Below are 144179 nucleotides of genomic sequence, written 5' to 3'. Positions count from 1 at the left end.
TGGAGTGCATTTAATAAATTTTGCCGAGAGTTTTTTTTTCGTCTTAATTTGATTATGTCAATCGAAAGTCCAGTTCTAGCGTGAACTTATTCGTGCGGTTTTGAGCGAAGGGCTCCGCTCAAATGTATGTGAAACGGGTTGTCTTTTGAGCGAGTTGTTCTCCCGTGTTCGAGTAATTCTCTCCGGGGGTCGACTCTGCGTTTCCTTCCTCAGAAATACGATGTAAGTCAAACGAAAAACAGTTGATTGAGTATATCTTATTCTCTTTATTCTTCCCGCGTGTTCCGTCCGATGAGTCGTGTGTAAGCTCTCAATCTCAAGTCTCGAGTCTCGAGTCTCCCACTTTGGTACTGACTGGCCTATCCCAGCCCCATTTGTTCTACTGTGCCAGATGGCTTCATTCGTTCCAAAGAGGGCTGTATTTGTTCTGGTCAGTACCAAGGTTACTAAATTTATAACAAATCGATAATATGAATTGAGGGAGACACGCGTTGAGTGGCTGTTATTCAATAATTTTGGTCAGATGTTGACGAGTGCCTCCCAGGGAAATTTGCCTTTGTGTCAATACCAAGTAACCCCTTTTCCCAACTTTTTGTTGTTCCATCAACATTATATCCCTTCGACTTGGTGGTCAGCCAAGCAAAGGTTGAATTTCCTCTTCCCGCTTGCCAGTAGAACTTCCCATTGATACCTGGAACTAGCTCAGAAGGTCACCAAACACAAACGATGTTATGATAATTTAATGGTTGATTTATTATAAATACTGAATGAGATATAGAGAGAGAAAGAGAGCAAGGAATAGAGTGACATGAATTAATATTGCTCCACTAGACAATGGCAGACGTCAGTAGAACAAAGTCCAAATTACCAGCGCGAGTGAAGTGAAAGGTTAGGATTGAAAACAATATTGATTTAAATACAATGCGGATATATAATATGTTTATAATGAGCAATTAATAATTCATAATGACGTGGATATTTAATTAATTCTGTCCTCTGCATCATAATGGCTTTGCGACAAACTAACCACAAGAAGATTTCTGTGTTCTGTTTAAAATCTGCTGTACTGCTTTATTTATGTTTCTGTTATGTATAAATTTCGCCTACATCAATTTATCTTAGTCCGTAAAACTTTCATTGATTGAACTAATGACATTTTAATGCCTGCGCTACACTTTATCTAGACTTTCTGACGAATTCATATGATGCTGAATATTTAATATCATTATTGTTAATAGGTTTTCAAGATAATAAATACACTTGTTCGCTTCTCATCAGATGGTCTCTGCCCTTAATTTAGCTCGGTAATTCTGGTTTTGATGTCGTTCTTAGTCGGCAAGATTTCCGCATCCTTCGTGTCTGATACATTATCAGCAGCAGACGTATAATTTACTAGATAATTCTGGCTGTAATTCGACCCCCTGTTTAGCATATAACCCGATCAACCTAGCGTTGCGAAAGTCGATAGTAAAACCGAATAATGAAATCTCCGTATGCCCTTTCGCCGACGATTCCCCCAGAACTCGTTCATACTTCGAAATAAGTTTTTTCTCTTCAATGCAACACCGCATAAATCGCTCGACTTTTGTGCCGATGTTGTCCGCAATCGTTCCTTCATCTCATAGGCCTTCAATCGCGCCGGTTAGTCGAGCGTTAATTTCAGCATCAAATCCCGAAGGTAACGCCTTTGTTATATTTTTGTCAACTGGTTGTTCATCAACTTCCCTGTCAGCTTCCCTTGTCTCGCTCGTGTCGTCGGAAGAGACAAGTTCAGAGACGGAAGAGACAATTTTCAAAAGATTAGCACTGGCATCTACCGGTGCCCTTATTTGGAGTGACTTATCGACTGATTCCCCTCATCGTCGCTGATGTCACTAGATTCCACGAAAAATGGTTCATTTTGCAATGTTTAACTGCAGACCTTGTATATCGTCATCTTCAGAGGCTGGTTTCATATATATATATATTTCCAAACGATAAGCAATAAATAATAAAGCGATAAATAAGTTAAATGTTCACTGTCTCCAGTTAATGACAATAATGCCAATGTTCGTGTTGGTGTTCATCAACAATGTCGATTTTCATCTGATGGTACGCGGTAACAAATGTCAGTACGGCGTCCATTTCCCCTCCCGACCGAAATACATCCCACATGACTATTTCGATCGGTAAGAGGTGTAACACTTTGTCCGCGTACCACCACGATGAAACCTCGAAATTGAACGCTAACATGGCGCAATAATCCCTACTTAACGCCATTAAATGATTTGCCGTGATACCCGTTGTAGTCGGCTGGAGACCTTAGTTTTCGGAAAAGAGGCGAAATTTACAGAGCCCGAAACCTAATAGATTACGGGCTTTTTCGTGTACGCTGTTTTCTTCTAAGACGCAATTTTTGATCCCATACATCAACAAATGCCAGACACGTTCTTTGGTATGGGCTAATTTCAATAGTTGATCGAATAAACCGGACACGGTATTTTTATTTAGTGTCAATTTGTCACATCCCGGTATGAACGCTTGCATAAACGTGGCTACCTTTTGTAGTGTATCCCCACATATGTCACCGTAGTTGCTTCGAGATTTTGTGTGTTTGTTTACCTCTCGTTTTAATTTCTGCAAAAAATCCGTGATCGTAAATGTTTTCGAATCGGTAGACTTGTCATCAACAGCCTCTTGATATGTTTGTTTAACAGCCCTTTCGTACATGGTTAAAAATTTCATATGCGAGGGCCCCGTATTAGAATCGAACTCATACAACACTTGTGGGGTTAAGTTGTTCTCGAAGTGTAATAACAACGCCTTGTCTATAATCGTGTCCAATATGTGTTGATTGTAGGGTGAATCGTATTCGGTTAAATGCGTTTGGTGTATCACCATTGGGAGTATCAGCCCAGTCTCACCTTCGTTTTCGAGCATTGTTTGAAATTGCGTTAAATCAAAGTCCGTTATCAAAGTCCGTTATCGTATCGACAATATCGACCGTAAAGAACTCGTCAGTATCCATCAACTCGGTACCCGTTAACAAGTCGAGATAACTGGTAATATTTTCCATTGTGTAATACGAAACTCATTTACCGCACGGCGACAAAATAATATTGAGTTCTGTGTCGTTAGGAGTCCAGATGATTACTGATCGTGGGGCCATGTTTCCAAACAGTATTTATAGTTACTACCTCCCTCGAAACTGGACGGAGATCGACGGAAATTGCCGATGATTTCTAACGCGATGTATACAACGAAATGAGGTCAAAAATTGTCTCAAAAATTCTGTTTAAAATCTGCTGTACTGCTTTATTTATGTTTCTGTTATGTATAAATTTCGCCTACATCAATTTATCTTAGTCCGTAAAACTTTCATTGATTGAACTAATGACATTTTAATGCCTGCGCTACACTTTATCTAGACTTTCTGACGAATTCATATGATGCTGAATATTTAATATCATTATTGTTAATAGGTTTTCAAGATAATAAATACACTTGTTCGCTTCTCATCAGATGGTCTCTGCCCTTAATTTAGCTCGGTAATTCTGGTTTTGATGTCGTTCTTAGTCGGCAAGATTTCCGCATCCTTCGTGTCTGATACATTATCAGCAGCAGACGTATAATTTACTAGATAATTCTGGCTGTAATTCGACCCCCTGTTTAGCATGTAACCAGATCAACCTAGCGTTGCGAAAGTAGTCGATAGTAAAACCGAATAATGAAATCTCCGTATGCCCTTTCGCCGACGATTCCCCCAGAACTCGTTCATACTTCGAAATAAGTTTTTTCTCTTCAATGCAACACCGCATAAATCGCTCGACTTTTGTGCCGATGTTGTCCGCAATCGTTCCTTCATCTCATAGGCCTTCAATCGCGCCGGTTAGTCGAGCGTTAATTTCAGCATCAAATCCCGAAGGTAACGCCTTTGTTATATTTTTGTCAACTGGTTGTTCATCAACTTCCCTGTCAGCTTCCCTTGTCTCGCTCGTGTCGTCGGAAGAGACAAGTTCAGAGACGGAAGAGACAATTTTCAAAAGATTAGCACTGGCATCTACCGGTGCCCTTATTTGGAGTGACTTATCGACTGATTCCCCTCATCGTCGCTGATGTCACTAGATTCCACGAAAAATGGTTCATTTTGCAATGTTTAACTGCAGACCTTGTATATCGTCATCTTCAGAGGCTGGTTTCATATATATATATATTTCCAAACGATAAGCAATAAATAATAAAGCGATAAATAAGTTAAATGTTCACTGTCTCCAGTTAATGACAATAATGCCAATGTTCGTGTTGGTGTTCATCAACAATGTCGATTTTCATCTGATGGTACGCGGTAACAAATGTCAGTACGGCGTCCATTTCCCCTCCCGACCGAAATACATCCCACATGACTATTTCGATCGGTAAGAGGTGTAACACTTTGTCCGCGTACCACCACGATGAAACCTCGAAATTGAACGCTAACATGGCGCAATAATCCCTACTTAACGCCATTAAATGATTTGCCGTGATACCCGTTGTAGTCGGCTGGAGACCTTAGTTTTCGGAAAAGAGGCGAAATTTACAGAGCCCGAAACCTAATAGATTACGGGCTTTTTCGTGTACGCTGTTTTCTTCTAAGACGCAATTTTTGATCCCATACATCAACAAATGCCAGACACGTTCTTTGGTATGGGCTAATTTCAATAGTTGATCGAATAAACCGGACACGGTATTTTTATTTAGTGTCAATTTGTCACATCCCGGTATGAACGCTTGCATAAACGTGGCTACCTTTTGTAGTGTATCCCCACATATGTCACCGTAGTTGCTTCGAGATTTTGTGTGTTTGTTTACCTCTCGTTTTAATTTCTGCAAAAAATCCGTGATCGTAAATGTTTTCGAATCGGTAGACTTGTCATCAACAGCCTCTTGATATGTTTGTTTAACAGCCCTTTCGTACATGGTTAAAAATTTCATATGCGAGGGCCCCGTATTAGAATCGAACTCATACAACACTTGTGGGGTTAAGTTGTTCTCGAAGTGTAATAACAACGCCTTGTCTATAATCGTGTCCAATATGTGTTGATTGTAGGGTGAATCGTATTCGGTTAAATGCGTTTGGTGTATCACCATTGGGAGTATCAGCCCAGTCTCACCTTCGTTTTCGAGCATTGTTTGAAATTGCGTTAAATCAAAGTCCGTTATCAAAGTCCGTTATCGTATCGACAATATCGACCGTAAAGAACTCGTCAGTATCCATCAACTCGGTACCCGTTAACAAGTCGAGATAACTGGTAATATTTTCCATTGTGTAATACGAAACTCATTTACCGCACGGCGACAAAATAATATTGAGTTCTGTGTCGTTAGGAGTCCAGATGATTACTGATCGTGGGGCCATGTTTCCAAACAGTATTTATAGTTACTACCTCCCTCGAAACTGGACGGAGATCGACGGAAATTGCCGATGATTTCTAACGCGATGTATACAACGAAATGAGGTCAAAAATTGTCTCAAAAATTCTGTTTAAAATCTGCTGTACTGCTTTATTTATGTTTCTGTTATGTATAAATTTCGCCTACATCAATTTATCTTAGTCCGTAAAACTTTCATTGATTGAACTAATGACATTTTAATGCCTGCGCTACACTTTATCTAGACTTTCTGACGAATTCATATGATGCTGAATATTTAATATCATTATTGTTAATAGGTTTTCAAGATAATAAATACACTTGTTCGCTTCTCATCAGATGGTCTCTGCCCTTAATTTAGCTCGGTAATTCTGGTTTTGATGTCGTTCTTAGTCGGCAAGATTTCCGCATCCTTCGTGTCTGATACATTATCAGCAGCAGACGTATAATTTACTAGATAATTCTGGCTGTAATTCGACCCCCTGTTTAGCATGTAACCAGATCAACCTAGCGTTGCGAAAGTAGTCGATAGTAAAACCGAATAATGAAATCTCCGTATGCCCTTTCGCCGACGATTCCCCCAGAACTCGTTCATACTTCGAAATAAGTTTTTTCTCTTCAATGCAACACCGCATAAATCGCTCGACTTTTGTGCCGATGTTGTCCGCAATCGTTCCTTCATCTCATAGGCCTTCAATCGCGCCGGTTAGTCGAGCGTTAATTTCAGCATCAAATCCCGAAGGTAACGCCTTTGTTATATTTTTGTCAACTGGTTGTTCATCAACTTCCCTGTCAGCTTCCCTTGTCTCGCTCGTGTCGTCGGAAGAGACAAGTTCAGAGACGGAAGAGACAATTTTCAAAAGATTAGCACTGGCATCTACCGGTGCCCTTATTCGGAGTGACTTATCGACTGATTCCCCTCATCGTCGCTGATGTCACTAGATTCCACGAAAAATGGTTCATTTTGCAATGTTTAACTGCGGACCTTGTATATCGTCATCTTCAGAGGCTGGTTTCATATATATATATTTCCAAACGATAAGCAATAAATAATAAAGCGATAAATAAGTTAAATGTTCACTGTCTCCAGTTAATGACAATAATGCCAATGTTCGTGTTGGTGTTCATCAACAATGTCGATTTTCATCTGATGGTACGCGGTAACAAATGTCAGTACGGCGTCCATTTCCTGGCGTCCATTTCCCCTCCCGACCGAAATACATCCCACATGACTATTTCGATCGGTAAGAGGTGTAACACTTTGTCCGCGTACCACCACGATGAAACCTCGAAATTGAACGCTAACATGGCGCAATAATCCCTACTTAACGCCATTAAATGATTTGCCGTGATACCCGTTGTAGTCAGCTGGAGACCGTAGTTTTCGGAAAAGAGGCGAAATTTACAGAGCCCGAAACCTAATAGATTACGGGCTTTTTCGTGTACGCTGTTTTCTTCTAAGACGCAATTTTTGATCCCATACATCAACAAATGCCAGACACGTTCTTTGGTATGGGCTAATTTCAATAGTTGATCGAATAAACCGGACACGGTATTTTTATTTAGTGTCAATTTGTCACATCCCGGTATGAACGCTTGCATAAACGTGGCTACCTTTTGTAGTGTATCCCCACATATGTCACCGTAGTTGCTTCCAGATTTTGTGTGTTTGTTTACCTCTCGTTTTAATTTCTGCAAAAAATCCGTGATCGTAAATGTTTTCGAATCGGTAGACTTGTCATCAACAGCCTCTTGATATGTTTGTTTAACAGCCCTTTCGTACATGGTTAAAAATTTCATATGCGAGGGCCCCTCGTATTAGAATCGAACTCATACAACACTTGTGGGGTTAAGTTGTTCTCGAAGTGTAATAACAACGCCTTGTCTATAATCGTGTCCAATATGTGTTGATTGTAGGGTGAATCGTATTCGGTTAAATGCGTTTGGTGTATCACCATTGGGAGTATCAGCCCAATCTCACCTTCGTTTTCGAGCATTGTTTGAAATTGCGTTAAATCAAAGTCCGTTATCGTATCGACAATATCGATCGTGTCGATATCCGTAAAGAACTCGTCAGTATCCATCAACTCGGTACCCGTTAACAAGTCGAGATAACTGGTAATATTTTCCATTGTGTAATAGGAAACTCATTTACCGCACGGCGACAAAATAATATTGAGTTCTGTGTCGTTAGGAGTCCAGATGATTACTGATCGTGGGGCCATGTTTCCAAACAGTATTTATAGTTACTACCTCCCTCGAAACTGGACGGAGATCGACGGAAATTGCCGATGATTTCTAACGCGATGTATACAACGAAATGAGGTCAAAAATTGTCTCAAAAATTCTGTTTAAAATCTGCTGTACTGCTTTATTTATGTTTCTGTTATGTATAAATTTCGCCTACATCAATTTATCTTAGTCCGTAAAACTTTCATTGATTGAACTAATGACATTTTAATGCCTGCGCTACACTTTATCTAGACTTTCTGACGAATTCATATGATGCTGAATATTTAATATCATTATTGTTAATAGGTTTTCAAGATAATAAATACACTTGTTCGCTTCTCATCAGATGGTCTCTGCCCTTAATTTAGCTCGGTAATTCTGGTTTTGATGTCGTTCTTAGTCGGCAAGATTTCCGCATCCTTCGTGTCTGATACATTATCAGCAGCAGGCGTATAATTTACTAGATAATTCTGGCTGTAATTCGACCCCCTGTTTAGCATGTAACCAGATCAACCTAGCGTTGCGAAAGTAGTCGATAGTAAAACCGAATAATGAAATCTCCGTATGCCCTTTCGCCGACGATTCCCCCAGAACTCGTTCATACTTCGAAATAAGTTTTTTCTCTTTAATGCAACACCGCATAAATCGCTCGACTTTTGTGCCGATGTTGTCCGCAATCGTTCCTTCATCTCATAGGCCTTCAATCGCGCCGGTTAGTCGAGCGTTAATTTCAGCATCAAATCCCGAAGGTAACGTCTTTGTTATATTTTTGTGCGTTTTATTTTTTGTCAATCGGTTGTTCATCAACTTCCCTGTCGGCTTCCCTTGTCTCGCTCGTGTCGTCGGAAGAGACAAGTTCAGAGACGGAAGAGACAATTTTCAAAAAATTAGCACTGGCATCTACCGGTGCCCTTATTCGGAGTGACTTATCGACTGATTCCCCTCATCGTCGCTGATGTCACTAGATTCCACGGAAAATGGTTCATTTTGCAATGTTTAACTGCAGACCTTGTATATCGTCATCTTCAGAGGCTGGTTTCATATATATATTTCCACACGATAAGCAATAAATAATAAAGCGATAAATAAGTTGTCTCCAGTTAGTGACGATAATGAACAAAGAAGATATATCATAAAATTCATACAGATACACACTTGATAAATAACAGTTCTTGAAATTAATAATGATATATATATGATATTACAGTTCAGATTGTTATCATAGTTGTCTGGATAACCAGGACTAGTTATAATACCACTTTAATATTCTAGATTGGTACCCGGTGCTACAGGTCGAGTCGATGTTCTCAACACTATAAAATCTTAACATATCCAATTGAAAATTTCTTTAAAATGTTTATTTTTTACCATGCGTGTTTTCAGGTGCCACAATCTTCCAGTTACAGTTCAGGTTGTGTTAGAATTTAAAAAACAGCCCTGTTTTCTGGTGTTTCAATCCTCCAGTTACAGTTCAGGTTGTGTTAGAATTTAAAAAAACAGCCCTGTTTTCTGGTGTTTCAATCCTCCAGTTACAGTTCAGGTTGTGTTAGAATTTAAAAAACAGCCCTGTTTTCAGGTGTTTCAATCCTCCAGTTACAGTTCGGGTTGTTATCATAGTTGTCTGGATAGTTCGGATTAGTAATGATTCCTGTTGTTAACGTGTTCTAGTCTTCCACCTGCTGCTCATATACAGAAACTGCTGCTGCCTTGGAAATTTAAAAATGCTTAATATGGCAATGGAAACAACCCGATAGAAATCGACGAAATGTCTTAGTCAGATAATTGGGAAAGTAATTGTATATATGACTTTCAACCAATACATCATTTGAATTTATAATTTCGACCAGAAATCTTTAATTTCTGAATTGTTTTCAAACATTTTTTCAATTTCCGGTAAATATTTGACTACATCAACAAATGTTAAACTTAATAATTGGAATTTTTAGAGTAGTCTAAATGTTTTTTTTCACAAATTCTTGTATAGTTTCTTCGTCTATCTTTTCTTGTGATTCTTGTGCTTCTACGCCTTTTTCTATTGGTTCGATTTCCATTGCGGTTGATCCCTGAGAAGGAGTTTCTCCATCGCTTCTTGATGCGTATGACATTTTATTTATCTAAAAGATATCGGTGGTAACTCTCTTGCTATCTCTAAAACATATACCAAATATAAATTAATGCGCTTAAATATATTTAAAGGTTTCATATTTAATAGCCTCAATAACAACGAAAACTGTACTTACATTTAACTCGCGAACTGTAAACACTGAATTATATCACGAAATGGGATAGATATTATAACTGTATATGTCTGTTTGAGGGAGCGGTCTCTGGTTCAGGGTTAATACGTCTTGTGAATGTTAAACATTAAAAACCTCCTATTTAAACAATCCCCGAAAATGATATGGTCCCATAAGCGTTTTGCTTTTTTACATAATAAAGATTTATAGTTTTTTTTAAATAAAACAGTTATTTCAGCAAATGATGTTACACCTTCTATTTCTTTAAAGCTTACATCTGTTTCATTTGTTAATTTTGATTTTTAAAAATCATTCAACTCTTCTCCACTCATTTTCTTTTTAATTTTTGATTCCTTTAACCCCGACGATATCTTTATATCCGTTGCTGTCAATTTTGGCAATGATGCCACACGAGATCGCTTGTTTTCTATTATTTTTTCTAAAATTGATGCCATTTCTTGGAAGTATTCTAAATGTTTTGGAACTTCTTCCAATTTCTACTGGATCGACTTCCATTTCGGTTGTCCTCTGAGAAAGAGTATCAAGAGTATCTCGAGTATCGACATCGCTTCTTGATGCGTATGACATTTTATTAATCTAAAAGATATTAGTGGTAACTGTAGCTATCTAAAACATATACTAAATATAAATAAATTTAAAGGTTTCATATTTACATTTAACTCGCGAACTGTAAACTCTGAATTATATCACGAAATGGGATAGATATTATAACTGTATATGTCTGTTTGAGGGAGCGGTCTCTGGTTCAGTGTTAATACGTCTTGTGTATGTACTAGCGCATACGAAACTGCCAGTTATTTAATTAACAAGCAAAGTCTGCCATCATCTGACGTAAACGTCCCACGTAGCCCTGCCACGCTGGTCTGCAGCCACGAACGCACAGTTTATGCATCTCGCAGATCGGAAATCAGTCGGTGTGTGTTCTTTATTCCGGTCGTGGCATTTTCAATCCGAGCATTGCTAGAATTCACGAAGGAGTCCAACGTTTTCCCCAGTTTTTTAACTTGGTTTGAGGTCAGACCCGAGCTCAGACGTTTCAAAGCATCAAGATCACTTTAATGCCGAGTTTGTGGTCAGGCGATTTAATATTTTCAAAGAGCAGCTTCAAAGTATGGAACCCAGCATCCCTTCCACGGTCTTCGCACATGTCCTTTTTCATTGCCGCAATCAGTTTGAATCACTGAGCTCCTTAGACAGGCTTTCTTCGCTTTGTACCCAGTTATTGTCTTTACGTTCTAAACAGCCGAATGCTGTTGTTATATCTTCTTCCAATTTGCTTGGAAAACCGTCCACATTTATATGAGTGTTCATCTTAAACGGGAAATGCCATGATGATTTCCATTATTTTCTCGACCCCTATAGTTGTAATGAGCGCCCGCACCTCCAACACTGTTGTTTCTAATGCGGTCTACAGTTTGTGTTTAAAGTTTGCCAAATCTCTTTCATCCGTTAATTTTGATTTTAAATACTCATGAAGTTCATTCGTGACTACTTATCTTGGTTCTAGTTTCTTTAAGTCCTAACAATGTTTTTAGATCTAGGGTTGGTCGTTTCGGTAATTCTTGAACAGATGATTGTTTATTCCTTATTATTGTGTCCAAAATTGTTGCTAATTCTTGATAGTAATTCAGATGTTTTTTAAGCTTTTCAATAGTTTGGCCATCGATCTCTTGAGATGCGATATCCATAATTTCTGGCACCTCATCTTCACGTGTTACGCTGCCTCTGCTCTGGTTCCGTTTGATTTTGCCACCTGACCAAAAATAAACTAACGACTCAACTCAGGTTGATATACGATTCAATGGTTATATTGCCTGAACTGCCAACATCATATCACCCTTACCCCGCGTGTTGCGCTGCCTCCGCTCCGGACGATGTTGCCACCAATGTTGCTCTCCCGCTCTCTAGAGAACGGTTTGTACCCTGCATTTATTCTATAAATTTATCGTTATCTAATTCCGGGTTTTATTAGAAAGCTTTTAATTATTCCATAACACTAGACATAAGTACCACGAGCACGGAATCTGGCATCAATTCAGTTGTGCGTGGCGGAATTTCGACAATAACTATCCTATTTTCTATGGCTTTCTGGAATGACAACTGAATCGGCTGATATTCATTATATATTATTGAAGAATATGGACAGTGCAGAGCATATACGGATCATAATGTCCCATGCGCTTAAGCTATCTAAGAATAAGTATCTTCTATACATCAATGCTATAAAATCCTAAAATTATTACATCATATCGAATTTTAAAAGAAACAGTTATTATATTTAAACCTATTGAGATGGTTGTCTACAAAGAGAAAGAAAAGACAACAGAGAAAGGGTCTGATTGGCTTGCGATTAGCCAATCGGAGTCCCCCGTTACTTACAAGTTAGATGGCGCTACCTCTCGCCCTGAAATACAATTGTCCCCAGTTCGATGGACAATTTCCTTTTTAACCTTCGTGTTTTCAGGTGTTTCGATCTTCCAGTTACAGTTCAGGTTGTTATCGTAGTTGTCTGGATAGTTCGGACTGGTGATGATTCCTTTTTTACCATTCTTTCATTCTAGAGATGGCGACCGGTCGCTACAAGTCGATTCAATGTTCTCATCTACCAAAACTGTAAATTACAATTCCCGTATCAAATGTGGACTAACGCGCTTAACTTATATTGGAAATCAACTAGCGTCCTAAAATAGTGATTGCCTTTATATTTCTTATTTGGGAAACCATCCCACAAAAAGTCCCGCAGCTAAAATGCAGAATAGGTATCTCGCAGATGAGAGATCAAGTGGTGAATGTTTTTAATGTTTTTTATTCCAGTCATGGAATAGTCGCTATTCCATTGTGGGTAGAAGGCCGTGTCGTACCAACTGTCATTTCTCCCTATGTCTACTGCCCTAATTACTTTAGTCGGGTCTGTACTGTCCGTTATTTCGCTCCTTAATACCGATGTCGGTATGTTCATGGTTATTGTTCCCCTTCCCAAGTCGTACTGTCTATAACTCATTTTCTGTGTCAGGAAGTCTGGGTCCGTGTATGTTGTCCCGTTACGTGTGTCTTTGTCCGTTTGTTTCAAGTCCCAATCTATTGCTGTTCTTAGCCATGCTGCATTGCTAGTATCAACTTTGATAAGTATGATAAGATACCGGTGGAAGTAAGCGGTACGAATAAACCGGCGCCAATCGAGTTATTTGAGCAAGCAGGGCTCTACGATCGGTGTATGCAAAATGTTAAAAGAGCAAAATACCACAAACCGACACCAGTTCGGAAATATTCAATTCCTATCATCATGAATGGCCGTGATATGATGGTATGCGCGCAAACTGGATCGGGAAAACGGCCGCATTTCTTCTCCCAATTATAACAGCTATGATCGGCAGTGGTTTGGAATCTTCAGCCTTTAGCCAGGTTCAGGAGCCACAGTGTTTAGTTGTGGCTCCTTCCAGGGAGCTGGCTATCCAAATACACCAGCAGGCGTAAAAGTTTGCTATCGGCACCATTTTGCGAGCAGTAGTAGTCTATGGAGGTGCATCTGTTGGCCATCAACTAAGAAATGTAGTGGCAGGCTGCAATATATTAGTTGCCACAGCTGGACGCTTACTTGATTTCATAGAAAAGGGCAAGGTTGGCTTGGGTTTCCCATGTGCGGGAAGTAGCTCAACTGGCTTCTCGACATGAACCAAAATTTAGACCTTCTGAAAAATACATACTCATAAAAATACAGCTGAATTTCGGAAAATGAATTTAAATTTGATCCCAACTATATTAAGACCCACTCGGGTTACACATACTACAGCTACCCTGATTTACAACATTTATATAAGTGCGGATTTTTCAAATCATGAAAGTCTAATTCTAGCCTCATCAATCTCTGATCATTTCCCTTGTCTTCTACCGAACGATATATAGATTTCCCTACTAGCGACATAAAATATAGATATCCTTCCCAAAATAATCTTAATGAAATAAGGAATAAACTATCCCAAACAGATTGCACTTATATTTATCAATTTGACTGTGAAACAGGATACAACTCCATAATATTAATTAGACTTCTTCATTCTTTGACTTTTTAGCGAGTCTAAATATGCGGTTAACAGGGAAATATTTTTCCTTTTTCTTTGTTTTCTTAAATAATTGGACACTACGTTCATACTGAAAGTCCGAGTCCGACATCCCAACAATACCTTCATCGGAATCATCGGGATCTGAATCAACATCGATTACATCATCAGAAATTGGTGTTTCGTGAGTGTCAGTATGAACATGCTGTACAATGGGCTCCTGCAGTGTTGCAAAATATACTTCCCTTTTATATTGTTCATAAATTTCGTGACGTGAACCCCGATCTACGCCCGCAGCCCATCGATCCAGTGGCGCTGCGTAGTTGGTTACAGTCATTCCATATTTCATCCAAATTTCACTGTCGGTATCATTTTTGAAATAGGTAGAGTTGTCCGACAGTAAAATACAGTCACTGCTACTTGAGTTTAAAGTTGAATGACTCTCGATAGTCTCGATAAAGTAATCAACTTTATCGAAATACAAACTATCGTTATAATATTGTGCTTGCGATATATGGGAGGTGTCATTTCCCATATATCTATCCGCGTTTCGTACTACGTACAAACCACACGAATACCCGTCGTTTCCGACAATTTCCGGTATGAACTGCAAAGTCCAGTTTTCATCCGATGAGAAATTGTTTTTTTTTAAAGTAGTCGAATACCGTTTTCTTTGTGTCAACGTTAGCCAGGTTACCACAGGAATACCTGGTCCTTACCGACAATTTCTGGTATAAACTGCAAAGTCCAGTTTTTATCCGGTGTTATTGTATTTTCTAAAGTATTCGATCACAGTTTTCTTTGTGTCAACGTTAGCCAGGTTACCACAGGAATACCCGGTTCTTACCAACAATTTCTGGTATAAACTGCAAAGTCCAGTTTTTATCCGGTGTTATTGTATTTTCTAAAGTATTCGATCACAGTTTTCTTTGTATCTACGTCAGCCAGGTTGTCCGTGACGTGGACCCTACTTGTATTTTTATCGACTACAAGTAGGACCCAATGAGTTCCTGACATCACGTTACAAGGTATGAGATAGTACGGACTTCCGGCCCGTTATACGCATGTCCTCTCAGCGTGTACACGCTTTTCATTATACTTTTAGACGATTCGAATAGTAACCTTCAGCGGCGTGGCTAATATTACATATTCAAATACCGTGCTGGAGGTTATAAAAAAGGGGGAAGACAACTTGCAGAGTGATTCTAAAGTGTTGGCGTCAAACCTTTGGGATATTATGATCCGAGAATGGGAGAGACAACACTGGTTGGTCGTATATGTAGAATTGTGCCAACAACTGTGCCCGGTATTACATCGTTTAAATATTGGGTGCGTAGACGATTTCTTAGACGAAATACACGAAGATCGGGTAAGCGTAATTAAAGACCCCGCTTACCCGGACGATGAAGAGCGAACACAATTTGTACGCGAACTAGCGCCGCACCATATATACTACACGGGGGGCATGTATTCGCTTCGGTGGTTATCGGAAGATCCAGACACCCATGAAATATCTGACCGTAAATATACTAGTACTGACTACAAGACTCTTATTTGGCTGTACTGGTTAGACATGTACTTTCGTAAAACAAAAAGTAACTAAAAAAATTTCATTATCATATACGTATGTAATAATTGTATTCAAAAAACAACATGCAACCAGTAACCTGGCGCGCATTGTAACATAAGTGCACAAATAAAATAAGTAGCGAGTCAAAAACGTGTAATATTAGGTTGTTGCCCGATAATAACACTGTCCAATGACGCGTCGGACCATTCTTCGCTGGTAGAACAGTCAAAAGCATTTTGTGAAATTGCTTCTTGGTCTCGACGGTGCCACGCGATACATTCCTTTTTCGATGTTTTTTTATTGTTGTGTTTTTTACCCAACACGCGCAGAAAGTCGATTAGGTTTTGTAACCCGTGCTCACGATGAAACGAGTTTAAACAAACATTTGTAATTGCATAGAATTTATGGGCTGTTGTAATTATGCCCGGATTGTACAGTTCGCCAAATAAACAGGTATAAAACGCTGGAGGGAAAAGACCGTTCACGATATTCCAATGGCGTGTGTGCTCGGCTTTGTCGACAGTGTCCTCCGCCGGTGAACTGTCTAGTTGCACCCGGTTCATGCAGATTAATTTTTCGGATGCTTTCGTTAAAATCACGTCTGACTCCAATTCTTTCGCGATCGAGTTGAGAGAACGTAATCTATTAGCGCGAATCGTCCCTAACTGACCCCCGGTTAAATCGTCCGTTAAAGCCGTCAACGTACACGGCATCGGCGTTCCTTTTTTTAAGATAACACTTTCGGGGATTAGATTTCTCATCACGTCGAGTTTTCCTACCTGAATACGTAATGCTGCGGGCATGACGGCCGACCCCACCATCAATGAATTAAAAACGGTGGTAATGTCGCGAAGTCTTTTTTCCACTTACGAATCACGTTCGTATTGTTTTGTGTGAACCCCGTATATTTTGTCGATATATTGATCACATTTGCAAGATTGTTCACCGCACTCGCGCCGTAGAACATTCGAATGTCTTCCACCTCGCTCCTTTATGGAATGATGAGGGAGCGAACACCAGGGAAATAGACGATCCTGGTTTCTTCCACATCTTTATGTGGGACATGGAGTATCTCCACGCCGTACATTGCGTGGTCCACTCCATCCACAGTATAGCTTTTTGATTGCCAATTCAGGAGTCGGCGGTATATTCGCTCAGTTCTTTGCTTATCAATACCCGTCTTCTTTTTTGTGATATTATTTCCTGATTTAAGATGAATCAAGATATCGTCAAAATCAACATGGATCTGGTCCATGGCCCACTTCTTTACTTCCCATGCATAGTGGATCGGGTCCTTCCTTTGTTTCTATCCTCTGCTCCCTAGTATAAAGTTTTCCTCTCGGCCGACCCGGCCCACCTTTTCTCGATCCGAATTAACTTGGTCAACACATTGAAATACAGTTATATCATATTTTTATTGATCATTGTTTACATTCCAATCAAAAATTTCATTTAATACAGAGTCCGTTAATTCCGAACTGTTTCTATTCGCTTCCATTTGTTCTAACATAGCATTAATCTGTTGCATGTCAATATCCTGCGCCTGTGGTAATGATTCAGGCTCTTGAAATGTTACAACAGGTGGCTCAATTTCAACTTCTGCCCCCCCCCCCCCCCCCCTCTGATTCGGTATCCATTTCTTTTTCTATTTCATACTGTCTCATTAATTCATGCGTGGTAACAACATTGTCTGTGAATTTATCGTATTGATCTGTAATAAATTACTACCGAGCAAAGCTCTTTCAATCAGTTTTACATATACCTGCTCGCATAACTCGGGCCCTAAATCGATTGGTCTTCATCTGACCCTTGAATTTAACTACTAGGAACCTCCTCTCCACCGCCTCTGTATCAACAGCCCCCGCAAAGCGTTGCAGGGGGGTCTTCTCATTGGTGGTTACGAAGGTGACGCACGCTTGGTTCTTTTGCTTCGTGCTGTGCACCTTCGCTTCCCACTCCGATTGAAACATAGCGAGCACCATGGAAAGGATGCGGCTATTATTCCAAAACGAGTCACCCGCATCATCGACTTTAAATATGCGATGTCTCGTGCTCATCTCGCAGGCACCCACCCCCTCGCTATCAGTCGGCATCATTGAAGCTATGTTGCTAGGGAATAATATCTTCCCTAAAAGCGTTTTGCCGGACCCCGCTTGTCCGTGAAGGTCACCCCCCCTATCTCCTGCCCCCAAAGGCTTGCTAGGGGCCTTGGGGGGGCTTTCGAAGGGTGGGTTGACCTTGGGTGGCGCTGGCGGGCGTGACCTTGGTAGGTGGCTCCACCTCCACGTGACCCTTTGACATCGGGGAGTGAACCGGGGGTGACCTTTGACCTTTGCGACGCGGAGGGGTCACGGGGAATTAGGTCAGCCACCTGGTGGCGCTGACCCCGGCCTTCGCCTTCGGCTCCGTCTCAAGGACACCCTAGTATAAAGCTACCCCTAGCTTGTCAACCCGGCCCACCCAACTATCACCGTCTTCCATTTATTGGGTTAGGGTCATGATCCTCGGTATTTGGGGCGCTTACCATTAAATTTAGGGTCTGGGAAAATGAACCAACGAATTCAAAGTGTCTTGGTGCGATTTCTCGATTTCATTCAAATGTTTAATAACATTAGCAAATGATAAACTCAATAATTGGAATTTTTTAAACGAGAATAATTTTCCTGATCTGCGCAGGAATTCATTGAATTCTTCTAATTTTTCGATCATACCCGGCACTAATAGATATGTTTTCTTTTAGCCTAGAGGTCCAAGAAATATCTACAGTTTGTGTAGACTGAAAAAGTGCAAACCCTTTATTCAAATAATTCCCGAAAATTATATAATCCCAAAGATGATTTGCTTGTTGATTTTGATATAAAACTAGTACCCAGCACTAATAGATATGTTTTCTTTAATCCGAGAGGTCCAAGAAATATCTACAGTTTGTGTCGAATGAAAAAGTGCAAACCCTTTATTCAAACAATTCCCGAAAATTTGATAATCATGTCTGTTAGCCTGTAAAAACGCAAAAACAATCGTCTGAGCAGCAGTTTGCAAGTAGCTACAAGGACTGAAACCATTTGTATCATTTTTTATTTCTACATTAGTGTGTTCACCACCAGGGGAATCAGTAGGACATCTGCCCCCCCCCCACATTGAATTCAGCGTTAGTTTTTGACATAGTTGAGGTCTTTTCCTTTCCTTAAAATCAGCTATATACGCCATTCTTTCTTCGTCGGATTTCAGTTGCTTCGGCAATCCACTTGCATTCTCTTATCTGAACTCCCCTGTTCCTATCGATGACCATAAACATGGTTTTTTAGATCGATTGATTTCTAACAAAGGGGTTCGAATCCGAAATCTCCACAATCCTTCTTTTGACTATGTACTATTGTCAGGTCGATGATTTCTGCGGTCAGTTTGTTCCGATAGAGCTCGATATTGTTCCGTTCTCTGAAGATTTTATTGCAGTGTTAAATTCTTGAATTCTTCGCAGGTTGACTAAACCTGATGCATATTCTGTCATCTTTTGAGATTACCTTTACGCACTATACAAACATCCAATTCTCTAGGAACATTTAAAATTTCATCATCATCATTGAATCTAAATCTTCAGATGAATGTGTTTCTTTAAAATTATAATCATCAAAAATCATCCGATATAGTAATTCCCCATTTTCTTTTGTACCTGCCTCAATTTCTACATCAATAAATAAATCTTGTATAAGATTATCTTAGAAAAATTCTATACCTGGGAGCTCCAACATTGTTTCGATCTCTGCTGATTTTAACGCATTGTTAAAATCATTCATTCCTCACCGGTAAAATTTGATCGAATATCCTCGCGTAAAACTCGATGGATATTCCGTCATCTTTTTAGATGAAAGCTTTTTTACCTCGGGATGATATTTATCAGCAACTCTGATTACATTGTCGCCGATATGTCATGTCTGTTAGCCTGTAAAAACGCAAAAACAATCGTCTGAGCAGCAGTTTGCAAGTAGCTACAAGGACTGAAACCATTTGTATCATTTTTTATTTCTACATTAGTGTGTTCACCACCAGGGGAATCAGTAGGACATCTGCCCCCCCCCCCCCACATTGAATTCAGCGTTAGTTTTTGACATAGTTGAGGTCTTTTCCTTTCCTTAAAATCAGCTATATACGCCATTCTTTCTTCGTCGGATTTCAGTTGCTTCGGCCATCCACTTGCATTCTCTTATCTGAACTCCCCTGTTCCTATCGATGACCATAAACATGGTTTTTTTAGATCGATTGATTTCTAACAAAGGGGTTCGAATCCGAAATCTCCACAATCCTTCTTTTGACTATGTACTATTGTCAGGTCGATGATTTCTGCGGTCAGTTTGTTCCGATAGAGCTCGATATTGTTCCGTTCTCTGAAGATTTTATTGCAGTGTTAAATTCTTGAATTCTTCGCAGGTTGACTAAACCTGATGCATATTCTGTCATCTTTTGAGATTACCTTTACGCACTATACAAACATCCAATTCTCTAGGAACATTTAAAATTTCATCATCATCATTGAATCTAAATCTTCAGATGAATGTGTTTCTTTAAAATTATAATCATCAAAAATCATCCGATATAGTAATTCCCCATTTTCTTTTGTACCTGCCTCAATTTCTACATCAATAAATAAATCTTGTATAAGATTATCTTAGAAAAATTCTATACCTGGGAGCTCCAACATTGTTTCGATCTCTGCTGATTTTAACGCATTGTTAAAATCATTCATTCCTCACCGGTAAAATTTGATCGAATATCCTCGCGTAAAACTCGATGGATATTCCGTCATCTTTTTAGATGAAAGCTTTTTTACCTCGGGATGATATTTATCAGCAACTCTGATTACATTGTCGCCGATATGTCATGTCTGTTAGCCTGTAAAAACGCAAAAACAATCGTCTGAGCAGCAGCTTGCAAGTAGCTACGAGGACTGAAACCATTTGTATCATTTTGTATTTCTACATTAGTGTGTTCACCACCAGGGGAATCAGTAGGACATCTGCCCCCCCCCCCCCCACATTGAATTCAGCGTTAGTTTTTGACATAGTTGAGGTCTTTTCCTTTCCTTAAAATCAGCTATATACGCCATTTTTTCTTCGTCGGATTTCAGTTGCTTCGGCCATCCACTTGCATTCTCTTATCTGAACTCCCCTGTTCCTATCGATGACCATAAACATGGTTTTTTTAGATCGATTGATTTCTAACAAAGGGGTTCGAATCCGAAATCTCCACAATCCTTCTTTTGACTATGTATTATTGTCAGGTCGATGATTTCTGCGGTCAGTTTGTTCCGATAGAGCTCGATATTGTTCCGTTCTCTGAAGATTTTAATGCAGTGTTAAATTCTTGAATTCTTCGCAGGTTGAATTTCTATCGAATATCCTTGCGTTGATTAAACCTGATTTATATTCTGTCATCTTTTGAGATTACCTTTACGCACTATACAAACATCCAATTCTCTAGGAACATTTAAAATTTCATCATCATCATTGAATCTAAATCTTCAGATGAATGTGTTTCTTTAAAATTATAATCATCAAAAATCATCCGATATAGTAATTCCCCATTTTCTTTTGTACTTGCCTCAATTTCTACATCAATAAATAAATCTTGTATAAGATTATCTTAGAAAAATTCTATACCTGGGAGCTCCAACATTGTTTCGATCTCTGCTGATTTTAACGCATTGTTAAAATCATTCATTCCTCACCGGTCAAATTTTATCGAATATCCTCGCGTAAAACTCGATGGATATTCCGTCATCTTTTGAGATGAAAGCTTTTTTACCTCGGGATGATATTTATCAGCAACTCTGATTACATTGTCGCCGATATAATCACAGATGTAACAATTACTCTTAAAACAAACGGGTTCGAATCCTGAATTTCCTCGATCCTTCTTTTGAGTATTTATTATCGTTACAGTACACTTCTGCGTGCGTCGACCCTCTTTCCCGTGCAACGTCGAGCGTATTGGCCAGTCTAGCGTTTCCCTGTAAAACTGACCAATCCATCCTAATCCTATTGATAGTAAATGAAGATTCTTCTCCAGTGAAAAATATAGCTTTTATTTCTATTCTCCAGTTTCGTCTTCTGGTGTCTCCGATCTCCCCCTTAGATTTCGGGGACCCTCCTTATATTAGCCACTCGCCAGACTGCATCGTCAGCGAGCGTTTGTCTAATTCTTGTTATGGCAACCCAAAACTAAGGTTGTACTGAGTTCAAATAGATATAATTCTAATACGGGCTCGATCATAATTCAACGACCGTTGAAAACAATACGTAGCTGCTGTTATGATATTATTATTCATTTCCTAGTAAGAAAATCCCGATGAGACAAACAGCGACGATTGCACAATAATACAATGAAATACGAAGAAAACGGATACGAAATATTTCTCTGTGTCTCTGATCTCCCCTTTAGATTTGGAAATCTACTACTTATTTTATCCCTAGTAGTGTTACATGTGGAAACGTCACTTGAACTTTGAATGTGGCTGATGTGATTCCGCAACCGCATGGTAATCGTATCAGACACATGGTACAGGAAAGCTTGTGCAGGTTTATCAGGGCAGGCCATTGACCAAGAGGCCTCTCTCCTCCCCCCGTCAAACAAGCCTGACTCCTGGTAACTTATATCGCAAAATTGCATTATGTGTTTATGGTTCCACTGGCACACGACGGAACGGCTCGTGAACAGTGCAGTGCAGTGGGACAGACTTTAATACCCTTTCCTTCACGCTGTAGGAATTGTTTGGAATTAAATTCCGTATAAAAATCACCAGAATGGGAGACACCGATATAGTCTGGAAGGTTTTTTATCAAGGTGCAATTGTGCGCATCGACCGGCACGGGCATTGCAGAAACGGAATAGTCGGTAAAAATAGTGCTGGTTTCTGATATCGAAAATTTGACGTTGATATATATCGCCTTGTCAGTCCTCGTATAGAGAACGTTTCGCACTTGATAGTAATGCCCTGGATTCGAATATGAAATCGTGAATCCAAAATAATGCGTAGGAAGATCTCGAATTGTACCGATTGTTTTGGAAAATTAGGTGCGATGGTCCTAGATTGATCGGCCGATACTCATCAATTAGATTCCGTACGCAGGCCAGCCATTTGTGTACCTCCTTAGAATACTGTGCAGAAACCTCTAGCACCGAGGTAAATCACTCATAGCACGTAATGCAGATTCCATTTCCAAGATCCGTACCCTATTTTGTCCGGCGAATTGTTCGATCAGGTTATCCTGGATATTATTGATGAGTGATTTTTAGTGGAGGAAAGCCTTGACATCATGATGGCATCCATTCAAAGCCCTGCGATATTAATTCAAATCCCCAGAATATTTATTCACTGGACCCTGTCCGACTGATTGTTTATAGGGTTGTTCTCTATGAAAGTCATTGCTTATTTCAGAGACTAATATTTTCCTTTTGGAATTAATTCTCATTCTCTTCTCCAAAAAAAATCCTTGTACCATCGACCCTTGCCCCGTCGGGCAATGTCCCAACGACCGAAGTAGTTTCATTTTCATGCTTCCTTTTCTTCCTTGGAGGAGCCGAACTTGCCGCCGCCATTGTGACAAGAGTACTACCCGTGCAACGCCGCGCGCGTATTGGCCAGTCTTGCGTTTCCTTCTGCTGACTAGTCCATCCTGTAGCATCCTATATTATCTCTACTCCAATATCTGCGCCATCTTGTTATAGGTTTTACATCGTGTTGCTTTTGCATAAATCGTAAGACAGTTTGTAAGGATGATTTCTACCATCAGCTTGTTCCCATGGAGCTCAACATTGTTCCGATCTCAAATGATTTTAAAATCTTTTAATTCTCCACAGGTAAAATTTCTATCGAATATCCGTGAGTTTATTAAACTTAAACGGATGGATATTCCGTCGTCTTTTGAGATGAAAGCTTTTCAGCCTTGGGATGATATTTATCAGCAACTCTGATTATATGGTCGCCGATATCGGTTGATACCGATACTATAGGAATGTCGGCAGGATTTATGAATATTGCCTTAAAGGTTTTGCGCTTTCAAGACAGAATTTCCACTCTATCTTATGTGAAAGTATCGCGACTGATCTATGTCTTCAGATGTAATCATGTGACAAGTTTTAATCCATTCATAATCGAGTGGATTCGCAATATTGATATATATATATATATATTATTCGCAATATTCTTGCAGCATATATTCCTTTAAAAACTTTGTCTCCTGAATCGGGGGGGGGGGGGATTAAATTATAGCGTTCATATGATAGACTCTCAGTGAGTGCTGTTTCTTACTCTTATCGCTTTATGTATCTGACGTGATGTGTAGAGTCCACCACTTAACGCGCGTGATCATTATATCTAATACTACCAGTTGCTCAAGAGTTGTCAAACCCGGGTTCACCAGTGGATAGTTGACATAGAGACAATTAAAAGTCGATCGTCACTATGTTATCTATCCGCTGAGGTTATCGTCAACCAACCTTTGAACTGCTGGTCCCCAGATCATCGTACCTGATAGGAATAACAGCTCCTCTGTTATCAATCTCAGATAGTTTAACATGTTTATCACTGATAACATACTGGAATCCTGAAACAGTGGATTAAATGCTGGTCTGCAATCTTTCATATTAATAAAACCATGGACTCTGAAAACGAGTTAAGAGTCCATGATAAAACTGATCTGTTACGCTTTAGCTGTTGGTAGCCAATCCGCACGCTACCAGTAAACAAACATCCGGCCTTGTGTGTCAGCATCTAAACAGTTGATCTATCAAACTGTTTACATTATTTTCCTTAAACTCTTCTATATGACTCCTAGATATTGTGACCACAGAGTTCTTCGCAGAACCCCATTGAAAGAACCCCATTCACTCGGACAAAGGTTCCTCAAAGAACCATCCCTTATGCAATGAAAGGTTCATTGAAGAACCTAGGGGATTTTCGAAAAACCTAAGATATATCCAAATAAGGGTTCTAGAAAGTGTCTTTTTAGGGCTTCTTGTAAATCTTTAGAGACTATAAACGCAGTGCTGCAAATTGTCAGTGTCTCCTCGTCGAGTTTTTGACATGGACCCTATCTCTAAATCTAGAGGGAAAATCTATTAAAAAAAATATGGTCTATCATTACTAAATGATGGGTTCAAAGAACCTTTTACACGACCAAGTTCCCCTCGAAGTCGTGAAAAACCAATTCAAAGGGCCAACGGTTCTGCGAAGAACCTGTAGGTTCTGTGAAGAATCCCCTGAAGAACCATTTGTTAAGAGTGTAAGCAGCAAATATGGATTTATAGGAGGCAAATCTTATCTCATCTTATCTTATCTTACCTACTGTCTGTCACACCTGCTCTCCGTGCGTTTATAACTAGTTTATCTACCTTTATTACGCATCAATTTGTTCACTGAGGAATTCGCATTCAGAAATAAACAACAATTTTCACTAAAGTTGTTTTTGTTTTCATTTATGAGCGATAGTTTACTCGGCATACGCTCGCGTAATGCTGAAAAATCAGCTCCGCGGACGCTCGGAAACGTTACAGCGACGTCATCACCTGCTCATTAGCATATCGAAATTCCTAGGTATACTATCGCTGATAGATGAAAATACAAACAAATCTATGCCACTTCATGATTTATTTCTGAATGCAAATTCCTTACTGAACAAATTGATGCATAATATTTAGAGATAAACCGATTATTAACAAAATTACGGACCAAAACGTCGCTCGGAGAGCAGGTGTGACAGACAGTAAGGATTCTGTCTTATTAAAAAATGGACTCTGATATTTCAGAAGAAATCATGAAGTAGAAATCATTGTAAGATGTGGAAATCGTCTCCCAAGTTCAGGAATTTCGGGACATGGACCTAATGGAACCATCGGTAAGTACATGAAAATCAGTCTATATATCTAACCAATCGGATGCGCGATATCAATAGAGCAAACCTCTTTCCGATGAAAATGCATTTGATTGATCAGATATATAGACTGGTGGGCGCTAAGCGAGAACCTGTCCACCCCAGAAATCGTCGGTGATGTAATGAGACCGGTGAACTTTTTGCGGCCGGGGTTTGTGTTGGCGTGCGGGTTCGGTACCCGCGGAAGCGATAACCGGCGGTTATAGTGGCGTTTCCTTATTCATTGATATGAAAAACGACTTTTAAGAGCAGCATGGAACGTAAATCGAGACACTCTGGGTAGGATATCGGTGGGTAGGATATCGGTGATGTTTTCTTCTATCTGTTTTTTTCTGATTTTTATATTTTCTCACGTTTCTGCACGAGCACTAACAAATACCCGTTACTATCAGTATCGAGTCCTCGTATCTCGGCATCAATCTCTATGTACATCTCCATCTGATTATCATCATTCATTACTATATACAGCCTATAGATAGTGTTCATTGATCCTTCCTTCAGTCCGTGTTGTTGATTGCGCGACCGTTTCTAGCTAGGCCAGTTTTTACAGCACTGTAGACATCCTGCTTGCTTTGTACACAGATAAATACAAACAAACAAACAAACAGTTTGGATATGACAGTTTAATCTAGACGGAAGTAGTAGGTATCTTCTGTAGGGTTTGTGACTACTGCGACAATGTAGGTATCTTATGTAGGGGTCGTGACACCTGCGACAATGTAGGTATCTTCTGTAGGGGTCGTGACTAATGCGACAACCTCTGTAGGGTTCCATTTACAATGACTTTAGATATAATTTACACTAGGTTGTGGACAAACAAAATGTTTGGATATGACAGTTTAATCAACATATATGAAAATCGAAAATCTGTTTTGCTATTTCACTCTTTCTCTTTTTTATTTTACCTCTTACGAAATGTATATCGATACAAAAAAAGATATCGAAATCAAGATTATAATGTCGAAAATAGGTTATACATTACGAATATACATTCAATTTCATCAAAACTATATACAAACAATAACTAGAATAGTCTGAGGTCAATTAAACAAAATGATTCTTTTTGAACACATCATTTACAATGACGGCTTTAACATCCCTAGCAGTGTTACATGTGGAAACGTCACTTGAAGGGTTGCTAAAGAACTTTGATGTAATATTTCATTGAACTCCCGCTAAATGCGTACTTTAGATATAATTTACACTAGGTTGTGGACATTAGGTTATACAGTCTACCCTCTATAATCATAAAACTTTTATACAGCAATACACGTAGAATAACACTGCTGGTGCTGAGTTTTGCAAACTATCAATAACTTCTGTTTATCACGTGGTGTTGTGTTGTGTTGTGTTGTGTTGTGTTGTGTTGTGTTGTGTTGTGTTGTGTTGTGTTGTGTTGTGTTGTGTTGCGTTGCGTTGTGTTGTGTTCTCCATTCCTTGTTGTGTTTGTTAGTTCAGCGGTTATGGTTAATCCGTTCTCGGGTGTTTGATCATATTCCACTGTCTCTAGATTAATACTAACGACTTCTCGTCGGTCTATATTTCTTCCTTTATTCTAACATCAGCTTATAATACAATTCTCACTCCTGCATACCTACTCCTATCTTAAGACGGAGTAGTACTGTATCAGTTAACTATTTATTAGACGCACGAGCTTTCGCTTCTAATGAATAGAAGCTTCATCAGGTGAATGAGTGTAGTCAATAGAAAAACAACAGTATTTATAGAACTGGGTGAGAAGAGTAATTATAAATAAATGATGAGTGACATGATTATTAATAACTAAGTGAGTGAGTAGATAACTATCTACTCACTCACTTAGTTAATACAATTCTCACTCCTGCATATGTGCGGAGTACTCTCCCACCACTTTCGATCTCTTTCTGTACTGAAACCCTCCCTAGGAACAGAACGCATTGGCAGCTGAACTAAAATATCGTTTTTTAATCCACTTTAAACTGTATTGAAGGATATCCAAAAAGTCTGCATTGAGAGGGGTTCATGAGAGAAAAAAGAGACTCCATGATTTGAAAGTTTAACAATATGTCTCCATGCCTACCAACTGAAGTTTGGTACGTAGGCATGGAAACATATTGTTAAACTTTCAAATCATGGAGTCACATCTCTTCATTCAACTCCTTTCAGTGAAGACTTTTTGGATATCCTTCAATACAGTTTCAAATGGATTAAAAACTGATGATTTAGGCCGCCTCTGGTCCTAATAAGACTTCTATCAGGTATGTACTACCAAAACTGACTGAGCTAGGCCACCCGGAATGCTCTCAAGTCAGGTTGATATAGACATTAAAATACTATCATTATTATCAGTACTGACCATATGACCAGCACACAGGACTTTAATTGATCAGGTCATGTGTCCTGAGCACTCGTCTTACGGAACAGTACTGCATATAAATCATTATTAAATGATACATTCTATATATCAGTTATCGTAGTGAAAGATAACTACAGTGTTGCTGTCACACACTTGAGTTCAGGGGCTGCAGTTGCTCAAAGGTTGGTTAGAGTTTACCAGTGGATAGTTGACGTGGTGACAATTAAAAGTTCATTGTTACTATGGCATCTATCCACTGGTTATCTTCAACCAACTTTTGAGCAACTGGCTAACTATTCGCAGTTTAAGATCTTTAAACCTGTGATCATTATATTTGATAGTGATCACAACTCCTCTGGTATCAGTCTCAGAGCATACCGATAGTAATACATGTTTATCACTAATAACACACGGGGTTCCCCCCCCCCCCCCCCCCCGCACATGGACCAAATGTTAGTCCACAATGTTTCATATAGATAATACTTATCAGTTTTGCTTCAGCTGTTAGAAACAACAATCTATGAGAATGAGTGCAGTCAATGAACATGCGTCCCTTTGAATCAACATCTAAACAGTTGATATAACCTTGGAGTAATCCAAGATATAACTGTAACCTCTATCCGGGAGCTGATACTCCTTCACTTGGTTTATATTGATCAAACTGTTTTCTAGTAAACGTAAAACATAAACGTCTCTAAATGACTGTATGTAGATGTTGGGACTTTCTTCTAACAGCTTTTGCTGATCTTTATATTTTTTTCTGGTATAATTTGCTGTTTATCTTCACACGAGTACAAACAGATACCCGTTACTATCAGTAGCGAGTCCTTTTACTTTTATTTTGCTTGATGAAGAGATACATAGAGATTGATTATGATGAGATACATGGACTCGCTACTGATAGTTACATACATCTACAATACGTTAAAAATAACTTTTTAAACGTATTATTTTACTTCGCAATATTATAGTGAATGTATTATATGAAAATCCGTGAAATCCATGATCTGATTTAAAACAATACTTTGTTTGAACAATGACCAGTCTTTGTGGACATGCATCATCATCACATGGTTAAGTCTTGATTGTGTCATAGTTGACCTTTAGATATGTCTAGACTCTTCGCAAAGCACTAAATGACCTTTCACTAACTGCAGCTTTAAATACCCCTCGGCCAAAATGTCAGTTTTGTTTATAATGCATTAGTCGACACACACACAAGTGTGCTTCTAACCCATTTCTCGGTTCTAACTCACGCCAGAATTTATTTGGAAGTATGGTGCTTTTTATTTTTGTGTAAACAACCCTCGGTGCGTAACTGGGGCGATTGGCAGATGTTTATTGTCAAAAACACAAAAAGTCAATCACTCAGGGACTTATATGGCCAAAACTCTCATCAAAGTTCTACAAGGTCAGTCCAAAAAAAAAACAATAGAGATGTAAAAATGTGCCGCACCACTTCCTTCGGCCATGAAATACGTCTCTTCAAGTTGTTCCTCAGTACAGAACCGGTTCAGCCCCTCTTAGCTTTTCTAAATTATTGTGAAACTCGAATAAATTGATATCGTCCTGTGTATCAATCAACGCTCCGGAATAAACGAGCAATACCAAATAACGAATCGATGAGACATTTTTAAGTTGTTGTAAGACATAGTTCTGATTTACCGCATCTGACGATACATACCGAAAAAGTGCGTCAGCGGCATCTGATCACAAATCTATTGATAATACAGTCAGCTGCGACAGTTGAGCTAGAACGCGGTTTATTTGTAAACCATGATCCTTCAATGATAAGACGTCTTAGTTTTGGCATTGCACCGATGCTATTGAATTCCCTCCATTTATCCGCCGTCAGTCGGTGCTGTCCACACACTCTCAGCTGAATTGTTTCGATCGCTGACTTATTCAAGGCGGTGTTAAATTTTTCCAATTCTTTACCGGTCAAATTTATCACGGAATAATGTTCGATTATATTTTCATCGAGAGATTCGTAGAGAAATAGATGTTTTAAGGATAGATACGATTTCTGGGTATTGTCACCTTTTTTAAGGGCGCCACTCTCGATTTTTAGACATCAGAATGCGGCGTATGACCCCGTTATTCAGGCGCGTCTATGCAACACAAGTATCATACGACGCCGTAACCACCAGACTCACTAGCATCAGTGAATCTACATGAACATTTGACGGTATAAGGCAACGTGGGACCCGTATCTGCCCCAAGCTTGCTATTCACTCCTTCCATGCATCAAAGTTTTTCCGACTGGCCTCCCTGATCTCCTCGATCCATCCCGAGTTTGCTCTTTTTGCAGAGGTATTTTCGCGTGAAGTTCTATATCGATGAGGTCCTCTCGGGAAAAGGGTTTTTGATATGAGAATCGCTTCGAGTTTTCTACGGTGACTCACACCTGTAAGAATTGTCTCCAATAATTTGTTGTCGCACTCGTTCAATGTATCGTAAAAAATAAGTAGTTTTGTTGTTGTTCGTGCGATTGCTCTGTTGAACCCTCGATAAACTTGCGACTCCCATCATCGTGATAGATTTCCGTATCTTCGAACTTCTTCCCAAAACTATTCGATCGGACATTCTTTTTATAATCAGTTTTATTGGAGACCATTCAACTGTTCCCATTACCAGTTCTACTACGTATTAACATAATCAAAGTTAACTATTCAAAAACATGTTCATTTTAAGATTATAATCCACGCATTATATTTATTTCCGTCTTTCAATTTTAGATTAGATGGCATGAAAGCAGATTATTTAAAAGCTGTCGCTGGGCCCAGTCGCCCTTCAGAAATGGTATGGGTGCACAATATGTGCTCTGGTGTTTGCGCACAGAAACAAATTACAGAAAAGATGTCGCTAGATCCAGGCGTGCATGCCTTACGAGCTGGTATTCGCACACGCCAGCTCGAGATCCCGGCACATTAATCGTGTGTACAAAAATGACGAACCCCTTTGTGCTTAATGCGGGGACGGCCTACAAGCGCATTGTGCGAGACCCCTCCCACCTCGGCGACACGAAGGCGACTGGTCGTTGAACGGGCACCACCAGCGGCAGTGGGAGTACTGAATGACTGCTCTCGTTTGTATTTTTCTATAGTGATATATGTTAGGCCAAAAAAAATTGATACCTTGTTTCTCTGCTCTGCTGAGCTTAAATGTTGACCCGGCCGGCCGCCTATCTACCCTATACATTACTTTTTTTTAAATCGTGATCAATTTCACCATAACAGACCCAGCCGCTATAGAAATGAACTGTAATTTTATGATATTTTACAAAAATGACCCGGCCGCTGCGGAGAAACAAGGTATCATTTTTGTTTAGCCTTATATGTGTTGAATGTATATCTCTATGCAGGGATAGTTTTAATTAGTTACTATGTTATTTCCTGTTTGTTCATTTAAACAAGTATATTGTGTTATTGAATTTGTTATTTTTTATACCGTGTCATACGTCTGTAAATTTTGTGTTGTCCTTCTAATACATGTAATGGGTTTGAGTGTAAATTAGATAAAATTACTGGCGTTACTAACGTATCAGTTACTAACATTAATGAATTGCCTTTAAATTTTTATACACGTTTATTTTATTCATCGTAATAATAACATTAATTGCCTCTTATATTTAGTAAAAAAGTTTATGAATGTTGGTAGACCATTTATAGTCTCGGTTTTGTGTCATTGTAAAAGTAGTAGTATATATTTTGTTACAGGGATGGGATCATGCTTGCGAAACCCCTCAAAGGCATGTCTTCCTCTTGCATATTTTCAACTGGATTATACCATTTTTATATACATATACTAACTAAATTTCTAATTAATAATAAACAACTGTATTCTTTATTATCCTAATTTATGATTTTCGTCGTTGTTGCTTTCTATATCGGATTCAGGTTACAGTTAATCAATTTGTAATAGAGGATGAGGATTACAGTAAATGCACTCGCGAGCACCCATCTGATTCTGATGATCATCATTGAACATGGAACATGACAGCAATAATGCCAGAGGTGAAAATGCCATGTAAATAATGCCGGTGGTAAAAATACCAGAGGAGTGTGAAAATGCCGGTACACAGTAATAATGCCAGAGGTAAATAACTAGAACTGGATTCTGAATGAAGTCTAGACGCTGAAAGATAAGCGCTGTCCATTCCCGGGTGTCCATGATAGAAATCGAAGGTCGAGAGATAGGAGGGGATGTGGCTGTTTGGATGTGCATTCCCTTCTTCAAGGGGAGGGATGATCACCAATGGGACATCTTTTGATACTAGAGTGTTTACTTAGTTTCTGGTCAGATCGACAAATTCAAGTTCTTGAATTACTCGTTTGATGGCGCTAGTCAGAACCGGAAATTTGAACCTAAATCCGCCATGCTCTAGTTCATTTGCAATAAAAATCTCTCGCTTCAAGTTTTCAATCAGCGATATTTTACTTACTATATATCGTCACGCATAATCCTTTGAATATGTTATCCTACCGTTACGTTGGATATGATAAAACATCACTGCAAAGGCTAGAAATCACTATAAGTGTCCTAAAATTATCAAAAAACATTTTACAACGGCTGAAGATGTAAAGACTGGTTGCCAGGTATCACATGGTGGCAGCACTTGACGACCCAATTTCGATTGTTGGTTCGAGTCCTTGTAGTTTTCATATTTTTATTATGAATCTACGAGTGTAGTCCTTCAAAAATCAATTTTATTTCATAATATTATTACATATTTATCAGTGTTGCCTGCAATAAATTCACCTTAGAGTCTTGAACTCAACGACAAAGTGATGACACCCGGCACCAGTCATTACTTCCGTAAGCTGCTTCGAGCGTCATCGCTTGATTTGTGAGTTGTGATTTTTTGTAGTTTTTTGACATTTCTAGGGATTTTTAGCGTTCAAAGTGAGGTTTAATCGAATTCAACACATCGTCAGGATATCATACTTAAAGGATTATGCGTGCCTATGTATAGTAAGTAAAATATCGCTAGCTAAAAACTCGAAGCGAGAGATTTTTATTGCAAATCAACTAGGCCACTAGAACATGGCGGATTTAGGTTCCAATTTCCTGTTCTGACTAGCGCCATCAAACGAGTCATTCGAGAACTTGAATTTGTCGATATCCTCTTTAATCAACTCATCGTGAACGATTACGGAATGATTTTGATATTTAGAAATTTTCATGTGGTTTTAAATTAACGCTTGCTCAATTAATCCACTGGTTACGTCTGAAGAAGTTTGCGGATATTTGAAATGAAGATCCAACGCCCCTAAACGGCGGTGTACCCGAAGGATGAATTGAGCAATTTAGAGAATTTACCTGCCAGAAAAACAGTTCATTCCGATATTGAACCAGTGCATACTAGTTATTGGTACGTTTATGAAAATGTCACAATAATAAAAAAAACACAATAATCACAATAACAACATCACTATTGATGAGCCAATAAATTATGAAAAAATAATTTAATTTTCTAAAATCGTCATCTTAGCGAATTGCTGCTGTAACTAGGTAACGAAGAAATGTATGTAATCAATTAATTAATAACTTTATTTACTTCGATTGTATTTACATTAAATATTCATACAATAGGTTTTATAATATGTACATGTAAATTCAATATCGTTACAATGATGTAAATATAATATGTAAGAACAAAACATTCATGGAATTAATCAATTTTCAATCCTTCATTTCAGATAACGTTTAGATTGTACAATTCTATCAAACTTAAAAGATGAGATATTTGAATTAATTTTCAAGATTAGCCTAAGTGTATTCCTTGCCAAATGAAAATGAAGGTGCTGAAAGTTTATTTTTAGACTCGTACAAAACCGTCGCGACGCTTTATCACGATGAAAAACGTGATATATCGCGATTTCCCGGCATAATTCGTTCGATATATCGCGTTGATACCGCGATAACTTATCACGATAAATCGTGATACGGATGATCACGTGATACGTATGCCAATTTATCTGATTTAAAAAGTAAAAACAGTGTAAAACTGTAAACAGTAAATATTGACCCACCAGGTGTAGCCCGCGATTTTCATTTTCTATCTGAATGATAAGTACCTAGATATTTATGATAAACATAAGTTTTTATCGATCAAGAATATTGAATTGATATCAAACATTACAATATTTACATTAGCTCATTGTGTATTTTACAGATAATCTATACTATAAAGAGGAATCAGCTTTTTAATATTATACATTACAATATTTACATTAGCTCATAGTGGATTTTACAGATAATCTATATAAATAGAACATTTAAATGTAGCGATATGTCATCTCTAGTTATGATATTAATAATTATTATAATAATTATTCAGCTTTTTATCGAAATAATACATTGAGAATATCGAATTGATATTATACAGTCCATTATTAACATTCTCCAAAACATAAACAGATATGATTATAAAATATCTTATAATTGTTTTCGTCGCAATAATGTTGGGAAATAATAATTGACAGTTCATCGGCACCTGCAGCGCCCTCTATCCGAGCAATATTTACGAGTAGCTTATTTCATTGTATACACGCTGTTCTGGAACCCTAGAACCGGTTTAGACTTCGGTTCTAAATTTCGGTTCAATTATAAAATCTCACTGAGTTCTGTTTATTTCTGTTATCCCAGTGATTGATAACTACAGTGTCACTTTTACATACTTTATGTATCTCATATGTCACACTGTCTGTAGAGTTCAGTATTATACGCGGGTGATCTATAAACCCCTGATTATTATATCTGATACTAATAACAGATCCTCTGTTAACACAGGGATCAGAGTCTACCGATATTAATACATGATCATCATTAATAACACACGGGAGTCCTGCACTTGGAAAAAATGTCAGTCCACAATCGTTCATATAAATAAAACTGATCAGTTCTGCTTCTGGTGTTAGATACATTAATCTATGTGTATGCGAACAGTAGATAAACATACGTCCCCGCGTGTCGACATCGAAACAGTTGATAGAGTAATATCCATCCGGGAGCTGATATATATTCACTTGGTTTCTACGGATTAAACCGTTAACAGGATTTTCTCGTAAAGGTAAAACATGAACGTCTCTTCCTGACTGTATATAGATATTGTAATCACGGATTATTAGAGTTCCACAGTCTCCAGACAGGAGATCAGTGATATTTTCTTCAAACAGTTTATGTTGATTTTTATATTTTCTCAGGATGAATTTCCTATTTTTCTTTACGAGTACAAAAAGATACCCGTTACTATCAGTAGCGAGTCCTTTTACGCCACCGCCATCAATCTTCATGTATCTATCAAATTCATCATCATCATCATCATAATAATCATTTATGCAATATATATAATTAGTGGCGCTGAACTTGGCACATATAACACGTGACTGTTCACCCGCATGCTCACCAGGTAGTGACGTCACAAGGTCGGGCATGAAGTCTGTATCTACCTGTTTAATGAACGTCAATGGCGCGCATTCTACACGTAGCCGCGTGACGTCATCAATATGTATCTCTAATTCATCAATTCTCCTTTTGACATCATCAGTAATTTTGGATAGTTTTGCCCCCATATCATCATTGATATTGGTCAGTTTTGCCTCAAGTTGTTGTTCAGTACAGAACCGGTTCAGCCTCTCTTCAGGTTGTTGCTCAGTACAGAACCGGTTCAGCCTCTCTTCAACTGTTTCTATAGTGTGTTTCAATTGACAGAATTGATTTTCTAAATTATCGTGAAACTGTCTGACATGTTCTATAAAAGAACTATGTCGTTCATCAATGTCTGATCGAACTGTTCGGGTTTCACTGATCGGCACACCTACTGAATTTACTTTATACAAATTATGTGCAGATGCCTGGTTTGAAGCGATCACATGAAGCCCCGACACTAATGAATGCGGGGCTTGTTGAAGATGTGTTTTTAAGTTTCGCGCGGTTTCATCGTCTGAGCATTTAACGATAAACACATGAATCGCTGGACAGTGATTAAACCCGATATGATGATTCGGTATCTCTACACCAGGGGGCGGTTTCCTCCATTCCAATTTCACCTGAAATTGAAAGAACGTTATTTTACTCTCACATCGCGGAGTCACAGTTATACCTAGCTAGTAGACCTGTCGATGATACAGTGTCATCCAAATGCATGCAGAAGTCTTTGATTTCCAATCAAGTACAATCAAGGTTGTTTTGAGACTAATTCTTGACCTTCAAATTCATCAAATCGGGTCAACGATTAATTAAACATTTAAATACAGAAATCAGATATTTCTCTGGGGTCGGAACGATGTTTACCTCGTCAAACGGCATCATTTGTACATTTATAACGTGTTCCGTATAGATCGATTTCAGTTCACATTTTATGTGGTTCTCTAATTCTTCTGTCCACATCTGTATCGGTAGTTGTAATTGATCACCAGCAGTAGCGATCAGATCACATTCTAAATCAAACAACGGTTGAAAGTAATAATTCTGTATTGTTCTGTAGTCGTTGTCGGGATCCGACCAAACACCGATCTTGCGACCACGATAAGAAACTGCGAGCTCGAATCTGTATGTAGAGTTGGACGCCATGTTGTTTTTGGGCGTTTTCTCACTGTAGATTGTGCAGCCGTGACCTCCTCACGCGCGCGGGTCTCACGCGTCTTGCTATAAACACCTCGCGAGAATGGTGCAAATAATAAAATTGAAAATCAAAGCATTTTTGTCTCATAAATTATTCAAAGGCAGATTCTGTTTTGCAGGTTACTTTAATATACTGTCAAACAATCTATTATCAAGTATCATGGTGGATCGTCTGTTGTCCCTACCAATTGAGTTTTTAAATAAGCCTAGAATTGAAAAATTTTGTCAGAATGGAGACGAAGTTCACTGAATTTTTAATGTAAGTCCATCCATGAACTGAGAACAGTTTATTCTCAGGTATTATTGGCAAAGATGTATGATGAAATTTATACAACTGTATATTCTTGGATAGTAATAAGACACAAATCTTGCAAGATTTTTAGCGGCTTATTCAAAGGTCTCTAATTGTAAGCCACGCTCCCTGGTATCAATTATTACTTGTACATGTTTTCATATATGTGTTTATATATTTTATTATTTTGTTACTTTCTTTTTGTAAAATCTCTATGTACCACTTGAATGTAGTACTAGTAAATAGATAAACTAAAACTTAAGCTAAACTTAACTAAACTAAATAAATTCAAAATATCACAAGCCCGCGTGCTATAAAGTTAAATACACACCGCACTGATAACGGTACACGAAACAGTATACAGACGAGGGATAGACATGGGATCCGTTAACCAAAATCCAGCGGGATAAATCCTACAGATCGCCTCGGCCATTTCCCCCAGTAAAACTTGTTTCAGTACAGGCTGCGAGGCTGCGTGATGCCCGTGGTAAGAGGGTCGGTAGCCCTTAAGGGTCGCTGACAAGGGATTGCGAAGATGAACAAGGCATCGGACGCTCTTGAATGACGGACTCCGGGGCCTGACAGTCGACTACGATAGGGTAGGACCACGCTGCTCGTCATGAGATACGGGTATTTCTATCAGTAGCCTCAAATTGTCTGCGGGGACACTGTACAAAACAGTTTGGACAAATCACCTCGAACGGTTCAGCATAACATACTTGAAATATGGAAAAAACAGGTAGTAGTGTCGGCTAGGTTTTAAACTTGAGGGCGAGTTCGGTTTACATTTGATATCCGAGGAATGTTTGGATGAGTGGATTCTAAATTCGTGATTGATACTGACTACGCCCGGCGAGCTATCGCTACTACTTCGTCAGCTTCACCTGGAAGTGTAGGTGACGCAGCTCGGTGTGCGGCTTCGTCGAATGAATGAATCCCATGCGGTGCTTAATAGTATTAAGTCTCCCCTCAGATTAACTCGCTACTCTACGAATCCTTTAAACTTCGATGTAATCTGCGGTTGAGATATTCGAGTATTTTATCCGATTCTAACTAGAATTCGAGACAAATCCGGGAATACTCCTAGGTGACTTAAAGGCGAAGTCAATCGGTAACTTTAAAAAAAAACATTTTAGATTGCACGGGACTAGTCATCTTCACCCGTCAATGGATGCTGTTCCCCGAACCCCTTGACTTCACGAGTCGTTGGAGTCGTCACTGGCCGACCAGAATCCGGTCGTACCAATCACAGCGCTTGTTACAAACGACATTAGGCTTCTATTGGTTTTCCCGTTAAATGGACCAATCAGCGAACGTTTTACTGAACAAGGAAGGATTTCGCAAATCGATATATGACGTCATGCGCACAGCGCCAGTAATGAAATCACGCTTCGTGAGGCCAGGGGGCTGGTGGAAGCAAGTTCGGGAGTGATACCGGACCCCTGGCAAGCGAGGATGGGGCCAAGTTGTTAATCTCGAAATGCTTTGAATCATATTTTATGAACGCGTCCGCCGTGTGGAATTCCAGGCCCGCCGCGGTCGGAGGCATCCAACCGCGAGCGCGGAGGCTTCCCCTACTCGCTCCGCAGTGTGTGGATCCGGTTGCGCTGGGAGATCAATGTAAACAATATTCTGATGAATGAATTGTGAATCCCGGATTTTATGATCGAATGTAGAAACTAAGAAACGATATCGGGGAAGTTGGTGTCAGAGTGAAACCATGTCAGATAAACATGCAGTAAGTTTATTGTCAGCGATCACACAATAATTACAGAGAACAGTTTGATTTGAAAAAAAAAACTAACAAAAAAATCAAATTCAAACTTCATTCAATTCAATTCAATTGCATTATTTCATTTGACGGCAAGAAGGAAATACACAATAATGCAACAAGATCAAGGATGCCTTACTTATCAAGTTACCTAGGTAGAAAACCCGGCCCTTACTTTTGGCATACAAAATTTATAGGAAAATCTTAATTTAAAACATGCCAGTGGGATTCCATTCCATGAACCTCAGTGCCACTCCATGATTTGAAAGTTTAACAATATGTCTCCATGTCTACCAACTGAAGTTTGGTACGTAGGCATGGAAACATATCGTTAAACTTTCAAATCATGGAGTCACATCTCTTCAACCCCTTTCAATGAAGACTTTTTGGATATCCTGCAATACAGTTTCAAATGGATTAAAAAGTGATGATTTAGGTCGACTGCCTGTCCTTTCTGGTCCTATTAAGACCTTTATCAGGTATGTACCACCAAAACTGACTGAGCTAGGCCACCCGGAGTGCTCTCAAGTCAAGTGGAAAGATGCTATCTGCTCTATTTTTTCTATTTTCCTCACTTACCCCCTTGAATTTTGAGTGTAAATTAGCCAATCAGAATGAGTTGTCGGCAAAATAGTGCTAACTGGAATAATGCCGCATCGGGCGAAAATGTCATCTGCCAAATATTAATTTTCTGTTTCTAGGATTCTAAGGAAACCTCCGGAGGAGGGAAGGACAATAGAGAGAAATTTGTGGCGCGGAATTGGAAATCGGTCAACGCATCGGATTTAAAGAAGATGACGCCACTTCAAAAAAGTCGATATCTAGCTGTAAGTTTTATTAAGCCGGCGGGGTGGGGGGGGGGCTCGGCGTCTCTCGAAGAGTCAGTTCTACGATTCTCGTTTAGTCTCGGATATATTTCAAATTTTCTATTTACAGTACGAAGATCCGCCTAAATACATATCAGAAGCTCAGGCGCATTCGTCTAAACGGTTGACGGACCTAAAGAAGAAACAAAAAAAGTATGTGCTTGTCAACTGGCTGGTTTTTAATGCGGCGTGCATTAAGCAAAATGTTTCCGCTTAAGTTTGAAAGTTGTCTACCTCATTGAAAGCATGAATTTAAGGCTTAAAAAATTGATACCTTAGACATTGATGCGGCCAGCCGCCTATCTACCCTATACACTACTTATTTTAAAGTCGTGATAAATTTTACCATAGCAGACCCGGCCGTTATAGATTTCTGCTGAGCTAAGACATTGACGCCACCGGCCGCCTATCTACCCTGTATATTACTTAGTCAAGTACTGTACACTACTTATTTTAAAATCGTGATGAATCTTACCATAACAGACCCGGCCCGCTATAGAAATGTGCCGATCACAAAATATATTATATTTAAGAAAAATGACCCGGCCGCCACCGAGAAACAAGGCATCATTTTTGTTTAGCCTTAACGATTATGTTTATTATTGTGCTTACGTTTATCTGTTTATCTTAATACTGATGTTTAGTGAACTGATTTAAGATTTGTAGGAGTGCGCTAGATAAAAAAATAAATTATTATTGTTATTAATATTATTATTGTAATTATTATTAAGAGCAACGTTTAAGTGTAAGTCATGTTCAAACTTTGTCTCAAGTACTATCAGAAATACATCGATTTTTGATTCTCCGTAATTTCAGAGACAATCCGCCGTTACAGTTTGACGTCGTGACTGAAAAAGATAAACACGACAAATTAATCGGTCAATTGAAGTAAGTAGAAAAATGAGCCTAATATAAACAAACAATATTTCAGAATTCTGTCACCTCCGGATGCATTCCGAGCGTTGATTTTAATTTTCCACACATCCATCCACAATACTTCGAAATAAATCTGCTCTTGTATCTGGTGTCTGTCTCGAAAAAAGCTCCACTTAAGCGGTAACGACAGTAGGTTGAATCAGCGCCTGTTTGGGTTTAGTTATCATTTGGATAAGTCGTCACATTATTGAAATCATTTTATATTATGAGTCTAGATTTGTATCTCTAATTTAATTCACTACGTCTAAGTTGTTATTTGGATAAGTCGTCAACATAATAATCATCACAACTACGAAGGCTTATGCTAGTTAACCGCATGAGTTTGTTGGGGATTTTCAAGTTTCTCAATTACTAGGATTACAGGATTTTCATGTTTTTTAATTACTATTGTTTCTTCCCTCGTGTGATACAGGGCGGCTGAAGCGAGAAACCGATTGAGAATCATGCGACTGCGATACACTTCAAATCGGGTGAGTTCTAATCTGTAAATTGAAAATCAGCATCTGTTGAATCTCGGACACTGCAGGGTCTGATCTAAGGAATAAGAACCACTTGCGCGGTGGCAAGCATATCTGAAATTTCGCTTGCCCCCCTCCAAAAGCTACTTGCCCTACACAGGCAGTCCGATTGGTGGCACTATAATCCGTTGTATCGAGTGGGAAAAAAGCAATTTGTGACATAAAATTGCACTAGCCCGGGGGACAAGTGATAATGATAACCTACTTGCCCTGATGAGAATATACTTGTCCCGGGCAATCGGACAACTGCTTAGATCGCACCCTGGGACAGTTGCTACAATTTTAGCTCCTGTTGTATTAGAGCCTTCAGTTAGTTACCTAATCATCGGTGGTAAGCTTTTATAATCGGGTGGGCTTATACCAACATTAGGGATGTCTAAATATCCGATCGTGAAACTAAACCACAGACAGGTTACTGACTACAGAGCCTTGTGGTGAATTTCGGAAAGTTTTTTTAAATAAAAGTCTTTTGCTTATTTTCTGCAGGCGCAAGAAGTGAATCACCTGATTAGCTGTCAGCCTTCTGCATTGAAAGCGGTTCGTTTACAGGCATTACTGCCACCTTACAGCGACTTGGAAAACCGGCCAGATATAATGGATAAATTAGATGTAAGTTCAATATGGCATCCCTCTCAGTCCGGAAACCTGCGCACCTCTCAGGCTAGACCCTGCGCCCCTCTCAGTCCGGAAACCTGCGCACCTCTCAGCTTTGAACCTGCACCTCTCTCCATCTGGACCCTGCATTCCCTAGTCCGTACGCTGCACCCCTCAGCCTGGATCAGTGTTCTGTCTTTAAAAAAACAGATGGTCCACACTTCACATGTGTTCAGTACTTCATCTGCGACATTTACAATTGAAAATGAACTACAAACATCAGACATTAGACATTTTATCAGCGCACTTTCAAAAACTGATCGTCCACACTTCACATAAAACTGGTGAATGTTTGGAAAGGTTGCTGCAGGCAGCAGATTGACATCAGCATTCGAAAAATAAAATGGTTTTGTCTTTTAGCGAAATTTTAAAAATGTCTTTTCCTTGTTTCTAATTTCTCCACAGCGACAACGTGTTGAATGTTTGCTCGAAGATTCGCAAGGTTTAACGACACATCGCACGTGACTCGTGACTCTGTGAATAGCGTCCGAACTCAATGCATTTTCTATAAATCTTTAATAACGTTTTAAGATATAAGTTTTCTGGAGTCTGAGGAGGTATTTGGTTTCACAGATTCTCATTCACCTCAGTTTTCCAAGACATTTTCTGTACCGTCCATGTAAAATAAATTCATGCTTGTAAATGTAGAAAACGTCTGGTGGAAATATAGAAGTATAAATATATAGAATAGCATTGCTTGTATTTTATCAGTGATTTAGTGTTTTTACGCGTTGTAGGGGCATAGGCCATCTTCGCACGTCAAGGGATTCGAACCCACTACGCTAAAGCTGTTCGCCGAACCCCTTGACCTCACGAGTCGTTACTAGCCGACCAGAATCCGGTCGTACCAATCACAGCGCTTGTTACAAACCGACGGTAGACTTCTGTTGGTTTTCCCGTTAAATGGACCAATCAGCGAACGTTTTACCGAACAAGGAAGTATTTCGCAAATCGATATATGACGTCATGCGCAACAGCGCCAGTAATGAAATCACGCTTCGTGAGGCCAGGGGCTGGTGGTAGCGAGTTCGGGAGTGATATTGGACCCCTGGCATGCGAGGATGGGCATAGGCCTACTGTATACACTTCGTCGTCCGTCCGCCTGTCTGGCCCAATTTCTGTTATCGAAGTTAGTCGACTATACATGAACTAAGTCAAACTGAATGTCAATTAGTCGCAGAACTATAAGTCCAGAAATGCAGCCGATATCAGATTTTGTGCCATGCTTCCCAGAGGGCTATGCGTCTTTTTGTCATTTTCAGATGTGAGTACGAGAGTACGACTTGCCAGCACTTTTCGTCCGACAATTTTTTTTCTATATAGACTGCAGACAGAACAAACTCCTTAGCATCAATATATAACAGAATAAAACCATCGTAAAAACAATATAAAATAGAAAAATTAGTCTAGGTTTCACAAGAAATTGAACATAAAACTATGTAATTAGAACGGCCACATACATATATGGTGAAAAGGTGTTTTCAAGTTCAAGATTAGTCGCATTCGCTGAACTTGATCAATCTTTCCAGACTTTTTTAAACCGGTGAAACAAGTTTCCGTACCCGGTAACCAAGCAGATAATATTGATTAACGTATTAAAACAACATTCTGATTAAATCGATCGGAAATATTTTGATTAACGGCCATTTTATTCAAGTCAGCTGCACCGCTTAGTTTTGATTTACAGTGAATTACCCTTGTAATATTAAAAGCAAGATGGTATTCTAAATATTCAAACGTATTCAACATGAAAAACTCTAGAACATGGATACGGCAAAGAAATTCTAATTGCAGTCCGACCCCATCAGAACCAGTTGGACTCTATATAATACGAATTTGAGGAAAATGGTCGATTTCAATACCCGATTTCGTTGGACGTTTCACTGTGTGTCATTGGGGATCCGGAGGGGGTTTCAGGGGTCGTGACCCCCCCCCCCCTGTTCAGCTACCAAAAAATTTTTAATCGATTTCGTTTAGGAATGTACTGAGACAAAGCGGGCGGACAGTACCATAATCGGTACCATATCATCTTATGTTTGGCCCAAACAATATGCCGTATAGGCGGCCCCCTATCATTAGAGATTTTAGTTGGCAGTTTTACATTAACATTTTTTTTATCAACCCCGTCCTGGAAAACAATCCTAGATCCGCGCCTGATGTATAACCTCATATTTTACCTGTAATCGAGTTTTCAAAAGCTAAGAAAAAGAATTCGTTTTAGAGTCCATGGTTGGGAACTATTAGTTACAGCTCATTCGACTACAAGAAGATTTTAATATAAGTAGTTCGTTGTTTCGCGAAGAGTGAAATCTTTATCGAGATCTGCGGAAACACGACCGAAACTTCTCAATAAACTTCTCAATATAGATTCTTGTCTTAAGCCGAAGCTGATTTATTTCTATTTCTGAAGTCGTTGCAGGCGCCTCAATGTACAATGATTACACGTCAGGTGTTGAACACGTACAACACTTGTAGCTGTTTGTTGTTGCACTTCAAAGACAAAGTCTCATCGAATATTGGCTTATGTAGAGCCCTCCACACAAACAGAACGGGGAGGAGGGGGTAGAGGGAGAGGGAAGAGGGAAATAGAATACGATTCAAAACAGTTCGTTGTACGACTACTATTTCTCCAACCCGTCACTCACTGATCGTATCCTGTGTGGACTGCAATTCTCGTCTCGGAGTAAAACTTTTTATTCCCGATATATCATCTGATACATCTACAGCAAAATGGCGGGCGCTCACAGAGGAAAGATCATTGAATGGTTATGTGTGGTGTTTTTAACTTCATCAGGTAAGGAATACATCATGTACACGTATAGGCCTAGTCCATTCAACATAATTATACACTATCATTTAAAGATATTATATATATGGTACTGGGTCCACAGCTCTGAACGCAAAGTATCCATGCAGTCCCACTGTTCGTCAGCCAGTTCAACAGTTACTAGTCCCACTTCCACATTTAGACGTGTAGTCCAGTTTCTAGTGGATCCAGTTCCACAGTTGTTAAGCCAGTTCCACGTGCCCCAATTTCACAGTTGCAGGTCTCAATCCAAATTTCATGTATACGTATCCCTATTATTCTATTCTATGTGTTTATTTCTGTTTTCTTGTTTTAAGTTTTGTAAATTATAGAATTTTATTCTATAATTATTCTATGTTTGGTTAGAGAGAAATAGGCCATTTTTCAATGAACTTTGAACTGAATTTTTAGACTCCTAAAACTGTGGATTATCACGGCACTCACCAAATATACAATACTTTCATCCTTCTACTCGGATATTGGTTTAGTTTTCATAAATAATTGATTCATTTAAGAGTTCATTTAGATTTGATTAAAATGTATAGAAGAAATCGAACCGCGGTACAACCGAGTAACCACTAGCGAACCTGGCGGATCCTCGCCTGCCATACGTGGAATCCTCGATTACCACAGTAGCACTGCTGGTACCCCATCGATTTAGAATGCATTTATGTACATGTATTCGGTTCTTTGATTTGACATTTGACCTTTTATCGTGTCATTTTCCTGGTTTTACAGTAAACAGTAAACTGATAGGCAAATGGTTGCTGACTAAAACAACCGGACTACAAGACATATCTGGCAATAACCATAACGGAATATCACAAGCCCCCGGGTACGGACCAGGTCCAACTGATAAACCTCAAACTGCCTTCAAATTCGACGGTTCAAACGCGATTATGATCGAGAACTCTGACGGAAAATTAGACCTCACCGGAAAAAGTTTTACGATCATGTTCAACATCTACGCGTCATCGGGGTCGTTCGATTTGATCCGTTGGGGTTCGGGCAACTCCGACCTGAAGTTATACAGCACCGGCGGAAAACTTTACACCTATCCCGCTAGTACTTGGGTTTCGCGCGAAGTAAAAACCAACAAATGGCTTCCTATATCTCTAACTTATAACGCTGGAACCAAATCGATGGGACTGCGTATCAGCGGCACCACTACACTGTACGGTGCAAAATCGTTCACCGCTTCGGGCAGTATTCACATCGCCACCGAACCTGCGTCAGTGAATCGTAACGGACAGTTCACTGGTCGCATGAGTTGTTTGATGATATTCGACGATAAAAAGTCGCTCGACAAGATGGACCCAATAAACGATCAGTGTTTATCAGGTAAGTACGTGTAGTGGCGAAATGGACGAGGGAGATAGGGAGGGAGAGGGAGAGCGAGGTGAAGAAGGAGGGCGATATGGACAGGGAGGGAGAGGCAGAGGCAGAGGCAGAGGCAGAGCGAGGTGAAGAGGGAGAGGGAGAGCAAGGAGAGGGAGAGGGAGAGGGAGAGGGAGGTGAAGAGGGAGAGCGAGATGGACAGGGAGAGGGAGATGGAGAAGGGGAGGGAGAGAGAGATGGAGAGGGAGAGAGAGATGGGGAGGGAGAGAGAGATGGGGAGGGATAGTGTTGGAGGGAGTCGGTAGAGAACGAGGGGACCGATTATATGATATGAAATATCAGTTTATTTTTTTGTTTTTTAATCAGAACTGGAGGCGCCCCCTATTGTGCCTACGACGACTACGCCGACCCCTGCGACGACTACGCTGACCCCTGCGCCTACTACTGGACCTACTATTGAGTCTACTACTGAATCTACCGCAGCTGCACCTGCTGGGCCTGGACTGTGTCGGTATAGGAAGCACGGAAGTGGACGAGTTGCCGACTCCTCTCGTGTGCTCAGAATGACCACAGCTCGTAGTCGGGCTCACTGCGCTGAGCTCTGTTGTAAATCTTACCCTTCGTGTAAATCGTTTCGTTTTCCTAAAATCAATAGTAACAGAATCTGTTCATTATTAAACGTTACTAGAGACGAATTCAACGATAAATTCACGTTCAGTGAACTCGATACGTATTTCACGTACGTTCTCATCGAGGACTGAAGCGCCTCAACAGAACAAAACAATAATTTTTTCCATTTTTGGAAAATCCGCATCAATTTACCAACCGTTTTCGTCGTTCCTGCCCTACGCTGTAATACTGTGTAAACTGTACAGAAATACATTGCATTTCAATGAATATTCATTACATATATAGCAATGCTTTTAAATTAAGTGTATTTAGAAGTAGATCTTAGGTAGAGAGTCTAGATAATTCAAAATCCATAGCAGCAAAAATAGAACAAATCTCATTTTGTAATGAGGAATTATTTATTGTAGCGAACGTTTTCGGGAGTTACATTGTCCCCTCGTCAGGCATAGCGCAAGTGATTAAATTTACATATCGTACTGGTATCTATATAGAATAAGACGAAGCTAATTACAAACAATTTCAAATTACTGAATGACAGGATAATTATAATACAAAGATAATTAATTACACGCAATCTAAATTACTGAGTGAAGATATTTGACTAGTAGATGAATTATCTAAAAACCGAGAATGAATCCAGACCCGCGTTAAGTGTATTTAATGTATATAATCATGATTATTTGTCATTAAAGAAATATTTCTTTGACAAGAAAGTTTATTATTATCATTAGAAATTCTTGTATATTATTCTATCTATTTCGCATTCCTATAGAGACAGTTTGTTTAGGAGGTGCCGTAATGCATTAATTATTGTTTCTCGTTGTCATGTTTTCACATCATTCCCTTAATTTCCCCTGTTTTTATAACGGTGTTATCTTAAGTAGTAATGTGTAAAAATAAAGTTTTGGATATTACAAACAACCTGGTTCTCGTTGATTCAACCCTGTTTTCAGATTTTCAGAATTGTCAGGCAATCCGGCCCGCAAAACGGTATTTAGTTTGTCCATTGTGACTGGCAAGCGAGTATAATGTTAGTTCAAATTTTTCCCGCTATCGTTATACAATGGGGCAGCACCAGACGGTCAAGATCTGATACTCTTTCTACTGCGGGCAAATAGTAAATCATCGATTCTATCAACGCTATTAAATGCTATATCTAAAGAGGCTCTTGTTTTGATAAAGACTATCAAATAGCTGGTAGATCGTTACTGCGTCCTATAATAAATCTATCGACGTGGCACTGCCCTGACAAGAAATAAGTTTTCAACTTATCTCGTACCGTTTTCTGACCAATCACAGAGCGCGTAACGTGGCTACCGGAACCGGAAACCGGTGGACAAGGAATCGCGAACTTCCTGATTGTGGAGTCGGTGAAATTTTTGCTGGTAAATAAATGAATTACTTGTCGTCGCTTTAGTTTTTTTCGGTACTACAACTCCTTATTGCTTAGCTAGGTACTGGTGACGTGTTGGTGGTGAGGCCTGTACGATTACACCAACAGTGAAGTTCTGGCGCCCCAGCTCAGCATAAAAATAGACAATTCAAATCATCAAACCTCCTCCCTCAAATAAATCGTTTATTTTGTGTTATTTATAGATTTTTGTCGATCGCGTTCAGCCGACGAGATGAAGTCATCGATGTATAAGACTCCGATGTGGATGCTGAGAATGTCTCACGAGAAGCAGGACATTCTCCTGAAACTGATGATCCTCACAATCGGATGCATTCTCTGTAAGTAGTAGTTCGAAACCCTCTAATCCCCCCGACCATAGCAGTGTCGTCCGCTGGAATTTTCAAAGGTGCAGTATTCGGTGTATGACAATTTGGCTGAAAAGTACACGAAAAGTACAGAAAATTTAAGCTTAACCCTTTCAGTGACATGACTTGAGACTAAAAATTAGAGATGATTTCAGTAATGTGACGACTTATTCAAATGACTACTTACACTTAGTAAATTGAATTAGAAACGCGACTTAAGACTCAATGATTAAATTGACTTCAGTTATGTGACGACTTATGACTTGCACTTAGTAAATTGAATAAGGAATACAAACTGGAACTCAAAAATAGAGATGACTTCAGTTATGTGACGACTTAGGCCTATTTAATCTAACGACTTAACACTTTAGTGAATTCAATAAAGAGATGACTTCACTAAATGTGATGACTTACACTGAATTAGAAATACAAATTGAGACTCAAAAATAGAGATGACTTTGGAAATGTGACGATTTTCTTTTGAATTTAGAAATCGCTGCATGATTTAGTTTGTTGATTTATTTTTGTAGCGTTTTCGACGCGATTGTTTTCCGTGTTAAGATTTGAGAGCGTAATTCACGAGTTCGATCCGTATTTCAACTATCGCACGACGCAGTTCCTCACCACCGAAGGGTTCTATAATTTCCACAACTGGTTCGACGATCAAGCGTGGTATCCACTCGGACGTATCATCGGTGGAACTATCTATCCAGGTAATGTATCCACCTCATCTCGGTAACCCGTATAAAAAATACAGTCGACCCCCGATATATCGCCCTGCCATATACCGCCTTCCCTGCCTACCACCAGGTTTTCTCAATGTACATCTCTATACAAACACAGTATAACACCCCCGCTTACCACCAAAATCGTTCCGCGCCGATGTGGGCGGGCGGTATATTGGGGGGGGGGGGGATTGACCGAACTTCATTAAGACATAACATGTCTAATCTAGAAAAAAAATATATTGTATTTGACAAATTTTGTAAAAAAAAAAACACCTGGAAAACTCAGGGAATTTGGTTATAGTAGAAACGTTGAATAAACTACACATGCTTCAGTTACAAGTGAGCGACTCCCGGAGCAGGTTACTTTAAAAACTTTCCCCCGGGGAAGCCCGAACTATCACGTGACGGATAATTCGAATGGGTCCGGGCGATCCGCGGGTATGCCCAGACTCGGAGAAGATAATCGAACGCGCTATTAGGGATTTTGTAAATTTGTGGAAAGTTTTTAATCGAATCGAGATCTGGATCCTCGGTTTCCATATTTCACTCGTGTGTTTTATTTTCAATCTAGGTTTGATGATCACATCGGCGGTGATCTATAAAACGTTACATTTCCTGCATATAACGATTGATATCCGCAACGTTTGCGTTTTCCTCGCTCCATTGTTCTCCAGCTTCACGACGATCGTCACTTATCATCTCACCAGAGAATTGAAGGTAACGTTACCGCGCGGGGCGGGGGGGGGGGGGTTCCCCGACGACGCCTTGATTCCTCGGAAAAAACTCCTTGTAAAAATCACAGAAACGTTTTTCGAGGTCCTCGAGTATCCTTGAATTTGAGCAAAATGCCCGGAAATCCTTGAATTTCGAGAAATTGGCAATTAGAAACTTTTAAGGTTTTACGCTTAGTTAGTAGTACGTTACTAGCCGCGATCACATGGAGATGATTTGGCCCGGGCCAAATTGGCACGGATCAGGCTCGGGCCAAATTTGGCCGGTGCCTAATTAGAGAGCTAGTGTCATTTATATAGCACAGGCACCCCAAACAGAGTGCAGTTCAAATGCGTTCCAAATTCGGTATTATTACTTCCAACCAATAGCTCCATTCCATGTATCAGTCATCTCTCCCTTTTGAGAAGTAACACCGAACAGCAACTAGGTGCTCAGGAGTCCTCTATCAGGCCAGGGACCCATTTACTCCTGGGTGGAGAGAGGCAGTGAGGATAAGTGTCTTGCCCGAGGACACTACGGGGTTCGAACCCACGACCTGGCTTCCCAGAACTGGCTAACCACTCGCCCACGCCGCTCGCAAGGTGCTACTATTTTAACTGACCTAGAATCGACAATGTAACAGTTGTTCGAATATTGCGTCTATTGTAACGCTGAGTTGTATATGATTATTTGTAGGACGCCGCCGCCGGACTGGTCGCGGCTGCTATGATCGCGATCGTACCCGGGTATATTTCTCGTTCGGTCGCCGGATCGTATGATAACGAAGGTATCGCTATTTTCTGCATGTTGCTGACGTATTTGCTGTGGATCAAGTCGGTGAAGACGGGTTCGGCGTTCTGGTCGGTTCTGTGCGCGCTCGCTTATTTCTACATGGTCAGTAACGTTGAAAAACTTATCAAAATATTACATTCATATCGTGTGAAAAAAGTTTAGTCATCGTTTGGATAAGTCGTCAAAATCCTGAAGTCGTCTCTATTTTTCAGTCCCAATTTGTATTTCTAATTCAATTTACTAAGTGTAAGTCATCATTTGATAAGTCGTCACATTGCTGATGTCGTCATTTGAGTCATTCAAAGACATTCAAAATAATTGTTGTCACCCTGGGTCCAGTTCCACAGTTCTGAGTTAAGATTTGACTCCCGAGTTAACTCATTGAAAATCAACTAACTTAAACTCAGAGTTAACTCCAACTCACGACTGTGGAACTGGATCCGACTAAATCAGATTTGACCATGTTTTGGAAGACATTAAAAAAAAAAAAACATTTGAAATACCGTCATGTCGGTATCAACCTGGAGGAACTACCCCTTGCACATTATCACTTGTTGAAAGTTGTCACATGCTGACGAAATATAGTTTTCAATTTCATCGAAGATATATGAATGAACTCAAATTATAGGTTGATAATAAAGATGTCTCAGCAGATTGATACCTGTCTTAACCCTTTCAGTGCTGACTAATTAATACCCTGTTGTGCTGAAGATAATTTGAAAATTCTGTAAAATTCCACCCTAGTGTGTTGAATAACGGGAATACCACTATAGTGCGTCTACACAGCGGCGCAGTGTATTGTTACTAGTATTTCACAATGTTTGACAGGTGCTGCCATCTTTCAAGAGAGATAATTACTAATTACATCAATACACCGCAGTGCGGTGTACTAGCAAAATCCATCACTGATTTATACACCGCACTGTGGTGTAGACGCACTGAAAGGGTTAAGGGCTAGTAGAGCCGTCTCTTATATTCGCTAGTAGTGATTATATATATATTTAATGCGTTGTTGTTGTTGTTGCAGGTGTCGTCGTGGGGAGGATACGTGTTCCTCATAAACCTCATCCCGTTACACGTTCTGCTGCTGATGTTGACCGGACGATTCTCTCATCGTATTTACGTCGCCTTTTCTACCGTTAGTTTTACGCTTCGTTCGTCTATCGAAATTTCTAAACATTCGGGATGATTTTTTTTATGGGGGGGGGGGGGCTGCAGTTTATCAAAATAACAAACGGTTTTACAAGTGCTCGAAACTCGGACTTAGATTTGCGAAGAATGCCCAAAACCCCTTAGATTCTGAGAAATAGGCAAATAGAAATCTTTTTAGGTAGTTGTGCAGTAAACTACCCCTTAATTGGTAAAGTTGGGATCAGGGGCTTCAGTTGATCAAAGTTGGTTTAATCAACAGATAGATACCATATTGACAATGAACTTTTAATAGTCACTATGTCAGGGTCCATAGCGGTCCTTGAAAGTCATAGAATGGGAATCGGTCAATTCAAGGCCTTGAAAGTCATGGAATGGCCTCTAAAATCATTGAATCATGTTCCTGGTCCTCGAATGGCATCTGCCTTCCACGCGAATAGATTTTAAGCTTTTGGTCTCACATAATCTATTGTATAAGCCTGTGGGCTAACTTAGCCAAACCGTAAAAATGTTTCACAAAGTTTCCTTTTGAAATGAGTATTTCTGGTTTATTTTTAGGTATACGCTATCGGTACTATTCTATCGATGCAAATCAGTTTCGTCGGATTTCAACCGGTTCTATCCAGTGAACACATGGCTGTAAGTACAAACTTTCCATGACAACTTAACCCTTTCAGTGCGTCTACACCGCATTGCGGTGTATAAATCGGTGATGGACTTTGTCGAACACAGGTAGATATAAGTAACTAATGATACACTGCACCGCGGTGTAGATGCATTTTAAAGTGGATGCCTGTTATTGATGCACTTGGCTGGAATTTTTCAAAAATTTTCAAATCATCTCCAGCACTTAAGGGTATTAATTAGCCAGCACCGAAAGGGTAAATGTCACCAGATGTCGTGCCTTACTGTTGGATTTACTTTGGACAGTGGGACCGCTTACCCGAAAATCGGGGAAAAAGCCAATCTTCCCTCGGCGGGGATTCGAACGTGATGGCGCACTAGACCGGTAGTGCAGGTACAATGCGCAGGTTTGTCGCATGAAAACTTGCATCACCAGTAGCTGTTTTTGTATATTGGCTGAGTGTAGCGATGCCATCAGGTTCGAGTCCCTGTCAGAGGGAAAAGTCTCATTCACCCGATGAAACTACTAAACACTAGAGGAGAAAGCTTGTGCTTCAAATAAACTTAGTTAACCTTTAAAGTACTTTTCTTGTTGTATTTATTCTGCATTCAGTTACTCTACGAATCATCTTATCGTCTATAAATGAAGAAATCCCACACTTAAAATTTAAAATCATTGAAAAATTGACTAACAGCCATCATCAGGTGGAATGATGATGGCTCCCACCCGATGATGGCTTCCACCCGATGATGGCTTCCACCCGATGATGGCTTCCACCTGATGATGGCTTCCACCTGATGATGGCTGTTAGTCAACAGCCGAAATGTTGTGATTTCAAAAAAATCGATTTGATTGTATAATTTTAAATTCGAAGTGTGGGATTTGTTCATTTATCTACAGTATACACGGATTATAGTGTTTATTCGACAACTAATCTTAATCGTCTGTCTTCCTATTTTCAGGCGTTCGGCGTTTTCGGTTTGTGTCAGATTCACGCGTTCGTCGACTATCTTCGCTCGCGTCTGTCGGCCGAACAGTTCGAGACGTTATTCCGCAGCGTGGCGCTCGTGCTCGGCATCTCGGCGACGACGGTCGGCGGTCTGTTGACGGTCACCGGTAAGATCGCTCCGTGGACCGGTCGGTTCTACACCCTGCTCGACCCGTCGTACGCTAAGAATCACATTCCGATTATCGCGTCGGTCTCCGAACATCAGCCGACGTCGTGGAGCTCGTTCTACTTCGACTTCCAGATGCTCGTTTTCATGTTTCCAGGTACGTACACCAGGGGGCGTTAGCGGGCTTTCCGGCGTTCCTTCCGAGTCCTTCTTTTGGAAAAAGTCCGGACAAACATCATCTTTGTCCTTCTTTTTGACTGTAAGTTTGTTTGGAAGTGAAAAACTCTTTGTCTCGGTGAAGGCATCGCTCAAATGCTTCCTTATGGGTCCTCATTTTACGGGGAATTACTTCTTTCTCAGTCAAAAAATCCTTCCTTCTGGGTCAGAAATTGCCGAAACAGTCCTTCTTAGTGTTTCTTTTTATCCTGTCCTCACCGCTGGAAACCCTGGTTAGGCTATTTTCACCAGGGGGCGTTGAATAGTGGAATCGTCGGGTTGTTCGGTATTTCAGTGCTTGCGATGACACTGGTCAACTAGGCTAAGGGTTAGATGCTAGTTATGATTGCCGGTGATGTCACTGGTCACCTGACCTCTGGTTAGGTACTACGTCTAGGCTAAGGGTTAGATGCTAGTTATGATTGCCGGTGATGTCACTGGTTACTAGATTTATATGCTAGTGATTCAGAAGAAACTTAAGCAATGCGTATGATTTCATATTTCAGTCGGTATGTACTTCTGTTTCAAGAAATTGACCGATGCAAACATCTTCATCATCATGTATGGAATGACCAGTATCTATTTTGCGGTGAGTTTTTACAATTCTTTCATTTACGAGTTAAAGTGGATTTAAAAAGTACCTGGGTCCAGTTTCATAAAAAGGTTTAACTCTTAAATCGGTTTAATATCTTCGTTAATTCAGTTTATCTTAAATCGATTTAGGCCTTAATCATTATTGTGAAACTGGGCCCTGCACTATATGGTCTGAACCTGTCTCTGCTACAAAGTATCATTATTATACATGCCTGTCCTGAGGCCCAATTGCACAATCATGGTCCATGACTGCGCAACAGTTTAAATTTGGTCAAAATTGGACCGGACACAACAGATAGGCACTCGGCTTGGATAATTGACCCTGAAAATTTAGGTTGACATTCCCTAAAAAAAAAACCCTAGAAAACCCCTTGAATTCTGGAAAGACCAATCAGTAGATAATGGTAAGATACATAAAACATTAGGGCCACCTAAACTGCAGTCACTCGCTCCAAGCACTGGTTTTGAAAGTGTTCATGGTCCTCAATAATCAAGTGATGGTTCAAGATAAATCTGCTGAGTTGTAGATAAGGAGATTAGTTACTAGTATTTCACTATGTTTGACAGGTGCTGCCATCTTTCAAGAGAGATAATTACTAAATACATCAATACACCGCAGTGCGGTGTACTAGCAAAATCTATCACTGATTCGTGCACTGCGGTGTAGATGCACTGAAAGGGTTAAGAAGTTTTCGGACTTAAGTGACAATTGTTCAACTGGGTCTGAAATATCCCCAATAACATAATGAAACTCGCATAGAAATCTTCAGTGTAAGAACCGTGTAGATAATCAATACAGTTGTTCGTTTGATTTGTGTTTTAGGGCGTCATGGTGCGTCTGATGCTCGTGCTCGCGCCCGTCATGTGCATCGTATCCGGTATCGGTATTTCGTCCATCTTGACGACGTACATGAAGAACCTCGACGTATCGCGCCGCGACAAGGTCAAGGACAAAAAGAAATCGGAAGACTCGTCGTATCCCATAAAGAACGAGGTTTGTGATGGATCGGTTTTTATCGGCAGGGTCTCCGCCACTCGCGCTGATTCCTTGAAAACTCCTTATTAATGGAAAATGTTTTTATGTAATGCTTGAAACTCCATTAATTAAATTGAAAATGCCTGAAACTCCTTCTATTTTGAGACATGGGCAATTGCATATTTTAGGAGTTGTACAGTAGCCTACGCCTAAATGGGTGCTATAACCAATTTGGTGATTACTAAATTAGAAAGTGATTTATAGTAGTGTAAAGGATTATAATTGTTTAGAATCACCAAATTAATGGTTTACCAAGATAAACAATTTATAAGGAGTCTACTGTAATTGGGACACAAAAGTGATGCAGACGCTTCCTTGAAATATGAAATATTCTCTTTTAAAAGATCCGTTATATCCAGTAACGCGCGATCTGTATTTCGATTTATGTTTTCTCGTTTCTAGGTAGCGACCGGTGTCATTCTGTTGTTGACGTTGTTTTTGATCACGTATACGACTCATTGCACGTGGGTGACGTCGGAGGCGTACTCCAGTCCGTCGATCGTCCTGTCCGCCCGCAGCGGAGACGGCGGTCGGATTATATTCGATGATTTCAGGGAAGCGTATTACTGGCTGAGACACAACACGCCGGAGGTGAGCGAGTAGTTTCGGTAATTTACGACGCATAACCAGCGTTGGTCTTTCGTCGCAAATTGAAGCGATTGAAATTTCTAATTGACAAATTATGAATAGTTCGACGAGCATAGGCTGCAATGTCACCTAAACAGTTCTTCTGATAATACTTGGTTTAACAATTACTATCTGACAGCCTCCTATGCATCCAAAATGTCCGACTAGAAGTCACCTTTGATTTTGTGCTTGTAGGTTGTCTATTGTATTTTATTCTACTTGAAGATTCTAGGACAATTTCGCCCCCGGACAATTGCCCCCCGAATAAAATCCTTTTTGATTGGGTTTAACACTACCTAAATACTTTACTTAGAAATTCATTTGTATAATATTGAATATAGATTAATAAGATATAGAATTACTGATGTTGTGTGCAGATCAAAAACTTCAAATCAGTCCTTGAGTTATAATAATTCACTTACCAAATTAAAGGAAACTAGTGTTAAGTGTTACTTTAGCCAATCAAAAACTTGAAATCAGTCCTAGAGTAATTAGCTGCACTAATTAGCTAGAGTTAGTTCGCTTTGTCTAATTAATTAGAAGTAAATATGTGTTACTTCAATATTAAAAAAATTTAATTTGGGGGGCAGATGTCCTGATACTCTACTTGAATTGTATCTCGGAGACGTTAATGATGTACGTGTGTTTAATTTATCGATCAGGATGCTAAAGTGATGTCGTGGTGGGATTACGGTTATCAGATAACGTCGATGGCGAATCGAACGATTCTCGTCGACAACAACACGTGGAACAACACTCACATATCGCGCGTCGGCCAGGCGATGGCGTCTCCCGAGGATAAAGCCTACGAGATCATGCGCGAACTCGACGTCGACTACGTGTTAGTCATATTCGGCGGAATGACGGGTTATTCATCGGACGGTAAGTTACCCGGACTCGGCATCCGTCGGAGCGCGAGACTTTCGATAAACAATTGTTCTCTCAAAAACTGATCATCCACGCTTCACATGTGTTCAGTGCTTCACCCGAGATATTTTCAATTGTAAATGAGCTACAAACACCAAATATTTTATCAGCACACTTTCTAAATAGTGATCAAGGCATTTCGCTATAAAGATAAATGACAGTTAATGGGTGATTCCTGGATGGAGATTGATACCTACATTGGACTGGCCGAACTATGAGGGCATAAGTTATGAAAATGATAACTGGCCGAACCACGGCGAGTTTTACTGTAGAATTGTTTATCCTCTATTTTAGTACAGACCATGACAATAATTCCGGGTATTCTTCGATTTCAGATATCAACAAATTCTTGTGGATGGTTCGTATAGGTGGCAGCACCGATCGCGGCAGTCATATTAAAGAGCATGACTATTACACGCCGCAGGGTGAATTCCGTATCGATAAGGAAGGCTCGCCGACGCTGCTCAACTGTTTAATGTATAAACTATCGTACTACAGATTCGGTTCCGTTTATACGGAAAATGGTAAGTATCGCGAGTTTCAACGTTTATACGGGTTCATTCGTGCAGGGTCGGATCTAAGGAATGAAAGCCACTTGCTCGGGGGGCAAGCGCATATCTGAAATTTCGCTTGCCCCCTCCAAAAGCTACTTGCCCTACACAGGCAGTCCGATTGGTGGCACTATCATCCGTTGTATCGAGTGGGAAAAAGCTTTGTGACTAAAATTGCACTAGCCCGGCGGACAAGTGATAAATGATAACCTACTTGCCCCGATGAGAATATACTTGTCCCGAACAATCGGACAAGTGCTTAGATCGCACCCTGTTTATTATGTACGCATAAAATTTGCTGTAAGATACTAAGTATAGAAGTTGTTCAGTAGGCTACCCCCCCCCCCCCCTAAATCAGTACAGTTGGAACCAGGAACTTTTTTTTCCTGAGGTGGTAACCAAATTAGAAACTGGCTTTAGTTAGTGTAATGGATGAAAATTTGCTTTTAAACCATCAAATTAATGGTTTACTGAGATAAACAGTACTGATTTAGGAGGAGTACACAGTATTTGGGATTTGAAAGTGATGCAGACGCTTCCTCTAAATTTCCTCCTTTTAATGTCCTCATTCGTACCCAAGAACAATCGATCTGTTGCGACCATTTTAAAATTCAATTCTAAGACGAGTTTTTTACTTGTTTTTACGTTACAGGCAAGCCGACCGGTTACGACAGAGTGCGAAACAAGGAGATCGGCAATAAAGATTTCCAGTTGGACGTGTTAGAAGAGGCGTATACTACTCAACACTGGCTCGTCAGAATTTACAAAGTTAAAGATTTACAAAATCGCGGCGCGTAAAAAACCACGAAACCGAATTTTATACGAACGTAGAAACTGTGTAGCAAAAACGACTGAATTGTTGGGAGAGAACTACTTAAAACTATCCTCAGATATCCAGACACAATTATGAAGAATTGCTGAGGGAAACTTGATTCCATTTTCAAAACTAAGAGAGAAGTGACGTTTAGACTCAATTCTATGAGACATTTTCAAAACTAAGAGAGTAGTGACGTTTAGACTCAATTCTATGAGACATCTTCAAAAACCAGAGCCGTCGGAAGGAATTTTTCAGTGGCGAGGCTTTTTTGTGAAGGGTGGTCTGGGGGCCCTCCCCCTAGAAAAATTTTGAAAATTCAATCGCCGGAGATGCGTTTTGGGGCCATTTCACGGTCTCATTCACAGAAGCATGAGAAGTCGAGAGTCAACCACCTAGTACAGAGAACGACGAGCTGCTACGCGGTACAGCCTGCTTTTGAAAAATTTTTGTTAAGCAAAAAAGTGGGGCGGCTTTGGCCGCCCCTGCCGCCCCTGTCCCGACTGCCCTGAAAACTAAGAGAGTATTGACGTTAAGACTCGATTCTTCAATGAGCCTATTTCAAAAGTCTCCTCGTAATTATTGTGGCCTTTGCTGATAGTCACTTGTCTATAGAAAACCAACTATCCAGATGATATTTTGCTTGACAGTTTTATTCTTTTTGCTGAATATTTATTTATGAAACGAACTTGCGACAAACTCTAGAAATCTTTATAAACGCATTCATAGAAATCTTGAGCTTGAGAAAAATAAAACTAATCCACAACGAATTTGACTTGTTCTTCTTGTTAAATTTTTTATGGTGATTTTTTAAGTGCATGGATCTTTCGGCGCGGCCTGGAAACTGTGGAGATGGGACCCTAGACGGAATTCCCAAGTCGAAAAGCTCTTTCAAGTTAATAGGTTGACCTCATTGGAAAGACACCAACAACTTGAACTAAAAATTTGAGTTTAAATATTAACGGTATTCCTGTGGGGCATAATAAATGTCCAGTCTGTCAAATTTTGCTTCAAGTTGCTCCTAATCTAAGAATTCTTATCCAATCTTTCTGAAACTTTGCATGTCGTATCTTCCTAATCTATGGACCAAGGCCTGCAGAAATGTAGGGTCATGTAATCACCAGGGTAAATTTGATTTTTTTTTTTAAATTGCTTTCAGTCTTAGATATTCTTATCTAAAAACATTGTCTCTACGTTCAGATAATAGAGCTATACTGAATACGATTGTTGGAATAAATTTGTTAAAAATTGAATTTGAATTTAGCAGTTCGCCACGGCTGACTATCGCACCTATGCATATGTGTCATTCTGCAGAATTTCCAGAACCTGCCCTGAGTGAATCTATCTTGTCAAATCAGATTTGATTTTCCTAAGTAATTTGCTGGGGGTCTTGTTGGCCAAACAAATAGATCTTAGTTATTAAATGCCTGGTGCAATGGGACGTTACTTAGAAATTCTACATCTTAAATAGTTTTTTTAGGACACGAGCGAAAGACGGCTTAACGTTAACATAAACGAATCGGTCGATGAATTTTTCAGATATTTTGCTAGAAATAACTGAATCAATCAATCTATAATAACTTGTTTGTTTACCGAGTAATCATCGTACTTTACAATAGTAATACAAATGAAACCACAAAATTATTTAAAATACCATCGCAATACAAGAACATAAAAACACTGTAAGAGACATAATTCAATGGTAAAAGCTCTCCTAAAAAACGTTTTGAGGTTGGCGTTTAAAAGCATCGACGGATTCCCGAATACGATAAAACATTCCATCTCGTTCTTTTACTCATTACAGCCTAACATGAATCTGGAAAGGCCCAGCATGAGTTACATTAGCCATCTAGTTCCTACCGACCAGAAGCGACCACCGAAGAATTAAATTTAGCTTGAATTAAACTCGACAACAAAACACCAAGAGACCTTTCGAAACTGAACCTGGCAGTCATGATAAAAAGCTAAGTTGATTTTTCATTTCTGGGTTAGCATCAAGGGCAGGATGCTTATAGCACTGGAGAGAACAGAGACGCTGGTGAAGTTCTCAATTTTACTATAAAGTGATTGAAGATTGAAGCTCTGTGGCCGGTATATGGTTATTAGTGAGTGGAAATCTAAAACAATCATTGCTCTAATATTACTCGTTAGGTCTCAAATGAATATTCTTGGCTGAGTATTGAAGTGTAGATAGGCCAGTTACCTTGTATGCAGCCTCATATTCTATTGTCACTAGTCATAAACAGTGATGTATTAATGCTGTTGAACTACTATTTTAACTAACTTATTTCAGCTAAATTCTATCATGGAAATAATGGTCCATGATTGGTAGATGACAACCGTATAATCAAAATTAATTTGTGAATCATAATCAATGCTTATTAGGATGGTCTGCCTCAAAGGATGTTCTTGTTTCTTACTTCAGCTTAACTCTATCCTGGAAAAAATGGTCTTCGATTGGTAAACGACAACCAAAAGTAGACGACTACTGATGCCGATGAAAACTGCAGACGTCCAGATGAGAAGTTGTGGAGCCAGCAGCAGCGAGTTACCGCCCAACGACGGATTTCTACAAACATTGTGATTCAGGAGCAGCAGGAGCGGATCTTATAAACACTCGAGGAGCAGCATGGACAATAGCGCATCTTAAAAACACTGATTCAGGAGCAACAGAGACAATAGTGTATCTTATAAACACTGATTCCGGAGGAGCAAAGATAATAGTTCATCTTATTAACACTGACTCAGGAGCAGTTGGTGCTTCTTATAAACACTTGAGGTGCAGCTAGTGAATCGTATAAACACCGACTCAGGAGCAGCTACTGCATAGTATAATGTCAGAAGACTTATTTTAAGTGAAGTGATAATGTCTGAAAAATGTTAATTAGGACAATGCAATTAGGAAAAATTATACTGAATTCGTTGTTTCATCGCTAGTTTTATGCTTTTATGTTGAACTGTTGAACTATCTTTTTTTTCAATACAGTTCACGCAATACAGTGCTTTTAGTGGTTCATAAAATACCGATTTAATTAAGGTCCTGTCTAAAAACAAGGAACAGAGGAGGAACAGTTAGCTAAACAGTTAGCTAACAGTTAGCTAAAATACAATTCCTCACTCTCCTGTTACGCCGAGTACGACGGAGTTAACACACTGAAAAATGTTGCGCTATGTAAGTGTAATTTGGATAAGTCACCAATATAATGACAGCCCTGCCCCGCGCGCTCCATCTGAGACATAAACAAGTTGACGGACTCGGGATGGCGTCAAGGCCCCCTCAGTCTACAGACTGTATACTCAGGCGCGAGGTCGAAACGTTACCGGATAGACATTTAAGCCTCGATTGAGATGCAGTTTACCCACTGGACCCAAGCTAATTGATAATGCCCAATAACCAATGAATTATTGGTACTTAATAATTACCATCTTCAGTCCCAACGTTTACAGATCTGAACCGTCTAGTGCTGCCTCTATATTTATCATTAGCGGTGAATGTACGAACTAACAATATGATTCAATGTTCCTACTGCGGCATGTGAGTAAAAAGTTAGTTCACACACTTACCGTTCTGGGGGCAGCACTTGATGACAATTCAATTCAATTCGAAATTTATTGCATCCGTATAATGACAAAATTACATAGGACAGACACGACAATAAAATATTAATTCAAAGAGACAAAAGATAACATAACATAATAGGAGAGAGACAAATTAGAGCTATTTACAAAGAACACCGCTCCCCGCCGGTCACTTTTTAAACATGAAAACAGCGTGAGTTGGCTCCGGTATAAAACCATCCTGCAAAGGATGCTGAGTGTACATAGGGAAGCGAGTAAAACCATTGGTGGTAGCCGGAAAGCTCCGGGAGCAGAGGCAACCAACCCTGGCAAGCAATGATGCATTGATCGAGCCACGTGCGTGATTACACTGGTCAGTTTTAATCATGATTATGTTATTCTTACACCAAATAAATCAGATTGAATACGAAAATAAATTTGTAGCTCGGCAAATTATCTTAACTTGTAACAGCACATGCATGGAAAATCCGCGAGTCATCACTTCCGGTGTGGAGTCGTGACCCGCCATATTGAAATTTGGTAAGTCTTGGAATTTTTCCAGTTTTTTATCCTCGAATTATATCTATGTGTTAAGCTAACAGTTCGGTATAAACCCCGGAGATGCAGGCGATAGAAACCGTCTATTAAACTGACCTGAGACCCGCCGCCAAACTTTATTCAAAATCGTGTTTGAAGTAAATTACGTGTGTCGTCACGGTTCGGTGGTCCGCACCTCTCGCCTCCCTCTGTGCTGTGTGTGTGTCATCAGCCCACAATTAGGACCCCCAAAATAGTACCTAGAGTGAAGAAGAGGTCACCCATAAATGTTGCCATAATTTCTGCAAATGGGATAGGTAACGAATTTCGGTTATGTGTATGAAATCCATTGTCATTGATCCCGAGAGACAGATTGATGATGAAATAAGGGATTACCTGGACTTTTGCTTGGAGTAAGGGTACCAAACACGGTGGGGGATTCCCTTAGATATTAGGCTCGGATATACTGGCATACCTGTACTGGGATACCCCTCCTTTCTAAAGGTTTGATTATTTCAAAAGTTAGGTTGGGTATGTGGGGCGAAAACCACTTCAATGCGTAGCTAAGATGCTGGCCTATGAGCCATAAGCAGGATTTCCCCTGAATTTACACGCTTATATATGAATTAAACTCTCGATTTTGGAATAGTGGCCCGAGCTCGTGTACGTCCGTGTGAGGGATTAAATGTGAAAGTTACATGTGACCTGCTTGTTCAAAACAAATAATATGAAAACGGCAAATGCAAACAATCTGCTAAAAAAAGCTTTAGTTGTCGTGTGAAGATCGATGTTCGACACAAACAGTAACAACAGCAGTTTACAGCCAGTTGTGGAATGAACTAAAATATTGTCATTACTGTTTACAGATTATATTGTGGTGAATATTACCAGTAATAATTACAGTCACCTCCCTTTTCTTATTGATACAGATACAAACAACAGATTTCATCAATCGATCCTTCCTTCAACGGTCAGTTTGAATCAGTTAAAAGCAACAATATGAACAACTGCCTCCCTTCACTGACTGTTACTAGGCTGAGATCTATTAATCATCTTTTAGAAAAGGTTTGTCTCTCATTCATTCGATTGTGAAACTGATATCTGTGAATAGTCTACAATCAACAGATACCACATTGAAATCTAATATTCTTTATTTCAGGCACAATTCCTGTTTACTGTGGTATGAAATAAGATTGAGTCAAGCGCAACTCAGGAGGAGCATCAGAGGAGTATCGTAGGAGCAGCAGAGCAGGAGTATCGTAGGAGCAGCAGGAGTATTATAGGAGCAGCAGGAGTATCGTAGGAGCAACGGGAGTATCGTAGGAGCAGCAGGGGTATCGTAGGAGCAGCAGGGGTATCGTAGGAGCAGCAGGAGTATCGTAGGAGCAGCAGGAGTATCGTAGGAGCAGCAGGAGTATAATAGGAGCAGCAGGAGTATCATAGGAGCAGCAGGAATATCGTAGGAGCGGCAGGAGTATCGTAGGAGCAGCAGGAGTATTGTAGGAGCAGCAGGGGTATCATAGGAGCAGCTGAATGAATCACAGAAGAGATAAGATAAGTAATTTTAGAATTATGTGTTCATTCATACCACTTATTGCGTGGAGGAGTTGAAGATGTTCAGGACCAGAATTCAGTTAATCTTCTGACAGACTAAAACAAAATGTAGAATCATTATAACGGTTATTGAATTTGTCTCCAGCGAGTATCTGTATCCATCTTCAGCTCACTTCACACACAGCTATAGATCAGAGTTCCTTACAGCGACCACTGAATCAACCTAATCATTACAACTGAAATAATGATAACACATTCTATATGAATACATATGAAGCACATCTGAAACCAAAGTGATAGAAAAATAGAAAGTTGTAAAATGTTTTCTGACGCAGTTTGATTTGTGTCAGATTGTAACTGTAGAAGTTTCACTCATTGTTTCAGTCTAATAGAGATATAACTGATGTACATGTAACACTGACTGTGTAACACTGCAGTCATTTATTCACTTATTCCTCCTCAGTTTGAAGAATGTTTGTTCTCTCATCTTCATTAGCGATAAGAATCATTGCCATCCGTCCAACTACAACATCGTAACATTTCTACTTATTCAATCATAGAGGGGATGAGTTGTATGAGGTTTGGGTATGGAATGGGGCAGGGTATGGTGTAGTTGACCGTTAGGGTAGGATAGGGTAATGCGATGAGGTAAGGTCGGTTGGATGATGCAGGGTTGTTTGATGTGGTTGGATTCGATGATGAGTTTAATATAGAACTGTTTGGGGGTAAGTGATGTATGTGGTAGTGTACGGTGTGTATGTTCGGAGGGTGTATGATAATGGATTGAAAGGTTGCTGGTAGAGGGCGGTACAGTAGCATCCTCACTCACCAGGGCTCGGGTTGCTTCCTGCTGAAGCTCACGTCTACACAAACGCTGCCCGCAACTTTATCCATCGGTCTATTGGAATACAAGGAATTATCCAGCCAATGAAAACAGAGGAATTATCCAGCCAATGAAAACAGAGGAATTATCCAGCCAATGAAAATTATGGAAATATACATTATTCTTGTGTTGGACCCTCGGTAAGGGAAACCAGTGATGCCAGTCACAATGAGGTGAACGTGTTTTACTGTTGGCAAATATCCTTCAATAAACTTTGATAAAGGATAAGTTGATGTCAGCAGCGGAGAATACTGAGTTCCCGATCGCTCACTAGCAACTAATTGTCTCTAGTTGCTTTGTCGAAGTATGCTTAGCTTTATAGACCTATGAAGGAAAATTGATCAGTGTTTGTGAGTTTCAGCGGAACACAACCAGACCCTGGCGAGTGAGGATGTGTAGTAGTGATGCTGGTATGGTATGTGTAAGGTAGGGGGCGGTGTGTGTAGAGTGTTAAGAATAGGGTAAGGTACAGTTAGAGGAATACAGAAGTGTAAGTTTGGGTAATGTGGGGTCAGGATGTTTGGTGTTGTTTTTTAGATCTGCGCTATATAAGAAAATATATTATTATTATTATTATTATTATTATTATGTTGTTGAGGTGAGGATGAATTCAGTAGAATTTATCCATGTCAAGTGTCCAAGTGTCCATTTCGAAAAATTATTTTTGAGTTATACCTAAGAAAATGGGCTTTTAAAATCATTAGACCAGTCTTGTTAGATTGGCTAAAGAACTAAAATGGCCTTAGACTGGTCTTAAGTTGTTAGATTGACTATAGAACTAAAAGAAGTTTGGACTGGTCTTAAGTTGTTGGATTATTGTTAGAACCAAAAATCAAAAATACTAAGTGGTAAATTTGTAAAAATGGATTCAGGTCTGATTCGTGTGATCCAGTTGACCTAGGATTATTTGATTAGAGTCAGAGACTCATTGATTACGTAGGATGGAGATAGATGGAGCCACAGTTTGTGCTTTGAACAATGGTGAGTGATGCTCTTGGCGTTTCACTCACCAGGAGAAAGTTCCCCCCAAACCTTCTTTAGATACAAATCTCCAGATAGAATTTTGTTTTTGTCTTATTTGTCAGTGTATATAGATATATGTCTGGTGATGGTGACATGGATGGTGATAGGACAGTACAGCCTGGGTGATGTTGGGGTAGGGTAATGTGATTCAGAGAAAGTGGTCCGGACCGGACTGGCATTACCTCCTTCCCTTCCTCCTTCCCGCGCTTACTATTCCACAATCTCTATATGAGATACATCGAGAATGATGCTATTGAAGATTGAATTCATCGATTCATTTAGGAATTGAAACTTGTTTCATGGAACAAATGTCACTGCAAATAAATAATATCATCAAACAATGATATGATTGTGATTGACTATAGTGAACCACTGCCCTAGTGCAGTTTTATGTCACAATAAGCTTTTTGCTACAATTTTTGTAGGGGACAAGCAAAATTTCAGATATGCTTGCCCCCGGGGCAAGTGGATTTCATCCTTAGATGGGACCCTGTAAAAGCACTGATTGAGATGGATTTAAACCCAGTTCAATTACTATATTTCCTATATATTCACTTACTGCCGGGTGCTACTGATACAGAGCAAGGAGAGATAGAGAGAGATGAGAGAGAGAGCCATAAGAAAAAGAAAGAACATGAAAAGAGTGGGGTCCGAGAGCAATTCGAAGGTTTAGTGTTCTGCTGGCCTAGATGGCGGGCAGTGGTCTATTCCTACCTCGACTCAAGAAAGGTGAGCTTAAAGCCACCAAGCACAAAAGTGGGGTCAAAAGGGTAGTCCACTACTGGCTTAGATTGGCAGTGGTCTATTCCTACCTCGACTCAAGAAAGGTGAGCTTAAAGCCACCAAGCACAAAAGTGGGGTCAAAAGAGTAGTCCACTACTGGCTTAGATTGGCAGTGGTCTATTCCTACCTCGACTCAAGAAAGGTGAGCTTAAAGCCACCAAGCACAAAAGTGGGGTCCAAAGGGTAGTCCACTACTGGCTTAGAAAGCGGGCAGTGGTCTATACCTACCTCACGTGCTTAAAAATGTTTGCAAAAAATGGCAAATAAGAAAGTGTGTGAGAGTGAGTGAGAGTGAGAGTGAGGCTGAGTTTCATGTATCACTGGGTGTAACGTGATAAATATGAGAGAAATAATTCACAGAAAATCTTGAATAATTTAATTGTGGGTTCAGAGTCCATTTCTCATCAGTTTGCTATTCGTAAAGCTTGTAGTCTGGTAAAAACTATTCAGATATTTGTGAATCAGAAGATTTTGCTGTCATTTGCTTCATGAATCGTTCACTTGTTAAAATGAATCATGTGACACACATGTAAAATACTTTGTTTTGATGGTGTCTTAATATTCAATGTCTTGCAGGTATCGTCTCCTAGTATTTCACATGGAATTGAGGAGTAGTTTGAGGGATTGGGAGGGTTGGAGAAGCATTGAGATGTCAAAAGGGAGTGGCCTGGAGGCGGCTGAGAGACGGATCGACCCCGTCAATCACTCATCACACTCTGTACTGTCCTAGCTCCACCCCTTATATCACATCACGTACCTCCCAACCTTCCACAGACACCACCCCCGACCTCACCCTCACCTCAACAACACCAAACATCCTGACCCCGCATTACCCAAACTTACACTTTCGTATTACTCTAACTGTACCTTACCCTATCCTTAACACTCTACACACACCGCCCCCTACCTTACACATACCATACCAGCATCACACCTGTACCGCCCTCTACCAGCAACTTTTCAATCCGTTATCATACACCTCCCTAACTATACATAGTACACTACCACATACACCCACCCCAAACAGTTCTATATTAAACTCATCATCTAATCCAACCACATCAAACAACCCTGCATCATCCAACCTGACCTTACCTCATCACAATGTCCTATCCTCCCCTAACGTGTCAACTCCCATACCCTGTCTCATTCCATACCCAAGCGCCATACTCCTCATTCCCTCCATGATTGAATAAGTAGAAATGTTACGATGTTGCAGTTATACGGATGAGAATGATTCTTATCGCTAATGAAGATAAGAGAACAAACATTCTTCAAACTGAGGAGGAATAAGTGAATAAATGACTGCAGTGTTACACAGTCAGTGTTACATGTACATCAGTTATATCTCTATTAGACTGAAACAATGAGTGAAACTTCTACAGTTACAATCTGACACAAATCAAACTGCGTCAGAAAACATTTTACAACTTTCTATTTTTCTATCACTTTGGTTTCAGATGTGCTTCATATGTATTCATATAGAATGTGTTATCATTATTTCAGTTGTAATGATTAGGTTGATTCAGTGGTCGCTGTAAGGAACTCTTATCTATAGCTGTGTGTGAAGTGAGCTGAAGATGGATACAGATACTCGCTGGAGACAAATTCAATAACCGTTATAATGATTCTACATTTTGTTTTAGTCTGTCAGAAGATTAACTGAATTCTGGTCCCGAACATGTTTCAACTCCACACGATAACTGGTATGTGTATGACAACAGAATTTCAACAGTTAATTTCATGATTTCCTGCAATAGAATTTGATAATTGAAGAATCTGTTATTTTCATTTCAGTGTCAATCATTGCTGGTGAGTTGTAGAATCTGATATAGAACTGATTTTCACAGTCAGCTTCACACATTAACGGTATGTATTACTTGTGTATGGATACAATTTCAATAAATCACACTAGTTCTGCCTCATCATCATCATCATCATATTCATCATCTAGTTCTGCCTCCTCCTCCTCCTCCTCCTCCTCCTCCTCATCATCATCATCATCATCATCATCATCATCATCATCATCATCTAGTTCTGCCTCCTCCTCAGTAGCAGTGTGCATCCTGAGGAAGCAATCAGTCCTCCTGCAATCACAGATTGCCCGCTCTTAAGGAGGTCAGGTAACGTTGAGTCTTTAGTTCACCTCGGTTTCAGCTTCTCAGTAACTGTTTGTGTTTGGAGCTGCGTCTTACCCGACTAGATTTGCTGACCAGCTTGTATTGTTTATGATTCTACATTTTGTTTTAACCTGTTAGGAGATGACCAATTACCTGCAGAAGACCCGGGATGACCAACCAATTGCCAGGGATGACCAATTACCAGATGACCAGAAATGACCAATGGCCAGGCAATGACCAGCGATTACAGATTGCCAGTATGATTGATTTTCTGTTTGTGAATGAACTTGAGAACAGTCACTGTTCTTTAATCCTATCAGTTACAGCCATGTCTCGATAAAATCTCTTGCACAATCACCTCTAAATCTCTTGCGCAATCACTTCTATCTCATCTACTCTTATTTTAACTCTCATCAATCAAAACGTGGTTGTCATTGATAGAATTAAAGACGTTATACAGCTGGTTGATAGTCTCATAATTTAAACGCTGGTGTTGTAGAACAAGTTCACAGAAACTGAAATCCCAGAATCTATTTTGTAAACCTGAATAAATGTATTTATTATTGTGTTGTGTTGTTTATTCAGCGCGATCTGTGGTGATTCAATCACGTGATCCGCTCAAGTTTTATTTTTAATGTCAACTCCCTCCAAAATTCTGGATCCGATGTTATCCATTGTAGTTTAGACCATAGAACAGGGTCCAGTTCCACAGTTCGGAGTTAAAATTTGACCCCGAGTTAACTCATTGAAAATTTACTAATTTTAACTCTGAGTTAACTCACAACTGTGGAACTGAGTTCTGCCAGAGGTTTATGTTGATGTTTGGATGAACTTAAGTCTAAAATCGCTAAATTGAAACTACTTTGTTTAAATCATCATTTCACTAAAATTGTCCAAATCCTCGATTGTCAATCTTCCATATCCGAAACCCGGATCTAGATTTTGGAATGTTAACGTAATGATAAAACTGGTTTGGGCGACACTTTCAGTTGTAATTATCTCTAAACGCCATTCAAACCACTATTCCGTCGCTGTAAACCAGTTTTGTCATTTATCGCATTCGCATCCTCCCCGAATACGCGTGTGTGGGCGAACGAATCGTCACGTGGGTGATGCTGCCCAGAACCCGTTCATTGAATTAGACTGGTCGCCTGGCCAATTCTGCGCCACCTGCATTCGCTGTCATAATAGCTGAAGGTAGAGATAGACTGTTACCAGTATCTATCTTCAATTATCATATCGAATGGGACAGGCAACCAGTCTAGGTTTACTTCACCTCTCAGGCGGATCCTTAGGAATGACCCTACTCCATCTATGATCTAACCCTAGGCAATTCAATTCGCTTTATTGACGCTTTAGGTTTACAATAAACAGCAGATGCATTCAAATACAGATATATTCAACATTTAAATAGATATAAATGAGAATTATAAATTAGAATTCACTTAAATAGGTCATTGAATTGAATTGAATTAAATTGAGCTGTCACTTCCGGTTTACTTCCGTGTTCACGAACTGTCACTTTTCGCTCGAAATAAAACCTGAATTTGCGGCTAATTTTCAAGGTGACAAACAACAGAATATTCTCAATGATTGTAAGTGGAATGTTTCAGTCTATTATTTGATTGTTGGTGGTGGACAATTCTCTCTCAACGGATGGTGACGGGTAAGTTTTGAAAATGTGTGTGGAATATCCTTCCAATCCAGAATTATTGGTTTTTCCATCAATTCAATTCCTTTGACATCAATAAAAAAGACAGCAAAGGAATTCATCTCTTTTTTGTTGTTGTCAAATGAATGTCCCAAATGTTCATTGCGAAGGCTGTTGTTGGGGTTTGAAGCAATTAATGAGCATAAATGACTATAATCTGTTGCTTCCAGTCGAGACTTCGGCCGGGGAAAATCTGAGACTCGGAAAGAAGGACTTTATTGAAAATTAGGCACTAACCAAGGGCGGATCCAGGGGTACTAGACCCCCCCCCTAATTTTTGAGGTGTCCTCAAAGAATTTAGGAAATAATGAAAATTCTTTTCTTCATTGAAGAAATATGACAGCCATTAGATAGCCTTGTGGAGAAGGACCGACATTTTCGTCGGGCTGGGGTGGCCTTCGTGATTCCTATTGTGCCCTTGGCTCCGCCCTTGCTAACTAAGACTGCTCCACTCAGGGCCAACTGAATATAAACTGAATTAATTAGGCCTAGAATATAAATAGATTTAAGAGTTTTCGCCTTGGTGTTAGTCTGAGCCCGTACGAGTAAGAAGGGGGTAAGCCTGCGATCTAGGTAGTTCATGTTTTCTGCTATGTTGCGCTTGTGTTTCTTGGAATTATAGGGGTAAGATTGGGGTTTAGGGAAACCTTTCTGTAGTATTACTAGGGATTAGGCTAAACAAAAATGATACCTTGTTTCTCCGCAGCGGCCGGGTCATTTTTGTAAAATATGATAAAATTTATAAACAGTTCATTTCCATAGCGGCCGGGTCTGTTATGGTGAAATTGATCACGATTTTAAAAAAGGTAATGTATAGGGTAGATAGGCGGCCGGCCGGGTCAACATTTAAGCTCAGCAGAGTGGAGAAACAAGGTATCAATTTTTTTTAGCCTTAGGAGTAATATATACTGTTAGGGGTTACACCCTTCCTGTTTGTGGGACTTGCTTTACTAAAACAATAGCAGTTCAACTCCTTTCCGCTATGTGGCGCTAGTGTTTCTCGGAGTTATGAGGGTAAGATTGCAGTTCCAATTCCTTTGACATCAATAAGACTTAGGCACTCACGCTTAGTAAGTAAGCTTACGTAGGCCTAGATTAAATTAGGAATACAAATTGTGTCTCAAAAATAGAGATGACTTAATGTGACAAGTTAGGCCTATATGATGATGACACGGTTCCCACAAAACAGGGAAATTGGGAAAAACTTGAGAATTTTAAAATAATAATTTCCAGTTTTGAAATATTTGGGAATTTGAGAAATTTTGGGAATTTTTATTTCATGTAACCGTGGGGACCATGCGATGACTTCACGGGTGTTCTGCTGTAGAATTTGTATTAAGGTGGTTTGCTAAAAAAGCACGATTAATCGAATAGACTTTTGATAATTAGAAAGTTTTGATGAAATTGATTTCACTTATTGTTCAATGTGCATGCAGCGGTTTTCAATTTCTGGTAATTTGACAACACGCCGGGTTAATAGCGGTTACAATAGAGGAGCTGTACGCATATATACAGGCAACTCAGAGCGTTGAAACAGCTGACTCACACACATGTCACACACACTCCTTCGCTCTGATCAATATCGAAATCAATGCCAGTCTCCAGTCAATGTACGCCTTAAATACACTGCGCGATTCTAATAAACCATTTTTACAATTTTGATGAAATACCCCGAGTACGTGTTGTAGGGCTAAAGATGATATAAAATCCCTGAAATGTTTCCTTGAGCTAGTGTAGTTTATTCAACGTTTCGACTATATCCTAATAGTCATCTTCAGGAATACTGATGTTGTCCTCATTATAACCATTGATGAAACACTCTGAGTCCGTGTTGTAAAGATAATATAAAATCCCTGCACACTAAGAATAAAAAGAGTCTGAAATGTTTCCTTGAGCTAGTGTAGTTTATTCAACGTTTCCCTATATCCTAATAGTCATCTTCAGGATTACTGATGTTGTCCTCATTATAACCATTGATGAAACACTCTGAGTCCGTGTTGTAAAGATAATATAAAATCCCTGCACACTAAGAATAAAAAGAGTCTGAAATGTTTCCTTGAGCTAGTGTAGTTTATTCAACGTTTCGACTATATCCTAATAGTCATCTTCAGGAATACTGATGTTGTCCTCATTATAACCATTGATGAAACACTCTGAGTCCGTGTTGTAAAGATATTATAAAATCCCTGCACACTAAGAATAAAAAGAGTCTGAAATGTTTCCTTGAGCTAGTGTAGTTTATTCAACGTTTCCACTATATCCTAATAGTCATCTTCAGGAATACTGATGTTGTCCTCATTATAACCATTGATGAAACACTCTGAGTCCGTGTTGTAAAGATAATATAAAATCCCTGCACACTAAGAATAAAAAGAGTCTGAAATGTTTCCTTGAGCTAGTGTAGTTTATTCAACGTTTCGACTATATCAGAAAAGTCATCGCTTTATTTCATATAATTGGTTTTAATAGGGCAGTTGCTCAATGTTGATATCATGTCTCAAATAAAGTGACTACAGATGACATCTCGTTTGTCAAACAAGAAAAAATGTTCAACCTATTTTTGTCACTTTAAGTATTGTCCCTGGTTGAATATGTTATCAGTGTTTGCTGAAGATCAGTTTGTTTGGTTTTAATAAATGACTTCAACTATTCATTTATTTACACTATATATAGTCTGTTGTATGACTCTATATAATATGCATGAGACCGATGTATTGAACTTGAAAAAAAGGTTAGGGTTTGACTCTCGATCTAGTTCCACAGTTGTGTCAGTATAATTTGAGCCTGTACCCAGTTCCACAGTTGTGCGGGTTCGATTTGAGTCTAGATCCAGTTCCACAGTTGTGTGGGTTTAAATTGAGCTTGGTTCCAGTTCCACAGTTGTGTCGGTTTGATTTGACTCTGGATCCAGTTCTACAGTTGTGTGGGTTTTATTTGACTCTAGATCCAGTTCCACATGACTGCAGATCCAGTTCCACAGTCATGTGGATCCAGTTCCGCAGCTGTGTGGGTTTAATTTGAGCCTGAATCCAGTTCCACAGTTATGCGGATTTAATTTGACTCTGGATCCAGTTTTACAGGTGTGTGTGGGTTATTCGGACTCTGGATCCAGTTCCACAGTTGTGTGGATCCAGTTCCACTGTATAGTCACTAATCATAATTACGTACATTTAACGATGTATTTGATATTGATGTAGCGGTGGTGGTTGTTGTGTCCAGTGTAAAGTGTTAATTTATTAACGACACGACGGACAGTGTGTGTGTTAGTGTGCGCGCGTCTGCTACAGCTGATATCGTACAGAGAGCCGTGCTGTGTTCACTGCTCGCTCGCTGACTCTATTTCATTCCAGCTGTCGTCATTGACACACTAACGTTCTAGACATTCGGTCTATAATAAACCATAACCCGGGATTTAGACGGATTTTAACGTCTTACAGTAAAAATACGCGCGCCTGCTAGACGAACGTGGAAATTATTTCGGGATACGACATTCGAAGGTAATCATTATAATGAAATACCTTCGATAATTTGTGTTAATCGTCTAGCATACGATTTGTGGTATTTTTTTTAATATCTCGCCGATGGATTTAGCGAAGGCGTGGTCCAACGAAAGAACGGTGGTGGATTGAAAGGTAGTCCGCGTAGAAAGCGGCGCCGGGCCTGAAGGCTGGGGTCCACTATCCGTGTTAGAAAACCTTTTAAGAAATATACATGAGTTAAGATGCAATACGCGAGAATCGGTGACAAATCTGTGCCAGCGGTTTTTAACCATCAGACGAAAAGGGGGGCGATGTCAGTGAAAAGGCAGGTTCTGGACCCCAGAAATTACCTACTAGAGCCACCCCGCGTTGATAAGGGAAGTATCGACAGGGGGGGTATCCTCTTTATGAAGGCAGGGGCCCCGACCCCTTAGATCTGACCAGGCCCTGGTAGGGGAGGTATCCATTTGAATGATTCTGGTTTGATCAGTCCAAGTTCGGGTGGCCGTAAGCTACAAACGCAATGATATCTAGGCTATAAGCTCGTATATATTGTAGGAGTATGTGACCAATGCTTATAAGCAGCATTGAATGCCTCCTAATACGCTACTCTAGCCTTTATCGGCGGTGTAATTCATCTCGGTTGTCATGGTAACTGCAGCCTCATCTGCTGGCTAGTAAATGATGTGATAGCGCTTGGTTTGTTCTTGCTACAGTGCATGCGTTATTACACCACCACCGAGCAGCAGTGAATAATTCATTGTACTGAATTTTCATCCGATCTTCGCCGCCTGATTAGAACGTATTCGAAATTCAGATCGCGTAGGATTGTTACGTTTTGCGAAAGTAAGGAAAATCTTTAACGACAGGCAAATATTTGTAAATTGTGATCGAATTCATTTTTGGGTCGTTCAGATGGCTATCATGACCTATCTGTATATGGGATATGTTTCTGCCTATTAGCCGTACCAGTAACGACGTGGTCATCATGACATCTAAATTTTTTATGATGTTCCACGACTATAATTGACAAAATTGATGTATTCCGCACAAAATTGTTGCAGTCTGTACATAAACTGCAGTTCAAATACCACATATCTAGCATATTTTACAGCTTTGAATAAGTGAGTTAATGAGTGTTCAAATGAGGGGTTCGCTATATAAGTGTTCAAATGAGGGGTTCACTATATGAACGTTCAAATGAGGTGTTCACTATATGAGTGTTCAAATGAGGTATTTACCATATGAACGTTCCAATGAGGTGTTCACTATATGAACATTCAAATAAGGTGTTCATTATATGAACGTTCAAATGAGGCGTTCACTATATGAACGTTCAAATGAGGTACGAACGTTCAAATGAGGTGATAGTACAGATTTGTTTGTTTGTTTCCAGTGAAATGAATCAGTTTTGTATTTCTGTATTTTGTAGTCGTTAAAGTGTCCACGATGTTCGGCGTGAAGCGGACCGCTTCATCCAGTGCGAAACATGGACGAACCGCAATGGACTAACAGCTGGACTAACAGCGGAGAACGTAGTCCGTTATTAATCATGACCACTACGAACAAAAAGGACGTGAAGTCGACTCCGGACTGGAGTCGGTACGGACTGAGCGTAGAACAGCGGAACGAGGCGGAGAATGAAGGAGTTCCGCAGTCTCCGGACGCTTACTCAGATAGCCCGTATCATCACGATAAGGGCAACGAGAATGAACTGTTCAGAGAGGATTCGGTAAGTAGTGACTGCGTCCAACAGGTGTCGCTAGTGTGCAGTAGGACATTAACTACTGCGGCAATAGAGGATTTTGCTTGTGGCAAGTGATGATCCACCAGGTGTCGCTAGTGTGCAGTAGGACATCAACTACTGTAATGATAGAGGATTCCACTTGTGGCAAGTGAGGATCCACCAGGTGTCGCTAGTTTGCAGCAGGATATCAACTGCCAAATATCTTCTCAGATTCAATTAGATTCTTTCCAAAATTCCCCAAATCTAATCCTAACCCTTACTTAGACTCATATAAAGCCATTCACTCCACATTCCTTGTGCCAAATGTTTAGAGTGTAAGCAATTCCATTGAATTACCTTTGACTTGAAGTACAAAAATCACTGCTACTCAAACATTAGAATTTGACGGAATATCTGTCTTCTGACATATGCGTTTAGTAAATAAAATTGTCGTAAGGCTAAAAAATCGATACCTTGTTTCTCCGCTCTGCTGAGCTTAAAAGTAAAATCGTGATCAATTTTACCATAACAGACCCGGCCGCTATAGAAATGAAATTTGTTATATTTTACAAAAATCATCCGCCCGCTGCCGAGAAACAACGTATCAGTTTTGTTAAGCCTAAGCCCGGTCAGGTTGTTGGCCCAGTACGCCCTCATCAGCTCAATCGGATTAATATCAGCGACAATTGTGCGAAATGATTTTATAAACTCCGACATAACGCACGTTAATTGATTTACAGTGTATACGGGCTGTGCTATAATACAATCACATCATGCGTTAATAATGTCTCATCACAGATGTTTGAAAATATCATATAACAGAGACTCATGTACTCGGCCTGTTATCACATCATCTATACAATCATCGAACTTGTGTCTATCTATATGACATTTATCTTTCTCATAAAACTATACATATTATTTCTACATATATTTGCTATTATATTTCTATAAGTTATGGCCTCCCGCGTGCACGGGACATCGTTAGGTCGATCATTAGGCACTACCCACGTGCACGGCACATCACAAATCCTACAATAACCTTAATGAAATGAGCACTCATTGGCGTCTGCATCACTTTCATATTCCTAGGAATCAAGGAGTCTTAGGGACCCTGTATACTTTATATACCTAAAATACCGATGAGTGAAGTCGTTAAAATGATTTCGACTTAAATGGGAGTCTTAGTTGTAATACCCGACCCTCTGAGTCGGTGCTCTTTAGAAAGCGACTAAACACCAAACACCCTCGGAAGATCAAAGCTAGACATAAAAGCATTCATAGAATAACAGAAAAAGGCTGATATAAATCATTAGTCTGCGTGGTTTCATACCCCGTCGGTGAGACGACTATCTAAGCTTGATTTCGGGGTGATCTTCCATTTTTCGCGTTAGCTCAATATATTTCAAAGCAGTTATCAGTATGGATATGGACATCCACGCTGCTAGGCGCTGTTAGAACACGTTTTAATTTGATAATTTGAAAATTTTTAAAAATTGCACCCTAGTGTATTTGATAACAGGAATACCACTATAGTGCGTCTACACCGCGGTGCAGTGTATCATTAGTTACTAGTATTTCACTATGTTTGACAAGTGCTGCCATTTTTCAAGAGAGATAATTACTTATTATTAATTAAATCAATACACCGCAGTGCGGTGTACTCGCAAAATCTATCACTGATTTATACACCGCACTGCGGTGTAGATGCACTGAAAGGGTTAACCTGTGCGTTACTATAATAGTTTCTACGAATTTTTTAATTTTATTTCAGAATCTGACTCAGAAGCCGTGGTGGAAAACGAATTTCTTCATCGTCGAGCCGGTTTTATTCGGCACGTGGGACGGTGTTTTCACGTCGTGTATGCTCAATATTTTCGGCGTGGTGATTTTCTTGCGAACCGGTTGGATGGTGGTACGTATATATTCAGCTCGTCTTTGAGGCAGGTTTCCAGGGGCGGATCTAGCCTAGGCTTTTTGAGTACTGCTCAATCAGTAGAGAATTCCAGAATTGAAGCCTGCCCTTTAACCTTTTCAGTGCTGACTAATTAATACCCTATCGTGCTGGAGAAAATTTGAAAATTTAAGAAAATTCCACCCTAGTGTGTTGAATAACGGGAATACCACTATAGTGCGTCTACACCGCGGTGCGATGTATCGTTAGTTACTTATATTTCACTATGTCTGACAGGTGCTGCCATTTTTCAAGAGAGAATTACTAATTATATCAATACACCGCAGTGCGGTGTACTAGCAAAATCTATAACTGATTTATACACCGCACTGCGGTGTTGACGCACTGAAAGGGTTAAGACTAATATCATTATGTTTCATTATTGCCAATTGTGCGATTCCCGTGAATTCCCAGTTAGTCTCAAACTATTGTAATCTATGTATATATTTCAGGGTAACGCCGGTATCGGTCTATCTCTGGTGATCATACTGGTGACGATATTCGTCGCGATGATCTCCGTGATCTCCGCGATCGGAGTTTGCGAACGGTGTAAAATGGAAAGCGGAGGCGTCTACTTCCTGTTATCTCACGTTCTCGGGGCGAAGATCGGCACTTCAATCGGTATCGTCTACTGTTTCGGACAGGTACGTTAAGCTAAACACAAAACTTTTTCCTTTCATTCTTTTTTTAGTAATAATTTTTGAGTAATAGGTTTGACGTGAATGCCGAATGATTGCGACTTTAATTTTGATAAATGTTTTTACTCCAATTGGGACTTTAGTCCCGGCGGTTTTTGTATTTGGTCACCAGGGCCCAGTTTCACGAAAAAGTTTAACTAAAATTTTGGTGTAGTCGCTATTGGTTACTTCATGTTTTCAATGAGGACAACAATTCAAACTTTACCATTTTAGGCTTACACTTTTTCGTGAAACTGGGCCCCCAGGGGGCGTTGAATAATGAATTGTTAGTTTGCTGAGCATTTGATACAACATCCTAAGTGGGTGTGGTGTCCCTGGACCCCTAGTTTTGTTTTTGATTGCATAGATTGGCGTATGTCAGTTTTGAAATGTATGATAATTTTGTTTTTACGAAAATCAATTATTTCAATGACTTTTGGAAATTCATCAGAAATAGTCACAATTTGTGAAACTCTTGATGACGAGATTGATTAATGTTATAGCCATCTGTTCTTGTGCTGAGTGTTTAACACTTTCAAACAGATGTGACTCAAGTTCTGTGATATTAAATCTTCAGACTGGTCTCAAGTTGTTAGATTGGCTATAGAACTAAAATGAGCTTAGAGCGGTCTTGAGTCGTTAGATTGGTTATAGAACCAAAATAAGCTAAGACTGGTTTTAAGTTGTCAGATTGGCTATAGAACCTAAATAAGCTTAGACTGGTCTTCAGTTGTCAGATTGATTATGGAAGCAAATTGAACTTTAAGTTGTCTTATGTCGTAGAACTAAGGTCGTCTTAAACTGGACTTGAATCTAAGCCGCGACATTTGAGACCGATAAGTTGAATGTGAAATACTGGTAATGTTTGTGATATGTATTTTCAGGCTGTAGCGTGTTCGTTGTACGTAGTTGGTTTCGGTGAAAGTATCGCGGCGTTGATTAACCAGCAGAATGAATGGGTATCACGCGGTATCGCTATCGGCGTTCTGTTATTGTTATTAGGTAAGAAATGTTGTCACTAAACGACGCTCCGCAAATCTATCTGGTTTAAACCGTCATCGGATGAGTGAAGATTCAAAACCAAAGTATTTATTGATGCACCAACAAATCACGATCAGATGATCCAACCAAATACGCATCTTTTGGGCAAATTGATGAATAAAAGGCCATTCTTTGTCGTAATTGCCGATAATTTGTATCTTCATGTCACAGAAATTGCCCTTCTTAGATGTTTTTGAAAAAGGGCGCATAAGACCAGGCCTTACATCGTCGCCCCTTTCCCAGAAATTTGGGAAAAGTGCCCTTTTTGCAAATATCGATGTTATATCCAATGCAGAATCCTTAACTTGAGAAGCATTTTGTTATAAAGAGTTAGGGCATATACGATGAATACATTTTATCGGTTTTCGACTTGAGGTAAAAACTGCCCCTTTTTGGCCCTATTATCCCTGGGTTGCTCCCCCAACATTAAAATGCTAGATAGAACGGCCTGATAAGATATTGAGGTATTGATATATTGTTTTATGAATCTCTGAAAAACACGGAAATCGTAGCAAAGCGCAGCATTTCCTGAAAAATAGACCTGGCAGGCAAAGAGTTAAAAACCGATCATTAATTGAATACGTTTCGATGTCACCCTAGAGATCATCGTCAGGGGCCGGTTGCATAGTCATGGCTTAGATTTAAGACTGGTCTAAGACCAACTTTGTTCTATACTCGATTTAACAACTTAAGACCAGTCTTCAGATTTACGACCACTTTTGGACTTAAGTCATGACTATGCAAGGTGTGTAATCAGGACAGTGATCTCTAGGCTGAGATCGAAATGTTGTGTCTTTTAATTTGATTCAATAAATTATCGGTTCTTAATCCGTGAATAGCAGGTTTATATATTATTATACATTTAAAACGTTTGTGTTTTTGCAGGTATAAACGTCGCCGGAGTGAAATGGGTCATACGTCTGCAGCTGATATTACTATTCGTATTGTTCGTCGCCGTTCTCGACTTTCTCGTCGGTTCGTTCGTTCACACGGATATCGGTAAGTCACGATCATACACGCATCAGCTGCTCGAACTTAATGGTCATGTTGTACGAAGTCGGACTCAAAAAAATTGAAATGACAGATGACTTATCAGATGATGTCCTCCACGGCGGGGATTCGAACCTGATGGCATCGAGACTCGCCACGGTACGAAACCCTGCTCCACTAGACCGAGTGCGCAGCTTCACGCGCAGCTTAGATGATGTCATCGTTAGCCAATCAGATATCTCGTTTTATTTTAGATATCTCGTTTCATAAGGTTTTCCGATTTATAGTTCTTCTGTTAAATTTACCTCAGCGGTTATACTACAAGCTATCTGATTGGTGCCGCAAGTTTTCATGCGGCAAAGCTGCGCACTCGGTCTAGTATGGCAGGGGTTCGTGCCGTGGCTGTGTGTAGTGATGTCATCAGGTTCGAGTCCCTGCGGAGGGAGGATGTACAAATGATGACTTAGTAAATTGAATTAGAAGTACGAGTTGAGACTGAAAAATAAAGATGACTTCAGTAAGTTGACGACTTACACTTATTAAATTGAATTAGAGAGATAATTTACGACTCGAAGGGATGACTTTGTGGTGACTTATCCGATGATGACTTAACTGAATTTGACTGCATATCGATCTTACTGATTTAACCATATTTCAAATATTCAAATAACTAACAGTTTCATTTCGATATCTCGAATGATGTATTTAACACTATATTTGTAATTCCAAATTTATTTCAGAAAACGGTGTCCTAGGCTACACGATAACTAACCTACATAACAACACGGGACCGTCGTATATGGAAGGTCAATCGTTTTTCACCGTGTTTGGAGTGTTCTTCCCGACGGCGACCGGCGTCTTCGCCGGTATCAACATGAGCGGCGACCTCTCTAATCCGGGTCGTAATATTCCGGTCGGTACTTTATCGGCCGTCGGCGTCAGGTGAGACACGCGTTTTTATGATTCTCCGCGGTCCCTCCTTTAAAACTCCTTGAAACCTTATATCCAGGGAGTGATCTCCTGTTCTTGCTGTCATTAAGCTGTCGGGACATTCGGATATCCAATTCGCTCTTAAACGCGAAAGCTAATTGTTGTTTATCGTTTCAGTACGTTTTTGTACTTATCGTTCACCGTGGTTCTAGGATCAGTTTGCGGAAAAGCGTACCTCCAAACAGATTACATGATCGCGCAAAAGGTAAGTGTCTGTCTGGCACTGCTTATAGTGTGCCTGCCGATATTCAAATGCTGCAGATAGCGCGCACCCAGTTCCACACTTGTGAGTTTGGAGTTTAGATTATTACGGGGGGGGGGGGGGGCTGCAGTTGCTCAAAAGTTGGTTAAAGACAACCGGTGGATAAATATCGTAATAACAATGATCTTTTAATTGTCGCTACGACAACTATCCACTGGTTAACTCTAACTCAACTTTTGAGCAACTGCGTCCCCAGAGTTGTGGAACTGGATCCTGAAGGCTAGAGATCTTAACCAGTTAACTGCCAAATATCGAAAATCTTATGTTTTAACTTTTGCCGGTCTATTCGACCACTTGTACCATGCAGGCTAATGCCGTAACCTACTAACAGGGTGGCGCTACTGTGCTGGAAAACCTGGAAAACTTGGGAAATTTGGCCAAAAATTGGAGGGAATTCCAATAATGCTATTGTTTCTTTATCGATATGTGATTCCATGGAAAATGAATGAATTGTAACATTTTAAACCGAGTAATTTCTCTGATTCGCTCCTCGCGGAGTTTTTTTGTAATCACATGGAAATAATCAGGAAACGGGTTTTGTAAATATGGGCGGAAAGTGGCGCCACCCTGGCTAACCTCGTAGAGCAGGGACTAGATGCTCAAAAGTCCGTTAACCAATGTTAGGGTTAATATCGCTGATGGTTAACTTTATACAAGTACTTCATCTATTAAACTATACCAGGCACACTGGCGGGTACCAAAATAAGGGGTTTGATTTTGAGATTGGAAAATGGAAAATGAAATAAAATTTCAAATTTCGGTTTGTGGAACAATCTTTCAATGCGGTGTTAACTTTTACCAACTTTTGAGCAACTGGTCCCAGCATAATGCAGTTCGAGTCAGTCAACTCTGATGTTGAAATGCCGCAATCGAGTTCAAAATAATATATGTCTAACGTCTGATGTTTCAGGTGGCAATAGTTGGCTATTTATGGCTTGCCGGACTTTACGTTAGTTCCATATCGTCCTCTATGGGCGCCATCTACGGTTCGCCGCGTATATTACAGTCCATCGCTAACGAAAACACGATCCCAATAATTAAATGTCTCGGTCGAGGGGTAAGAAGGGTCGAATGCGTTGTTGTACCCCCCTGTGTCGTTATGTTACCAATTTTATATTTGTTATATACCCCAGTAACCGAATACAGTGTCAGTGACAATTCGGCTTAATCGAGCCGTTCAAATTTCGTATATATATACTGGAAAATCGGCATGCTCCATATCCTGGAGTCGGTTTTATGCACAGGTATTATCTTTAACCCGGGGCTAACTCAATTCATTAAGCTAAGCGTACATCGAATAAGTGACTAGAGACAACTGGTTGCTAGTGAGCGAGTACCCATCTAATAAAAACCAGCAACTACGTGGTTCATGCCAGTCACTAGTCCATAGCGCACACATCAACAGCAACTGAGAAGTGTAATCTAGCAAATATTCTCAGGGCATCTCGAATCATGTGATAGACTGCTTTGTTTTAGTCAGTTGTAACCATGTTTTGATGATTATGGAGCGCTCACATCGACGGATATGACAGTAACTGAGTACAACTAGTTGCTCAAAAGTAGAACATGAGCAACTGGGTGGAACTGGAGATAGATGGACGTTAACCAGTCGTAAGCTAGCTCACACTGATTGTATCCAGCCAGTTGCTCTCATGCACTGAAAACTGTCCGGCAACTAGTTGTCTCCAATCCAAGGTGGGAGTTAGTCTTTGGGTTAAAGGTAACACCAGTATATAAAACCGGGCCCTGGAATTCTAAAGCGGCTGCATTCATAAGTGTATTTTGTATCTGTAGCATCGCGTCTGCTGAAGTATCAAGGCTTTAAATCCCTGAAAATACACTGTATATGAATCTTGTTGTAATCTTCTATGTTTCACATAAGCTCGATATATTTCAACGCACTGATATAAATATCAGTATTGAATATCGGTCTCTGATCAGCCCTAGATTAAACGGGTGTAATTTGCATGATTTGTCGCTGTCACTGTCTGAAGTTATGAATACATGTACGATTAGTTATTTATCCCCCACCTTTACCCTGATTGAGGTCAATTCCAATACTCGAGAGTCTTTACTTCCTAAGCACAGTTAACAAATTTGGCAAATTTTGTTCGAGATATGTTAGATATCGCACCGGGTTTCCAGGATAACAGCAATAGCATATTTCATATCGATAGTTTGTGTAATTAAGACATGCATTCTTAGAGATGATGACAAGATACTGAGTATAGTTGAACAAATGTTGTGAGAAAGGTCTTAAGAAGTGAGAAAGGTCTGACCGTATTGCAGAGTCATAGACTGACAGTTCTTCGCTTCAAAGTGATGCAACATTTAGTCCACTTGAGCAATTATCAAGATCTTGATGTCAATTAGAATTGCACTGATTAATTTTCCGGGGCTGCAGTTAGTCAAAAGTTGATTAACCCTTTCATTGCTGACTTGATAATTCCCTATAGTGCTTGAGATAAATTGAAAATTTTGAAAAATTTCAACCTAGTGTGTTGAATAACAGGAATAGCACTATAATGCGTCTACACCGCGGTGCGGTGTATCATTAGTTACTAGTATTTCACTGTGTTTGACAGGTGCTGCCATGTTTCAAGAGAGATAATTACTAATTACATCAATACACTGCAGTACAGTGTACTAGCGAAATCCATCACCGATTCATACATCGCACTGCGGTGTAGATGCACTGAAAGGGTTAAAGATAACATAGTTACAACGAACTTTGAATTTTCGCTATGTCGACTATCCACCGGTTAATTATAACCAAATTTTTAGCAACTGCAGCCCCCGGACTGTAGAAATATGCGCCATCGCTTTTTCAGGAGACCCTATATGCACTATTGACTCGTGAAGTCTTGGATGTGGCCGCAATCCGCTTCCTGCACCTCGCACCATTTTATGTTATAGTTTCCAATCCGCGAATCGCTTCATTTCCGAAACTGAGCTTCACACGAACCTAGTCTTTTACACCGTGAAAAAAAACTGTTTTCATCGCGAAGGCGATACATCGAGAGATTGTGGTGACGTTTAGACGTTGTTTTACTAGGACACGAAACGTGAACCACATAGGCCCCCCCCTCCGGCTTAATAGTCTAGTCATACCGATTCATCGAAGAGATTTGTGAGGATGACCTAAAGAAACAGTTGTTACTTGTATTGATGAGCATGTCTGAAAAAAAAACCAACTCTCAGACCTAGCGATTTTAAATCGGTCGTGAATACTTGTCGATTGCATGAAGCGTAACTGAACCTATATGTCGAGAAGGTACACAATATCCGTGTAAGATTGATGACGAGAGAAATCCCGCAATCAATCAGTCCGAGATAAAAAATTCTTGAATAGAAGAGACTTTATATTTTGAGCAACGTTTCGGCTAAACACTTTAACCCATCATCAGGCGTGATGCTCACAAACATTGCTCAAAATAAAGTCTCTCTTTTCTCAGACTGATTCATTGCTGAATTTCTCTCGTCTGAACCTATAGTTAGTATAGACTCTTCTTACTATTCACAATAGCTAAGATCATGCTTTATGTTCAGAGGTCTTGCAGTTTAGTTTTGCAGTCATGAGCTTTTTCCAAGTGACTACGCCACATCAGTGGTTTCAAACGAGATTTACATGACAAACTATGCAACAACTTAGTAGTTGAATGAATCACTAATCCGTGTTCACTGTACATAATTGAAGAAGTCCCATAATTTGAATTGTATACGATTTAATTTGTTAAAACGAAACCACAACATCTGTGGACCAATGGTCATCATCAGGCGGAATGACCAGAAAACAGAACTAACATAGTGTAAATAAACTAACAGGACATTAAACAAAGCTGTACGCAACACCTCTATACTGAATTTAGACTTCAAACACGCATTACCAAACCTTTTCAATACTAGCACTACTTTAAAGCAAATGATTGATATCTTTTTCGACATTTATCGATATTTGTTCACCGAGATATGCGCATGAACACGCCTTCAATTTCACCCACTCTAAACCTATACTTGTACCGGTATCAACTCTTATTAAGTGGATATCTTGTCAAGCAGTGACGAACCAGCCTTAGAATATCCGACCCTCTTTCATAATTCTTAAATCCGTATCAGCAATGCAAACATCGACTTTCATAACCTTGCACATATTTTTTCACATTATAAGGCTGTTTTTGATTCCTCGGAGAACAAATTTTATAGGGAAATATTTCGATGTGTGATAGATAGGAAAATTGAAAAAACAATAGGCGAACTTTATTTTCATGAGATTGTGGAATTATTGACAAAAAGAGATATTTCTTTATTGGAAGAATTACGGTACAGCTTAGAATTAACTTAACATCGTGAACGTCTATTTTCCTTTTATTTTCCGTTTTAAAACGGATAATGATCGGCGTTTTGGAAAGAATTTAAACTCCTACCGTACAACGCGTTTCAATTGGTACGATAAACGATGCGCAATTTTCTTTAAGTTAATTCTAAGCTGTACCGTTTGATGAAAATGCAAAGCCGAATGTGGAAAAACTACTCCGAGTAATTAAGAAGGCTATTGTTGATCCACACACGCACACGACATGCATGCACGTACATGATCTAAACTCGACCCTCCAATTCACCAACTGTCAACGGTCACTTCTGCGCGGTGACTTTTTCTGACGCATTGCGTACGAATCTAAAACGTAAATATCCTAACAACAGCAACAGCACTCGATCTTACTAACTACAACTTAGGATGAACTCTGTGAAATGATGCCCGGGGGGAGATGAGAATGAGAAAGTAGTTGAACTGAAAGTTATCACTCAAGGACGATGTTTGATATATAGCATGTACTTAGAAATCTAAGGGCGGATCTAGCAGGGGTATTACGATAATTCGGTTTGATCGATTAGAATTTTGATTGACCATTCATTAAACCCTTTCAGTGCTGACTTATCAATACCCTATAGTGCTGGAGATAATTTGAAAAGTTTGAAAAATTCCACCCTAGTGTGTTGAATAACGGGAATACCACTATAGTGCGTCTACACCGCGGTGCAGTGTATCGTTAGTTACTAGTATTTCACTATGTTTGACAGGTGCTGCCATCTTTCAAGAGAGATAATTACTAATTACATCAATACACCGCAGCGCGGTGTACTAGCAAAATCCATCACTGAATTATACACTGCACTGCGATGTAGACGCACTGAAAGGGTTAAGGGCACTTTTTCAAAAAAGGCACAATTTCGACATTTGTTGGAAAAGTTAAACTGCCGAAATGATGCAAGTTTCTTATTGATTTGCGGTGAATATATTTGTTGAGATGCTCCTGCGTCTAGATCCGACCCTCGATTTCGTAACGTTTATATTGCACGTATTTTATTTCAGAAGCTCTGTCGTACCCCTCCCACTCCTGCTTACCCATTAATTCTATGTTTGTAATACGTATGTTTGTGTTTTATGTTAACCCCGCTAGGTGGCCGTGTTCGGGCCTATGTGGTTGTGCGGTTTGTACGTGTCGTCAATGTCCGCGGCTCTCGGGGCCGTCACCGGGTCCCCACGGGTTTTACAGGCAGTCGGGGCCAGTTCGGTCATTCCTATAATGGAACATATTAGTGTCGGGGTAAGCCATGGGTTTGTGTGATGCGTTCAGAGTTTTATGAGTTTTATTCTTTAGAGCTGCTCAATTCGACTCTATTTCGCTAACTTCACTCTCTTTATCGGTTGTTTAGCTAAAGCTATTTAGTTCCTTTCTACAAAAATATAAACTTCACACGAATAACGTCTGAAAAATTCGACCACTTCTTATATGAAACGACAAAATTTATGCAAACAAACATGGCTTACATGTGTAGTGTGCAAAACAAACATGGCTTACATGTGAAGTGTGCAAAATAAACATGGCTTACATGTGTATTTTCCATATAAGTGAATACTTTGTTTTAAACTTTGTGGGTTGAATTATCTTGATTACTCCAATTAGGTAATGTATCTTTGTGGTGACTTGTCTTTGTGGTGTAAGGAGTGGCTTGTCTTTGTGGCGGTGCACTTGGTTTGTTTTGTTTGTTGTGAGTAAGAAAATATGATAATTATAATGTTGCTAAGAAACTAAGAGAAGTAATTTGATCTAAGTTGGTATTAAGAAATGCAAAGTAATTTGATAAGGGTCTCCTTGCAAGTGAGCTTTGAAAATGCTTAAACCTGTTCAATGCGGATCATTTCAACCAAGGTGTTGCAAGTTTGCAGTAGGACATCAACTACTTCGGCAGTAGAAGATTCCACTTGTGACAAGTGATCATCCACCAGTAGAGGATTCCACTTGTAGCAAGTGAGGATCCACCAGGTGTCGCTAGTGTTCAGTAAGCCGCCATCAAGTACTGCGGCGGCAGTGATACTAATGGCGTTATATTTGAACCTTTAAGATCGAACTGAGTTTGTAACAAGAGACGTGATTCGGCTAATTTCTGATTTGGAGGAAAAGATGGATTCAAGATGAAAATTGATTGAAAATAAACTCAATTATAATCAAAAGTTGTCATTTATATCCACACGCCATCTGGTGGGATATCTGGTGTATCGCTTGCGGAGTCCTCATTCGTCTCGATCCGTAATGAGCAGGATCCTAGTCCAGGGGCTGCAGTTGCTCAAAAGTTTGTTACAGTAAACCTGCGGATAGTTGGAATGGTGATAACTAAAAGTTGTAGCTGTTATATTTATCCACCGGTTTTCTTCAAACCAGCTTTTGAACAACTGCAGCCTAGGACCCAGTTGCACAGTCGTGACTTAAGTCCAAAAGTGGTCTTAACTCTTAAGACTGGTCTTAAGTCTACGCCATGACTATGCAACCGGCCCCTGATTCTTACTAACGAATAAGATAAAAACCCACTATCTACAGATTAAAAGAAAATCAAAAAGATAAGCAAAGAAAAACTATTTGTAAATAGTGGGTTTTTATCTTATTATCCATTCACCACGTTTGAGTGCGGTTATCGTTCGATTTCTAAACAAGTTTATTTTATCGAATTTCAGCGCGGTCCGAACAAAGTTCCCGTTTATTCGTTGATCGTGATCACGTTGATCAGTCTGGTGTTTATTCTATTCGGAGAGGTGAACACGCTCGGTCCGATCGTCACGATGCCGTTCATGTTGACGTACGCGGCCGTCGACTACGCGTACTTCGCGTTGGCGATGAGCTTCGACATCCAGAAAACGCGCGAGGAACGCTTCTCCGGCCGCCAGCCCGTCAACGGTAAGGTAATTACCCGTACGGACTCGAACGGCGCGGTGACAGACTCGGCGGCGGCGCACGCTGGCTACGGAGCGACGATCGCGAAAACGAAGGATAAAAATAACGATTTGGACACGTTGTTTCCCGAACGAGTTCGTATCGATCCGACGCAGCCGCAAATTAAACGACAGCCGAGCGGAGATTCGGAGATCGATCGCAGCGGGTCGATTGATAGTCATCTAGACGATACCTCGAAACTTCTAGGGGGTAAAGGTAAGCCTTATATATACACGGGGAATTTGGACTACCATTTATGAGCCTCATTCGAAATATGACACTATTTGTCTATTCGTATTGGTACCTATAAATATTTTGTAACCACAATCAATTGCAAAGTTGTAGCTCATGGCATGTTCTATGATTGTGGTGAGTTTCAAGGACATAAGTTATTCTTTATGGTCACTAGGGGGCATTCAATAGTACAACTTAGTATTTCTATATTATATTGGTATCGATGGATATATTGTTACCATAATCAATTGCCAAGTTGTAGGTCTTGACATGTTGAACGAATAATTGTTGCTCGTGACATGTTCTATGATAAAAGTGAGTTTCAACGTCATCGGTTTTTGCATATGGTCACCAGGGGGTGTTGAATAGCGGAATTACTTACTGTTTCCATATCATTTTAATACCTTGGCATATTCTGTTGCCACGATCAACTGCAAAATTCAGTGTGTTATTTTTTTCCTGAAAGATATCTATAAAACAAAAATCGGTTGTTCTTTCTTTGTTTTTGATACAGAAGGTGAAACTAAGAAAAAAGTAAACACAGAGATTGTTAAATTACCTCGATCGTGGTACTCATTCCTCTGCAATAGGTGGCTCTCTATATTCGGGGTAAGCTGCACTCTCACTCTCTCTCTCTCTCTCTCCCCTATGTTTCTCATTCGGTCAGAATTAAACTTGTATCATGTTTATTTTCTCGTTATTCAGATGTTCGCTTGTTTCGTCATCATGTTCGCCATCATGTGGATTTACGCACTAGCCACCATTTTAGTCACCATCGTCATATATTTCTATATTACAAAAACAAATCCTGGAGTGTTTCCAGGTAGGTCGCATTACTCGATCAGTATCAAAAACGATAGTGAAATTCTGTACATATGAAGCCAACCTACTGAGTGTAGCGAGTACCTAAGTATCCTCCCTCGACTTGCATTCGAATCTGATAGCATCGCGAGGCTCTGCCAAGATCCTGTCTCAGCAGGGATTCAAACCTGATGGCATCATGAAACTCCGCCACATTCCTTCCTTGGCAGGGATTTGAACCTGATGGCATCATAAAACTTTGCCGCATTCCTCCCTTGGCAGGGATCTGAACCTGATGAGATCGTGAGACTCTGTCATGTTCTTCCTTCAGCAGGGATTCAAACCGGCTGGCATCATGGGACTCGGCCATGTTCCTCCCAGGGCAGGGGACAGTGCACTAACAGTGCACTAACAGTGCATCTACAGTGCATCTACACCTGATGACATCATGGGACTACCACTGTACAAACCCCACAATCAGGTCTACTGTATAATCAATTTCTGGTATTCATGTACAACACACATTTGTATCATACTTTTTAGGCATCGCTGATTTTAATTTGTGGATCTGGTTAAAAGAACGTTTTCAAAACTGCTGCCGGTAAGTTAAGCAATTAACAGTTCGCTCAGCTGCGGCGGACCGTTAGCAAGCGAAGTTGAATACGACACGGATGTTTTTCTGATTTCAGCAGAGGTCCTCCGCCTCCGGAACAAATAGTCGTCACTCCAAACACTCCGGCTATGAACACGATGGCCGCTCAACTTACGGAAGATAACGATGATTTCGCGGAGAGAGGGCGCTACCATCAGTCTCAGCTCGTACGCGGAGATCAATTCGACGACTAGTCAAGATTAAACCAGTTATAGTTATACAGTACGTGGAGTTAGATCTTTATCGAATTCATCCCTTAAAGACCATGACCTGAGCACGACCACTGTTTCTGCTCTTCTAAAACTATTTCAGTACTGACTAATTAATGCTGGAGATGATTTGAAAATTTCTAAAATTCCACCCAGGTGCGGTGTATAATGGCATACCACTACAGTGTGTCTTCACCACAGTGCGACGTATTGTTAGTAACTAATATTTCACTATGTTTGGCAGGCGCTCTTTCAATAGAGACAAGAACTAATTACTAATGATATCAATACAACTGTGATGCGATGTACTCACAAACTCTCGTTCTGAATTATACACCGTACTGTGGTGTAGATGGTTAAGAGCTCAACCAGAATAATTTCTAGTTCATTTTGAATTGAATTACAATTTTTGGTGTCAACTTAATCTCATTTTGTCTAAAGGGGTCATTCATTTATTACGTACGCATTAGGGGAGGGGGGAGGGGTCAGTGCAATTGCGTATTGTAATGCTTAATGTATATGAAAAAATGGCCGATTTTGCGTTCAGGGGGGGAGGGGGGTTGAAAAATTCAAATTTTATGCGAACATAATAAATGAATGATCCCAAAACATGGACAAATCAGTGAAAACTCGTGGAATTTGTAAATGAGGGGAAAGTGACATTTCTGTAGTAGTTGTCTTATTTGTCGTAATTGTGCTTTCAATAATAAGTAGAAATCCTATAACTGCGAAACATATATAGCTGAATTCTGGCTATGATATTCACGCGGAATTGTGGTTGTTTCTACTTTCAGATCTTGCCACTGCCGAGCGCTGAGCGAAAATGGTTTCAGAGTAGATAAAACTGTATCAAATAAATCGGATATACTCAACTATTGTCGTAATGTGATACGTGTGTTGTACGAGGTCGCCGGACCACCGGTCGGACCAACGGTCGGACCAACCCGGAATAATGATTAATAAGAGTCTTCTGTGATTTGTCGGTTATGGTTTAAAAGCTATCAATACAAAGGAACGCGAAAAGATTGGTTCGTACGCGCAGAAAAAAATAAACTGGAAATACGGCTGACTTCTGTGGCGAACGGGAATCATTTACTATAATCGAATCTCTTGACGCTCGAAGGATATGGGATGAAATTGACGTTAAAAGCAGCTGATCGCGAGCTGGTCCAACTCAGGAAGGCTCGAGAGGGATTTTAAATCTGGCGCAGCTCACACAGTTCATGTATTGTCTCAATAAACAATCAATAGGGCATATTTTCTTTATAAGCTCTGTGTAAATCTTTTAGACGCTGTTAACTATATTATCGATTTGTTTCGAACTGTTTAAGCTTAGGATAACTGGACCCGATTCCGCGGTTCTGAGCTTGTGAACTAATCTTAACTCGAAGTTAACTGTTAACCCTTTCAGTGCTGACTAATTGATACCCTATAGTGCTGAAGATGATTTGAAAACTTTGTAAAATTACACCCTAGTGTGTTGAATAACGGGAATACCACTATAGTACGTCTACACCGCGGCGCGGTGTATCGTTAGTTACAAATATTTCACTATGTTTGACAGGTGCTGCCATCTTTCAATAGAACTAAAAACTAATTACTTATTACATCAATACACCGCACTACAAAATCCATCACCGATTTATACACCGCACTGAAAGGGTTAACTCACAACTGCGGAACTGGATTCAGAAAATAACGTTACGTTTTTATTTGTTGTTTAATTGTTAGGGATTAAAATTCTATTCAGTAATCAATCAGCGAAGAATTAACAAAATCTGCAATCAAGGTAGCGCTCATTAGTGTATAACACAGTTTTCCGAGGCCAGTAGCGCATTCGAGACCAGTCTCTCAACTTGCTCCTGTAGCAAAGCTAACAACTTATGAGCAGTCTAAACTTTTAACACAATTTTAGTCTGAGCGCAGTGTTGAATAGTGAAGGGTTTTCTGCCATTTTGGCTGGTTTGGGGGCTGGTTAGAAATTGACGAAACAGTTATTGCAAATACCGGTACTATCAGAGTGCATCTGTACTTATCTTTTTAGGTACATTTATTTCACTGCCAATAGATATAGTATGTGTATACATTTAGGGTAACCTTTGTTACATCGAACTTCAGGGGAACAGAAAATCTGTTCGTTATAACCGATAGTTCTAGTGGAACCTTGTTACAACGAACTTCAGGGGAACAGAAAATCTGTTCGTTATAACCGATAGTTCTAGTGGAACCTTGTTACAACGAACTTCAGGGGAACAGAAAATCTGTTCGTTATAACCGATAGTTCTAGTGGAACCTTGTTACAACCAACTTCAGGGGTACAGAAAGTCTGTTCGTTATAACTGATAGTTCTAGTGGAACGGAACCTTGTCACAACAAACTTCAGGAGACCAGATAATCTGTTCGTTTTAACTCATTATACCCAATATTGAAATTGATTGAATTGTCTTCTTAAACGAGATTCTGCTTCCACCATATCTGTATCTACAAAGTTCAGTTTCACCTCTAAATTTATCGTTAATTCTGGCCAGAAGAGTATTCCGCAATCACTCGAGCCAGAATGAAATCAGCAGCAGAGTCAATTGGGACTCTGAATCAAATCGTTTTATGATGTTTATCTCAGTCAAAAGGCGCGAACTTAATAACTAAAAGGTACATGCATCGTCTAGTTATAGGGGCATAATTTCAGATATTGTACTCGTATCATGTATTGCAGATTTTCAATTGAAAGTATGAAAAAAAATCAAGTCATCTTTTTAAATGATGTTGATGATTTGAACAGAGTATTAGTTATTGTTTCTGCCGTTATGAATCGTTGTCTAGTCCGAAATAGAGTAAAAATAATATATATTTTTCGATATTGTGTCTGTATGATACGTGACCAGTACTTAAATAATATATCTACCAAATATAAATATTAATATATATATATATAATCAATATATAGAATATCATAATCCCCCAGTTCATTAAACATCGACCTTCGATCAGCTTCGCAGAATTTCATCAGTCAAAGCTAAGTAACCACAAGTTACGGAAAATGCCTTTCCCTCTAGAGAGGTCTTGCTGCATCTCTATTGTAGTTTGTTACCTAATCGTTGGTGGTAAGCTTTTATAGTCGGATGGGGCTTAGGCTTATACCGAACCATGTGGTTTGTGAAAATATCCGACCACCGGACAGGTTACTGACTGCTAATCTCTATCGGTGCTCAACCAAACACACTTAACACCCTCTATTGGTGGTCAAACACATGACAGACCCTCGAAGTTTGTAAATCCCCTGGGGCCAGTTGCACAGTCGTGACTGAAGTCCAAAAGTGATCTTAAATCTTGAGACCGGTCTTAATTCGTTCGAATAGCTATAGAAAAAAGTTGGTCTTAGACTGGTCTTAAGTCTAAGCCATGACTGTGCAACCGGTCCCTGAATATCTCTTGTGGTTATGTACGGCAATTCTCCAGCACTGACGGGCGAACTAACTATGGGCCAACACGCAATTCCTTTACCCTAGGGCTGGAAAGAAATCTTCGCTTCGACTGGTGACATTTTTCTACTTGTTCAATTGAGCGTGACGACTGTGGTCACACAGGTTTGTTAATGTTGATTGAACGGTGCCATTGATTTTCATATTTCTTTACTTCGACCGCTGGAGTTTTACTCCAAGCTTCTGAAAACCAGTTCATCATTTCCTAGTCAGTCATCGGAAGAATGAATAATTGGACCAATCTTGCATTCTCCATTGTTTCTCTGTATGTTTCAAGCTGCCAGTTGTGAAATAGTTACGATGATTCACGACGTCACCAATCGACAGGTATTAATATCTTTTGGTCTTCATGTAAATATAATTTAGACTTGTATGATATGATAAATATTGTATAAATGGTGTAAAAATAAAAAAGGAAAGAACCCAACATGTTTTTAGTGTCTGGTTTATTATTTGTCTTTTACCAGTAACTGGGAGACTTTTTTCAAGGAATGTTTTACAATAAGTTAACTTACAAATGCTTTTCTACGCATAATTCCCTTCTTTCTAAGTATTTTGGTGCGATTCAAGAATAGGGGACTATAGCAATATATATGTAGTGATAGTAATCAATTAAGTAATAATATTAGTAATTGATAATGATGATATATAATGATAGTAATGTATATAGTAATTAATGATGATTAGGGAACTAAACCTAACCCTAACCCTAATCCTAACCCTAATCCTAACCACTAGTCCCCTATTCTTGAATCTTACCAGTATTTTACTTGCCATTTTACATAAGCTTACCGTAGGCTACTCAGTAATTAACCTGTTCTCTCCCTGTAGGCCTATAGCCCTCTTTTCAGTCATATAATCTCACACCGGACAATGGTCTCTTGAGATCGAAACGTGTCTTCTAATTTTTTTTGAAACAAATTCTCGATTTTGAAATACTGAGATGGATCTTTTAAGAACAATGAATTTTGTAATTTCAACAATGCTGAGAGTTTGTAAAGGATAATGGCCTGAAACATTTTCAATATGACCTAATGAATTCGACTTAAAATTCGGGACGGACTTCAATGGTTTTGACGACTGTACTGGCATCAGTTACGGATATGTTACAAATTTGGCAGGCCGAACATACTACATTTAGTGCTTAAACTTAGAAGAATAGGGGCGGGGGTTGCTTACAAGGGGTTAGTCTTTAAAATGGACTCGAGAAATGAAATTGCAAACAGATTCTACTGTTACAATCCCAGATTTGTAACTCTTTGGTGATACCGGTAATAATAATATGTTTGAAATATGATAACTAATAATAGAAATATACTGCGTGTAGATTTACATTGCCGCATCGGTTCGCCAAATTATCCGCCAGAAGTTTTCATTTTCGCCCACAACGCGATGCCTACAGGCTGCAGCGGTCACACCGCGCGCTCTACATATTCACAGAACCCGATTTTAATTTTCCATATGAGAGGGCACCTGGCTTCTCAGGGCAGGAGCAAGAGGTCTGCGGATTCCTAAGAATGACCCTTCTCTAAATTTCAGCTTCATTTAGTGAATAATTGGACGGATATTGCGGGGTATTGCAGCTCTCACAGTAGCCTGAAATACCAGAAGAGGATTAAAGCGGAGGATGGCGCGTACATTTATGAGTCTTCATTCCCCGTCTCCTCCCGGCAGAATGAGGAGAAGGAGAAGGTATACAATTATTACACCGATTCCCGATTCAATTCAAATTCAACCTCTGATTCCAACCTAAGAAAACGAAGTGCATTTTTTTACGATACACACAGGGGCCGTTTATCTAATAAGGGCCAGGCGTATGAAATGATTCTCATCGGCGCGCGGTCCGACCAAACGTAGAGAGCGGCCGCCTAAAACTACCGCTTCAGATAGGCCTAATAAATCACACCCCTCCCTCAACTCAAGAGTCAATCACCTAACGGGCTAACCTGTCGCGGATTCAAGATAGACGATGCATCAAACCCAAACTAACCCTCAATGTCGCCCCCTACATCATGAATTGTTGTGAGACAGAATGATTACATTGTGTTGTTTGATGATAATCACAGCAGTTGCTTTAATAACTGTGTACTCACTGGATTGGCATTTTATACTGCAATTGTCTTGTTGGCCAGATTAGTTTAACCCTTTCAGTGCGTCTACGCCGCAGTGCTAGCTGTATGAATCAGTGATGGATTTTGCTAGTACATCGCACTGCAGTGTATTGATGTAATTAGTAATTAGTTTTTATCTCTATTGAAAGATGGCAGCGCCTGTCAAACATAGTGAAATATTAGTAGCCTAACTAACGTTACATCGCACCGCGGTGTAGACGCACTATAGTGCTATTCCCGTTGTTCAACACACTAGGGTGGAATTTTTCAGAATTTTCAAATTATCTCCAGCACTATAGGGTATTAATTAGTCAGCACTGAAAGGGTTAAACTTTGACATATGATCAACAAAAGATAAAATCTAAGCTGGCAGCTCTGGTTACGTGTTTGGCAGGCAATGAGTTAATGATACGTTGTTTATCGGTATATTTTCAGTCGGTCGAGATCGAGAGGACGAACGAAGACGACGAGGTCGCGTCGCGAGAAGTCGTCGTACTCGCGATCGAGGTCGCGATCGCCGAGAAAAAGACGATCGCCTTACGATTCGAAGAAATCTGCGTCGGCGAGGAGGTCATCGCCACCCGCGTCCAAGCAACAATCGTCGGCGACGAGACACGAAAGGTATTCGCCGCGATCACCGGAGTCGCAGAGAGGGACGCGACGAAAAGTTTTTTAAACGATCGCCGTATTTTTTTTTTAATTTTAAATTTTAGAAGCGGCGACGATCGATGATGTATTAAAAATGAAAGTTTGTTTTCAGATAAGGAGTGACGTTTTAGGTTCGATTATTACCACAAAAACAAAGAGGAAGCAAAACAGAAATTCTGGTCGTAATAATTATCATGAGATCTTGTATAAAAAGCTCGATATTACGATTTCGAAGCTGTGTTGATTAGCTGAGGGTTAAAGCTGACGATGAGTTGATGAAAAAAAATGTTCTGGTAGGTTTCGGTGAAAACCGCACGGCTCTAGAGAGGAAATGGGATTGCTACTGAAATGATCGTAATCATCAACTTTGACATCGAGCTAGGCGTCGAGTTGTTGGAATGTATGGTAAAAATCATAAACGAAGTCATGTTTATGATGGAGATTTGTTAAGATTAAGGTATCGAGAACTCGTCGGGTGCGATTTGAAAAGAACCGGCATCTTGAACAACGGCTAGGAGGCGAAAGAATTCGCCATCACCTTTAACTTGAAGATATCGATATTTATAGACAATATCGACCGGACGTTGAGTCTGAGAGTCATGATAATGCTGGGAATCATACTTGATTATGAGTACGTGTCTACTGTGCGTAATAACCACTTCCAGGTGAAGTGAAAATATGAATGTATGAAAATAGAACCATTATTACCAGCTGTCGTAAGAAGAGCAAGTAACAGACAGTGGCATTGGAGGTGCATAATTTACTGAATGACCTTTTTTTTTCTTTGAATACCACGTTTTTGATGAAATTAAGTAAATTCGCCTCGACAATATTTAGAACCTGTCCAAAATCGGTATTTGGCCGCGGTAATGAAACATTGCTTCCAACGCGCCTGACAGAGACGACTTGACTGGAGATAAAGAGGTGTTGTGCGCATAACATTAATAACAAAAGTTAATCGGGAGATTAGCAAACTTCTACGGTCTGTCGTATAGTGTGTCTGGCCACCGATAGAGGGTGCTGTACGTGATGTCATAGTTTGTTTGCCCATCAGTGCTGGAGACATGCTGAACATAAACAATAGGGGATTTACGAATGGTCAACGCTCTGTCATGTAAATCATATAGGCCTAGTGTGTTTGACCACCGATAGAGGGTGTTGTACGTGATGTCATAGATTGTTTACCTACCAGAGCTGGAGACTTGTCGCACCCAACAAAAAAAAAGATAAAGCATTTACAAACTTCAACGGTCTGTCATATAAATCACTTATTGTGTTTGACCACCAATAGAGGGTGCTGCACGTGATGCCATAAACCCGTCAGTGCTGGAGACTTCAATCAGGGAATTTTATATACTTTGAGGGTGTGTCGTGTAAAGGCGTATTGACATTGAAATTGCTGCAAGACTGTTTATTGTAGACCCTTGTGGTAATCAGTGAAATTTCTCTCAGCTGACTAAGATAGCTGAAAATCAGTTGAAAATGCACTAAAAAGTGTGAAGTATTATGAAATCAATAATCAATAATTAGGCGTACGTACATGAGACAGGTGGTGTAGAAATGTGGCTATCGATGAATAAATGCTGAATTCAGACCCTTCCAGTATTCAAGGTTCATATCAAAACTGAAAATGTCAGTGAATTCAAGATGAAGAAAGTTAGAAACTCTGCGTCAAATTGTCCGAAAGTTACGGAATTCGATCTATGAAATTTTGCAGCGCAGAATTCGTAATACAAACGAGGCCTACGTTCTGCTACCACCACGTGCAAGCGACTTTAAAGACCAGAGCGTACGACAGGTTTTACGACACGGCGATTAAGTCATAAAATTTGGCGAGAAAAGTCACGGGAAAAGTCGTCGAATCACGAAATTAGAATGGTCGGCGAATAATAACGATGATTTTCTCGATGGAGTTCTTTCCCTACCAGTAGAAAAAAAAAAAAAAACATACGAGTCTTTAAGGAAAAAAATTGATAGATTAAAAAGCGAGAAAAAATGTCTGTATAGATAAAATACTTGTGCGATGTATTCATGCTGACAGGTAGGTGTCATTGCATCGATGATTTACGAGTTTTAATAACGGTTCCTTTTTCATTTTAACTTCTCTTCTCTCTCCGTCAGAATCCAGTTTCCAAGTTACGATTTGATAATAAAACGTTTAAAGAAAACCCAACCTCGATTACCGTTGAACTGGATCCTGAATTATGTCATAGTTTTCGCGCGGTTTAACATAATTCTGACGAATGTTCGTTTTGAGAATAATGCACCTTTCGGGGCGTGATTTTGGAAGAATTGTACCGACGTTTTAAGAAATTAAATTCACATGAATTACGACAGTAGATATTTTAAGCGGGGCCCGAAAAAGTAGCCTGCATTTTGACAAGTATTTACAGTGTTAACGGGATAGAACTACCTCTTCGAAAGGTTTTGTTAAATAACTTCAACGCGTCGTCAACAAGTTTGCAAAATGTCTTAACCCTTTCAGTGCTGACTAATCAATACCCTCTTGTGCTGGAGATAATTTGAAAATTTTCATGTTTCAGTGAAGCGAAGACAAGCGCGAGTAAATCGTCGGCGAGCGATCGTCGGGGTAAAGATCGTAAACGTTCAGCTTCCCCGGCAAATCAAAGGTAAAATCTGCCGCAGTGTCTCCATGTACAACCGGGTCCCGACAGATCCTAAAAAAACTCTTTCTAAACAGATAATACTTCTAAAGAAACTGCTAAGATTTGAGCGAAATACCTGAAACTCAACGGGCAATTAGAAATTTGTGTCTAGTTTGTAAATGTAGAGGATCCAGTTCCACAGTTCTGAGTTTAGTGTTAACTCTGAGTTAAAATTAGTTCATTTTCGATGAGTTAACTCAGAGTCAAATCTTAACTTACAACTGTGGAACTGGGTCCAGAAGACTACCTCTAAATTGGTACAGTTGGTACTTGCTTTAACCCAATTAGGAGGGTACCAAATTAGAGTTTAGTGATGTAAAAGTATGTAAATTTTCTTATGAAACCACTGGATTAACGGTTTACTGAGAACAGTACCGATTTAGGAGGAGTCTAGAGTAATTGAGATATGAAAGGGATGCAAATTTGTAATTTTCTCCTTTAAAAACACCTTATAGCCAGTAATCACTGATCTGTAGGGATCCTGGTGAAACCTGGATTGAAAAGCGAGTGATTTTAATTCAAAGACAGAATTTATGATGTTGATTGTTTGTGTTACAGAGAGCAGACGTACGAACAGAAACGCAGTAAGTTAACTGCGAGCGCCGGTAACGACGAACGTGGGTCGGACTCGTGGCGAAAGAGATCTAAATCATCAACAGCAGCAGCAGCGGGGTCAGCAGCAGCACCAGCAGCAGCGGGAACGAGTGTAGGGTTGAGTTCTCCGGTGAAGAAACGCGGCGGTCTCGAGCAGACGGAGTCGGGAACGTCTGGTTTACTGACGACGCGGACGGTGAGCGCGATACGCGAGCCGCCGCACGTCGTTAAACGCCGCCAACGCTACACGCTGTCGGATCGTTTCCGCGATCTCCCGGGCAACCCGTCTCGCGGACCGGTCGTCGAGTTGTACATATCGGTCGACATAAAACGCAAGGTCAGCGGCGCGCCGGTTTACACCGTCGACCGGTCGTACAATCCGGACTGCGTCGCGATCCTTCGTCGTAAAGACGAGGGTCTGAAACCGATGTTCGACCGCGAGGAGATCAAACAGTTCCGATACGACGAGAACGACGAGTTGATTGAGACCCGAGTCGTGAAGGCTCGTCCGTCGGGACCCGCCGGCGCCACGTCATCGGCTGCTAGCTCGTTCGCTAAAATAGGTTCGTTCACGCAACGCTATGACGACGATGACGATGATGATGATGAATTAATCACAAATCGACAGAAATCTGGAAAAACCAGGTGAGTTTGAAATTGTTGCCAAATCAGATCAATTCGAACTGACGCCTTCAGCGGGTCTACACCGCAGTGCGGTGTAAAACTCGGTGATGGGACTTTGCTAGTGCACTGCATCATGGTGCACTTTGCTAGTAGCAAACTAGCCAATCCATGAGTTCATTGATCTGATTGCTGTTTAAAGACATAAGACAGTGTGGTCAAGACAGCTTCAAGGCGCATGCTTATTGTTTCTAAAACAGGGTGGCGCCACTTACCTGGAAACCAGGGAAAACTCGATGAATTTTCCTTTCTTTAAAAAGAAAGCTAAAAATAGGGATAAGTCGGTGAAATTTGTTAAGATTTGCTAGATCTAATCAAACAGTTTCCATCTGTGTTTTATGTATTTGATCGCGTTTATTGATTGGATTCTTAGCAGATCGTGTCTAGGAAAATAACTTGCAGTCAAGACGACAATATCCGTGTATGATGATAATGACAGAAATCCCACAATAACGAAGCCAAGATTGAAAAATTCTATATCAGAATGGTTGTATTTGAGGAGCGACGTTTCGGCTAACAACTGTTAGCCATCATCAGGCGTAACAACTGTTAGCCATCATCAGTACGCCTGATGATGGCTAACAGTTGTTAGCCGAAACGTCGCTCCTCAAATACAACCATTCTGATATAGAATTTTTCAATCTTGGCTTCGTTATTGTGAGATTTCTCTCTCGTTAACAAATATATTAGTGGCCACGTTATAAGAGTAATCTGAATCAGCGCATAACTTCACAATTTAACCATTGTGTCTCTAGCTAAACTCATATTATTGATAATTGACATTTTTCTCATTCAGACAAAGAATCTCTCGATTCTCCGGGATCGAGTTGGAAGAGGTCGGAGCGACAGACGATCGCATCGAACGGGAGCGACGTAACAAACAACGCGAGACCGCGGCCGCCGCGCGCGTGAAGAACAGCGCCAGTCGTAGTCCGGTCGGCAAGAAACCTCAACGCGACAGTCGTAGCCGTAGCGACAGCAGACGCCGCCGGTCGTTGTCGCGGAAACGCGACAAACGCCGGTCGGCCTCGTACGACAGCGACTTTCATCGAAGTCGCGGCGGCGGGAGTAAAGGTCGTGGTCGGAGTAGAGGTCGTTCGTCGTCCGAATCATCGGATCGTGATTCCCGGAGGAGTCGGACTCCATCGGACGATAGGTAACTATCCCGCCATCCAACCTCCCGCAAACATTTTCATCCCTGTGCAATTTGATGAAGAATGAATTCTATTTATCGCAAATTGAATAAATTTGTTTTCAATAAAAGAGTAGACTTATACAGCAACTAGCCAAATACACACCCAATGGACGGGTAGATAGAAAAATGGAATACTAAGAATGCAGTAATTACAATATTATAGGCTATGTATTCTATAATGAAAAAACAGAAAGAGTTATCTTATCTAAATAACAATAAACGTATGGCAATGAAATTGCGTTAGCAATCGGGATGGACCGTTGGGTAATTGAAGCCTGCATCTCATGACACCTCTTGAGTTTCAGTTCACGGTGTTGGTAACAGCAGTAGTGACCCAGTTTATTTTTAGAAGCCTGCTGCAGTGCTCTTGCGTGAGTGTGTGTGTGTAGCGCTGCTGCTGCTACTGCTGCTGCTACTGTTGTTCACACTTGTCGCGTCTACGTAGCCAGTTGATTGGCTTGTACAAAACCCCAAATTTCTGGTCCCACTGATGTTTTTCGTATAAAAAACCCTTCACAATGCATTCTTATAGATATGTTGCATTTAATGGATAAGTTATACACCCCGACGAGACCCATGGCAAACGTGAGATGTTCAGTAAAATACGCATTAGAGAAATATAGTATAGATACACGTTGAATAACACTGTTGGTGCAGAGTTTTGTAAACTATCAACAAGTTCTGTTTATCATGCGGCAACTAGTTACTGAGCTAGTCCAGTGTTTATATTATAAACTCTAAGTGAGTCCTGTTTATAACTGTTATCATAGTGACAAATAACTACAGTGTTACTGTCACACACTTTATGCATCTCACATACCAAACTGTGCATTGAGTTCATTACTATACGTCCGGGGGGATCTATAAACCCCTCATCATTATATCTGATACTGATAACAGCACCTCTGTTATCAGTATTAGAGTATACCGATAGTAATACATGTTTATCACTGATCAGGCACACGCGTCCCACAAGTGGATCAAATGTTAGTCCGAAATCCTTCAAATAGATAAAACTTATCAGCTTTGCTTCTGCTGTCAGATACAATAATCTACGTGTATGCATACAGTAGGCAAACATGCGTTCCCGTGAGTCCACATCTAAACAGTTGATATATTTGTACTCTCCACCCGGGAGCTGATACTTCTTCACTCGGTTTCTATCAATCAAACTGTTTACAGGGTTTTCTAATAAACGTAAAACATGAACGTCTCTCTTTGACTGTACATAGATTTTGTGATCACGGAGTATTAGGGTTCTACAGACTCCAGACCGGATATCGGTGATGTCTTCTTCTAACAGTTTTATTGTATCTTTATATTTTCTCAGGTAGAATTTGCTGTTTTTCTTCACGAGCGCAAACAGATACCCGTTACTATCAGTATCGAGTCCTTGTATCTCATCACAGTCAAACTCTATGTATCTCTCCATCTCATTATCCTCATTCATACTATATATATAATCAGCGAATTTATAGCGCGCACATATTATACGTGACTGTCGACCCGCCTGCTCAACAGGTAGTGACGTCACCAGGGTGGGACTGAAGTCCGTATCTACCTGTTTATTGATCATTAATGAAACAATAACATCATCCTCTGTACCAGTCGGATGTTCATCCTCAGGTTCCATCAGCTCTGTACCAGTGGGATGTTCATCCTCAGGTTCCATCAGCTCTGTACCAGTCTGATGTTCAGTGATCGGTTCTGTATAGTTAACTTTAAACGATTGCGTCCCTCGTCGACTAATACCGATCACATGAAGTCCTGCTCCTATAAATTGTGGAGACTTTTGAAGGCTTGATTTATAGTTTTCGGCCATTTCTCCATTCGAACACTTAACGATGAATCCGTGGGTTTGTGGTTGATGGTTGAACGGGATGCCGAGATCCGGTATCTCAACACCGGGGGGCGCTGCTCGCCATTCTAATTTCACCTGAAATTGAAAACAACATTTTGTATTTGACTCTCACCTCGCAGCGGTCACCCGTCTAGTATCGTGCGTGGGTGATGATGATGAAACTGAAGATGAAAATGATTCTTACCTCATCGAACGTTATCACTTGTACGGATATTTGTTCTTCGGTTATTTGTTGTCTTTCAAAAAGTTCTCGTTTAATCAAGGTCTCCAGTTCCTCTGTCCATATCGTTACTGGCAATTGTAATAGATCACCGTCAACAGTTATCAGATCACATTCTAGTTTGAATAACGGTTGATAGGAATAATTAGCGATATCTCTACTTTCATTCTCCTCATCTGAATAAACGTTTACTTTGCGTCTTTCAAACGTAACAGTGAATTCTGATCTATACTCGCAGCTAACGCTACTACCCGCCATGTTTGCTCGTCAATAAGTAACTACATAGAACTAAGAACTCGGGCGTATAAGTTTTATATCACGTATAACAGTTATGTGATAATGTCATGCGCTATGTGACGAAGACCCGGAGATAAGAAACCGTTGTTTGTGCGTCAATGACTAATCAGTATTTCGAAATGATAAAAGTGATAAAGGATTTTTTACGAGATTTTTTTTTTGTGATTGATTTCGTGTGAAGTTGATTTTTGTCGAGGTCGATCTCAATGATAGTTTTAACAAATAGACTTTGTTCAGCAGATAGTTGTACTCTAATGCCGCCGGTTGACCAGATATATGTCCAAGCTTAGGCCATTTTTAGGCCAGCTGTACGCTGAGCCTATTGGCTATACAAATTGAGCGACTTTAAATTACATGTACATGATTTCAATTTATCTAATGGAAAACAAATTCATTCAATTCTTGACAAGTAGAATTTATTTATCTCTTAACCCTTTCAGTGCTGACTAATTAATACCCTATAGTGCTGAAGATAATTTGAAAATTCTGAAAAATTCCACCCTAGTGTGTTGAATAACGGGAATACCACTATAGTGCGTCTACACCGCGGTGCAGTGTATCATTAGTTACTAGTATTTCACTATGTTTGAAAGGTGCTGCCATCTTTCAATAGAAATAATTAGTAATTACTAATTAAATCAATACACTGCAGTGCGGTGTACTAGCAAAATCCATCACCGATTCATACACCGCACTGCGGTGTAGACGCACTGAAAGGGATAAATGTGTGGGTTTTAATCTTATTATCCTATTCTCTACATGTCTGAGCTACTACTACTCTTATCCTAGGTTCGAATTGTGTTTCATGTTTATGTGTTTCACGTTTATAGGAAAGTACAGCACCGAGAAGCGTCCGATAAAACTCTAGCTCTGAAAGAGGGCGACCTTCGATACAGTCTGATCAAAAATAAGAAGAAAACAGCCGAGTTGGAGAAAAAAATCGAAGAGGTCAACAGGTACGAGACGGTTTGAAAAATCATTTCCATACATGGTGGCGCCACTGACCCGGAAAACTCATGGAAAACTCTGGAGCCGGTTGCATAGTGACGGCTTAGACTTAAGACCGGTCTAAGATCGACTTAGTTCTGTAGCTAATCTAATGACTTAAGATCAGTCTTAAGATTTAAGACCACTTTTGCACTTAAGCCAGGTCTGTGCAACTGGCCCTGGCCAGGGAATTTAACAAATCTTGCCAGAAACCTGGAAATCTCGGGGAATCTGAAAAATTCTAGAAAAACTCGGGGAACTTGACTAATTTTGCCAAAGACTTGTAAAACTCGCGGAACTTGGATGATGCTATTGACCGCGTGTTCCTTTATTAGTATGTGATTCAATGAAAAATCAATGAATTGTAACATTTTAAAACCTAGAAATTTCTCTCTGATTCTCAGAGAATTTTGTGTAATCACGTGGAAAATTCAGGGCCCGGTTTTATAGACTGGTATTAACTTGAACCCGGAGGCTAACTCAATTCATTTTCAATTGAGTTAACCCCCGAGTTAAAGATAATACCAGTCTATTAAACCGGGCCCAGGATATTTGTAAAGGGGAAGAAAGTGAATGAATCAGAATATCTGATTTCACTTTCAATTAAACAGCTATTTTAAAAGTCAAATTCCTCTCTCATTTGAGCTGCTTCACAGTTGGATGATATAGCCACAATCAATTGTAAATTTGAGGCTTAGAACAGAGTTCCGAATTTTCTTATCATAATTGCACGCAAGCTACGCATTGTTTGATCATCTATGGATTTTTAATCATGCTCTATGTTTCGGTCATTCATACATCCGATGATTGATGATATTTTCAGGAAAAAGAAAGTTTTGGCCGAATTTCGCAAAAAGAAATTGGAAGACATTAAGAAAAGACAAGCGAATATCAACAAACGCCAACAGAGTGAGTTATCGAAGTGGTGCATTCAGTCTTTACGCAGGGTGGCCAGTCTCCTGGTCAACTCAGGCAATCAGAAAAATCAGGGAAAACTTCAGGAGACTCGATGAATTTTATTTACCAAAAAAAAAAAACCTGGAAAGTTCAGGGAATTGTGGATAATGCTATCGACCGCTTGTTTCTTTAGTTTATCAATACTCGATTCAATGAAAAATGTTACATCGTCAGGCTATTTTCTCTTCAGCACATTCATAGGCCTTGAATACGGGAAATAGCAGTGAATTGAGGAAATCTATTTTAGGCCACGAATTTTCATAAGGTTAAAAATTGAAAAAATATGAGGGTGGAAATTGAAGAAACTGGTTAGGGAAGATTGATCACTGATTTATAAACCGCACTGCGGTGTAGACGCACTGAAAGGGTTAAACCAACTTTTTAGTAACTGCAGCCCCTGGATGTTGGTTAGATAATTGATTATAATCATTTCGTTTGTAGATATGAAAGGTAATTTCGGTAAGCTGGCAGCTGACGGTGGCAGGAACAACGCTTTCAGACAGTCGTCGTCGTCGACCGGGAGAGCGTTCGACAAAAACAGCTCGTTCAAACCGACTACGAGCGGTCAGGCGTTCGGCAGCGGCTACAAAAAATACGACAGTCGCGGCGGCGCCGGCGGCAACCAACGCAAAGAATTCAAATCTCCGCAAGATTCGAATAAAAAGAAATTTTGGTCGCCGAATAAGAACGCGCCGTTCCTGGTAAGATATTTCCGATTACAAAAATCGAAAATATCATTTATTTATTCTGCATTTTACCGACTGAGAACCAGCTCTCTAGGCCTTGGCCGTAACAATCTCAAATTGCTTCCAACACCACTGCATTTGAATCCTTTGGCAAGTTGGACGATCCCGGTCAGAGCTCACTTCAGTTAGATAACCAATCTAACAACTTAAGACCAGTCTAAGCTCATTTTAGTTCTATAACCAATCTAACAACTTAAGACCAGTCTAAGACCATTTTGGTTCTATAGGATTTTATCCATTTAAGACCAATCTTAAGAATTTAGACGACTTTTTGACTGGAGTCCTTACTGTCTGACTTGCTTGTGGGGATTATTTCATGTTCTTGTTTTGATACACCACGTGAATTGTTTCACAATAAAATGTTTGAAATACTTGCAGCAACACGACGACAGATCGAGTCCGAAAGACTCAACCGGCGGGGGCGGGGGCGGGGCGGCTGGAGAAAGTGTCAACAGAAACGATAAAAACATCGGCAGCACATTGACTCCGCGTCCGCCGAGAGGGATGTATGGTACTACGGAGGATCGTCTGGAACTCGAGAAATATGGCGGAAATACCGATAAAATTGGTTAGTAATAGATAACATTTAGATGTTTAAAGCTTAAGCTCAGGTCGACTAGCAGTAGTAAACCACCGTCGATTGCTGATTGGTTTGTCGCGACGTCGTAAGAACACTCGGGTCGACTATTACTCAATCGTCGCAGAGTCTTAAGGTCGTTTGACGCAAAACTTGTCGCTGATTGGCTACGACGATCTGATCGGGTCGTTGAAATAGAACTCGTTCTATCCTCGCGATGCCGCTTACATTTTTCTATTCAAAACCCATCACTGGTTTATACACCGCACTATGGTGTAAACGCACCGTTGGAAGGGTAAATCCTAATCCCATTGATTCACCTGACCTTTCTTAACCTAACCTTCTGTTCTTATATTCTTCTAATCTAAATCTCTGTGCTAACAATGACCATCATTAATTTATACACCGTACTGAGGTGTAGATTCATACACCGTACTGAGGGGTAGATTCATACACTGCACTGAGGTGTAGATTTATAAACCATCCTGAGATGTAGATCGCACCAAGATGTAGATCTATACATCGCACCAAGATGTAGATCTATACATTGCACTGATGTGTAGATCTATACATCGCACCAAGATGTAGATCTATACATTGCACTGATGTGTAGATTCATACAGTGCACTGATGTGTAGATCTATACACTGCACTGAGGTGTAGATCATTACACTGCACTGATGTGTAGACACACTGAAAGGTTTAAAAGCTTTTATAAAACAAACTGGTTGTGATATTTGATTTCGATGCATTGATTGATGGTCTAGGTTTGATTGGATTAGTTGATGTATCCCGGAGTAGAGTATTAGGGTGTACTGTGTCTGCCCGAGATGACTATAGCAGGTGTATTCAACTTGTAATTTCAGGACGGCCGCAGGTTTTCAAATTGCCACCTCACAAGTACACGCGTTGGCTGATGAAAGATCGCGTTGAGGCCGTGTTGCAGGAGAGCGGCGTCGGCTTCACGGAGGGCCTCACCGCGTCGAGAATCCGGCGTATTTACGAGGAAAAATACGAAGAAATACTCGCCACGCGGAAATTCGGAGTCGCGTCGTTTTTCCAATTCGTGACAATTCATTTCTCGCGCGATTTTGAAATCGACGTCTCGGTGAAACCGAACAAGATAAAATTACGAAGCGGTGAGTGTTGAGATAACGCCGAGCGTCTGCCGGCGATTGTGGAAATATTTTTCCCTAAAAGCAGACCTGACTATTTACGAGTAGTTTTGTGCGATTGTTTTTTTGAAGGACTCAACTCCTCCCAAAAATATCGCAATACTCTCAAAACAGACAGATCTGACAACAACTATTTCAGAGTAGTTTCCGCCTATTTTAAGGGCCCAATTCCTTTCAAATGTTATCAAGATACTCAAATTAGAATATGATTTCTAGTTAATTTTCAATTAAGCTTCTATTTTTGACACCGAATTATTTCTCATTCAAGCCACAGAGAGAGTTGTTAGTGCTGTAAAAACCCTAATCTGTTAATCAATAATTAATGGATTCAGGATTAACAGATTATCGTTTTTACGGTTACAACTCTAGGCTAAACAAAAATGATACCTAGTTTCTCCGCAGCGGCCGGGTCATTTTTGTAAAATATGATAAAATTTATAAACAGTTCATTTCTATAGCGGCCGAGTCTGTTATGGTAAAATTGATCACGATTTTAAAAAAAGTAATGTACAGGGTAGATAGGCGGCCGGCCGGATCAACAGCAGAGCGGAGAAACAATATCAATTTTTTTTAGCCCTAGGGCTACTGTTTGTTAAAAGCTCTTTCAAGTCAAATGTTTGATGCCATAGTTCAGTGCAGACCCCCCCCCCCCCTAAATACGGACCTGGTATTGATTATGTTTGATGTTTATTTCAGGATCTGGAATCAGTTCCAGTAAATATCAACCGAGAAAATTCAACAATCAGAATTTCATGAACCGGAAACCGTACCAGTCGTCGCGGCCGCGCGGCAACGCGGACGCGGCGCGTTGGAAACACGACCGGTTCCGCGCGGACTCGCCCGCCGTGTCAGCCGCCGGGTCATCGAACAAATCGGATAGAAGCGTCTCGGGGTTGAAATCGGGGTTCGGCTCATCGTCAACGTCGGGGCAGGTATTCGGCAACAATAACCAGCAGCAGCAACAGCAGACGGCGCCGTCTACGATTCCAACAATTCAACTCAGACAATGAATACTACAAATTGAGAATAGAACTTAATTCATCCTCGCTTGCCAGAGGATGATCGCCCCTCACCTCCCACACACCCTGCAGCACAGATGTCTTGCGCTGACTGGTTGGCACTCGATGGCCGCCAATCTGAATATCTAACCAATCGGATGCGTTGTTGTTTTGGTAGATCGAATCTGCCGGTGAAAGGCAACACATCTGATTGGCTAGATACATCCGCTGGTGACCGCCTGAGAAATCTTTGGTTGTTAAATTCCGATGAAAGATCAGCGGTCGGGGTGTGTGTTGACGTGAGCCGATCTAACCCTGGCAAGCGAGGATGGACTGAAATGTGTCTCTAGCTAGGTACGGTATGCTAATTGTGCTGCATTGATAATCAAGAGTCGGGCCGAACACGATGGTCAAGGCCAGCAGGATCGCTGCTTTATTTCACTGTTTTATCATTTACATATCGGATATATTAAACAAGTTCATGATAAGAGTTATCATGAACGCTGTATGGATCGGGGTTGAGTTTTAAATTTCTCAATCGGCCAAACTTGCTTGAGTCGTCAACAGATAAGTCGTCTCAATTTAAGTCGTCTCAATTTGTATTAGCAATTCTATTTACAAAGTTTAAGTCATCACATTATATAAGTCGTCTCAATTTGTATTCGCAATTCAGTTTGCTAAGTCATCACAATTATAGTGATTGTCTTAACTATAACGACTTTATAACAGTGATTGTCACTGTACAGGTGTCTGATGATTGTCACTGTACAGGTGTCTGATGATTGTCACTGTACAGGTGTCTGATGATTGTCACACGTGTCTTCTATGGTTTAGGGTCCTGTGTCTTTATTGCTGACTATTTCACAGCTAAAAGTATCCTCGCTTGCCAGACATTTGGTCGCCGCTCGCCGAGCTTTGGGCGGACAGGCTGCTGCTCAGCGGCCACCAGTCTGTGTTTTAACCCAGCACTCAAGAATTGTACTATGTAATGTCAATTACTCCTCTGATCAGAAAATTCAAGGTAAAATCCAAGTTCATCTCGATACCAAATATCTCATTTGCTGTTTATTTCCATGCACTACAAGTTAGTGTAGTAAATAGTCGAGGCTTTCATAATCATATGATATAAGATTTGATTATGCGGGCCACCAAAATCGTGTCCTTTTGGCCCCCGAAATTCATCCAAACTTACTTGGATTAGAAGTGCGCGCTCAGATGTGTCATGTTCAAATTCGAAATACTCGAGAAATTGAAATAGGAGGATGTTGCCACTTTAACCGTTTTCGTGCAGCATACAAAAGGTGCGGGGGTGGATTCGGGCGGCTTGAGGTGTAATAGACAGGGCGGATACGGGCGGCTTGAGGAGTAATGGGTTAAGCCAATGTTGTTTTTCACCGGCAGTTTGGCTCTATCAATGCAATGCGTCTGATTGGCTAGATATATAGACTGGTAGGCGCTAAGTGGCAACCAGTCCGCCCAAAAAATTTTGGGCAGTGTAAGAGACCAATGAAGAGTTTGCGGCCAGGGTTTATGATGGCGCGAGTTTGTCGGGTGGTATCCAAACCATGGCAAGCGAGGATGAGCTAAAAATGATATTTCGTACACTTGAAACAGGGTTCGCACTAGTCCTGGTGATGTAAGATAGGTTGTAGTAATTATCTTTTTAAAACGCTTTGGAAAAAGTAAGAAATTGTTTTTAGTTTAGTATTTGATGCTACAAGTTTGGAAATTCTTTATGATAGAAATGTCTTCTGGATGATTTTTATTGCGGTTTTATTTGTTTCCTTAACTTTGCCAATCAACAGTGCCTCCTTGCACTAGTCAGTATTTAAGAACATAAGCTTAACCTCATGGAAAATTGGCTATTTGGCCTTGAAAAAGCGATTGAATCTTAAAAATACGGTCCGTCTAATTTGTTCTTGAGGTTATAGTACCGTAGGTCTAGTATTTGTTTTTGTAACATTCAATTCTGCCTCAGGTCATAAACTCGTACCAGATTTAGTAGCTACGGAAATGTGGATATTTGTCCTTGTTGGGAAAGGTGTGGAAAATGAAAGGCTGCAAATCCTATGAACCCTGATAAAGTTTGAAAATATATTCGAAAACGATTTTGAAAATTGTGCTGGATTCTGATATGTTGTCAAGTGTCGAGCTATGTATAGTCTGTTTCAACTTTTAAATAAATATGCAAAACGTCTATATATTTACTGTGTGTATGTTAATGTGTTATTAGAACAGCGATTCGAGCACTTTCCTTTATGAAATATGACACAAAGAGATTTATCGATGAATACAAGTATCGATTGAAATCCACTTCAAACTGGAGTAGTGAGGATGGCGTCTAGGGAGCTTCGGACTAATAAGAATAGAGGAGTGATGATAAACGTCGGCCGGTGAATATTTTTCAGACATCCAGGCCCCAGTTTCACAAACAAGTTCAACTCAAATTTTTGGTGTAATTGCCATTGGTTACTTCATGTTTTCAATGAGGACAACAATTCAAACATAACTGTTTTAGGCTTAAACTGTTTCGTGAAACCGGGCCCAGCACATACTTTTCCCATTTTTCCTGAATCCTGTAAATCGATCTTTATCACCAATTTCCGATTTTGTCGCCAAAGAATCGGCGAGAATGGTGAATTACAGATATCAAGATAGCCTAGCTATCCATCAACATTCTTATTATGATACCATTCAATAGATAACTTACCTATATACCGGTAGAAATGTGTATTATTACATTAGGGGTATCACATCCAACCCAGTGACTCCAGCGAGTTTTGTTTATAGTGTTAACGGTATCACATCTGGACCATGAACCTGATCTCACAGTATCAAAGTTGCCGAATTTAGGAGACTTTTCTTTCTGAAAGGATTTAAAGGTTTTCCAGTTTTTTTTTGCATATAACCTTGTCATAGATGCGTCTTTTTCGTCTTAATAGTTTACGGATCTTATAACTGAACCAGGGTGGTCATTGTTTCTGGTCAGAGAGCTTTGATGATGGTAAGTGTTCTTTAACATAGCTATGTAGGCTTAATTTGAGGTGACCCACATCTTTTGGACGGTGCTGTTACCGTGCATCTGGGCGACTTTTACTGACGTTTGATCGAGCTCGGCCAGTCTGCTTTGTGATACTGGGCATAACGACGTCGTTGCTGTATTTCTCGGCGTGGCTTGCTGCCGATATCAGTGACGACCATCTGATGATCTGAGAGCCCTGGCATGGATGTTGAATTTTTGGTAAGCGAAGGATGTGTAGTGAATACTAAGTCTAGTATATTCTCTTCTCGTGCATTTGGGTCAAATCAGCTTCCAGAGTTAAGTTTACAAGCGTTTGTTGGACTTCTCGTTCTGGGCTACCAGGTGGAACTGTGTCGGTTTCCCAGTCTATATCGGGACAGTTGAAGTCTCCTGTAAGGATGATGTGCTTGGCTTTGAGATCATCACGTGCTAAAGGCTTAGCAAATTCGTTAGGTGTGTCGAGTTATCAATGGTGTGTCATCTGTGGGTTGGTTTGCAAATCATAGATATCAATCATTAAGCAGATGTTTATCGATCAATTATTCATAGTCAATGATGTGTCACTTGTGTTTATGAATGTGACACCTGACGACTTTCCGAATTTAAATCCGGCCGTTTTGTCCGGATATTCTCGTCGTCAATCTGTTACCATTACAATTCTATAGTGAATTATGTATTTCAGTTTAGACTTACGCGAAATATCATAATCATTAGCAATAACACGTAAACTCACTATATTTCTTCTCCAATTCTCTTGGGTCCTCAATGATTCGTTGACAGAATTTCTTATAGGCAGGATTCAGATTTAAGACTATTTTGGCACCGAGATGGTGTGACTGCACTAAGGCGTCCTAGAGAATATCGAAGTTAATTGTGGTAACTTATAAAAACCAGCGTTGTGGGTCGCAATAACTGTTGACCAGCGACGGCTAAAGGCTGAGACAAGACCGGGAGCCTGAGAGAGTAACAAGTCCGAACACGTTGGTTTCTTGACGCTAACTGATGATATTGATTCTGTACTACACTAACACAAACTAAAAATAAGTTCACAGTCTCTGTTCTTGGCCACCCAGCGGTCAGTTACTACGGCCAGCATCTGGCATGGATTAACTATCTTACATAACGGCCCACCGAAATACCCTCAGAATTAACCACAAATAGTCATTAGTTTTAGTCATTTAAACGAATTAAATTTGATTGAATTTATTTCTTAGTTGCGCCACCAGTGGATATTGATCTTCGTGTAGACATTTTCGACTGCGACTGTGAATTCCACATCCAGTCATCCCGTCATCACTCATCCAGTCAGTCCATCCACATTCCACATCCAGCCATCCCGTCATCCACTCATCCAGTCAGTCCATCCACATTCCACATCCAGTCATCCCGTCATCCACTCATCCAGTCAGTCCATCCACATTCCACATCCAGCCATCCCGTCATCACTCATCCAGTCAGTCCATCCACATTCCACATCCAGTCTTCCCGTCATCACTCATCCAGTCAGTCCATCCACATTCCACATCCAGTCATCCCGTCATCCACTCATCCAGTCAGTCCATCCACCCGCAGCCCTCCAAGTCTTTCCGTCATCAGTCTCCATTCATTACGTCAGTCATCCAGCCAGTCTATCCACCCTGCTTTTTGTGGATAGACATGCATCATGATGCACTAAAGCAGGTCATATATAAGATATCAACTAAAACTTTGAGTTCGATAGATATCAATATGAAAAGTTCCATTCAGCGTGTAGCCCCAACATCTACACGGGTAGACAACGCGATGTGAAAATTCCTATAATTTACACTTATCGATCATTTTTATTTCACTAATCCATCACTCATTACGGCTAAATTTCACGTAACATTATCTATCATTAAAAATAAAAGCTATTTTAGGCTACTTTTGATTTTTGTTCAAATAACGCATAGCATTTATGATGTATAGAAACATCATCGTAAGGGTTTTCAGGCGTCAAAAACTCATCCGATGTGTTGACGGTGGTTTGAGGGGAGCAAGAAACTTCGAATATTCTAAAAACGCCAAGAGTGGCACACGCAGTTAGTTACGGGATGCGAAGTATCTAACTTATAAATAATGCCAAAAGAGGTGATCAGTGGGTGTAAAGATACGAGAAAAGAGTTATAAAAATTCTGTATATATATATATATATATATATATATATATATATATATATATATATATATATATATATATATATATATATATATATATATATATATATATATATATATATATATATATATATATATATATATATATATATATATATATATATATATATATATATGAAAGAAGAAATTATCTACATCCATAGTTTTATAAGAAATCTAAAATTTGATGTGATAAATATGTCATCTACATTAACACATTAGATATGAGGTGTGGCTAATACTGAATAATTTTGTTCGGCCATTCATTATGTATGCAGCTATGATTTACATTTACAACGAACACAGATTGACGAGGAGAAAATCCGGATTGTTCCGGATAGAATTAAGCCTCTTAAACTGTAAGGGGAGATCATATAAAATGCCTCAATCTATTGTCGCCCCCCAATCACTCTTAAAAGCAAAATCGCCCGATCAGCTTCAAATCTTTTCTCTACAAACATGAAGGTACGTACCACGAATATCAACAGGAATCAGAATTATTAGAACTGATAGTTTAAACTGTAGGTATCGGTTGTATATCGTTGAATGTTGACCATTTTGCAGATCTTTATTTTGGTTGTCGCAGTCGCGTTAGTCATTTCGGGAGTGGTTTCCACCGAAGGTAAGAAGCGAATTAGATCTTATTCAGATTCTCGTGAGTTAAAATAATTGAATAATGAAAATTACCATTATTTCAACTCCCATATATAAATTCAGCTCGACTGAAAAACTATAGGCGTTTATATTTAAGCAACTCGAATCAACACGGATCGAATCGTCCATTTATTTAAGCAAATCGCCAACGCGACCAAATCGAAGCGCTTTGATTCGATTTGCTACGTCTTTGTAGCGTTCGGCGATATATCAAAAACAAAATGGCGGCTTTTTCAATCGCAGAAAATTCAGATTCCGGTTGTGGAGAGTAGGGTCATTTATTTAAGGCGATTCGATTTGTACCACGTGACAGTAATCGACGGAGCAAAGCGATTTGATACGAGTTGCTTAAATAAAAACGCCTTATCTCTTGGTCGGCCAGCAATGCTTAGTGATAATTGTCTCCGTAATAATGATAATACTATTAATACAATAGTTCATAAAGATACTGATTCCTATCATTCAGAATTGTCGCAGGATATACAAAGGCGGTACATCTCGTGTACGTGCAGTTCAGGCAAAAAAGGCGTGCGTTTCATTGTGGTTGGTTGCAGAAATGGATACTGGAAATGTGCCCACAAAAAATGGTATAACCCAACAACTTGTTGCGCCAAATTTTGATCTGTTCAATCTAAGATCAGTTTATATTTCGACGATTCAGATGAATAAATGAACGTGCGAATAAATCAGTTTGTCTTTTTTTCGTCATTGATTTTCCTGGTTGGGATACACGAAGTATCAAAAGCTTGATGCGCTGCTATTCAAAGAACTAGTCGATGAATTTCAGAATATTTCATATGGTGAAAAAGAATTTATACAAATTAATGGATTAATGGATGTTTGGACAAGAAATGGATTTTAAAAATCAAATAATATAATTAGACAAATAAGAAATATATAGGGTTAGAACTGAATAAGGATTTGTTGATCTTACGGAAGATCATAAGTTTAAGTAGAAAAAAAAGGTGATGAAATACAACTGACATAAAAACTAACATAAAACTGACATAAAAACTAACATAAAACTGACATAAAAACTAAAGATGAATTATAACATAAAAGTTTTTTTCCAAGAATGAATCATTTGATGAAATAATTGAAAATATCTATAACATAGAAACTGAAACATTAGAACAAAAATATTCTATTAAAGAATTTTTCATTGAAGAAGGCTCAGCAGATAGTTATTAATATGTTAGTTCTACTCTTTTTGGTGGTGTTTATGTAATCAAGATTTAAAAACTTAAAAAATTTAGAAATATCGTGAAGTAGTTATGTTATTTCTTAAAATGTTTTGAAACCTAAAGAGTGTGCTACAGTAATGAATTTTATATTGATGGAATCAATTATAGATAAAAAAGAGAAATGATAATTAATTCCAGATTATGTATTAAATGCACCATAATTAATTAAGAAAATTGTATTTCATTGGATTCTACGCTCCCCTGCTGATGGAACAAAACGATTCACAAAAATAAAACAATTCGATTCATTCAAAACGGAAAATGCGTGAAAGTTGATTAAATATATCATGCTCATCATTAGGATTGAGAAAAAATAGACCAAAAGAATATGATTTAAGCCACACTGAGAAAGGATTAACAAAAGAAATGAGAGATAGTTTTGAAATATCAAATCCAAGAGCAACAGATTATGTTTATGATTTATCAACTGAAGATGGAACATTTTATTGTGGATTTCCTTTGATGATTTTAAATACAGATTCGTACATTTTAAAGATAAAAAAAAACAAATGACCTTACAACAGATTTTAATACACTGAAACTTCATTTATTCATTTTCTGAATTTGGAAATATTATTGAATATCGAAGTTGCCTTTATACATGCTCAACGTTGGGTATAATTGAAGGTCATTTGAATTTACGAACGAAAGCAAGAAGAAGGCGCAGACGTTTATGAAATCTTTTCAATAATAAGTGAGCTGTAATTGAGAGTGAATAAAATTGATAATTGTGATTGATCGTTGCAAGTCAGAACCATTTAATCACTAATTAACATGCATTTTAATAAATCTAATTCCTCTTTTACAGTGAACTTAGCCTTTGCCTCGTAGAGGCTACTAGCCTATGTAGCCCTATGCATATGCGTCATCTATCAGGCCGGGTACCCATTTACTCCTGGGTTGAGAGAGGCAGTGAGGATAAGTGTCTTGCCTGAGGAGGCTACGGCGATTGACGAGGTTTGAACCCACGACCGGGCATCTCACTCGGCCACACCGCTCTTTAGAATTTATAGAATCATTAAGATTGTGATTTAGATGATGTGACGACTGTATGAGGTTTAATCCAGAATAATTTCCGAATATTTTTGTCTTGACGAGGTTCCGCTGTATATTGAGTTCATTTTGGGAATACCATAATTCGTGTATAGGCCTATTGTGGGTCTTACAATGACCCCAAACATCTGAACGGTGTATAGATTACCTACAGGCCTACAGTGTTAAAAAACAGACAGGACCGTGCCGAGCTTTTTTGAGACAGCTCTATTTCACGAAAATGGGCCTATTTTTTCACCGTGAAAAGGGGCAATTTCCCAATGAAAAAAGACATTTTTATATGAAGTGCCCGGGTACCTGATTAAATTATTCATTTTAGAAAGGATTCCTTTTCATGTTCCAAATTTCGAAAAATGACCAATTTTTTTAGACACTGGCTTTTTTAAGGGCACTTTGAAGATTTCAGGGGGTTGTTTCTCTACCCCCTCGGTACGGGCCAAATAGACACAGGATTCGATAAATGTTTCTTTATTTTTTAGGTCGTTCTCTTGACGTTATCTAGAATATATTTCAACATGGTTCATCCGTTCGCTTTCGAAACCGTTTGGTTCGATCATTTCCGTTACCATGACGCCGAAAGAGATTTCTATGAAACAAAAAACCTCCACAAACTCGGTTCAAACTCCGTAAGTATTACCACTTTCTTAAGAATGAAATCAGTTTTTAGGGTTCATCAGTTTTGCGAAATTGTAGCTCGTGTCATTTGTTTGTGTATATGCCTATGTTCACCAGAGACCTTTGAATATTAAAGTGTTCGCTTTCGTTGCTGACTAATTATTTCCTTACAAAACCACTGAATTAATGGTTTACTGAGATAAACGGTACCGATTTAGGAGGAGTCTACTGTAATTGGGATATACGTGCGAAAGTAATGCAGACGCTTCCTTGAAATATGAAATTTTCTCTTTAAAAACTCCTTGAAAATTTCTTATATCCAGGAATGGCCGATCTGTTGAGACCCTGTAGCAACTTGACGGTAGTTAGATATTTATATCTATAAGTAGTGAAAAATGGACGTCTTGATTTATGTACGACGCATTTCATCGTTATTTTCAGCCGTTGAAGATTTGTCAGTTCTGGTGAAGAAAATGGACGCTCGAATTACCGCAATAGAAAATAGAATGAGTAGTAAATAGTTATTGGTATCGTTTATTGATTAAATACACACGAAATGGTGGCTACAATAACTTCCGATTTACAACAAAGCAAATTAGATTCGAGCTTCACAACTCGACGTGAAATATCAGAAACTCGACGTAAACTCTCGTAAACTGACATTTTGTGTTTGTCCAATAGACAGGAGGCTATTACAGCTAAACAGATACAGATATATATATATATATATATATATATATATATATATATATATATATATATATATATATATATATATATATATATATATATATATATATATATATATATATATATATATATATATATATATATATATATATATATATATATATATATATATATATATATATATATATATATATATATATATATATATATATATATATATATATATATATATATATATATATATATATATATATATATATATATATATATATATATATATATATATGAATATATTAGGCATACGATAGGTATTTACTTTTTTTCTTACGATTCTGAATACCAAAATCGACCCGCCCGATTTAAAAAGAAAACGATAAATTGTTAAACAGTAAATAACGACCACAGTTCATCCTAACTATAAAGAGGAATCGGCTAAATGGGAACCAAATCCTGTCCTAGGACACGTAGAATCGGCTTTTTAATATTATATACATTACAATATTTACATTAGCTCATAGTGTATTTTACAGCTAATCTATACTATAAACAGGAATCCGCTTTTAATCTATATTATAAAGAGGAATCGGCGTCTGATAAGATTTTTGTCTCAATGTAAAAGCTAATACCAGTAGTACGGTGTATCTAGGTAATATTGTTCTTTTTCTTTTCGTTTCGAGACCACATGTCCCCGGACGATTTGTGGCCGTCCATTCTATATTGTAATATATCATGTTCGTAATAAAAACTCAATAGTTAAAAACCCGGTGCACCCGCGGTCCCGCGTGGTCTCCTCGGGAACAAGAGATCATCACATGCATATCCAAATTCACAAAGACTAAGGCAATTTTAGATTATATTAACATTGAAAATGTTAAAAAAAGACATCCTGCAATTTTTTAATTTCGAAAATTTTGTAAATTCGAACCTAACTATAGTCAAGCCCCGATATACGGCCCTCCCATTTACCGCCCTCGCCAGGTTTTCTCAATGTACATCTCTATACAAATACATAATAAAACACTCCCGATATACCGCCATACTCTCTACACCGCCAAAATCATTCTGCACCGATGTGGGCGGGCGGTATATCGGGGGTTGACTTGTATATGTAATTCAAATCTCATTTCAACATCACACCCCGCTGTTTCGTTCCGGACAGGTGTGGTAGGTTTTTATTATGGAAAACCAAATCAAGTAAGATCAAATCTATCAATCAAATAAGAGGGACGGACAATCCCTATTCAAAGATAAAAGTTATAACTGTGAAGTTAAATAATCAACTAGAAATAATGTTGGGAAATAATAATCGTGTATAATCGACAGTTCATCGGCACCTGCAGCGCCCTCTATATCCGAGCAATATTCACGAGCCGGTTCAGAATCGGTTTGGACTTCGGCTCTAAATCGGGGGAGTCAATACAGTGTTTATACTGTAGAATCTCAATGAATACTGATTACTACTGTTATCACGGTGTCGGATAACTACAGTGTCACTGTCAAACACGGGATGTATGTCACATGTCCAACTGTCTGTAGAGTTCAGTATTATACGCGGGTGATCTATAAACCCCTGATCATTATATCTGATACTGATAACAGCAGCTCTGTTACCAGTATTAGAGTTTACCGATAGTAATATACGATCATCATTAATAACACACGGGTATCCTGCAAGTGGATCAAATGTAAGTCCGAAATCCTTCATATTGATAAAACTTATCAGTTCCGCTTCTGGTGTTAGATACAATAATCTGCGTGTATGCGAACAGTAGAGGAACATGTGTCCCTTTGAATCGACATCGAAACAGTTGATATGTTTGTACTCTCCATCCGGGAGCTGATATTTCTTCACTCGGCATCTATCGATCAATCTGTTTTCAGCAGGGATTTCTATTAAACGTAAAACATGAACGTCTCTATCTCTTGTCTGTATATAGATAATGTGATCACGGATCACTAAGGATACACAGACTCCAGGCAGGAGATCAGTGATATTTTCTTCGAAGAGTTTTCTCTGATTTTTATATTTTCTCAGGATGAATTCACTGTTTCCCCCCACGAGCACAAACAGAAACCCGTCACTATCAGCAGCGAGTCCTTGTATCTCACCATCAATCTCTATGTATCTCTGTATATTATCATCATTCATACTATATATAGAACCAGTCGAGCACCACTGCGCACATATAACACGTGACTGTTCACCCACGTGTTCACCGGGTACTGACGTCATCAGGTGGGGTCTGAAATCTGTATCTACCCGTTTATTGAACGTCAATGAATCGATTATTCCTACACGTAGCCGCGTGACGTCATCGATACATCCCTCCAGATTATCTATTCGCCCTTTGACGTCACCACTACATCTCTCCAATTTATTAATTCTCCCTATGACATCATCAGTAATTTTGGTCAGCCTCTCTTTAAGTTGTTGTTCAGTACAGAACCGGTTCAGCCTCTCTTCAAGTTGTTGTTCAGTACAGAACCGGTTCAGCCTCTCTTCAAGTTGTTGTTCAGTGCAGAACCGGTTCAGCCTCTCTTCAAGTTGTTGTTCAGTGCAGAACCGGTTCAGCCTCTCTTCAAGTTGTTGTTCAGTGCAGCACCGGTTCAGTTTCTCTTCAAGTTGTTGTTCAGTGCAGAACCGGTTCAGCTTCTCTTCAAGTTGTTGTTCAGTGCAGAACCGGTTCAGCCTCTCTTCAAGTTGTTGTTCAGTGCAGAACCGGTTCAGCCTCTCTTCAAGTTGTTGCTCAGTACAGAACCGGTTCAGCCTCTCTTCAAGTTGTTGTTCAGTGCAGCACCGGTTCAGCCTCTCTTCAAGTTGTTGTTCAGTGCAGCACCGGTTCAGCCTCTCTTCAAGTTGTTGCTCAGTACAGAACCGGTTCAGCCTCTCTTCAGGTTGTTGCTCAGTACAGCACCGGTTCAGCCTCTCTTCAACTGTTTCTATAGTGTGTTTCAATTGACAGAATTGATTTTCTAGATTATCGTGAAACTGTCTGACATGTTCTATAAAAGAACTATGTCGTTCATCAATGTCTGGTCGAACTGTTCGGGTTTCACTGATCGGCACACCTACTGAATTTACTTTATACAAATTATGTGCAGATGCCTGGTTTGAAGCGATCACATGAAGCCCCGACACTAATGAATGCGGGACTTGTTGAAGATGTGTTTTTAAGTTTTGCGCTGATTCATCGTCTGAGCATTTAACGATAAACACATGAATCGCTGGACAGTGATTAAACCCGATATGATGATTCGGTATCTCTACACCAGGGGGCGCTTCTCTCCATTGCAATTTCACCTGAAATTGAAAGAACGTTATTTTACTCTCACATCGCGGAGTCACAGTTATACCTAGCTAGTAGACCTGTCGATAATACAGTGTCATCCAAATGCAGAATTACTTTTAGTATTTCATGAAGTACATTTCATGATCAAAGTACATAATGAAAAATGTTTTTGTGAGACTAATTTGTTGCTGGATTCTCGACCTTCGAATTCATCATATCGGGGTCAACGATTAATTAAACATTTAAATACAGAAATCAGATATTTCTATCGGGGTCTGAACGATGTTTACCTCGTCAAACGGCATCATTTGTACATTTATAACTTGTTCCGTATAGATCGCTTTCAGTTTTACTTCGATAATAGTCTCTAATTCTTCTGTCCACATCTGTATCGGTAGTTGTAATTGATCACCAGCAGTAGCGATCAGATCACATTCTAAATCGAACAACGGTTGAAAGTAATAATTCTGTATCGTTCTGTAGTCGTTGTCGTGATCCGACCAAACACCGATCTTGCGACCACGATAAGAAACTGCGAGCTCGAATCTGTATGTAGAGTTGGACGCCATGTTGTCGGTGGGTGGTTTTCTAGCTGTAGAGTGCGCATGCGTGATCTCGTGACCTCACGTGCGCGGGCAGATCTCTCACGTGTCTTGCTGTATAAACCACGCGTCACTGATAACACGAAACAGCGATAAGAGTAGTCATAAATATACGAGGAATAGCGGTATCTCCTGACGGGTGGGAGATCCACTCTTCCAGTCTGAACGGTGTCTCCTGACGGGTGTGAGATCCACTCTTCCAGTCTGGACGGTGTCTCCTGACGGGTGTGAGACCCACTCTTCCAGTCTGAACGGTGTCTCCTGACGGGTGGGAGACCCACTCTTCCAGTCTGAACGGTGTCTCTTGACGGGTGTGAGGTCCACTCTTCCAGTCTGAACGGTATCTCCCGACGGGTGGGAGACCCACTCTTCCAGTCTGAACGGTGTCTCCTGACGTGTGTGAGACCCACTCTTCCAGTCTGAACGGGGTCTCCTGACGGGTGGGAGACCCACTCTTCCTGTCTGAACGGTGTCTCCTGACGAGTGGGAGACCCACTCTTCCAGTCTGAACGGTATCTCCTGACGGGTGTGAGACCCACTCTTCCAGTCTGAACGGTGTCTCCTGACGGGTGGGAGACCCACTCTTCCAGTCTGAACGGTGTCTCTTGACGGGTGGGAGATCCACTCTTCCAGTCTGAACGGTGTCTCCTGACGGGTGGGATACCCACTCTTCTAGTCTGAACGGTGTCTCCTGACGGGTGGGAGACCCACTCTTCCAGTCTGAACGGTGTCTCCTGACGGGTGTGAGACCCACTCTTCCAGTCTGAACGGTGTCTCCTGACGGGTGTGAGACCCACTCTTCCAGTCTGAACGGTGTCTCCTGACGGGTGGGAGACCCACTCTCTTCTAGTCCGTGCCCATCCCTCTTCGACATACTTTCCCTAGCTCTGGCCGCTCCTCAAATACTATTTCGTCGAGCACTACATGAAGCAATGGAACCTGTCCCTAGGATCCATGTGCAGTCAATCCATGCTGTTATTGATTGTACTTGTTCGGCAGAAAAGCTCATGTCTGCCGAACAATACTTTTCCAGGCCGCCTGCGACTATATCGTCACCCGTTCCCCCGAACCCACCTATCAATGCAGCGCAGGCTGGATCACACCAAAACACTTTGAATTCAGTAATCAATTTTCCTAGACCCGCACTCCACCCACCTAAGCGACAGAAATTTGATGGTAAGGCCTCGGGTGATTTCGGTCAGTTCATTCGTGATTTTGAGGGTCTGGTTGGTCAGAGGATGCTCCAGCAGTGCTGCCGGCATATTTGACGGACGTGGCAAGATGACGTTATAACTTTGACTTATCAATGTCTAGGTCCAGACACGTACTCGTTTGTTGAAGAGGGGCTGCTGGCAAAGTTAGACCCAAAAGAACTTCACTAGAAGCAAGAGCAAGCGTGTTACATGTCCATAAACAGGGACCGAATTAGCCGGTGAAGTCATACTTGGAGGACCTCACCTCTAAGTTTGCTAAATTGAAAACCACTCCTCAGACGCGATTGCAAGTCTTCTTGTTAGGGTTACGGACGGATTTGAAGAAGTTTGTTTTAACTCAACGATTGATGAGGCTGTTAATCAGCAATAATTTACACAACAAGGTCCTCCTGTATCGCGCTCAGTATCCGCTCGTAAAGGGAAAGAGCATGATTAAATGAAATCTATACTATAAAGGAGAAACTGTCATGACCAGTTTGTGCGAAATCTATTCATTGGTCATGAAACTTTGCTTGTATTCATTCTTATGGTAAAGATAACAATTTCATTTGGATCCTGGGACCAGTTGCAAAGTCATGGCTTAGACTTAAGACCAACTTCGTTCTATAGTCAATCTAACAACTTAAAACCAGTCTTAAGATTTAAGACCTATTATGGACTTAAGTCACAACTGTGCAACTGGCCCCAGGGTCTTATTCCACCCGTATTTAAATTCCCAAAATCCAAGAAGATTCCACCAGACGTTGGCAGTATAGTAAATGGTTAATTGGGATTTTGTCAGGCTGATATTTAAGGAGCCTATTTAAACTAAGGAGGGGTATACCAGTCACTCTCAGTACTGGGAGAACAAATTGCAAAAACATTTACTGTTATAGACCGAGGACATGACATTGCTTGATGAGCTTTAATTGGAAAGGTCAATCGGGATTTATTAGGCAGTTATTTTTCTACAAACAAAAATTTTCAGAATTTTCCAACCCATCGAGGATGGGTATTTCTGCTGTTCTTAATAGATTTTAAAAAAATCTATGCAGGCCTACCTAACTTCTCGGTCAAATAATAGGTTGGCATCAGTAATGCCTTACTGCAATTATTGTCAGAGATCACGTCATTCTGAGCGTACTCGCGATCGAAGGTACAATTTTAGAGCAGTCTATTTATCGGGGTCAGGGGTTACGTAGGCAAAATCTAATGATCCCACTGATAACCGAAACTACATTCCATTATGACCGGCAGCAACCTCCTAACACCTATCACTCGAACCAGGGAAATCAAGTACGGCTTGGGTGATGACAGCCAACCATTTGCATGTAAAGACAAATTGACGTTACGTATATGATCCTCAAAACCAACATTGTCATTGAACATTTGCCGGGAGATATAAAACATTAACCACTCGATACCTTACCACAGTATAATCTACCAATACCAAGACCCGTCGGCCTCTTGTTATCGTTGTAAAATTCTCTTTCTACTGCAATAATGCGAAATTGAACTCCTGGTTTTCGATTTTGAAATGCAGAACTGAACGCCGTAAATCCTAACACGGAAACCAATTTACATATTTCATGGCGAAATTGGAAATTGATTTTATTGTTTCATTTTTGCGATCAATTATGCGCGATTAGAATATTAGTTTCAGTGAATTTTGTTTGATAATTTCAATGTATAGGAATTGTGTGATGTGAAATTAATAGTTCTCTGAGATTTGCCTTCTCAATGAAATTTTATGTTAATTGCAATAGATAACAATGAATTGCAATAGATACACTTCACGGATAAATAGGCCAAAGGCTGTAGATATCTTATCTGTTATTTTCTCTTATGTTGCCTGCGTTTTGTCTTTGCACGTATGGATTTCATATCAATAGTCAGTATAGTGTAAAGTAGGGGATTGAGGGACGAGTTGATCGGCAAGAAAAGAACCGCCAGCCAAGCCGCCACCTGATTCGGTATTTCGACTCGTAATACCGCGCAGAACTGAACGATAATTAACGGCAGCCAGCAAAATAAATTACACAGATTTATCACCAAACTCCTGCGTGCCAAAACCAGTTCAGTAGGATCAGCTCTACCCGATCCAGCCCTGCTTCCGGATACGAGTCGGTACATTTGAGCGTATGTCGTCATTATCGTAGCAAGTATGAGAGAATTAGACAGAGAAAAAATAACCAATGAATATTGCCAGGCGTGGACATCAATTGAAATCAAATTCAACGGTAAACAAACTCCGGTAGCACCGTAAAAATTCCTTCCAAAGTAAGATATAGGAAAAAGGGGTAGTAATGCCACGACACTCAAGAAAATCCAACATAAACAGCAAACGATTGACACATATCTCGGAGATGTCATCTTGCTTCCAGAAAATGGATTAACGATATTTGAAAATCTATGACGCGTCATGATTAGTAAAAATGTCAATGAGCCTTCACACGAAATACACACCACGATCCCAGCAAGACGGCAAAACAAACTGTCCGTCCATGATTCTGAGTTGAGAAAGTAAATGCCTTTGTAAATGTAATCGGCTCCAGCGATCAGAAACAAATATATAGACATCATAAAATCACACACAGCAACATTGATGATGATGATGTCTGAGGATGGATTTAGCGAGAATCGAATCGCTTGAATACGAAGAGAAATTACAATTCCGTTAGCGAAAAAACTGAATGAAGCGATCACCCAGATGATAGCTCTGAGGGCCGTGTTACCCATCAGATCAGAACACGAGGAAAATTGATCAGCTTCAGGAAGGCACTTGTCAACATTCGGGGCCATGCAGCAAAATTTATAAGCATCAGACGTTAGAAAGACCAACGCTGTCAGATTGTCAAAAACATTCTTCTCGACAGATATGACTTCATAATTATTGGTTATATCAAGTGTTTCAAGAGTAGTTAATCCAGAAAAAGCATATCGTGAAATATGATGTATTCTGTTACTGCTGATATTCAACGACTGCAATGCAGATAAACCTTGAAATACATTTCTACCAAGCACCAATAAGGAAAGTCCGTGGAGATCGAGAACTCTGAGAGATTTCAAATCTTGGAAGGTATCGTCCTCTATATCGCGAAGTGGATTTTCAGTTATGAATAACTGTTTCAAACTATATAAACCGGTGAATGTTTCTGTGGATAATGATGTTATGTTATTATATGTTAGGTCTAATGAGTGTAGATTATGTAGGTTTGAGAACGAGTTTGGCAAAAGAAAAGGTAACTCGTTGGAGGAGATGTTGAGAATACGAAGATAAAAGTATTTGCAAAATGAGAAGACATCAAAGATGATTTGATTACTTGACAAAATTAAAACTCGTGCTGATGCTGGGAAGATTTCACTGATATCTGATAACCGTGAATTGTGGCATTCAATCAAATGTCCTTGACATGTACAATTTTCAGGACACGTAACGTTACAGAAAGCCTCGTCGTCAGTGGTATTTTTACAATCTACAACACCGTCGCACACGTCAGACTGTGGAATACATCGATTTTCGTGGCCGCATTTAAACATTCCTGGGCATGAAAATGTCTCGCAGTTTAACTCATCTTCTGAATTGGGACAGTCTGTTTGACCATCGCACACCTGTCTGATCGGTATACAGTACGATGCTGGACATTTTGCAGTACCAGCTGGACATTGAAATTCTTCACATCTCAACACGTGCTCAAGATTTCTACAAACTGGGTAACCATCCGTCATTCTTTCTAGAATACATCTGTGACGTCTTGAATAACAATGAGGAGAATGGAAAGAACATCTTTGTTCATCAGATTCCGCGCACAAGTTTGTGAAGTTAGTCGTGCAGTAGTTTTCAGTATTGCACTGAAACGTAGGATTCAGCGTTACATTGGTAGTTGTTACTGATTCATCCTCTTCTAGACTTCCGGTGCAATCCACGACACCATCCTGATACAACTGAGAACTGATACAGTCTCCACTGTTACACAGGAAACCCTGACACAGTTCAGCGGTGCATTCTACTTCGTCAGAGCCGTCTTTACAATGATTGACTCCGTCACATCTATTCGACATACTTATACACTGACCACTATCGCAGTGAAATTGTTCGGACAAGCACGTAGGATGGAAACACGAATTCTCATCAGAACCATCCTCACACTCCAGGATGAAATCACAGAAACCACTTATTGATATCACCTGTCCATCGTTGCAGCGGAACTGACTGTGTAAACTGATATCCGTACAATTGAGTTCATCTTCACCGTGTTGACAGTCGTGTCTGGTATCACATACGCGATGGTCGCTGATGCATCTTTGATCGTTACATATGAACTGCCACGGTTTACATCGGCTTATAGAAACTAACTCTTGGTCGGTTACATTGTAGGAACACAAAACTGAATGTACAGTATCAGCCAATTTATCGAAATTTTTTATCGTCCATTTAAGTGATTGAATATAAGTTATTCTATCTCTAGTTATTATTGGGCTTATAACGTGCAGTCTGTCATTAGAAGTCATCGTTAGTATAGAACCGTATTGATGTTGATAGTGAAATTGTCTCATTAGGTTCATAGTTTCTTTTTCTGTATAACTCGTTAGCATTCCAATTTCACCACGGATTTTTCGACACATTTCTATCGCAGTATTTTTATCTAAACCCCGATGATTATTCCAGTCTGTCAGTATTTGATAGCATTGTTTATCTATGCTAATCCAACCGAACGTACAGCCGGTGATATTGAAACCAGTCGTCTCGAGTAAACTTGGTCGCATCTCAAATGTGCTGTTAATTCCATATTTCAAATCGATGGTGGTATTTTCACCTGAGCTCATAGTTGAATTCAATTCCGCCTTCATTTCGATGCCATGTCTTTCTGTTTCACAAATGAAACTCGTATGGACCTCTTTTACTCCGCAAGGGAATCGAACCCAGTTCGCTGATCCTCGTGGATTATTCAGTATCATCGCCGTACACCGCACATTGACGTCATTTATCGGTTGTTTTCTTAAAGGGGATATCAATCCTCGAATAACTTCAGGAATTGTGTCGTTATCTGTTGGTTTGTACCACTCTGTATAACTCAAAGGTTTTCCATCAGTCCACATGTAATAGCTATTATTTTGCTGAAAATGAGATACAAAAGATACGATGAAAACAGATTTTCAGAAAGGGGATTGTTTTTAGTTCTGGAAAATACCTGTAATTTCAGTCCAATCATCATTATGAGCGCATTCTGTGAATATGCCTGTGAGATCAAAGGACGTATAGCAAATAACGTCTTGATATTGTACATATCCCGTTCTGAGTTGATGCTGAGAAGATGTCCCGCGTACTTCTGTCTACAGTACAATTCAGCATTTTCCCAATTCAGACGTTCATCTCTGATGTATTTTACGCAGGAATATCCTGAATCTAAAAATCCTGGTTTACACACATCATCGCGCAGTTTTTTCACTAACTGCTTTTCCAAAGTGTATTGTATACGGAATTTAGGTGTTCTGTTTTTCACCTCAATCCACAGTTCGTGTTCTATTAAGCTGTAAAATACTACTCCCGGTCCGTACGATTCGCATAGTTTGATTTCGTGTCTACCAAATTTAGAGTTGTCTCGATTTACTAACTGGACGAATAAAACCGAGTCTAAATCTTGTCGGGATCGCTTGATGCATGGCGTTATTTCTACATGTTTTACAATAAATCTATAATACTGAATTCGTGTCCTGTTCTTTCGGAAAGCCAAATCGTATGTTAATACAACACGTGACGTATCAGTTTTTCCTGGATAGTTCGGTGACTGAATGATTCCACAGTCTTCATTTCGCCTGGTCCAGTCAATTGGCCAGTTATATTTTTTCAATGTTTGACAGACACTCCGCAGTTCAATAATATACGGGTATCTCCAGAACAAATACGCCTTCCCAAATGTCACAGTGTGCAGTACGAGACTGTTATTAAGACGCTGCCTGCTGAGCGATATGTAAGTATGGCATCGTCTGTCTTTTGGCATATGATCAGGCGAACAAGAGCTTATTTCATATGCGTTCGTCGATATTATATATAAGTTATGTAACGCGAGCCACCGATTTTTAGGTGTAATCATGACACCGTGTGACGTCACTGTTAACTGGTTTTCTCCTTTTTCCAGAAGGATGTAACCGTCGCAGTCAGATGGACGTAACTTCAAACTAGCCTCATAACTTACCAAGCTCTTGCCCTGGTAGTTGTAGATATATGCTACTACCATAACCGGGCCACCTGATGTAATCAGACTGACAATACTTCGTCGATAATGAAAAAGTGACGCACTGGGACAATACGGACCGTAGCGTGTGGCTGTGAAATAACCACCGTCATATATGTAAAATCCAGCATTCTCACAATTCACAGACAGCACCTTTAATTCCAGTTCACTTTCAAAAATCTCAACTTTCCATTCGAAATCATACTTGACAATACGATATTCCAACATCTTACGTGTAGATTGAAATGGAAATAGCGAAGAAGACCGCAGTTTCTGCGTCCCCAACATGCGATCTATCTAAAATGGATAAGAATAAGATCAATAGAAACTTATTTTATGGTATAATATCTTAAGTACGCACTATTTTTCTCGAGAATTTGAAGGCGATAACATTTACATGATTTCGACACCTACCCTTCCCACCTTGATGCGGAGTTGTGACATCGAAAGCGATTTTTTACTGAAATGTATGGTTAAACTCGATTCTGCGATATCGGGCTTCGTTAGAACGCACAGTATAACGAGAAAGCCGTCGGATTTGATACTCAGCGATTCCAGGTAGTTGTAACCGAGTAAAATACCAGTTCCTACAACGCGTAACCCTTCTAGCTTATATACACCGATGACGTCACTGGATGTGCTGAGATCACGTGTCCAGTTGAATACGACGTACTGTAACACCTGCACTGTGATAGACCAGCAGTGTAAGTGTTTTGATCGAGTTACTACGTGTAAACTGTTGTCATCGGGAATGAGCACTCCCGATTCGTTGTCAGAGATCTGAATCAACGGATTAGTGACGTTCCAATCGGATATTTTGTACATCTGGACTAAAAGTTTTGTCGTTGTCATAAGTTGATTTGACGCAGCAATCGCGGCTTTGTTTGTTTTGGTATAAAACGATGACGGCTGCTGTCCGCGTTGTGCGCCTATAAACGCTATCGGTTCAATGCTGGTGTTCCAGCTATCATAGATTCGAAAACTCGTCGCTGGATCGACGTTAGCGCCAGGTATTATGTTTAGCTCCGTATCAACGAAGGTCAAATTCATTCCTAAACCATGCGGTAGGGCGTCCCATTCCATGAATAATTGGCATTGGTGATGAAGGTACATCGAGAATTTGTATCCGCTTGGTGTTTTTAATTCATTCACTTTGAAACTCCAGTTCCTGCAGCGATGACTGATTCTCAACTGATTCCGATTCATACGATACACGATATAAACGCGACTACCTCGTGGACCATCGACTTTACTCCTAAACATCAACGAGATCGAATTGTTACGGTGAATGTCATGCATTCCGTCACCGCAGATTCTGGTATCAGACTCGTGTACGAGGAGATAATTATCACTACAGAATATTGACGTCTCAATATTGTAGTAAACTTGGACGCGAAAAGTTCCCGGTGAAGAGCTGTTGACGAACCAACGACATTCAACACCGCGCGTTAACGACGGATAATTCGGTGAAATGATGTAACCGGACGAAGAATCGACGGAGTACCACGTGTTGTTACAAGACGAACTGACCGTCACAGATGATTCCTCGATAGAGTCGGAGCGATCAGCGCGTGCGATGCGAACTTGACAAACGATCAGCGACGCTATAAACAGCACTTTCAGTCGCTGCTTCATAGCAAGTACCATCACAACCGTGAAAGTTCTTTGGTGAAGATATCTATACTTGCAGCCGCAATACATCAAATAAGCAAATTCGATGCTGGTATGCAGTCACATAATTGAAGATGGAGTTTGTTGTGGATTCCTCACTACAGCGATGACGACCGCGGTATACATGCATATCATATTTTCCAATTAAAATCCTTTCCCTACGGCATTATTTTTATGACTTATCGAATTCCCGACTGCGGCTCCAGGTTATTCGACGTTAAAGTCGCTTGGAAAGATATCGATACCGGTGTATCGGTATTTTCTTCTGTCGTGGTTTATGAAAGCTAAGCACTACATTTTCCAAACAATATCAAGTATTGCTAATTTTGCTCGGAAAATCTAAAACATGAACTGATTTTCAAATAACTCATTGGTAGCATCTCAAAATTTCAATAGTGGTGTACATTAGAATAACTGAGTAATTCTTTCTTATAACCCCCACCCACGCAGCCCTTTCACTAGAAACGAGGCAGAGTTAGAACAGTTGACTTTCTAATAACAGACCACAGACAGAGTTAAGTTCTCACAAATGTATTTCTTATCGGAATTTCTAACTAAAAATCATCCTCAGACCTTTTTTCATTCTAGTAAACGTCACAGCAGCGGTGATTGAGAAACGTTCACAGCAGCAGCAGCAGCAGCAGCAGCAGCAGCAGCAGCAGCAGCAGCAGCAGCAGCAGCAGCAGCAGCAGCAGCAGCAGCAGCAGCAGCAGCAGCAGCAGCAGCAGCAGCAGCAGCAGCAGCAGCAGCAGCAGCAGCAGCAGCAGCAGCAGCAGCAGCAGCAGCAGCAGCAGCAGCAGCAGCAGCAGCAGCAGCAGCAGCAGCAGCAGCAGCAGCAGCAGCAGCAGCAGCAGCAGCAGCAGCAGCAGCAGCAGCAGCAGCAAGACCCTAGAAAGGATCGGGAATCTGCTACAATTATCGGTGAAGGTAATTATTTTGTAAAGCATACTTGTATACGTGTTTGTCCTGGGTTCGACTGTTGATTGTCATAAAGGTTTCTCTTATGGAACTTCCAGATAATATATGTTCTCAGTTTGACGGTTGATTATCAAAATGGTTTCTAGTCCTCATTTTGACTGCCAAACGGCTTCCATTTGATTAAACGTTAAGATAATAAATGTCCTCAGTTTGATTGTCATCGATGAGTAATTGCAAAATCAGGGTTTCAAGCCAGAGGAAGAGAGGCTGACTCGCCCGCAATAGCCCGCACAGATAATTTGTATTCTTTATAAATGGGAGGCAGTGAGAACCAATCAAAAAAATGGATGATAAAAATGAATATCGTTGCGCGTATTGTTAAAGATATATCAGTATAATAAATAAATCTCAACATGAAAAATCTATAAAACACAAACAGAATGTTATAGATTTGAAGCTCCAGAAATTCCCAATGAAGGACAAGAACAATGAAACAATATAAAAAGAGATGAAATTCAGTGTGAAGTCTGTGATGAATTTATAACAAAATGGAATCATAATGGACATCTTTAATCACTAAAACATCAAAAAAAATTTAAGCTATTTAAAAAACAGTTTCAAGAACTTAATCTATTTGAAATTAATTTTACATGGAAATATCTATAACATAGAACCTGAAACATTAGAAGTAAAAGAATATTTCTTTAAAGGATTTTTCGCCGGAGATGGCTCAGCAGATAGTTATTAGTAGTTAGTTCTACTCTTTTTGGTGGTGTTTATGTAATCAAGATTTAAAACTTAAAAAATTTAGAAATATCGTGAAGTAGTTATGTTATTTCTTAAAATGTTTTGAAACCTAAAGAGTTTGCTACAGTAATGAATTTTATATTGATGGAATCAATTATAGATAAAAAAGAGAAATGATAATTAATTCCAGATTATGTATTAAATGCACCATAATTAATTAAGAAAATTGTATTTCATTGGATTCTACGCTCCCCTGCTGATGGAACAAAACGATTCACAAAAAATAAAACAATTCGATTCGTTCAAAACGGAAAATGCGTGAAAGTTGATTAAATATATCATGCTCATCATTAGGATTGAGAAAAAATAGACCAAAAGAATATGATTTAAGCCACACTGAAAAAGGATGAACAGAAGAAATGAGAGATTGTTTTGAAATATCAAATCCAAGAGCAACAGATTATGTTTATGATTTATCAACTGAAGATGGAACATTTTATTGTGGATTTCCATTGATGATTTTAAATACAGATTCGTACATTTTAAGGATAAAAACAAATGACCTAACAACAGTGAAACATCATTTCGACTTAAGTAATTATCCTTTAATTTTGCTTTAGCGAAACTATCATTTCAGATAATTTTTACTCCGAGGTACACATAATCCTCGACTAGCTCTATCTCCTAGTTACCAAACATAAATTTCGAAATTTGTCTTATCCAACTATTTATTCAAGCGAAGACTCATATTTTAGTTTTATCACCATTCACCGCCATTGTGATATTCAAATAGTATGTCTAAACGTATCTGACGCCGTAAAAAACCGTTACAATTAATGTTTATATACATTGATACCTAGTATGCGTTATTTGAAGGGTTCTGTATGGAGTCAATGTGCTTAACGTCATCACTGGCGTTTCAAAATTGTGAATTGTGGCATTTTGTAACTAGATATTTTCATGACTCTTATTTTTGCATAATTTTGATGATTATTTTTGTGAGGATGTGTGCTACGTCATCAATATCTTCTTTAGACTGGTTGCCGGTCAATTTAATTCAATTATTGATATGTTCAAATCTAAAATTACTTTAGTTATCCCTGATATCATATACACGTGTAATTAATATCATCTTTTTTAAACGTCGGCAGTATAAAGCAACGTGTTAGTTTTCAAGGCGTCAATAAACTTTTAAGTTAGTTTTCTTGTTCATCTTCCGTCTCATCCGAGTAAAGGATAATGCATACATCAAGTAAAGTCCCAAGTTCTGAATCACATTTCAAATTTAGTTTTTCCGATAAACGACTACGTAAGATGGTTTACCGCGCGCTAGAATATCCGTCTTCGATATCGTTTCAAAATAAGGAAATAGAATAGAATAGAATAGGTGAACAATTTTCACCTTGCCTTAACCCTCTATCAGCCGCAAAATATTGCGCCGTGTTAGGGTTAAGCTTAACACATGACTTGACCGCGTAATACATATTTTCTAACTATGTTTAAGAAATACAAATTAGATATTGCAATTCATCCCCTAGAGCACTGCAATGCAGAGGGGACTTTTCTGAATTTGGAAATATTAGAACAAGCGATGCTTTGACTATCGAAGCTGTCTTTATACATGCTCAACGTTGGTTATAATTGAAGGTCATTTGAATTTACGAACGAAAGCAAGAAGAAGGCGCAGACGTTTATAAAATCTATTTAGCTTTCAATATAGTTTCAATGATAAGTGAGCTGTAATTGAGAGTGAAGTCTGATTGGTCGGCGACGCGATGGCTGCATCTTCAGTTCCTCAGAACCGCACAAATCCCACCGGTATCTACACGGCGATCGTACTGTCTGCAACTACGATGCCTGGAACTTATCTCTGGTTTTACCTCGTGTTCGCCAGTCTTTGTTTAATTCTCGGATTCGTCGGTAATCTGCTCATCGTGATAGTGATGCTGCGACGTAAACTATGGCGACGTTCTTTCAGTCGTATTTTCGTTCAACTAGCCGTCTGCGACACTTTAGCTTTAGTCTGCGCCTATTTCAGTAAATATATTAACGTTATATCTTATGCATTTTATGGAGAATTACTGATCAAACCGTCAACGCGAATTCAGTGTATATCTTTTGAGTATTTTATATTGTTGTGCCTTTCGTGCAGTCCGTGGACGCTGGTCCTCGTAGCTACCGAGCGAATGTGCGTCGTTTGTTTTCCGTTTAGAGGTCCTCGTTTCTGGAGCCCGAATACTGCCTCGAAACTCTGTTTCTCCGTAATCTGCTTCCTAGCGCTGGGCTTTAGTTATTCATTTGTAACTATCGATGTTAGTGACAACGGTTGTATCATTAAAAATGTGCCCACATTTGTCAAGCCTTTGGTAACGTCTATTCTTGTCTCTGCGGGCCCGTTTATTTTGTTAGGCATCATGTCCGCGATGACGTCGATCATTTTATTCAGAAAAAATGGCAACTCAGAAACCACCCTAGCATCGAAATACTCAAACCAGGTAACCGTGTTGGTTCTGTCACTGTGCGCTTTTTTCATGGTTACAACGTTCCCGACGTTCGTCATCGGCCCTTTTCTCAGGACAAATCTAGAATTAAATCACATTTCCACTGTCCTCAACGATATCCTAGCGGTGAACTATTCGCTGAATCTCTACTTGTATCTGATGACGGGAAAAGTAATCAGAAACGAATTGCGCAATTTGATCCGCTTCTAAACGAAACCGTTGCGAACGGCGGCCACACAAAATATCGTCGTATATACCCCGATCCTTCATCTCTGATCATCGAGGCTCAACCCCGGTAGCAAGACGGCCGTTTAAAAATCGATTACCTCGCTATCGGTACCGCGCCCGTCCCTCCCGTTTAATTAATTGAATCAATTAAGAAATCCGCATCCGCTAAATTACACTATTAACTCTCCATCGCTTCATTTCCGCATTTCTAATTTATCCAATTAGTAAAAATGAATCCGTTTCAACTTCCTTAATCATACGCGAAATCCAATCTAAAATATGCTGACGACTTCGAAATGAAAATCGCGCTCGAATCGTTAAACTTCTATTCAATGATGAATTAAGAATCATTCGGGAACCGTCAGATAATACAAGTATTTAAATAGAATCGTTGATGATAGTTTCACTGACCCCCGCGGCAAAAAATCTAAAACTTCCATTCACAGACAATCAAATCATATGCTGCTAGGTATTAGACAATTTATCAAAGCTGTTATAGGCAATTTTAGCTAATGTATGTCGTACACTTATGGTTTTTTTGTCTGAATATCTGTTTTGGTTGTAAACACTTCCTTCGATTGGTCGCGATTTTCTGCCAGAATAGATGGAACGATCGAGTTGTTTCAGGTTTGAATAATTTTTAGCCGGTTTAAATGTTTTGTCGTGTGCGGCGTTTGTTCGAATAAAAGCAACGAGGAATTTGGTGAATTTTAAGGACATTTCACTAGATTTCTGAAAGTTCCAATTATATGGGGGAATTAGTAAAACATTCTACACATTCTAAGGAATGATTAGTTCCACTATTTTGTATCCATCGTCTGTGGATAATTTGTCACTTCACCCATGTGATCCGTTAACAAAATACGCACCATGAAAAAATGGTAAATTGGTTTTTGTCATTCATATTTTCAATATCTGATAAAGAATCGGGAAAGTAACAATTGCGCAATGAATGAACCATATCACGCTCGTTCTTTAACCTAATCAACGATAAAACTTATTCGATAGTATTTGAGCACAGATGAGACGTTTCAGAAAACATGTCACACATCAAGAGAATTTGAGTCCAAAGTCTGAAAATCGATTCAATAATAGGTCCGGCACTTTCCGATGAATTGTTGTTACACCTGTGAGGACGCGACTCTTTCGGCCACCTCAGATCAACCGAAATATATAGTGTTGTACCCCGTTAACCCCGTACGGCTTCGTCTCCCACTCATTTAATCATCTCAGGGGACCTGAAAAAACCAATTTCAATCGATTCTATACTTTCTAAAGATTTACAATCGATTTTTGTTAAGATATGATTATCGGAGTCCAGCCGGCGGCAAATCGGTTAGACTGGTTGCCTGTCCCATTCAATATATTCTAATTGAAGATAGAGACCGGTAACCAGTCTACAAATCGGTGATAGGATAAAGTGTCTGGCAAGCGAGTCTTGTGGTTCATATTTTCACCGCTATCGTTATTTCTAGGGGCAGCACTTGACGATTTCAATACTCGCTCTGGCGAGTCTAGTAATTCCAGAGCAAATATCAACCCCAACGCTTCCTTTCAGAAATGTCTGATTTATCAATGGGGCAGTTTTATAGGCCCCAGGAACCCGGTATTAAAAAGTACAAACGTCCTTAGTCCGTGATTTAGACATCGCCCCAGCCGCAGTTTAGTGTAGCGTGGTTACCAATCGACCCGGTAGTATTCACGTGGAGTAGGAAGTGATTCGTGAGTTTTGGATTCCTTTTTTTTTCAATTTTGTATGTTTTGGGGGTATTTTTCCTGTATTTCGAGGCGTTAAACTCAATTGGATCAACTTTATATACATTTTACAGGTAAAAATGAGCAAAGGGGAAAAATTTGTGTAACGATAGGCCTATATAAACCTGAAAGTTTGACAGAGTGAAGCCGAAAGCTTGAAAACCTTTTTCGGGGACTGGTTTGGTGACTTGCATTTTTTTGGTGGAACAGGACACGCTAACCAGGCGCGTGGGAAGCAATATCAGATTTCCGCGGCTAATTGTCGATTTTTGTCAGGGTTTAATATTTAGCTGCTGCGAATTTACTTAAATTTCTGCAAAAACGTGGTATTCAAAGAGAAAAGGAAGTGGATATTTTGCCAATAATCAAAAATGCGCCATTTTGCCACAAATATAGATAATAAGATACACTATTAGAATATAACAGTAAAATCATTATTTTGGGTTTAGGGTTAGGGTTTCGATTGGTTTTGGGTCTAAAGGGTTAGGTTTAGGGTTAGAGGATTAGAGTTGGCAGTGAGCCCGGTGGTCTTGGGTAAAGAAGGCTAGCAATCTGCTGGTTCGGGTTCGAATCTCGCTCCATGCTCCTATTTTCTCTAACTCTCTTCACACTTTCCTTGAAGTTTCTAAGTCGGGCCCCTCTGTACGCATGCGCGTCAATCAGCCAATTCGAACAAGCCATGGGCGAAATAGCAGATTTTTTCCTTAGGGTTTCAAGGTCATTGGTTTTTGTATATGGTCACCAGGGGGCGTTGAATATTGAAATTGTTAGAAATTGTTGAGCATTTGGAACCACTTTCCAAGTGGGCATGGTGTCCCTGGACCCCTAGTTGTATATGGGTCCAGGGGCGTTGAATATTGAAATTGTTAGATTGTTGAGCATTTGAAACCACTTCCCAAGTGGGCATGTAGTTTGAGGGGCAGTTCTATTTCACGATGAAATGCACTTTTTCACCGTGAAAAAGGGTATTTTCCGATTGAAAAAAAGACATCCTTATATGAAGTGCCTGAATAAATCGTCCGTTTACAGAATGGATTTCTTATCATTTTTCAACAACATCAAAATTGTATCAAAATTTCAGAAAATCATGACACAAAATTTTAAACACTGACTTGAATATTTTAGGGGTTTCGTTCGCTACCCCTAAAATATTCTTAAATTTTAGACACTGACTTTTTTTAGGGCACTTTGAACATTTCAGGGGGTTGTTTCTCTACCCCCTCGGTACGGGCCAAATAGACACAGGATTCGATAAATGTTTCTTTATTTTTTAGGTCGTTCTCTTGACGTTATCTAGAATATATTTCAATATGGTTCATCCGTTCGCTTTTGAAACCGTTTGGTTCGACCATTTCCGTTACCATGAAGCCGAAAGAGATTTCTACGAACGTATCGCGCAAAAAACCTCCACGGACTCCGGCGACGGTTCAAACTCCGTAAGTATCGCGACTTTCCTACGAATGAGGGTTCAATGAATTTAGTGAATTAGTTGCCCCTGTTACGAAGTCATCTGTTTCTGCTTATGTTCACCAGGGGGCGTTGGATATTAAAATTGTCGATCATTTAACCCTTTCGGTGCTGACTAATTTAAACACCTTGAGATAATTTGAATATTTTGGAAAAGTTCGAGCCCAGCGCTTCAAATAACAGGCGTCTGCTTAATGTGTCTACACCGCGGCGCGGTGTATCGTTAGTTACTTATATCTAAGTGTTTTTCGTCAGGTGCTGCCATCAATACACCGTGATGTGGTGTACTAGCAAAATCAATCACTGATTTATACACCGCACTGAAAGGGTTAAGCACCTTTTTTTCCCGTCAGTAGAGGGCGCAGCGTCCCTAGAAACATAGTTTGTTGCGGTCGGGGCTTTCTTAGTATCAGCTTTGCCGCACGTCGATTCTGGTTCTATATATTAAATGTTATTGTTTTGTAGAGTGTACTGGTCGGTGAGATAGCGAGGGCTCGCGAACAAATCAAACACTCACTCAATGCACCGGTGAGTATATCTTTTATCTGTCAGTCTTTATGTCTCGTACCATTTCAGCCCACTCGTGGGGCGTATAGGCTAGGCCTAGTCCACTCTGGGGGTGTATGGGCTAGTTAGTAGTCCACTCTCGGGGTTTGTGGGCTAATTCGTAGTCCACTCTCGGGGCGTATGGGCTAGTTCGTAGCCCTAAACGGGGTTTGCTTCAGGGTATTAAATACATGTATTTATCAAACCTGTGGAAGCCAATTTATCAATTTATCACTGTCTATATTTTATAACCAGCCGCCGGATACTTTGAGGATAAAAAAGGTTTGAAAAGAATGTTGTCTTTATTCTCATGTGATGTTGATTTTGTTTTCTGTTGTTCAGAATTTACCGTAGTCCAAATTTCAGTTTTTGTTGGTTTTCTACTTGCAATCTCATCCTGACCTATTTTATGTAGCCCCCCTAATCATTTATTTACCATATTTGGCGCCTTATTCAGTACAAATGCTGCTCTAAGGCACTTAAGGGTCATTCATTTATTACGTACGCATTAGGGAAGGGGTGCAATTGTGTACTGTAATGCTTAATGTATATGAAAAAATGGCGTACAGAGGGGGAGGGGGGTTGAAAAATTCAAATTTTATGCGTACGTAATAAATGAATGATCCCTTACACAAAACACTGACCAAATATTAACACAGAATAAATGTTTTTTTTTTTAAGTAAGATGTTCAAATTGAATGTTTATATGTTGAAAATGCTTGATCTGCATATTTAATGTCAGTCCTTTACACTGTATAGAAAGCCCGGTCCGGACTCCTGGAATAGTTCCACAAAGCAGCTAATCGCATTTAATTCCAATTGTTTATACAAAATCAGGACCCTTGTTCTTAGCAACTAATCATATACCGTCATAACGATGATAACACGTTTGTTTGTAATCCTAGTAGTGAGATGGCTAACCATACTCTTATCAATCTTACATGAATTAATGTCCAGGGGTGGATATAGAATTTTAGTATGGAAGCAATTAGGGACCATACGAAATATTACTGTAAGGACGATGCAAGCTGTGTAGCAGCAAAGCCCTCCTGGCTATAACCACCGTGGGGGTGCTTGAGGGGGTTTCTTCGACGATAGAAGAAATGTTTTGAAATTTTAAGAAGAATTTGGTGAGATTTCCACAAAGTTGAATGATGAAATCCATGAAATTAATCATTAAATGCACAATACCACAATCGCAATACAGTAAATGCGATATATCGGGGGGTGGGGTTAGCTGTTCCATCATATATTCATCATTTTGCGCAAAGAAATACCACTTTTTTTCAATACACACCTTAATTGAAAAGAGGTCGCTTATTTTCGGGGTTGACATCTTAAGGGACTTTCAAATTTAGGTGGATCTGGACCCCCCTCCGACCCCCTTTAAATCCGCCCCTGTTATCGTAAGATATTTGATAAATGTGAATTTTTCGATGTTGCAGGGTAGCGGTGTCATCGACTCGGAACTCGCCAACAAAGTCGAGAAACTCGTCATCGACAACGAACAATTGAAAAGAAGTACGTATTCGTAAAACGACGGCTGTAAATACGACGATTCTTTTTGAAAGTTTAACCCTTTCAGTGCTGACTAATCAATACCCGTATAGTGCTGGAGATAATTTGAAAATTCTGAAAAAATTCCACCCTAGTGTGTTGAATAACGGGAAAACCACTATAGTGCGTCTACACCCTGGTGCGATGTATCGTTAGTTACTAATATTTCACTATGTTTGACAGGTGCTGCCATCTTTCAAGAGAGATAATTACTAATTACATCAATACACCACAGTGCGGTGTACTAGCAAAATCAATCACTGATTCATACACTGCATTGCAGTGTTGACGCACTGAAAGGGTTAACCCAATTTTCCTGGCTCCTTTAATACCGGCCCCGACTACGACTCCTCAATTCCTAAAAACACCTTTTAAAGATGAAAAATTCGTTAAAGCTGCCGGATTTCATCGTTATTTTCAGCCGTCGAAGATTTGTCAGCTCTGGTGAAGAAAATGGACGTTCGAATTACCGCGTTGGAAAAATCTTGAGCAGGTAGGACTCGTGAATTAGATTTCAGGGGCGGATCCAGGGCTCTATCTCGATGGGGGTTCTGAATTGTATAAGAGCACTCACTATAATAGGGGAAGGTACTTTCTATGTTGAATCACGGCAAAAAAGGTCCCTTAACATCAAACTTTTTCTGGGGCACTTACATGTACTACGCTCGATCATACCAAACGAGGGCAGTTTTACGTCAAATCCATGAATTCAGGGGCATCTCCAAGGGGCACAGACGTAGGGTATCCCAGAACCCTCAGAACCCCCATGGAACCGCCCCTGTTCAATGTCGGCTTATTACAACAAAATGATAGAGTCGAACTCATTTTAGTTAGTTCTCGAGATTACTTGACATCATGTGACAAGCGATTGAACTGATCAATGAAGTTTATTTATTTAAGGATTAGAAATTAATTTATTGCGAAAAATGAACCGGTCAAGAAAATATTTGTCCACCGCTGAATCTACTAAACAATTTTTGAGCAACACTAGGTAATAGATTGTTTGCTGTGACTATGCCCTCTATTGGTGGTCAAACAGAATAAATGATTTACGTATCAGACCCTCCTATTTTGCCAATCTCCCGATTATCATTTGTTATTATGTACGGCAAGTCTCCAGCACTGACGGACGTACAAATTATGATATCGCATGCAACACATTCTAATGGTGGTCGAACAAGTGATTTTCATAACGGACCCTCAAAGTTTGTAAATCCTATGATTCAATGTCTTGATGTTATGTAGACAAGTCTCCAGCACTGACGGGCAGACGAACTACTACATCACGTGCAACACCTTCTATTGGTGGTCAGACACACTATATGATTTACATGACAGACCCTCGAAGTTTGTAAACCCCCTGATTCAAGGGAGAGACAAACTAACTATGATCTTTAGTCAAACAAAATGAATGTAGGACACAAAAAAACCTGGTTTGTATTTTGTCGTTTCAGATTGAAAACCGCTCTTGCATAATTATTCAGCTGATACTTAACTGTGAAATAGATCTGATTTACATCCTACTCACTGGCGACGTCGTAATGCTCTGATTTTCCTTCCCTTCGCGTCTGAATCATTGTTTTGTGGTTCAGAATTAAGTAGATTAATGAACGTTGCATTTTTTTCCCCAATTTTCTCCTATCCCTTTAGAACTATAGTTGTATACCTGGCTGAGTTGTATATTGTATTGATAATTATTTATGAATTTGTATTAATGTTATCGTCAGTATAAGTATTGAGCCAAAATAAAATCAAATCATTGATATATTGTAGTTTTCCGGATATATGGCTGTATGGAATTCAGCGAGAAATTGGTTTCACATGAGGTCTCCACGCGTTTTGGTTTTAATCAGGCAATTGTGGAACTGGATCCAGAGTCAAATTAAATCCACACAACTGTGGAACTGGATTCAGAGTCAAATTAAACCCACACAACTGTTGAACTGGATTCAGAGACAAATTAAATCCACACAACTGTGGAACCGTGGATTCAGATTCAAATAAGACTCACACAACTGTGGAACCGAATCTAGAGTCAAATTAAACCCACACAACTGTGAAACTGGATCCAGAGTCAAATTAAACCCACACAACTCTGGAACTGGTTTCAGACGTGAATCGTGTCAGTCCAAAAGCTATTCAAAGATGAATTTACACAATCTTGTATTCAAAATCTCGCACGAGAGCCGTCTTTACTCCATCATTCGATTTACTCCATAGGTGAAGGTCGTTAAACGCGAAAAGTCGCGTTGATAAATCACTTCGAATAATCTCGGCGAGTGAGTAAGATCCGGGAAGTGCTCACTAATACAAACACCTCCTCCTCGGGGAAATCAATTCAACGACAATTTCGGAAAGAAAATCCTCGGCGCAGTTCTTGATAGTATATAAATGCAACGGGACGTTTAATTCCCATTTTACGAACATCGAAAAGAAATTCCTAATCAATTATTCCCATCCATCAGAGTGGAGCAGTCCGCGGCTGAGGGTCACCGGGAGTTCGGTCCATTAACGGAATTACAA

The 144179-nt window shown here is 39.8% G+C and overlaps 8 protein-coding genes and 1 long non-coding RNA gene across 17 annotated transcripts; 7 read left to right on the top strand and 2 right to left on the bottom strand.

The window, feature by feature from the left end:
- The first annotated feature begins 16788 nt into the window (after positions 1-16788).
- Positions 16789-31291, top strand: LOC141909504 (uncharacterized). The gene is made up of 2 exons (XR_012619750.1): positions 16789-25396; positions 30506-31291. It is a non-coding gene; the product is annotated as an uncharacterized LOC141909504 (long non-coding RNA).
- A 2088-nt stretch (positions 31292-33379) lies between these two features.
- LOC141909637 (uncharacterized) lies at positions 33380-36349 on the bottom strand. Of its 2 annotated transcripts, XM_074800170.1 has the most exons (3): positions 36066-36349; positions 35179-35821; positions 34756-35069 (listed from the first exon to the last, which is right to left on the bottom strand). In XM_074800170.1, exons 1-3 carry the CDS (start codon positions 36342-36344, stop codon positions 35062-35064), a joined length of 930 nt encoding a protein of 309 aa, XP_074656271.1. In that variant the 5' UTR covers positions 36345-36349; the 3' UTR covers positions 34756-35061. The 2 variants fall into 2 exon arrangements, with proteins under 2 accessions (XP_074656270.1, XP_074656271.1); XM_074800169.1 differs by having other exon boundaries at positions 33380-35821.
- Positions 34711-42100, top strand: LOC141909638 (protein LKAAEAR1-like). Of its 2 annotated transcripts, none has more exons than XM_074800172.1 (7): positions 34711-34842; positions 39160-39285; positions 39395-39477; positions 40141-40212; positions 40673-40730; positions 41265-41387; positions 41838-42100. In XM_074800172.1, exons 2-7 carry the CDS (start codon positions 39253-39255, stop codon positions 41895-41897), a joined length of 429 nt encoding a protein of 142 aa, XP_074656273.1. In that variant the 5' UTR covers positions 34711-34842; positions 39160-39252; the 3' UTR covers positions 41898-42100. The 2 variants fall into 2 exon arrangements, with proteins under 2 accessions (XP_074656273.1, XP_074656272.1); XM_074800171.1 differs by lacking the exon at positions 34711-34842 and adding an exon at positions 37936-38425.
- Positions 42101-47520: 5420 nt separating this feature from the next.
- LOC141909590 (dolichyl-diphosphooligosaccharide--protein glycosyltransferase subunit STT3A-like) lies at positions 47521-58612 on the top strand. Its single transcript, XM_074800064.1, has 14 exons — positions 47521-47591; positions 47803-47937; positions 48495-48677; positions 49264-49409; positions 50100-50297; positions 51223-51333; positions 51903-51983; positions 52932-53241; positions 53807-53889; positions 54718-54888; positions 55333-55521; positions 56220-56439; positions 56820-57008; positions 57688-58612. The coding sequence occupies exons 2-14, from the start codon at positions 47832-47834 to the stop codon at positions 57831-57833; spliced, it is 2133 nt and encodes a 710-aa protein (XP_074656165.1). The 5' UTR covers positions 47521-47591; positions 47803-47831; the 3' UTR covers positions 57834-58612.
- An 11203-nt stretch (positions 58613-69815) lies between these two features.
- Positions 69816-94200, top strand: LOC141909690 (solute carrier family 12 member 8-like). Of its 4 annotated transcripts, none has more exons than XM_074800263.1 (16): positions 69816-69973; positions 74930-75229; positions 76998-77138; positions 77630-77821; positions 78739-78856; positions 79781-79894; positions 80626-80827; positions 80993-81080; positions 82048-82194; positions 86597-86743; positions 88150-88621; positions 89154-89248; positions 89345-89462; positions 89984-90041; positions 90133-90314; positions 91096-94200. In XM_074800263.1, the coding sequence occupies exons 2-15, from the start codon at positions 74987-74989 to the stop codon at positions 90284-90286; spliced, it is 2289 nt and encodes a 762-aa protein (XP_074656364.1). In that variant the 5' UTR covers positions 69816-69973; positions 74930-74986; the 3' UTR covers positions 90287-90314; positions 91096-94200. The 4 variants fall into 4 exon arrangements, with proteins under 4 accessions (XP_074656364.1, XP_074656362.1, XP_074656365.1 ...); XM_074800261.1 differs by having other exon boundaries at positions 90130-90314; XM_074800262.1 differs by having other exon boundaries at positions 69847-69902; positions 90130-90314.
- Positions 94201-95318: 1118 nt separating this feature from the next.
- Positions 95319-111696, top strand: LOC141909614 (uncharacterized). The gene is made up of 11 exons (XM_074800120.1): positions 95319-95472; positions 96327-96512; positions 99083-99169; positions 99764-100444; positions 101277-101636; positions 104884-105009; positions 105864-105949; positions 106439-106698; positions 107122-107311; positions 108187-108459; positions 109192-111696. Exons 1-11 carry the CDS (start codon positions 95408-95410, stop codon positions 109503-109505), a joined length of 2628 nt encoding a protein of 875 aa, XP_074656221.1. The 5' UTR covers positions 95319-95407; the 3' UTR covers positions 109506-111696.
- On the bottom strand, positions 101904-104025 carry LOC141909840 (uncharacterized). 2 transcript variants are annotated; one of them, XM_074800488.1, is made up of 3 exons: positions 103721-104025; positions 103341-103611; positions 101904-103301 (listed from the first exon to the last, which is right to left on the bottom strand). In XM_074800488.1, exons 1-3 carry the CDS (start codon positions 104012-104014, stop codon positions 102379-102381), a joined length of 1488 nt encoding a protein of 495 aa, XP_074656589.1. In that variant the 5' UTR covers positions 104015-104025; the 3' UTR covers positions 101904-102378. The 2 variants fall into 2 exon arrangements, with proteins under 2 accessions (XP_074656589.1, XP_074656588.1); XM_074800487.1 differs by having other exon boundaries at positions 101904-103611.
- A 23681-nt stretch (positions 111697-135377) lies between the features above and the next one.
- LOC141909955 (uncharacterized) lies at positions 135378-136313 on the top strand. Its single transcript, XM_074800640.1, has one exon. The coding sequence runs from the start codon at positions 135378-135380 to the stop codon at positions 136311-136313; it is 936 nt and encodes a 311-aa protein (XP_074656741.1).
- Positions 136314-138004: 1691 nt separating this feature from the next.
- LOC141909878 (elongation factor 1-delta-like) lies at positions 138005-143392 on the top strand. Of its 3 annotated transcripts, XR_012619794.1 has the most exons (7): positions 138044-138160; positions 139361-139522; positions 140019-140081; positions 141545-141620; positions 142078-142149; positions 142557-142647; positions 143111-143392. XR_012619794.1 is itself a non-coding variant. In XM_074800546.1 (6 exons), the coding sequence occupies exons 2-5, from the start codon at positions 139397-139399 to the stop codon at positions 142143-142145; spliced, it is 333 nt and encodes a 110-aa protein (XP_074656647.1). In that variant the 5' UTR covers positions 138005-138053; positions 139361-139396; the 3' UTR covers positions 142146-142149; positions 143111-143390. The 3 variants fall into 3 exon arrangements, 2 of the variants coding, with proteins under 2 accessions (XP_074656647.1, XP_074656646.1); XM_074800546.1 differs by lacking the exon at positions 142557-142647 and having other exon boundaries at positions 138005-138053; positions 143111-143390; XM_074800545.1 differs by lacking the exon at positions 142557-142647 and having other exon boundaries at positions 143111-143389.
- The last annotated feature ends 787 nt before the right edge of the window (positions 143393-144179 follow it).

This window comes from Tubulanus polymorphus, chromosome 8 (genome assembly GCF_964204645.1).
Source record: "Tubulanus polymorphus chromosome 8, tnTubPoly1.2, whole genome shotgun sequence".
NCBI classification, from domain to species: domain Eukaryota; kingdom Metazoa; phylum Nemertea; class Palaeonemertea; order Tubulaniformes; family Tubulanidae; genus Tubulanus; species Tubulanus polymorphus.
This window is presented reverse-complemented; position numbering and strand designations above follow the sequence as displayed.

Coding starts and splice junctions, on each gene's coding strand:
- LOC141909637 (XM_074800169.1), bottom strand. CDS start 36,344: ATGGCGTCCAACTCTACATACAGATTCGAGCTCGCAGTTTCTTATCGT. Junction 35,822..36,065: donor AAATGATGCCGTTTGACGAG/GTAAACATCGTT, acceptor TTTCAATTTCAG/GTGAAATTGGAATGGAGGAA.
- LOC141909638 (XM_074800171.1), top strand. Junction 39,478..40,140: donor CTAAAGAAGAAACAAAAAAA/GTATGTGCTTGT, acceptor CCGTAATTTCAG/AGACAATCCGCCGTTACAGT. Junction 40,731..41,264: donor TGCGATACACTTCAAATCGG/GTGAGTTCTAAT, acceptor TATTTTCTGCAG/GCGCAAGAAGTGAATCACCT.
- LOC141909590 (XM_074800064.1), top strand. CDS start 47,832: ATGAAGTCATCGATGTATAAGACTCCGATGTGGATGCTGAGAATGTCT. Junction 51,984..52,931: donor TATCCAGTGAACACATGGCT/GTAAGTACAAAC, acceptor TCCTATTTTCAG/GCGTTCGGCGTTTTCGGTTT. Junction 53,890..54,717: donor TGACCAGTATCTATTTTGCG/GTGAGTTTTTAC, acceptor TTTGTGTTTTAG/GGCGTCATGGTGCGTCTGAT.
- LOC141909690 (XM_074800261.1), top strand. CDS start 74,987: ATGGACGAACCGCAATGGACTAACAGCTGGACTAACAGCGGAGAACGT. Junction 78,857..79,780: donor CGTTCTGTTATTGTTATTAG/GTAAGAAATGTT, acceptor GTGTTTTTGCAG/GTATAAACGTCGCCGGAGTG. Junction 80,828..80,992: donor TTATCGGCCGTCGGCGTCAG/GTGAGACACGCG, acceptor TTATCGTTTCAG/TACGTTTTTGTACTTATCGT.
- LOC141909614 (XM_074800120.1), top strand. CDS start 95,408: ATGGCGCGTACATTTATGAGTCTTCATTCCCCGTCTCCTCCCGGCAGA. Junction 105,950..106,438: donor TATCAACAAACGCCAACAGA/GTGAGTTATCGA, acceptor TTTCGTTTGTAG/ATATGAAAGGTAATTTCGGT. Junction 107,312..108,186: donor CGGAAATACCGATAAAATTG/GTTAGTAATAGA, acceptor TTGTAATTTCAG/GACGGCCGCAGGTTTTCAAA.
- LOC141909840 (XM_074800487.1), bottom strand. CDS start 104,014: ATGGCGGGTAGTAGCGTTAGCTGCGAGTATAGATCAGAATTCACTGTT. Junction 103,612..103,720: donor AAGTGATAACGTTCGATGAG/GTAAGAATCATT, acceptor TTTCAATTTCAG/GTGAAATTAGAATGGCGAGC.
- LOC141909955 (XM_074800640.1), top strand. CDS start 135,378: ATGGCTGCATCTTCAGTTCCTCAGAACCGCACAAATCCCACCGGTATC.
- LOC141909878 (XM_074800546.1), top strand. CDS start 139,397: ATGGTTCATCCGTTCGCTTTTGAAACCGTTTGGTTCGACCATTTCCGT. Junction 139,523..140,018: donor CCGGCGACGGTTCAAACTCC/GTAAGTATCGCG, acceptor ATTGTTTTGTAG/AGTGTACTGGTCGGTGAGAT. Junction 141,621..142,077: donor CAACGAACAATTGAAAAGAA/GTACGTATTCGT, acceptor CGTTATTTTCAG/CCGTCGAAGATTTGTCAGCT.